The sequence below is a fragment of the Ptychodera flava genome, chromosome 14 (assembly GCF_041260155.1).
Source record: "Ptychodera flava strain L36383 chromosome 14, AS_Pfla_20210202, whole genome shotgun sequence".
Lineage (NCBI taxonomy): Eukaryota > Metazoa > Hemichordata > Enteropneusta > Ptychoderidae > Ptychodera > Ptychodera flava.
This window is the reverse complement of record NC_091941.1, coordinates 16846525-16971147: the sequence shown is the minus strand read 5'-3', so window position 1 is coordinate 16971147 and position 124623 is coordinate 16846525. Positions and strand designations below refer to the sequence as shown.

Sequence of the window (124623 nt, the reverse complement as noted above, 5' to 3'; positions counted from 1 at the left end):
AACCCTCAGATTACGATGGTGATACCGTTTTTTATGGCCACATTGAAAATAGGTAAAAAAAATACTCTAAAGAATCACATTGGTCAGCCAAAATCGTTATTGAGCGATTTAAATGTTCCAGTAACGCATGGGCGGTGTACGAATAAACACTTGAAGGCGCATTGGTAAAATACATGAAAGAATGATAGAACTCGGAGAAGAAAAAACCGAGAACTTTCTGGTCGAAATTTGCACCAAATTCTGATAACATAATGAACTCGTGAAGAGTGTCCCGGATTTCTTTTATCTGCCCTAGTTTTTTGGTCGTACACTAGTGTTAAAGGCTGTAGACTATGGATCAAATACCAGCCGGAATATATTATGTGCTGCGTCATACAAAGCGATCTAGAGCCTCTATCGCAGAAATTGTTTGCAAGATTGATACGCAAGTTTCCGCCAGAAACATTTGAGATTAGTACACTGGTGAGGGTAAAACCTTTTTTTTTGAAGGTCATTCCAATTTGCAGTCACGTGATCCTCATGCAAACAAAGATTGCACGATATAAATCACAGTAATAAAAAAGCTAGGATTTCAGAAAATATATACTTTACAAGCTGCTGTTTGCAGAGAATCCAGGTTACAAGCTCACTTGCTTACAGAGAACTCATTGTTTTGAAGGTATACTTGTCCTTGAACCCTAAGCTACATTTTAAATATACCAGTATTGAAAGCAAAAATTAACACAGGTCATTTTTTCGCAATTCTTACTAAACCACATGTAAACTTTAAAGCTTTCGATAAGAAGCCGTAGTCTACTGTCTATATACAGTCGGTTGCTGGCTAATTGCTACTAGTTTTCACAAAATGGTTCAGCAGAAAGTCCAGTTGCTCAACTTCGATTTCTGAGTGGCCCATCGGTGATATTCAAACGGATCGGCATTTTTGACAGCCGCAACACTCGGCGGCGGACCGAATGATCCAGGCTTTGATCCCCGTCACGATTCTCCAAAGCGCTGTAAGTGACAATTCTGACATGGAAGTTTAGAGTCAAATGTGGTTTTTGTAATCACGATGATGGTTGATACGTGCATGACACAAAGGGAATGGCGCTCTTGGTAGAGTGTACCATATGTGATATCGACTGAAACCTTCGCATGATATATTGCTTGACAGATTCATTGTTCGATTTTGCACGTTCTGTGTTCCTCGATATATACTGACTCATATATCAGAAATAACAGTATTATCAGTATGAAATATTGCATGTTCGTTCGATAAAATTGTATCACTGTTCAAAAACCATAGCCTGCTCAACATTTTAAGATCTGGGGCCGTTGGGGAGTCGTTAATCCGGGACCGATCTTGTCTGTCGCATGGACTGAGTCTAGGGAATAATTTTTGTAACCCATAGTCAGAGATTAACTAGTAAGTCATAGTGACCTACCAACGCTTTGGCAAGGGCTAGGGCAAGTCTTAGAGTAGAATTCAAAACCGTGGCACTACGCCTCAAAGAGACATACCGACTCATAGTCAGAAATAAATTTGAAGAAGCTTTTGAATGTTGTGTGGCTATTAAAAAAAACTCGCGGAGAAGGGTAGGCGTGAAGTCTCAAATGATACCGACATATGCGAACATAGCCTCTTTATCAACTTGAATTAGACCTCTTACTTCTGATATGATGTGAAGGGTCGGGACACGCACGTCATGAAAGGCATGGCAATGGGAAATGTATTATTTCAGTACCTGAAGCTCAAAGCCGTCATCAAACGCAGAGGGCCCCGGTTAAACCTCTTCTCAGTACACCAGAAAATTAAATGAGAAATCGAACGTTGTCAAATTAGGCCAAGAAGAAAAAATAAATTGTTCATCGGAATCGCCGCTTCTACTTTGGCATATTTGGAAATTTTTTTTTTTTTTGATCGCGGCAAATTCTTACTTCCGCATTACAAATATTTTTAGTACTGCCGCTGGTGGCGCCCTACACTTTGTCGGGTTTTAGCGGGCAGGGATTAATGAGACTGGGCACAAACTGCGCCCCACTTCTTGCAGACTTATTTTTATATTCGTATGAAGCAGAGTTCATGCAATCACTTCAGAAATCTGGGTGTAAAAGGATTGCCAAGCGATTTAACAACACCCACAGATATATTGATGATCTCATCAGTTTAAACAATCCTGGTATATCCAATTATCTACACCACATCTACCCAGATGATTTAGAAATAAAAGAAACAACTGAAAGTGTGGACTCGGCATCATACCTAGATGTATTGTTTGAAATTAGACATAATACTCTATATACTAAGCTGTATGACAAAAGAGACGATTTCAATTTTGAAATCATAAACTTTCCCTTTTTGTCGAGCAATATACTATCATCTCCAGCTTATGGTGTGTATATTTCACAACTCCTCAGTTACAGTAGAGCATGCCATTCATACTAGTATGAAGACTTTCGAGTTAGACACAGCCTATTAGCTCAAAAGTTAGTGAGGCAAGGATTCTCAGAAAGTAGATTAGTGAAATCATTTAAGAAGTTCTACGGTAGATACGGAGATGTTGTATCCAAATATGACCTGTCTGTTTCTCAAATGATGAGTGACAGCATACCAAATTTTGACTCACAAAAGTAATTTGGTGAATTCACCAAATAACAATGAATTTGTCGCTTTTGGTCAATCTTGACGGGTGCGGCTAGCTGGCAGGGTACGCTTACCCATTCCGGACACCTGGTACCACCACTATTTCGTGGTTCAAGATGGCCCCATTGCCTTTAAATTTGTCATCATCTATATGTTCCTTGGACCTGGTAAATTTCATAGTTTACCTTGAATGATAACGATTATTGGACCTGATTTGATGTCTATTCCTACGTGTTTGTACGGACTTAGTTGACCGCCAACACGCTGTTGTGACGTCTGAATTTGGCGAATCACGACGCAAAGTGGGTCGATTTGGTTAGGTTAGTACATGTCACATCATGAGTATTAATGTGATCGCCAACATTCGATGTGATGGCCAACAGTTAGTTCTAAAGACGCTATTCAGTGTTTGTCCTGATATTAGGTTCGGCGATTTGTTCAACAAGATTGTGACAGCAGATGGACGGTGCATCCGATTGAATGAAAATTGCATCGAAAGTATAAAAAATTACGGCAATGACAAAACACATGGTTGCGTCGATGTTAAAGTACGATCTGAATGATGACTATATAACTTCACTCCGATCACAGTACAGACTGTTGTTAGACCATTGTGTAAACTGTGTAGAGACAGTGCAGACAGTGGTAAAGAGGTCAAAACATGGGGCCAAAGTAAAATGAAAAAACTCAGATGCTAGGTCCCACCAGGACAATATTAAAAGACAATACTGAATTGTTGTATTTCAGTAATTTGCTGTACATTTCAGTTTTATTCTGAGAGAATGTTGAAATATTCAGAATATGTTGTGCAAACACTAACTGTGAATGTAATGGCCTATGTTATTGTTGGGAAATATAGTTAGTTACAGTATCAGTGTATCTTGTCTGAGATATTTCTGGTAAAAAGGGAAACAATTATCTTGCCTTTTCTGCATCTGTGCAAAAATGCCAGAGAACCGCGTTTACCTTCGGCCTAAAAAAAAATAAAAAAAAATTTCGCTCGCCGCTCCTGGACCTTGGTCCAAAAAATCCGATGAACAAGATTTTTTTTTCTCTGGCCTTACATTGAAATGTTTTATTAGGGATAATATTGATAAATAGAACTTTTTTTTTTATTCTCTTTGCTTTGTTGATTTTTTAAATATTTTATTTATATTTTTATTTTGTCTGCTATTTGACTTCATTGGTGTTTTTTAACACTTATTGGATTTTAATTCTGTGTTTAATTAGGACCCCATGGGAGATTACAGCCTTATTGAGTAATTTTGACTCGATTTGAGCATGTAAATGGGTAATCCTTTAAAGTGAAATAAATAAATAAATAAATAAATAAATAAATAATAAATAATGACCGCATATGAAAATGTCCAATGAAACTGACTTTCTGCATTGCAGCAACTATATCATTTGAAGCAAGCTGTTTCCTTTCTAGAGTGCAGGACAATCTCCTTGATGATAACCACACAAAAGTATACACAGATCACAGTGCAGTGTTCTCTGTGAAAAACTTGAATTTCAACAATGTGCCTTCTTATGTCAAAATGCACAGACGTTTACCTCACAAAGAAATGTAGAGAAATTGGCCAATCCCAGGAAACCTTGCGAGATTGTCGTTCGTCAATGAGATTGAGCTTTCGTCGCAAAAATCGAACATCACTAGTAGATAATCAACAGTTACTTGCCAAAACTAAGAAGGCGTTCATAATACATGTAATATAGAAAGACAGCACCAATCATCAGTGTCTTAGATAGAATTTTCACGGCAGGTCTACCTGATTACCAATTTTTCTTGACATCTTTCACTCTTTCACACAAGCAAGTCAGAAACATGAAAAAGATATTAAAATATTAAACACCAGTATTTGTACCAATAACAATAATCTAAACGAAAGTATTCTTTAATTAAGGTTAAATGCCGAAGTACATGCAATAACTATAAAACGATGTAAAAGCAATATTCTGCGAAAGACTAACAACACAGGAAAAAACCATCAGCCCTTAGCTTAGAGCATTTTCATTGTAACTCTAAGCGCCACTGAACATTGTTTCACTTTGGATATTTGGCGCTATTCAAATTTTCTAGATAGAAAGATAGAGGAAATTTGGAGCAAAAGTTTGTCTTTCAATTTTGAGGCGAATTCTACCTTAAAATGATTCTGACAGTTTAAAAATCGAGATTTGTCGTAGTGGGTATAGTATTGCGGTGATGTTGACAACGCTTTTCCTTCAACTTAGTTGAATTCTCACGTGTTTCTAAGTGAATGTAATTGACACTGACGAAAGGGCAACAATGATGACACGTACGACTATGACATAAACCTAGAAATGCATAGAATACTAAAAATTGTGCACTCGTCACTTTAACGCTCACTGAAGACAATATTCTGGCTCAGGGAAAGAAAAAGATTGCGATTCTGGAAGAGAAGATCCAAGACCCCTGAACATGAACATTCTAAGAGTAAGTGTCAGTGCGATTTATTACAGCGCATCACTCCACATTTGATTAATGCCAGCCGTTCTATCACGATTTATTGTGCAGTAACTCTTGTTTTGTTATGTAAAATCTTGACCCGCGCATTTTTATTGTGTTTTCTTGCATTCGTCCTTGGATATTTCAATCTCAAAATTACGCTCCGTGGTAAAAAAGCAGATTTATATAAAGCATTACCGCTAGATATACGATACGCTTCTGTGTCATCATCTTTTTATGACCAAAATATAAAAAACGGCTCCATTAATCTTGATTGTGATTTTGAACGTCATCATCATATTCAAAATGGTTCCATCCATTCTGTTTTATTGCGTGGACGATAAAATCTTTGACACTGGTCGAAAAACAAACGTCAAAACCTTCAATTTTCCTGATTTACCCAGTGGTTTTGACATGTTTGATGTCAGCGTACGTGAGAATAATCTGTAGTATTGCGTTGGTACGTGGTAGGGCAGTATTAGTTAAAAGTAAATAGTTGTCACGTTCTATAGAATGACGTTGTAATTTTTCAACGTTTTTTTCTAGTACTGATTGCGATCAGTCAGAGGTGAGTTATAAAGGTCGAATTTACTGTTCTTGTAAAGGCCAAACGGTATGCACGGGAAAGGTGGTGTGAAAACATTTATGAATGTATTTATATGGCCTTTATAGACGAGTCATTTGATCATGATTTGTGGGTTAGCTGCAAGCACTAAAGCCCGTTGTAGCATGCTACAAAGTCAAGCAATTTTATTTCATCCCGCTTGATTGAATATCGTCTCTTTCACCTCCGCTCACCATCACTCAAGTTGTCTCGTATATTAGTTGCCTGTCAAAAGATTGCTTTCAAATTTCAATTTCATGAACTAATACAAATCTGTGGTCGGCATTAGAAAAATACCATGGAGGACGAACATCTGTAAAGAATTACTGAAGCATGACCGTTTCCACGATATGGCCGGTCTTGCAAGCGTATTTCAATCAAAACAGGAAGAATTCAATATGTGAAAGTCATATTTGAATAACAATTATCTATAAATGATATGGCGAGTTTTGTCGGCGAAAATGTGGTAGTTCACTCCTAGACTACCATGAGAAGTGAATTCTATTTTGGGGTGAAATTCCAATGTCATATTTGTTGTTTACATCTGAACTTTGAAACACCCTATTCAGATGAAGCACATTTGTATCAAATGTCAAAGACTTATTAAAGCACAGATTTAGTTAGTTTAGTATTGTAAATTGTTTACAGTTTTCTCAAAGAGTGTCATGCATAGTGAATCAACTTTTTCGGTGAAATTCCGAAATCAAATTTATTCAATACATATGCACTTGTAACCACCCTATTCCAATAAGTACATTCATATCAATTGTCAAACGTCTATAAATGCACAGATATTGCTAGTTTTATGTTAAAAAATCATAGTTTTCTCACAGGCTGTACAATATATTGTGAAACAATATTTTTCGGTGAAACACCAAAATCAAATTCCACTATGCACTTATAACCACCCTATTCTAATAAAGTACATTTATGTCAATTACCCAACGTCTATAAATGAACAAATATTGACAGTTTTACTTCAGAGAACAAATTGTGAGTTTTCTCATAGTGAACTAACATTTTCGATGAAATCCAAAAAGCCAATTTATAGTATACACATGCACCTTTTACTTCCAACTTCAAGCAAAGTACATTGACATAAATTACATGTTATATAAAAGTGCATAATTTTATGTAGCTTGTTTGTAAACGAGAATTGTTGTGATAAACTCCACTGTATTATGATTTAATATTTTTGGACGAAGCACTGTCTTTGCCACATCTTGGCTTCTAATAGTTGCGCAAAAAATGATGCCCCTCCCCAAAGGCATGCGTGAAATTTATGACCTTCAAAAATGCTTGTGCGAAAAATTGTGACCCATCCTCCAAAAACACCGGGCTTTCCCTGTGTAATATCTGTCCAGTCCCTTAATTGAGAATGATCCTCATATACATCTTGAAGTCCCAATGAAAATGAAAATCAACCGTTTTCAAGCAGGACTACATCAACAATATCATTTTTGCAATATTAAGAGTTATCAGCAGGCGCAATCTTCAAACATGAAGGAAAATTAAAGCCCGGGGCTGGTTTTCATCAGATTGAGAAGAAAACAGGCTTTTACTTCGAATTCATCTGTGTGACAACGTCCGGCGACTTTTAAAGGGTTCTTAGCTACACTTTTGATGATTTTTAAAACTATTTTTGATTTTAACATCAAGCAACGCTACTTGTTAAACTCCGGGTCTTACGCATTTTGAAACAAAATAGTATTTATCCCCGATCTACACATTGTCTATACATGTAAAAATGCACTAACATTTGGAATCTAGTCCGGATCAGAATACACTGTCAACAACAACAATGCAAACTACATACTGTGTACTGTATCTAAATATGTTTCGGGGAGTAGAACAAGAAACTGTAGGTGCCATTAAAGACAAAATTGTGAAAAAAGTCATAAAATGTTACAGCAACTAGCCCTTTAAGCAAAACGTATCGCAGCAGCGTTTTCGAGTTGAATTGTGTGCGTGTACATAGCGCCAGCTCACACAGAGCGAAACAATGAATAAATGAAACTGGGATAAATCTATTAAACTTTTTCTGAGATTTGCAGGATATAACCATAAAGTTTTCCTCCCGACACGGCCTTAGCATGAAAAAACCTGGATAATACAGAGTAGATGTTTACACACTGCGAACATACGTCAGCAACGTATGGGAAGCCAAGTGACTGATTACATACAGCCCTGTGACGTGTCGTACAGCAGATGGTTGCTTAGCCACCGATACTGACACGACTGATATCAACATCTTGAAATTAATTCCTTGAAATTAATATAATTTATACTTCACAGGGAACACTCGACGGTTTGGCATGCAGAATATATCCTAATTGTTTTTCTTTCATCTCCCCCGCAGCGATGAAAATTGACGTGCTGCTGCCTTTTTTCAATCATTTCGATATTAAACTCTCAACATTTCTGTATTACCATTTTCAGATAGCCGGTATCTCCAATGTGAGCCAGTTTTCAAGAACACTAGGACAGTTAAGTTTCACTTTAATTTCTGTTTGGCGAGGAAAGTAGAAAGCTTTCAGTTTTCCCTAAAGATAAAGGTAGGTCCTCGATGTTTTATAAATGTCAACATTTATGCCGTATACAGCTGTGCTTGTTGGCAACAATAGGTCACATTTTCGAGATAAAAAAGATATTAGTCAAACCAACTTACGGTGAACGTATTTCATCACTTAGGTATATGTTTTAAACTGAAAAGGAAAAAAATATGATTACAAAAACAATTTATTAATATTTTTCGAATCAGTACTGAGAAAATTGCGAGTATTCCCCAACATACTCATACGTCATACACGCTGATCATTGAGGGCGCTGTCATCATTCAACCTTCAGGAAGAGTTTAAATATAGAGTTTGAGCATATATTTGTTAAGTTGAAGTCTTTGAATACTTGTATATGACGATGACAGGTATACTTGATAATTGACACCATACAGTCATACAAACTATAATTTGACCACAAAATCTTCTATCTTTATTCGAAAAATTCAAAAGCATTATATGTAAATTTGACGACAATATTATGGATAAAGAAGACGACTTTGTAATTTATTCCTGATCACATTTTTTTAAAAGTAAACATTCTGCTCCACCAAAGCAGTAATGGATTTGCAGTGCGTGCACCAATTTAGACAATTTTAAAGTCTTCACGCGAAAATGAGAATTACAAATATGAGATCTATCGATCTATCTATTGATAAGCCTTCCGCTGATAGAGTGTGAGCACAAAGGGGACCATCATCTACTGCTGATCATCTCATCAATATGTACCGTCACACTTTATTGCATCCTTTTTGTATTGTAGGCCTAATTCTCAAAGAATTGAAAGATTAAATTCCGTGGTAATAAAGCAACGAACGCGTTGATCTTCAATGTACTCGCCAGAAAGAATCACTCTGTGGGCCGGAAACTTTGGTTGTCATAGCTACGTGCCTGTGAAAAGAGAGGAATGCAACATGTCGAGTGAGATAAACTGTTCAAGGAATTAATGTTCTATACAAAGTGGACCAGGAAATTATTAAATGTTGCTGCAGCGCCCAGCACATACCTTAAGCAATAAATCGCCCATAGTGTTGGCATACCACGAGAGGTTTTGTCCTTGGACGATTCATTTTAAAAATGCGGAAAATTTTCCTTGGTGTCATGAAATGCCACAAAACAAACGAAGCTAAATTAAGTAAACTTACCTCGACTTTTTGTAGCTGAATATCTTCTCGGGTCGAACTGTCTTGTTTGCCATGGACGTCAATCCGACCTTGCCGCTTGTGTCTTCTCACGACCAGGTACAACACGATGAAGAACATGAACAGCGAGACTGTACTCATGGCGGCACCGAGTGACATCATAGCCACACGGTACAATCGGTTGTCATATTGTGCGCATGCTCCTTTGTTACCGCAATCTTCGCGCCACAGAACACAGGTGTAGTCTATGAGTGTCCCACTAAGGATGTTACCTGGAATTCGGACTTGAATATATTAAAAAAAATTAATACACGTCTGCCATCCAGAACATTAGGATTTTGCCTGCGCTAAAATCACTTTTGACTTTTTTCAGACCCCAAATGCACGACTCATGCCTGTTCATTCGAAATAATGTGACTTTAACTCGAATTGACAAGCTAATTATTTCAGTTTGAAAACGACTCTTCCCTATTTTGGATATCCATTTTAGGCGATATATCAAAAAAGGCATCACAAAGACAGATGAAGGTAACTGAACAGTGTCTACCAAGTAACAGAATAAACAGTGTCAGAGCGAAAAGAAGGTACGGCACTGTCTTATGTTTTCCTAATACATGTAGTTACATTTGTAATTTTGAGTCAGTCATATCCGCCTTAGGATTAGCTGCATGGTAGAAGCACGATCAGAAAAGCAGTTACATGATTTGACTAGTGAATGATCATCGATAATATTTCAAATAAAGAATCTGCAATTCCTTCGATAAATCAGACCAGCTATTTCGCCATTCGTATGTAAATGATGTAAGTATTTTTGCCTGAGCAGTTTTCAGCGCGAAATCTGTACAGCGGAAGTTTGGAATAATTCTATATTCTAAATATTATTTTCATTTCCTATAACGCTTGATCTCAATAAGACCCATAATAATCAATCACCGCAAACTTTGTATCCTCCACTTCTTCACAGAAAAAACCCAAATGACTCCATTAGTGAAGGTTCACTTCCTATCAATAATGACGACGGATCAGTGTTCGCACGATAATTTGCAGCTTCACCGACATTGGCTAAACTATGAAGATTACTAAAAAAAATACCGATCAGGGAGGGTGTGACTTACATAATGAGGCTATCACTTGTTTCACCGCCAAGGCAAACGACTTCTGCCCCTTCTCAACACATCTAGGGAAATTAAAGATTACCGATGCATGAACTATAATATCCACAGACTTTTTTTGTACTACATATTATTCAACAAGAGCATTAAAATTTGCCGATGTGCACTCTCGGTGATATTGAAGAGAGTACCTACCTGATTGTTACCATGGTAACAGGCAGGCTCATTCCACTGCTGGCGGCAGAAAAGACCAAGAGGATCACGAGAAAAGCGATGAAATACTTGCAAAGAAGAATGGGACACAATCCATCTTGTGCGAATGTATTGGTAGGGTCGTCTGGGTTAATGCATATGCAGTCAGTGAAATTCTACAGGCAATAGGAAGTCTATGTATTGTGGTTTAACACCATGAAACCGTACAAGGTAATATGATTAAGGTAGTATGCACCTAGAAATTGAAAGACTTATACCTTTGCTCAAACTTTTGTCAATGACACATTCAACCATTCTCTTTTACAATCAGACATAAAAATCGGGGCTCACTGTGAAAAGTTTTGTTCTATGGAAACAAATTACCTGCTACTTTTGAAATTCTGACTGGCCACCATTCCCATTTGTGCAAAAATAAGACTGTTGGCAAACACTTAATTCACTGCAAGAGCTTCAAATAAGTCCACACAAGCAGTAGATTAGAAAAGGGTCGTTAAAATATGAGAGGCCAAATATCTATCTCCAAGGCCAGTCTATCTTAAAGTTCCAGGGAGCTTTGCTTACGTATATTTCGGCGGTTACGGGAGCTAGTTTTTGTTTTCTTGAAAAGTGTATCCATGCACGGTCACGATGTACACTGATGTCTATGACACATATTAAACAGACAAAAATTGCAGAATTAAGATTTGCTGAAGATTAAATAACCATTGTTGACGTTCTGTTTCGGAAAGGTGACACATTTCCTTTGTCAAGGAAAGAGAATGTGCGTCGCCCCGCTGGAATTTAAATAGGTAAGAAGCAAAACCATTCAAAATTCGCGAACGTTTGTAATCATGGTCACCGTGGCACATAAGAGTACTGGGCCAGATATTAGTGCTTGTCTGAGAGTGCCTTCAATCTTGATGGTGAAAAAAATATTTTTCTAGACCATGCATGGACCCGCTATTCTTCATTTTTCTCTATTACTCAATTCGAAAGTGGCCGACAAGTAAAACGAATACGATGGTTTCAACCGGGCTAGAACCCACAATGCACGGCACCCAATCACCTGGCGCAGAGGCCAACAGTCGAAACCGCTCGGCTAAATCCCCACTCTCAAAAAGATTGCTTCAATAACCGAGCTAAGGATGTTGCAATTCTGACTGCGCCCTCTCCACTCGCCGTAGAGTTCGAGAAGCACTCACGATAGTAAACACGCTATGATACATCTCACACAAACTTTATCGAAGCGAAGCAATGAATACAATGCTTTAACTGGGCGGAAGATAGCCTCGGGGACAATTCAGTTCACCAGCAGAACTATCAACCCAGGATAGAGAATACGATGGTTTCAACCGGGCTCGAACCCACAACGCACGGCACCCAATCATCTAGCGCAGAGGCCAACAGTCGAAACCGCTCGGCTAAATCCCCACTCTCAAAAAGATTGCTTCAATAACCGCGCTAAGGATGTTGCAATTCTGACTGCGCCCTCTCCACTCGCCGTAGAGTTCGTGAAGCACTCACGCTAGTAAACACGCTATGATACATCTCACACAAACTTTATCGAAGCGAAGCAATGAATACAATGCTTTAACTGGGCGGAAGATAGCCTCGGGGACAATTCTGTCCACCAGCAGAACTATCAACCCAGGATAGAGAATACGATGGTTTCAACCGGGCTCGAACCCACAACGCACGGCACCAAATCACCTAAGTATAATGCATTATATTATTTGACAGTTTTAGAGGGTACTTGCACTTCAAAAAATTGTTACAGAGAAGCGAACTGGATTTGCAATTGAGTATTGTCAGTTTAAGTCAAGATTCTTCGATACCTTATCACTGATGGAAGATGAGCATCCTGCATAGCAAGGCGAGTAGTAATCCATACCGTCAGAGCCACACACAGATTGATAATGACCAAGATCGCAATCGCACCTAGAATTGCAGCCAACGACCATCTTCTCGCCTTCCCTGAAAATCATTAGGTATGCGCATTTGCCTTTATTGCACTGAGACTCACTTAACTAATGGACCTAATATCGGGAGTTAACCATCGTAACATTAGCGAAATTTCCGCGATGTATAGAAATGCCTTTATGGATTCTCAAAGTTTAATGGAAGTGTCAAATTTTACTGTGAGAAATTTGACCGAACTGTGGAAGATTAACATATAATGGTGTGTGTATGTGTTGACGAGAGTGAGTGAGCGGTGGTGCATTGGACCTTGTGGCTTTCAAAATTCAAATTTAAATATTGCACCCCTTCAGTGGAATCACTTACAGGAGAGTGGAGTGACGTTCGTTTTGCCTGTTCCCTTTTCGTTGGTTCAGCATTTGGCATATTTTTACAGAATGTATACAATAAAATCACCTTGTTCCATGTAGATAAGGGCCCTCACATGGGATGATGATGATCAGAATTTTGGTTATGAGAATGGTCAGAGTGAGACCTACAATCAACTTCGTCAATCCAACCAATCCTGCTTTGAACTTCTTTAATAAAAGACCCAAGATAATCGCAGTTGGGAAATTAGGGAATAGCCACATAATTCCTGGCAAAGACAAATAAACAAATAAATAAATAAATAAATAAATAAATAAATAAATAAATAAATAAATAAAAATGAATGAGTAATTACTTAGGTTTTCTGTCTTCATAACATTATCTTATTTACTGGTAGCCGTCGGCTGATCCTTCATCATGACTATAGACAACATAGTGAGAATTGGATTGATTTCTTCTTAGTTTAGTAATGTACGCCATGTTATTGATTTGTGTTAAAGAGTGATAATTTCAACCAAACGAGTTCTTATAAATATTAAGACGATTAAAATTTGAGACGTGAAGTTAGTTTCCACTTGCATCTTTGCAACATTTTCGCCTCCGTAGAAACAAGATGAAAATATATATTGAACTCCAGTAAAACCAACAGGGACCCAAGCCAGGTAAGCTTGGGCCCCTAATATATTCAGGCCATACGTAAGCGTTTCTTACTCACCAACAATCAAGTTAGACATCGATGTAGTGAAACCAAGGTCCTTTTGGAAGTACTTTGGCATGAATAGGGCAAAGGCAATTGAGTTGGTCAAAATAAAGGCGAAAGATAACAACATAAATACAGGATTCCGTATCAAAGCCAAGGTCATCAATAAAAAGTCTATTGGTAGAAGAACAAAAATGGATTAAAAATGGAGATATTCATATTAATGAGTACCGTAATGTAGAGCGCTCTGCCGGGAGAGCACAAGCAGTGGGCGCGATACGAATGAATCAACACAGTATAGTGATTGTGATGTATATAACATTTGGTTTCTGCTACAAGCAATTGCAAGAACATCATTGCACAGAAAACGCATGTAATTTTATCGCCTGTTATATACGTCAACTTCAAATGCCACCAAACGACGTTCAAAGTCACCAACTTTCCTAATGATGAATCGGGAGAGCGGCTAAACGACCACGAACAACTGAATAAACGTGTTAGCCATGTCTCATCGAAATACTAAACTCTCTGACCATTTATGAATCGCAATCAAAGTTCTTTCATTCCTATATGAATGTTCTGTAATTATATCGACTTAAAGACACACATTACAAGAACAGCTCCCTGAAAGGCGAAAGATAACAACATAAATACAGGATTCCGTATCAAAGCCAAGGTCATCAATAAAAAGTCTGTTGGTAGAAGAACAAAAATGGATTAAAAATGGAGATATTCATATTAATGAGTACCGTAATGTAGAGCGCTCTGCCGGGAGAGCACAAGCAGTGGGCGCGATACGAATGAATCAACACAGTATAGTGATTGTGATGTATATAACATTTGGTTTCTGCTACAAGCAATTGCAAGAACATCATTGCACAGAAAACGCATGTAATTTTATCGCCTGTTAATATACGTCAACTTCAAATGCCACCAAACGACGTTCAAAGTCACCAACTTTCCTAATGATGAATCGGGAGAGCGGCTAAACCGACCACGAACAACTGAATAAACGTGTTAGCCATGTCTCATCGAAATACTAAACTCTCTGACCATTTATGAATCGCAATCAAAGTTCTTTCATTCCTATATGAATGTTCTGTAATTATATCGACTTAAAGACACACATTACAAGAACAGCTCCCTGAAAGGCGAAAGATAACAACATAAATACAGGATTCCGTATCAAAGCCAAGGTCATCAATAAAAAGTCTGTTGGTAGAAGAACAAAAATGGATGAAAAATGGAGATATTCATATTGATGAGTACCGTAATGTAGAGCGCTCTGCCGGGAGAGCACAAGTAGTGGGCGCGATACGAATGAATCAACACAATATAGTGATTGTGGCACTAGGCATTTCTCGTTCTCGTTGATAGGCATTTTTGTCTCGTGCCGGGCAAACCTGACATATTGTGGTCTATGGCTGGTATTCAGAAATCTGTCCACCATTTCCTGAAGGGAAACTTTCCCAAGGTTCTTAGAAATCACCATAAGCAAATGTAATAAAATATACGACAAACCATTGCACTGCTATCTACATACATACATACATACATACATACATACATACATACATACATACATACATACATACATACATACATACATACATACATACATACATACATACATACATACATACATACATACATACATACATGCATGCATGCATGCATGCATGCATGCATGCATGCATGCATGCATACATACATAGATACATAGATAGATAGATAGATAGATAGATAGATAGATACATACTTACATACATACATACATACATACATACAGACATACAGACATACAGACATACATACATACATACCTTTTACGCTATGTAGAAGCGATGTTCCTTTCGAATTATTAGATTTCTCGGGTTGTTCACTCTCACTTTCCTCAGCTCCCTTTACTCTGTCGTTCTCGTCGATGGGCAGACGTTTTGGAAAGAAAAAAAGAGGCACGGATAACAGAATCATCAAGGGACCGCCCACTAGTCCAACAAGCCACCACGCCCCTACCCATCGTGGATCAGACTCATCGATGTCAATTTCGGCCATGTCGACACGGTTGAAGTCCACATACTGGGAGAGACACGCTAGACCGAGGACGCCAAAGCCAAGTGGCAACCCGAGGCCCCATGCTGCGTCAGCGAAACCTAGTCAGTGCAAAATGTTTTACAATGGCATGAATAGAAGGGGAAAGGACAACTGACAGGATTTTAGCAACACATCATCACTTATTTCATGTGCTATACAAGGGTAGCGTGACGCTGCGCATCTTAGCCAGAAAACATCAAAAATATAAATCACGAATTCTGTGGAGAAAATGACCAAAAGCAAAGCTTGGGATATTCTAAAGGTGCCCGAGAGCTTCATTTTCAGTTAGTTTTCCACCAAACACTATGGAAAGCCGTAGCTTTCTTAAGTGAAGTAAAATGATTATTTAATGTGCATTTGTTATATAGGGCTGCACATTCGTTAAATAGTGATGCCCATTTGTTATATAGAGATGCTCACTTGTTATATGGTGATACACATCTTTTATATGGTGATGCACATTCGTTATATGGTAATGACCATTCGTTATATAGTGGTGTGCTCTTGTTATATGGACATGCCCATTTGTTATATAGTGATGCTCACTTGTTATATGGTGATGCACATTCGTTATATGGTAATGAGCATTCGTTATATGGTGATGTGCACTTGTTATACAGTGATGTGCACTTGTTATACAGTGATGTGCATTTGTTATATGGTGATGTGCATTTGTTAAATGGTGATGGGCATTTGTAATATAGTGATGGGCATTTGTTATACAGTGACGGGCATTTGTTATACAGAAATGGGTATTTGTTGTATGCTGATGGGTATTTGTTATACAGTGATGGGCATTTGTTATATAGTGATGTGCATTTGTTATATGGTGATAGGCATTTGTTATACAGTGACGGGCATTTGTTATATGGTGATGGGCATTTGTTATACAGTGATGTGCATTTGTTATATAGGTGATGTGCATTTGTTATATAGTGATGTGCATTTGTTATATAGTGATGTGCATTTGTTATATGGTGATGGGCATTTGTTATATAGTGATGTGCATTTGTTATATGGTGATAGGCATTTTTTATACAGTGATGGGCATTTGTTGTACGGTGATAGGCATTTGTTATTGTGTGTCGGATTCCCGCCTGATCAGCGACAATTACCCAAGAATTTGAACGACTGCAACTGGGTAGACTTTGAACTGTGAACGACATTGATCGATTACTGTCGTATTAAGTGGACACCAGTTCAATGATAACCCCTTTTTACGTAATTAGTCACCTCCCCTCTCATACTATTTAAAACAAGTCATGCCATTCCAAGAACATGAACAAATTATAGAAAAGCTCCTAGCATGACTGAATGTCTTTGTCTCCCCTCTCAACCAGAGTCTAACAGATTACGCCCGCCCTGTTGCCATAGTGACTGTTGTCTTTCCATTCGGAAAATCCGTACAAGACAAACACTGACACTGCACAGTAATATTTATTTTTTATCTGCAGCATAGATCGGGACAAAACTCAATACCGTCAGCAATAAACCACAAAAGTACATGCTGCAGCATATCTGTCGATATTTAGGTCTTCGAAATTTTGCACAAGAACATTGACGAATTAGTGTGGAGTTCGTACACCAATGAGTCGCCTAAGCCTTTTGCCGCAAAAACTGCATGTGTCTTTTTCGGCCAAACCATTTTTGCCTAAATACACGGATGTCAAAAGGGCCGGTGAAAAATTAACGCTTAAACCGTTTAATCTACAACGAGCACGTCGGCCAATGAAGTGAAATAACCTGGCTGTTCAGTATACGTGTACATCACTATATAACAAGTGCACATCACCATATAACGAACGCTCATCACCATATAACGAATATGCATCACCATATAAAAAAGCATCATCATATAGCAAATGTGCATCACTATGTAACATAAGTGCATCACTCTACAACAAATGGGCATCACCATATAACAAATGCGCATCACCATATAACAAGTGCACATCACCATATAACGAATGCTCATCACCATACAACGAATGTGCATCACCATATAAAAGATGTGCATCACCATATAACAAGTGAGCATCACCATATAACAAATGTGCATCACTATATAACAAATGGGCATCACTATATGACAAATGCACATTAAATAATCACTTTCCTACACTTAAGACAGCTACGGCTTTCCATAAAACACACCAGACGTTCGTGACATGAATCATGTTTAGGATTGGAGAGGTGGATGAATGAATATTTGGTTCCGAAAAAATGCGAATGGACTATTTTGAAGTGGTATGGTTATGGCTTTGTTGATTCTATTCTCACCTAGTAAGAGCGCGGCTTTCCGACCAGCAAAATCGTCGATGTAGGACAAACTAAGTGAACCCAAGAATCCATACCCGATTCCGGACAACGCATTACCAACAACGAAGAAGGTGTACGCTTTCTGACTCTCCGCAGAGGTATCTTGCTTCGCCTCGTCACACCCGTCGTCTCCTCCTCCGGTCGTAGGACTGGTTCCACACAGACCGGAACCAGCGGTAGGTCCTCCTGAGGAATAGTTGCCTACCTTGTCATACTCATATGGGGGAAATACAAACTGCGGCAGAACGCTCACCAAGTAGGCGATGCCCAAGACGATTACTCCTACACCAAGCCAACGTGGACGATGGTCGGTTGGTTTACCGAAGAAGTGTGCGACGAAGGGCATGGTGCACATCAGTGTTATACTGTTCACACTTTGCAGGATACCCAATTGTTCGGCGGTAAGACTGAAAAAGGAACCCCATGGAATGAGGTTTATAGTCATAGTAAACAATATCGACATTACTATTAGCTGTTATTCCCAAATCATGGCATAGTTGTTTTCTAGAAAAAAACACCTTACATGTATTAAAAGTCTCTCGAACCTTCTTACTATTTGGCATTTGACGCAATCATATGTACTTGACCGTTACGACCAACGATCGGGTAAGATAACTGAAATCATGTATGTAGCTAACTCAGCAGCCCTAAAATAACCAATGGGTTCAAATGTGAGGCCAAAAATGATGTTGAGGCTTTTGGAGAGGTTAAGATTGCATCCGTCGCAAGAACGTAACGTAGAGTGGCTACGCGTTCCGTACGCGTAACGTTCTCCACAGATTCGACTTGACTGGCCCTATCACTTTGCTTTGTTTCTACAGCAGTAACTGGCTTGCCAAGAAAGGTTCACATATCCGTGTGCCATCGCGTTCACCTGACAATCTACGTTATTGCCCGCAACTAATGCGACAGTCTGCTGAAATTTATTCCTTGAATTTGCTCTGGTTTGATTTTTATATGCCAATAGACTTGAAGCAAGTTTAGCTTAGTCTGATCATCTGAAATATGGAGGTGTGAAATATGGACGTGTGAAAATCCAACTCTACTATTAAAATCTCCCATGATTAAAACATCACTCTTTGTAGAATATTTACATATCTCTCTTTCCAATACATCAAAATATTCTCCTTTTATGTGAACACTTGGATTCGCAGGGGGTATATGAACCCACAGATGTACAAATCATTCTATAAAGAGAAAAATTGCTTGTCGAACTTACACCACAGAGAAACTTGAATATCACCTTGTTTCAATAAAGACTAAAATAGGCTGTTTCCCCAGCCAAATTTCACCGAAAGGTCATCTATATGTATTTATTTAATTACCTTTGAAACGTTTTGAAAAGCAAAAACTGCAGAAAAAGCATTGTCATTAAGTACAAAACAAATATCATCAAACGAACCCAAACTTTTGGCAAGATCAAACGACTTCGGGGGTGACCCACCCCACTGAAATAGCGTAGTCACTTTTGACTGCATTTACACTGATTCACAAGCATTTCGCACGTCATGGCTAGCATACTAATTAGTATTGGAGTAGATTAAAATGGCTAGGGGTACTGACGACGAAACTGACGACAATTTGTAATTTTCATCTCACCGAATTTCCTTCGAGTGCAAAATAGGGGTGAGTGCCGGGGGACACGTACATCGGGTATTCAATCAGCACCGGCACCACACACGATCGTCCCGCGGGGACAGAAGATTCGGAATCATTATTACCTGAAAGATTTTTTCTCTCTCTTTTATTATAAAATCAACTAATCACAGAGTTACATTAATGAGTCAAAGAATTACAGCCAAAAGCCATACACATCATTTACAAAAGGTTGTAAATTCTGACAGAAAATGTTTTAAGCCTATTAAGATAAGCAAACGATGTTACTTCTTTGACTCTCAAGATAAAGCACATTAAAGTTCTGTCCAAGAAAATACCGTTTAGTTGGATAATTTGTCCCATCGATAGAATTTGGCTAGAGGTGCAGAAGATTAAAAGCGCTGCGTGAAATTGCGAGATCTCGCGGGAATACAGTAGAAATAGCATTTTTCGTGAAAAAGATGAATTTTTAGCATCAAATCTGTTCACCTCCGTGTTCTTGACCTTACATAGAACGCGGGGCCAAAAACCACATCCTTGTGCGCTTTGATATTTGAGAACGGAGAGCCGAAAAATCTGGGATGACAGTGTGCAACCCGCGAACTTTTTTTGTGGTAAATATCTCAAAATCAGACGGCGATCTATAAAACCAAGAGCAACAATACAAAACGAAACGAATGTCAGTTTTGAACATCAAGTCTATGGCGAAGCGAGCATGAAAATCGCTCTCGGAAAAAGGTGTACGTGAAAAGTGGCCGTTTCTCGTAGAAAACGACTGCCACACGACAAAAGAACGTGTGACATCATCAGTACGTTATAAGGGCGCACAGAAAGTAATGGCGTATCCATTCCCGTTCCGTTCCTGTATGAAATCTTAACTTCTCTATTATACGAGAACGAAACGTAAGGATCGTGAGTCCGTACGTTTTATGATGAAGAATGAGATCTACTCTGTGAATATCTCTTGTTAGTCATCAGGGCTATATCGGCCGCTACGCCATGACTGTCGCATTTTTATCAACTTGAAGCTATCTCTATTTTGACAAAGTTTTAACTCACCCATATCTTTTTTCAAGCGTGTAGAGAATTCCCGTCATGAAGGAAAGCACACTACCATACACCACAGTGATGATGAAGACCAACGCCGAGAAGACACGTATATCGTTAAACATCCAGAATTTGGCATGTCCATCACTTGCCACTTCGCTTTCCTTGTCAGTTACTGCAGTTGTTGTTTCTGCCTCCTTCTCCTCTGAAGAAATGTAATGTTATTATTTCTAAACGATAAAAGATATCAAATTATTGTAATGTTGCCGAACGCGAGTTCAACTATGCCATCGAGACGCCATTGAAACTATTTTGAGTGTGAATTAATGCTTTACCTGGGAGATTTTCTCCCTCATAAAACAATTGACCGGGACGGCTTCAGAGTAAAAGTGTTATATCTGAAATTTCAATATACATTCATGCAGAGAGTAATCCTAACATTTACGACTGTGTGCACTTTTGGTTATTCTGAGTTTGTATGTTCGATAGCCATCCGTAACACTCACAATGTGGCTGTTACTTTTCACAATAAAAGTTTTGGTATAACACAGTGCAAGTGTGCGGATGTTTAGTTCTCGCTGGCCATACGTTTTCAAACTTAGTTTGATCTGAAGTGACCTGGGGAGATTGCATGCGATTGCATATTATTCTTTGTCAGAACAAATTACATAATATCATATACCCGCATTCAGTGGGACTCAAGTTTGGTTCTCTGACTGAGGTCTACAGCACATGAGTAACGTTGATTGAGCAGTAGAGGCGAGAGCGAACATGACGCTTTTCCGAGTAGACTTTCATCTAATAGCAAGTGTACCATGATAATGAGTGAAGGCGTATCTACAGTTTGAAGACATTTTCAAGACGTTTTCAGTTGTAATCCTGTAAAATGAGTCCCTTTTGATGACTCACCATATGACAAAGTATCCAGGCACATCCGTGTATGAGTTTGCATGTGTTATTGAAATTGTGACCGTAGACCTAGTCCAATATTATAACAGATATTTTCAGTTTTTCGATAAGCAAGTGCAAAAAAGTTTAATGTGAAATTTTCATCAAAACATCAAATGAAAAGTGCTCTGAAGTGATCTTGGGAGAATGTATGTAATCGTCAATTTCTAAATTCCTACATTGGACACGATATTCCAGATCAAATTGCACGAGATCATATATTTCGACGCACTGCGGGTCCCCAGACAAAATACAGGGGAAGGGTCACGAATGGGTCGCACAGACAATGCGACCGAATTCCGCGAAATAAAAACTGTTTACTCTGTACTACAAGTATCTTGCGATACCCAGGCACCAGAAAATATATGAAGCATGTTACGACTAGCGTAGGTACTAATATTTTTGCAATGCAAGTTTTCCTTTACAATAATTGACAACTGCTTGCGACATATTTGATTGTGCATTATGTCATGTCATATCGATGACGTTGTCTCCATTTCGTTATTAACTACAAAACAAGGAAATTGATCAAATTACCCATGGTTTTGTGTGTCTAGAATCATGGAAGACAAAATATATAAATATTGCACGCACGTTTTCAAAGTTTATCAGGTCCTATTGGATAGACTCGACGCTGACCTTAAATAACCTTTGCAAAGTATTAAATGTTAGCTTGTGCCAAATATTGAAAGTATGAAAAATATTGAATAAATTTAACGTAGAAAACATGCAAGATGTCTGTGTGTTTGAGTCATCTAAAAAGCCATAATGATTTCATTTGCTAAAAGAGAGATTTTAAAAGGATTTTATGCACCGAGGAAATTAAACAGTTCATGTAGAACATAGTTGTCTTTCAAGCATTTATGACATCACCGATTTGATGTACGCTCCGATGTACCCTTCCCGTACAAATCGATGTTAACATTCAACTGTAGACTTTCCCAATAATGCTGCTAGTCCTCTGCGCAAAGTAAGAATCTTATTAATAATTGCACGTCGGACAAACACTACTGAAATTTCGTCAAGAATTGTTGTTATTTTTGAATAACTTAGGTAATCTTTTCCTCTTTTTTATATAAATTATGATTGCTAGAAAAGACCAAGAGTATCACTAGCTAAATAAGGTATTATCGACAATTTTAATTAGAAATTAGCTCGCAAATGTTATTTTCTGCAGGATTATGTTCTCACTCTCGCAAGCAATATTTTTATTGTGATATTTGCACTGGTTTAGACTACCAGAAGGCGGAGTCTTTGCTTTCTCAAAATTATGTCTCAGGAATGTTAAAGACACCTGTATTTTTGCAGTATCATATAATTAGGAGGTCACAGATATGCTTGATGGCGAGCCGGCGGGAAACCTTCTAAAATAAGCACACGAACGTACTCCTACCTTCAGGTTTCTCATTATTCGCACCGTCCGCAACAACCATCGCAGTGTCAAACCAGAACGGAATAGAAATGATGGGTGCCCGGCCTTGATTGAATGCGGTTCATTCAGTTGTAGAGCACCGAAATGCAGTCTTGCCCTGAGATGGACTTTAGGTAAGAAATGAGTATAGCTGTCGAAAAAAGTAGTTGTAAGGTGGGGCACCGTTGCCAGAAAGATCAAAAGTTATCTCCTTGTCCTCAGCCAGCCAGAGACTTTGAGTAAACAGTGGCGCTATGAAAACATTAAATAACAACACTGTCCGATGAAATTATATCAAATTTCAATGAATGACTTATAATGTTTGCTTACTAGGCCAAAAGGCTCGTGTATCGTGCAGGGGTTAAGTACAGCCGGGGTCATTCGTTTGTTTGGCGTTCGTTGTAAAGTGTACAATATGTCATGTATGTGATTTCAACACTGCTTTAAAGATTCATTGTTCCACTTAGCTTGTTCTTTGTCCGACATGTTGACTTCTGTGAATAGTAGCATTTACCACCATATATATTGCGCTTTTGTTAAAAACGTTGTATTGCGATCAAAACCATAAACAAGAAAGCCATACAAAGTTTCACGAATTTTGGCTATTGGTAAGTGTATAAGCCTAAACGAATCTCTAACTTTGTCCGTTACATTAACCCAGGAGGCAGGGTATATTTTTAACCTTTGATCTCAAATGATGTGAGCCTCAACACTGTTTCTGTATCCCGACGTCCGCTCGCTAGCTATCAACCAAGGGCAGACGGTGAGGAGGAGTACATGGTAGAGAATACGGGCATGACTAACAGCGTAATACAGAAACAGTGAAGAGACTCAAAGTTTCCCAAGTTAAAATCGTTTTATTTCTTGTGCAAAGATGTTTCACCCTGCCGGGTGTTGTCCCATGTACAATCTATGCAGTGGCTTTTACATACAGTTGAAGTGCAAACTCATCATAAGTGTCTTCCCCATAATAATGACATATTCAGGGCTAAGGTAACTTTAATTTCAATGGCCATGGCCAAAACACCAGAACAATTATGTTCCTGTTAGATTTCTCACATAACATACCGCCATCGTACATAATTAACAATTCTGAACCTAATGTTGACCTTATGCATACTTAACGTCAAAGTGAATGAATCCTGGAACAAGATATAGCTTCAAAATTCATGTCTACGTTGCAGTTTTTTTCAACTTGTCAATGCAAATCTATGTGTGCAATACCTTCTGTTACTGTTGAGAACTGTATTTACTCCAGGACAAGATCGTATTTGTCAAATCAGACGGTACAGTGTGTTGACTTGGCGTTATGACTAATTATTTCAATAAAGAGTATGTCAAGAAGAAGCAAAAGAGAATGAATTTTTTTCTTCTAAATAAATAGCAAAATTTTGTTACCCATTTTAATGATTTGGATTATTTGCTTTGGCAATGAAAAGTTAAAGAAGAAACTCAATCGTTAGCTTTTTGTTTATTCATGAATTTGATTGGAGCGTAGCAGTTGTGGCGGACCCGCGGTAATTAATTGATGAGTCCCTTCTCTGGTATGATTTTACCACCCAGTATTGTAGTGCAACGTCATTCTCAAAACATAATGTAGGTTCAACTTGTGTGAGAGCACGTCGATCTCTGAAGGAGGTCGAGATCTGGTCAGATGGTCTTTAAAAACCGGATTTCTTCGATGGTCTGGTAATAAAAATATATGCAAATTTCAAACCTGTTGCGGCGCTTTAACTAGGTGTACACAACACGTAAATTTTTTAGAGACGTATGAATGGTAGTGTACATCCGGGACAATAATTACTTTGGGTGTTATGGTACAATACACCTTACAGCTTATTGGAATTGAAAAATATGCAGATTTTAACACAGCAAAATTTTGGAATTGCAAAATATTAGCTAGAGTAAAATTCATGAAGTTATACTGATCCATTGAAAGAATAGTAAAGTAGGGAAACTTATGTCAGCAGTTCCTTGTCATCTAAATCAGACTTAAAATAAGTAGCCTAGGAGGTCAGAACCTCTTTAGAAAAAATGGTCTCTCAAAATACCATTTTTTCATAATATTTTGTGATTTACAGGAAAACGAGTGTGGGGACCCCCATTTTTATCAATGCAAGTGAAAGAACGTCCTATTTTGTAACTAATCACAAGTTTTTATAATGATTTGGATATTAAATGTCATATTTGAACTGCAATAACCATCTGTTTTGAATTGATTATGGTGATAAAAGGTTGATTTTAGACAAATTTTCAGTGTATGCATGGCGTTACCCATACAAGTTTTCTGTGAACATATGTGACCTAGTTATCATGGTATTGTTATAAGATTGTTTCTTCATCAGCTGTTCAATGAAATTTTAAAAATTTGTGTGATTCTGAAAAAAATGTCAATTTTCATGAATTTTTGGTGATTTTAGCACCGTTTCTCGAAAATGTTTGCATTGGGACCCTACATTTTTTCGTGTTTTTTTCAAAGAGGGTACCTAGACAAAATAAAAACCCTTTTATGAATATCCGAAAATTATTTGAATGGTAGCAACCTCCTTAAGGCCAGACGAAAGTTACTAAATTGTTCCTCGGAGTGGCGGTTACTAATAACGATGCTTTGAAATCGCGTCGAATATAGCTTAAATTATATCAGAGAAATTTTATCCACGAATGTTCTTGTACAACAAAGTGTGACTTTCAAGAGATTCCCATAGAGATGGCGAAGTAAACTGCAACAGCTGTATCTTTGGAGGAATAGTGCTAGACCGTCTCCTTGATTATTACAATACAAAATCTCTAAAATTAAAATACAGAGTTGTCAGAGAGATATGTTAAAGGCGTTTGGACACAGGTAAACAGGCCAAAACATGGACTCAAACTAAAATAAACAAGTTCACACAGTACACGTCACCTCCAGAGAGTTTACGGGACAACGTACAGCCGCAGAACGGGTACGTTTGTTTTAACATATGGTTTGTATGTTTTCTTGTACTCTGAATTAAAAGGTTAATAATTTCGCTCGCCTTTTCTGTTACGGCGCCATGATGCAGATGACTCCCCTAACATGTAATGAAAACAATTTCATGAATTTCCCTGAGCATGTAGTAATTTTGCCCTTGTTCAAGCACTGTCAAGATTATTAGAATCAGTCATCCACAAGATGTACCAAGGGTTGGTGTTGATTGATTCTGATCCCTTTGATGACCATGATTGTCATCTGTCTTGCTGTTCGGCCTTGTACACGCAGTTGCACACGTATGCGTTCAGATCCCCCGGTTAATGATGGTGTTTTCTCAATACCCATGATTAGTTTGGTTTTATTTACACCCCTCTGTTGGGACGCGCCCTTCAAGAGACCCTGTCAGTAATGCAACTTTGCGCATGCCGACCGTTATGCTTAACAGTATTTTTTTCAGAGACGCCCAGTTGAGTCAATACTACGAAGACTGTGAGTTGGTTAACCTGAGCCAATACACTCTGGTAATGTACATATTTACCCTACACACTAAGAAAAGTCAACTTTAAAAATGATCAAAAAACTTACAAGTTATGCAAAAATTGCTAAAGTGCGAGCAAACGGATAAAAATACGAGACATTGGTTAATAAAACACTTCTGCCTTGAAGTGTTTGTATTCACAGCTGGATAGGATTTTGAAAATATGTCAATAGTTGTCTTTCATACTTTGTCACGTGTCACCGCTGCTTTGCAGGACGTAAAACTACAGGCTGACCTTTCACACTATGAACTTCTTTTTGTGTGTGTTATTGCACTGTTTATATAGTTGATCAAGTACTACTCAAAATAACAATGTCAGTTTCATTTAGTGACCTTATGAACCAGTGGAACGCCCCTTAATATAAAGTTCAACAGTTTTTTTACAAGAAAACATAGGTATGCTATATTTGTGGCAGAGTGCAAAGAATGAAATGGTTCGTCGGTAATGTCAATTTCGATGAGAAAGTTGTCCCTATTCCAAAATATTTTTCAATATGAAGGCATGCAACTCAGATTGTCAGGGACCATTCCTAGGCAATATTTGCTTTTTTCCTGAACTTTGAAGTCTCTATCTTCAACAATTACAGCAGTAACAGTCACATGCATAGCATCTGCACGTGAACTAAAAATTTCTAGATTACGCAGTTCTCGTCTTCGGCACGATACGTGTACTCTAGCCCGAAGCCGTGATTGGACAGTGTTTTGACCTACTTGCACTGTAACCCCGTTCGTTGATTTTGGAACGACCTTTCAACACCAGGAGCCTTAAATCACGTAGATAAGATGGTAAAGATAATCGTATCAGATTGTGTCCGATTGTGTCCGATAACAATAATGTACCAAAAAATTGCCACTTGCTTTTGAATGTAAAGGAGTAATCTTTCAAACCTAGTTATTTTAATAAGCGAGTTCACCTTAAGCTTGTAGTAAAGATTTTATCTTACTTTGTTCGAATTTTCAAAAGCCATTGAGTTTACCATTCGACAATGTCTTTTCAGTACGATCTTAGTGGCGATAATTTTGGCACTTGCATACAATGTACCACCAGACTTCCAGGCTTGCTCCTGGTCACAGGCTGTCGGAGTGCCGCACTCGGATGATAGGGATTGGCCGAGAACCACTCTTTTGGCATAAGAATTGGTTCGCTGTCAGACAGAACATGTGCAGTTTTTGTCGCGTTGAGCTACTACAACAGAATTGACCAAGGCAAAATGGGCTACACTTATTTTCTGAAAGTGCATGGTGTTTCTCTACTAATGACCAGTTTGCTTTTATAATCAAACAGTCCTTGCCACAGATGTATTTGCGATTGCACGAATTCGCGAACGTCCAAACGACGGATTGCCGAGTGACGGTCGACAATCCGTCGAACTGTTTTGAGAGCGGTTGAAAGCTTTGTATATTTGTACAATGACCAAGATGATATCTTCAGGAAATGAAGGGAAAAAATTGGAGAAGAAAGCAGTCTTCAATCTTTCGCAAATTTCACATGGAGAAAACGCATAGACTGAAAAATCTTCAGCTTGCACATCATCATGGGTACTCCGTTCGGATTAGGGTCGGGGAGAGAAGAGCGCCCACACACGACAAAATCTTTCAGTCTGGTGAACGCAGAGAGTGAGACGTTTCCAGAAAATGTTGAACTTTGTTGAATTATCACCCAGGACATGTTTAAATAACAAGCTTGACAGGGCAAAAGGCAGCAACAAATTTCACACTACTGACTCAAGCCAAAATTGCTCGGGGAGTAGAACAAGAAACTGTGGGTGACATTAAAAACAAAATGGTGAAAAAAAATCATAAAAACAGACAATGAGTCACAACTATATTTATGGAGCCACGACCTTTTGTAAGCAAAACGTACCGTAGCAGTGTTTTCGAGTTGAATTGTATGCATGTACGTAGCGCCAGCTGACACAGAGCATAGCAATAAATAAATGAAACTGGGATACATCTATTGAACTTTCTCTGACATTTTCAGGATATAACCATAAAATTTTCCTCCCCGACACGGCCTTAGCATCTTAGCATGAAGAAAACCTGGATAATACAGAGTAGATGTTTACACACTGCGAACATACGTCAGCAACGTATGGAAAGCCAAGTGACTGATTACATACAGCCCTGTGACGTGTCGTACAGCAGATGGTTGCTTAGCCACCGATACTGACACGACTGATATTGACATCTTGAAAAGAATTCCTTGAAATTAATTTAATTTATACTTCACAGGGAACACTCTACGGTTTAGCATGCTGAATATATTCTAATTGTTTTTCTTTCATCTCCTCCGCAGCAATGAAAATTGATGTGCTGCTGCCTTTCTTCATTCATTTCGATGTTAGACTCTCAACATTTCCGTATTACCATTTTCAGAAAGGCGGTAACTCCAATGTTAGCCAGTTTTCGAGAACACTAAGACACTTAAGTGACACTTTAATTTCTGTTTGGCGAGGAAAGTAGAAAGCTTTCAGTTTTCGCTAAAGATAAAAGCTAGGCTCGATGTCACGTTTCATAAATGTCAACATTTATGCCGTATACAGCTGTGATTTGTTGACAACAATATTAGTCAAGCCAACTACGGTGAAATTATTTTATCACTTAGTTATATGTTTCAAATTTAAAAGGAAAAATATGATTACAATACCAATTTATAATTTTTTTTTTCAGATCAGCACTCGAAATTGCGAGTATTCCTTACGTTGTTCGAGTTCCCCAACTCGTCATACTCGCTGATCATTGAGGGCGCTGTCATCATTCAGCCTTAGGATGTGTTTAAATATAGATTTTGAGCATATGCTTGTTAAGTTGAAGTATTCGAATACTTGTATATGATGATGACGACAGGCATACTTGATTATTGATCCCATACAGGCATACAAACTATAAAATGATCGCAAAATCTTCTATCTTTATTCGAAAAATTCGAAAGCGTTATACGTAAATTTGACGACAATATTCTGGAACAAGAAGACGGCTTTGTAATTTATTCCTGATCACATTTTTGTAAAAGTAAACATATCTGTTCACCAAAGCGGTAATGGATTTGCAGTGCGTAAACCAATTTAGACAATTTTACAGCCTTGACGCGAAAATGAATTTCAAATATGAGATCAATCGATCTATCTATTGATAAGCCTTCCGCTGATAGAGTGTGTGCTCAATCGTATCAAAGGGAACCATCATCTACTGCTGATCATCTCATCAATATGTACCGTCACACTGTATTGCATCATTTTTGTATAATCTAAGTCAAGTGTTGTAGGCCTATTTACAAAGAATTGAAAGATTAAATTCCGTGGGGAAAAAAAGCAACGAACGCGTTGATCTTTAATGTACTCGCCAGAAAGGATCACTCTGCTGGCCGGAAACTTTGGTTGTCATAGCTACGTGCCTGTGAAAAGAGAAGAATGTGACATGTCGATCGAGTGAGAAAAATGTTCAATGAGTGAATGTTCTATACAACGTGGACCAGAAAATTATTGGACGTTGCTGCAGCACCTAGCACATACGTTAAGCAATAAATCTGGCGGGCATATTACGAGAGGTTTTGTCTTTGGAAGATTCATGTTAAAATGCAGAAGTTCAAAATTTTCCGGGGTCATGAAATGCCACAAAACAAACGAAGCTTAATTAAGTGCACTGACCACGACTTTTTGTAGCTGAATATCTTCTCGGGTCGACTCGTCTTGTTTGCTATGGACGTCAACCTGACCTTGCTGCCGGTGTCTTCTAACGACCAGGTACAACACAATGAAGAACATGAACAGCGAGACTGTACTCATGGCGGCGCTGAGTGACATCATAGCCACACGGTACAATCGGTTGTCATATTGTGCGCATGCTCCTTTGTCACCGCAATCTTCGCGCCACAGAACACAGGTGTAGTCTATGAGTGTCCCACTAAGGATGTTACCTGGAATTCGGACTGGAATATATTTGAAAAAATGAATACACATCTGCCATCCAAAACATTAAGATTTTGCCTGCTCTAAAATAATCTTTGACCAGGCTCCAAAGGCACCACTCACACCTGTTCATTCGAAACAACGTGTCTTTAACTCGAATTGATAAGCTAATTATTTCAGTTTAAAAACGACTCTTCTCTATTTTGGATACACATTTTAGGCGACATATCAGAAAGGAAACACACAAACAGATGAAGGTAACTGAACAGTGTCTACCAAGTAACAGAATAAACATTGTCAGAGCGAAAAGAAGGCACTGTTTTATGTTTTCCTAATACTTTTAGTTGCATTTGTAATTTTGAGTCAGTCATATCCGCCTTGGCATTGGCTGCATGGTAGAAGCATGATCAGAAAAGCAGTTACATGATTGTACTTGTGAACGATCATCGATAATAAAAAGTCGAATTTGTGCCAATGTTTCAGATCTTGTCACATGACTCAATGCTTATCCGGGTCATTTTATGCCAAATGTGAATATGTTATCTAAAAAAGAAGCTACATTGTTCATAAAATAGCCAAAATACTGATTAAAAAAAATATTTTGGATCGTAGAAACAACATATCGTACTTGTACCTCCAATCAGCAACATTAAATTGACAATTATATATATTTCAAATGAAGAATCTGCAATTCCTTCGATAAATCACACCAGCTATTTCGCCATTCGTATTTAAATGATGTTAGTATTTTTGCCACAGCAGTTTTCAGCGCGAAATCTGTACAGCGGAAGTTTGGAATCATTCAATATTCTAAATATTATTTTCATCGACGTTGGCTAAACTATGAAGATTATTAAAAAAAATACTGATCAGCGAGGGTGTGACTTACATAATGAGGCTATCACTTGTTTCACCGCCAATGCAAACGACTTCTGCCCCTTCTCAACACACCTAGGGAAATTAAAGATTACCGATGCATGATCTATAATATCAACAGACTATATTTGCACTACATATTATTCAACAAGAGCATTAAAATTTGCCGATGTGCACTCTCGGTGTTGTTGAAGAGAGCACCTACCTGATTGTTACCATGGTAACAGGCAGGGTCAATCCATTGTTGGCGGCAGAGAAGACCAAGAGGATCACGAGAAAAGCGATGAAATACTTGCAAAGAGGAATGGGACACAGTCCATCTTGTGCGAATGTATTGGTAGGGTCGTCTGGGTTAATGCATATGCAGTCAGTGAAATTCTACAGGCAATAGGAAGCCTATGGTTAAAATTGTGGTTTAACACCATGAAACAAGGTAATAAGATTAAGGTAGCCTGCACCTGGAAATTGAAAGACTTATACAAAAGGACACATTCAACCATTCTCTTTTAAAATCAAGCATAAAAATCGGGGATCACCGTGAAAAGTTTTTTCTATGGAAACAAATTACCTACTACTTTTGAAATTCTGACTGGCCACCATTCCTATTACATATATGTGGAAATTTGTGCAAAAATCAGATTGTTGGTAAACATTTCATTCACTCCATGAGCTTCAAATGAGCCCACACAAGCAGTATATTAGAAAAAGGTCGTTAAAATATGAGAGGCAAAATATCTATCTCCAAGGCCAGTCTACCTTAAAGTTCCATGGAACTTTGCTTACGTGTATTGCGGCGGTTAGGGGAGCTAGTTTATGTTTTCTTGACAAGTGTATCCATGCACGGTCACAATGTACACCGATGTCTATGACACATATTAAACACAAAAATTGCAGAATTAAGACTTGCTAAAGATTAAATAACCATTTTTATCATTCTGTTTCAGAAAGTTGAAACATTTCCTTTGTAAGGTATCACATGTGTGATTTCACTCATTTTTTTATTTAATAGAGAAAGAGTAACTTTCATATGTTGTCAGACGGCTTCTACACGTATGATTGAGTGAATGTGTCTTGTGCACTCAGTACACTTACACAATAATAAAATGATTATTCGGAAGATACGCGATGTTATATTGCTGGAGATATAGACTCTATAGATCTTCATATGTTTGGATGGAGATGGTGAATTCAAGAACTGTTTGCTGGTCTTGTGCAATAGCCAGCGAGCGGAACACTAGCCTCAAAAGTTTGAGCGGCTAAGCGCCAATGATTGGCGGGCTATGATGTATATGTCACATGTCTGGTGACGTAAAAAGAAGCTGGAAGACGGCATGGGGCCGCATGGCAGCACGCAGCTTGAGTGCAGTCGATTTTCAAACTTTCCATTCAGACGTTGTGAACGTCTGAACCGACTCAATATCAAACCTTTTAGTGTGGGTGAGTATGGGGTGAGAACACCGCCAAAATTATCTTGAAATCTTTATTTAAACTTATCTATTCATTATTATTCCATGTTTTTTGGTGATTCGGTGATAATTATGTCAGTATTTGGCCATTATTTGATCATTATTTGGATATTATTTTGACATGATTATGAACTTATTTGGTAAAGAACTTATTTCATCATTATTATGGCATTATTTGGTGATTTGGTCATTTTTATGTCATTATTTGGTCTTTATTATGCGATTATTTGGTCATGATTACGACATTATCTTGATATTATTATGAAATTATTTTGTTTATTCGGTTGTTTTGCTATTATTTAGTATTCATGTCTTGATTTGAAACTTATCTCATCATTATTATGCCATTATTTGGTGATTTGGTCATTTTTCTGTCATTATTTGGTCTTTATTGTACGATTATTTGGTCATGATTACGACATTATCTTGATATTATTATGAAATTATTTTGTTATTCGGTTGTTTTGCTATTATTTAGTTTTTATGTCTTGATTTGAAACTTATCTCATCATTATTATTCCATTATTTGGTGATTTGGTCATTATTCTGTCATTATTTGGTCTTTATTGTGCGATTATTTGGTCATGATTACGACATTATCTTGATATTATTATGAAATTATTTTGTTTATTCGGTTGTTTTGCTATTATTTAGTTTTCATGTCTTGATTTGAAACTTATCTCATCATTATTATTCCATTATTTGGTGATTTGGTCATTATTCTGTCATTATTTGGTCTTTATTGTGCGATTATTTGGTCATGATTACGACATTATCTTGATATTATTATGAAATTATTTTGTTTATTCGGTTGTTTTGCTATTATTTAGTTTTCATGTCTTGATTTGAAACTTATCTCATCATTATTATTCCATTATTTGGTGATTTGGTCATTTTTCTGTCATTATTTGGTCTTTATTGTGCGATTATTTGGTCATGATTACGACATTATCTTGATATTATTATGAAATTATTTTGTTTATTCGGTTGTTTTGCTATTATTTAGTTTTCATGTCTTGATTTGAAACTTATCTCATCATTATTATTCCATTATTTGGTGATTTGGTCATTTTTCTGTCATTATTTGGTCTTTATTGTGCGATTATTTGGTCATGATTACGACATTATCTTGATATTATTATGAAATTATTTTGTTTATTTGGTTGTTTTGCTATTATTTAGTTTTCATGTCTTGATTTGAAACTTATCTCATCATTATTATTCCTTTATTTGGTGATTTGGTCATTTTTATGTCATTATTTGGTCTTTATTATGCGATTATTTGGTCATGATTACGACATTATCTTGATATTATTATGAAATTATTTTGTTTATTCGGTTGTTTTGCTATTATTTAGTATTCATGTCTTGATTTGAAACTTATCTCATCATTATTATTCCATTATTTGGTGATTTGGTGATTTTTATTTCACTATTCGGCCATTATTATGTGATTATTTGATCATGATTGTCACATGATTACGACATTGTGTTGACATTATTATAAACTTATTTGATTAATTCAGTTGTTTTTCCATTATTCAGCATTGATTTCTTGATTCATAACTTATCTCATCATTATTATGCCATTATTTGGTGATTCAGTCAATATTTTGTCATTATTTGGCCTTTAGTATGTTATTATTTGGTCGTGATTACAACATGATTACGATATTGTCTTGACATTATTATGAACTTATTTGCTTAATTCGGTTGTTTTACCATTATTCAGCATTGATGTCCGGATTTTGGACTTATTTTAGCATAATTATGCCATTATTTGGTGATTTGGTCATTTTTTGTCATTATTTGGCCAATCTTATTCGATTATTTGGTCATGATTACGACATTATCTTGATATCATTTGATCTACTCTGTTTATTTTCTGAACTCATTATTTGACCTGCTTCATGATTTGAACCCTACCCAGAAATCATTGCACACCAAGCTTCACAATGGCGGCGAGTGCGGTCGGTGCGGTCCCCTCGCATTGAGAGAGAAAAGCGGGGTCTGCGTAATTTTAAAAGCGCGGCTTAGCACATCGCGTATCAAGACAAGTTGGCAGTGCTAAAATAATTGCGGTTTTGGATTAAAAATAGGTTGTTTTCGACGGAGAAAGTGTGCGCTCCCAATCTGACGGAGATCGCGCGACCCACAGGCGCACTGTGGATGTGGGCTGACATTAGACTTCGGTCGGAGTTCATGCTACGTTCCGAACGTTCTTAGTTACTGACTGACTGCTAGGACTCAATCCGTAAAGCAGTGATCGTCTCCCACGCTTTTGTTTCTTACTGTTGTTTTCGCTTTAGATTGCGCTGTTATTTTAGCAGAGCGCGGTATTAATGGCGAAAACTATTGTTTTTTATTATTAAAATCTACACGCCCGAAAATGCATTCGCTGTTTCTTCAAGTTGCAAGTTTGACATATTTTTGCTATGTTAGGCACGCAAATGAAAACATTTTGTACACTAGATGTTCTGTTTGAAGCATTGCCATACACACAGTTGTACGAGTTTTGTTGTGCCGTATCTTGTACAGTAATAGATTGGGCAATTATTAAAACAAATAGGCTAAACATTTAATGGAAGGACTATTTCTGAAAGTAAAATGTCGGTAGTATGCGAGGACTTGAAATACGCTCAATCTTTTCACCATGGGCACATAGGAAGAAATTCAATATCACCTGTAAGCTTAACCGTTACTTGAAAGATGCATCTGTCATGAAAAATTCTTGGAAATGTACGAATATTTCACATGCATTTGGGAAGTTTTATATTGAAATATTATGCCCTTTAACGGGAATTTAAATTTCCTCCCTGCTCATTGTTGACATTTGTGCAAATTAAACCCCGATTCTGTCCTTATACATAGTTTGTCAAATATTGTATGGTTCCTATTTGTTAAATTTGTTTAATTTTATATATAATAAGCTTATCGTCAAGACACTGAATTTCAAATATCGCAATATTATTTCGGCTATCCACATACACTAGTGTAATCATATAAAAAATGAAAGATAACCAGCCCAACTCAAATCACATCGAAAAACCGCAATAATTCCTACATTTGGAGAAACCAGTCATGTGAAACAGATTTCTTTCAAAACGTTCAGAAGTATATCAAAAATTAAAAGTAAGTTCTGATAATCGGGTAAAGAGGAAATCGGAAATAAGTTTCGCCCTGTTTACATCTTTCACAGTTGATTTCTGTGATCAAGCGATATCACCAATAAATAGGCCTAATTACGGTAATGCCATTATATTCAGCATGATATTTTCCACACGGATAGGCCTAAATCATAGTTTATATTTCAATTAGGTGTTTCGACGTTTTCTTCAGAAAAGATTTAGTTCCAAATCACACTAAAGTTTTCTAACCGCTATGCTTTTGGCACATTTTAAGAGGACGGCTCCATGTGTCGGAACATAGGAGTGTCGGAACAAAGGGATGTCGGAATATACAGGATTTCGGAAAATAGGGCTGTAGCCTGTAGGAACATTGGGTGGAACCGTGTGTGTTACCCCCTCCGTGTGTGTTACCCCCTCCGTGTGTGTTACCCCCTCCGGCTATAGGCCACAGCCACAGGCGTTCTGTTGAGTGGTTAGTTTGTAAAGTGTAGTTTCTGCTACGTGCCGACGTTCTCTTCCGTAGCCTTTAATCTACGGAAGAGAACGTCGGGACGTAGCAGAAACTACACTTTTACAAACTAGCCACTCAACAGAACGCCTGTGGCCACGGCCTCCGGCCGGCCACACTGCATACACAAGGCTGGCCTACGATTGGGGCGCGCAGTTTCTCCGCCGTAAACAACAGAAATTTAATCCAAAATCGTGACTTATGTCTGTTTTCGAGCACGCATAACTTGTCTTGATACTTGATGGGCTAAGCCGCGCATTAAAACTGACACAAAACCAGCTTTTCTCTCTCTTTGCGAGGGGACCAACTGTGTGCCTATTCCGCCATTGTGACCCTCCATGTGCAATGATTTCTGGGTAGGGTTCATGAAACAGGTAAAACAATGAGTTCAGATAATAAAGTAGGTCAAATAAAGTCAAGATCATATCGTGATCATGACCAAATAATCGCATAAGAATGGCCAAATAATGACACAAAAATGACCGAATTACCAAGCAATGACATAATAATAGTGAGATAAGTTCCAAATCAAGACATCGATGCTGAATAAGGACACAACAAACGAATTAACAAAATAATCATGATTATGACATTATCTTGACATTATTTGACCCACTTTATTATTTCAACTCGTTTTCTGACCCTGCTCCATGATTGAACCCTATAACCCAGAAATCATTGCACAACATGGCGAATGCACAAACGATTGCAGGGCACTTGTATGATATTGCTTCCGCACTTGATTCAGTTACTGTACCAAGTGATTTGGAAGTTGTGTTCGACGATTTAGTTTTCCAAGAGGAAGAACTTGTTCAGTTAAGTATTCATAACGATGTGCCAGACTTCGTGTTTTCACAGCTCGGCATTGCTATAACAACTTTGATAGACTTTCTTGACAACCAGCCTCAAGCTACGCATACGACTGCTATTCAGAGTATTTCGTGGCCGTATCGTTCATACAAATTACGTTCCAGAGAGCCAGGTAGACCATTCTTCGATATTCCCAAGGAGCAGCTGCAGTTCTTTGTAGCAGAAAGATTTAGTGTGCCAACAATAGCAAAAATGCTTGGCGTTTCAGTACGAACAATACAAAGACGTATGTCTGAGTATGGCATTTCAATTGCGGAATCATACGCCAAGTTGACTGATCAAGAACTTGATGAGTTGGTGACTGACACAATCGCTCGTTTACCACACACGGGAATGAAAAGACTACACGGACTGTTACTTGCTGAAGGTAAACGTGTGCCAATTTTTCGAGTGAGGGAAAGCCTTCGGCGTGTAGATCATGATGGAGTTGTCAGTAGACGAAGAACTGCAATACGTAGAAGGCAGTACAACGTTCCATGCCCCAACGCATTGTGGCACATAGATGGAAATCATAAACTCATAAGGTAAGCGCATTGTAACCCAAGCGAAGTCTGTATATTACGCACTAGAGGTAAATGTCACACATTTCTACATGCCTGTTGAAATTCAAGACAACTGACTGAGCAATTTAAGTTTGCACAAAAATTGAACGTATTATATAATTTTTTATTTATTTTTTAACACGAGTGTAAATACTTTTGGGATAATTGGATTTAAGCTCATCTGCTTTTATTTTGTAGTTATACACTTGTTTTATCGTGTAATGTGTAATATTGTAACATTCAGCTGTAGGCACTTCCCACTTTTGAAAAATTTGAACAATATGAAGATCCAATTCTCCAAAATTAGTTCCAATCAGTAAAAACAGAGTGCATGTGGGTCCATTGCTTTGTATGAAATTTAGAGTTTATTGTTGGACCTGTATCAGTGTTTCTTGACATGTCATTTCTTTCAATTTTACATAGATGGAAGATGGTAGTACATGGTGGAATAGATGGTTTTTCAAGAATGGTGGTCTATTTGGTGTGCAGTGACAACAATCGATCTGACACAGTCCTTGAAAGTTTTGAAGATGCCACTCGAAGGTTTGGAGTTCCATCTCGAGTAAGGGCTGACAAGGGTGGTGAAAATGTAGATGTTTCACTATTCATGCTCAATCATCCAGCTAGAGGACCAGGAAGGGGTAGTTTCATCGCCGGAAAGAGTGTGCACAACCAAAGGATAGAGCGTTTGTGGCGTGATGTATTTTGTGGTATTTTATGGAAATACTATGACCTGTTTAACTTTCTTGAAGAGAAATTGCTACTTGATATAGACAATGACATTGATATATTTTGTCTGCACTTTACATACTTACCAAGAATAAATCAAGACCTACGTCACTGGCAAGAAGGTTGGAATCATCACAAACTTAGCACTGCAAATAGCAGTTCGCCAAGACAGCTATGGATTCAAGGCTCTATGGAAATGGCACACTCAAGTTACAGAGCAATGAGGGAACTGTTTGAACCAAGAACTGAGGTTGTATTTGTTCAGAGTTTCTTGCTCAATCTGTATATTTCTCACAACTTTTGCATGAAAATATCTCCCAAGGGACATTTGGAAATATGGCACATTTGAAGGTAAAAATGATGGAAAAAATTGCAATTGATTATACGTCAGACTATGCCATATGACTTTTTTGAAATTTAGTTTTGCTGTTTAAATGGTAACATTTATATATACAACACTGGGAGTCCCAGTACTATGAACTATGTTTTAACCCTTTGAGCGCCAAAGTCAATTTTTGTCACCTTTACAAAATATACCCCAGTCAATTTTTTTCCGATTTTTGCCAAAATTTTGATAAAAAAACTTTAGGCAATGAAATGTGATGTCCACTTTGTTCAAAATATACGAAAATTACAGAAAATTCATAAATAATGGTAAAATGTTGCATTAAAATTTTGGTGGCAAACATTACGCCACTCAAAGGTTTAATGTGCAAATCACAGTAGACCTTAAATTAACCTAATTATCACACTGAATCTGTATCTGCCTGATGCTTCTATCAACAACCAGATATAAACTGAATATTCACCTGTGTCTTGAAATAAAAAGTTTATGTGAGCAAATAATAAATTAGTAGACGTGAGAGTGTACATTAATTATTAGTGAAATTACATATTTGTTGTCCTAGTATTTGTACCAACTTGTTTAAATATTCAGTCATGTATGTATCAACTAGCTATAAGGATCTACCAAATGTCTCAGGTTTTACGCTACTTTTACTGCTACATGTGCTTTCGCTCTTAAATCCTGTGTTGTCATTCCGTACACATAACAGTAAAATTGCAAACTTTCATTAAATATGCACAATAGATATTAACGCACAAGACACTGCTCGATCACAGTAGCAAAATGTTACATTTGTCAGATAATTTTCTTCTGCAAGTCTCATACCTTCCATAAAGTAAATCTGCAAACATAATCCTAATCAATTTGAGTTCATTAAATATGCAAAGTAGTAGTATGGAACGGAGACATTGTAAAATGACTTTCTGTAAAACCTCACACTAGTTAGGCTCTTATCTTCTGCAAACATCAAATTCTATTCTGCAATTCTTCAGATTAACCCTAATTACTGAAGTTGTAAATTTAATTAATTATGCAAATTAGCTATTAATGTGCAAGTCACTGCAAAATAAAGTTTAGTATGAATGTATTCTTGCCTGAATACCAATATGATCATCTTAAAGCATCAAATTTCATGCAGATGATCTTGCCCATAGTCCTTTGTGTAACATTAAATATACAAATTTGTATTGATAACATTCCTCACACTGAGCAAAAAAAAATTATTAGCCTTGACCACTTCAAGACTAAATCTGTCAAATTTGAACATAATCAAGTCAGACATTCTTGAGATACCAGATAGACAGTTACGCCTGCTACATTATTGCCTGTGATTTGTACAGGGGAGATAATAAAATGCACCTCACCAAATTAAACCATACGTGAACTGTATGAGAACATTGTATTTCTAAACATTTATGGAATACTCTTTATTCTATACAAAGGACGAGATTCTTCACTTTGGTGTTGACTGGGATGGACCTCTTCCTGAGGATACAACAGAGGACACAGTTGAGGTTCCCCAAGTTCGTTGCCCTTTAGAAGATGACGAATTTGAAGATCTGATCAGTGCCATTGACCCATTACAGGAGGATGACATCTATGGTATTTCAGTGTACCAAGATGTTATAGACTTTGTCAATACAGTGTTTGAAAACAGACAGTGAAAAACAAAACAGACAGTGAAAAAAAAATCACTTGTCTGGGTTTTTAATGAGAATGTCAAACCACTATGGTTGTATCAGTATGGAATTGGTTAATGCTCTTGTATATCTCAGGAAGTTGTAAACCAGCACTGCATCAATCTCACATATTTTGATGTGTTTTGGTAAATTGCGCACACACTTAAAAAAATGTAGCATGTAAAAGGTTCATTGACTTGCCCTTGTTATTGGTTGAGACAGTTGCACTGTCCAATGTATGTCATACACTTTCAGGGTATATATAGAGACGTAAGTTTTGAATTGGAATTTTTTGACAAACTGGCAGCTATGTATGTTAACAGATTACAGCTGACACCATATACTCTTGTGGCTCAAAATGCTATTTTATTTATGTAAATAACACCAACAGCAACAAAATCGAACAATATAAATGTGAGAGAAGTTCGATGAAGTAAAACATTCAATTAACAATAACCTGTATTTTCTTCAACAAAGTCAGTTCCAGACTGACTAAACGTTTAAGTTTAAGAAAGTAATAAACTAAAGTATATGAAGTTCAACACTCAATGTACAATAACCTGTCATTTCTTGAAAATCAGTTGCAGACTATAAACTTTCAGTAAAAGTATGAAACCTAGGAAATAAGTAAGAAAGATTCCAGTTTGGACATCTGCAAGTAATGGCTCTGAATTTAGACTGAAAGATTCGTCACTTAAGGGGGTTGCTGCGGGAGTGGAGCAGGGTGCAGTGCCCCCATAAGTGATAGATCTTTCAGTCTAGCTCTTGACATGATATAGTGCAAACAAACTGACCACCAGTAAACCTTTTTGGGTGGGATTGCAAAATAATGCACATGTGTTTTGAGTAACACATTATACACTGTCCATATTTTAAATTTGAAAAAATTATCAATGGTAGATGACTGATTAGAACCAAACCATCAGTAACCGTACTGGACGATGTCTATTGGGGGTCATACAAGAGAAAATTACAAAGCAGACAGAATAGAAAACACATTTGGTGGAATATAAAAGAGAAATTTTGTACCATTTTGTACAATTCGTCTATATCAATTCAACACTTTACATGATCAGAGAATCCCATTTTGAAATTCAGAGTATAAAATAGTTGTATACAGCAAAACACTCAACATATTTTTTGTCCACATCAGTTACAATGTAACTACAGTGCAAATACTACACCGTCAACCAACACAGAGAATATACGGAGGTTGAGTTTCATGAAAACAACTTATTACTTTGGTAGTGAAAACTGGTACTCATCCATGACAGTAGATGATAGGTGATGAACCCCTTTGGTCAATTGTGTTATAACACAAATGGGCATAGCCACCCCTTCCCCCAGGAGATTATTATCTCACTCATCACACAGTCTGGCCCCTTCCACCAATCGGAGACCAGTATGGCAGTAGTATACAAGTCATAACCAACTCTCCTCTTGAAGAGCGGGTAATATATTGCTTGAAGTGCACAGCAATACTGGTCCCTGGTTGATGGATGGGCCTGATGTGTGACAAGATTTCATATATCGTACCTAAATGTTACTACACTGTTTCCTAAATCTTTCTGTCCTTCATGTTTAACCGGTACACTGTTTTAACTAGACATTACCAAAATCACGACTATTTGCTAGAGCGAATGTCATTCTGTCAGTGAATTCTTCTGCACAATCGAAATGTCTTGGCAATCGCAGAGTATTGGCACAGGTATTGGAATTCGGAACAGTAGAGCGTGCAGTAAATTCTATGGATGGCCTTTCTTTAAAACCTAGTGGGGGGACAGTATGTGTGCCAGTGAAGAATGACAGAATGTCACCCAGTGTGATGACCACTTCAATGGTTTCATTACTCCTATTATTCAGTTTTGCTTTCTGGTTCCCTGCAAGACATAAATAAGCACAAATTTCAGAGTCAACATAAATTACAATTGGTATATGATACGGCTAGTTTTCAATCTGGTTTGAACCCACAACATACGGCATCAGACTTGCAAGACCCTTTTCTGCAGTTAATGAAATACACAATTTTGCTAAGTTTTCGTCATATCATGAAATTAATATGCAGATCTTAAACTAATCATGACAAATTACTCATCCCAATCTGTCCACCAAACTAAATGCCAATTCATCACTTTCATGCTATTGCATGACCTTGCGTCCTTGTATTTTTCTCATGTGTTTAACAAAGCGCAGTAGGCCAGTTGAACAGCATGACAGACTTGCTGTATTTTGTCAAACTGGCATACTCAAAACAACAAAAATACCAGGTCAAGTAGGGGTCATTAAGATGGCATACAGAGATTGGTTCTCAAGGTATTGGTGGAACAAGATAAGACACATTCATGCTCAAAGCAAAAAATCACACAAATACCCATACAAAAATTACATGTACTGATCAACTGACTGCCACAGAGAGAGACAGATATCATTATAACATTTGTGTCGTTCAGATTGACCACTTTGTGTCGGTGTGACACCAGTGGTAGGCCGTAAAATAACCAATGTGGACACGCTGCATCAGCCTAGAGCCGACGTAATTTGGTCCAGGCAAGAAGTTGGGTTCAGGACTAATACAAATATTCACGTGTGTGGACACGTTGCGTTGGCCCTGGTCCCAGTTGACCTGGCCTCCACCATGGATTGAAGTTGAACTAGTCACACTATTCACACAAAACAAACAGCGTCTGAAACTAAAGTTTACACTTATTGAAATCTTAAATCCAGTCTTTATCATCCCTATACTCAGAGCTATTATCTTCCCGCCAACTTTTGCTCTGCAAGCGAGACCACGTCATGTGATTCACTGTGCAAGTAAGAGAAGCAATGCTGTGCACTGGTTATTTCTTCACCACTGTCGTACATATACCCTACGCTCATCAAATAAATAGTGAAGATCTCTCTGATGATCAAAAGGGCAAGTGGTGGTCATATTTACCCTACTTGTGCGTAAAACACACAGGAAAAATCATGAACAGTAGAAACAGCCCGCCATTATTCATATGTGCCATTTTGAACTTTGACGGGTCAGAGGTCACAAAGGACAGTAAATTTACGTATTCTGGTACCGGTAAGTGTGGATAAGTGCAAACGCGGCCCAAATCTATTCCCAAAAGGACAATTATTTTGGGTTGCCCCGAATTTCAGTTGGATTGTAAATGTGAACGAATTTATTATCTCCTTTTTGTACCTCTAATGCTAGAATAAACAAAACGACCTTACGGCTGATACACCTCTGCTGTGTTATGTACAGAAATACTATTTGTGACATGTGTTGATGAAGAAAGTGATACCTTATTTCAGTGGCCTGGTAGTTTTTAACAAAGAAACAAATTTTTTGACCGAAAATTGCAAAGAATACCGTAATTATATGGTGTTGCTCAAATTGGATAAGAATTGGTACATACCAGTATGGGTACCAAAGATCAACAATAAATGTTGTTTCTATCTGTTCAGTGCAGGAAAATTCTACGTTGATGTTATGACAATGATTTCTGCACAGTACAACCAGAAAAACAACAAGAAATATTTAAACCAGAAAAATAAGAATGACAAAAGTACGGTAAATAAGGTCTGAAACTTTAGGTACTGGAGGTCAACTTTAGCAACATGCATAGCAGAAACAGCTAGGCCCTCTTAGTTCTTGCATATACAGTCTTCCCCCCTACTGTCTATGGTTTGAGCAGGTCTGTTAATATGTAGCTGTTCATAAACAAGGACAGGAAATGACTCAAGGTCAGTGAAGTGCCTGTTTCAGTCACTACTCCTGCACATTTACAGGATTTCCCATTTTCTTACCTCATTTGCATATTTTTGACACTGACGTGTTCATTTGAACAACGTCACATCTCAACCCCTGCATCTACCTGTACACCAAATACTGAGATGGTAGCTTTGGCGGTATGGAAGCCTTTGTGTGTGAAGGACATACATCTGCACATACATACCCACATACATACATACAGACAGATACACATACAGATGCCACCGACTCATCATATAAGCTCTTTTTTGTATTTATATAAATACCAAATATGAGCTAAAAATTGCCTAAAAATTGTAGAATTCAGCATAATTTGGTTAACACTATGAACATGTATACCAAATTTCAAAGCAGTCAGACAGGTGATTTTGAAAAAGAAAAGGTTGGTACAAAAATGACAAAATGGCCTTAAAATAAAAATTTCCATAGTTCAGCAAAATGTGAATAAATACGAAATGGGTCATCCCTTGGCACATATTTCCCAAATGTAAAAGCTATCTAACCTGCAGTGTTGATTATTTTTAAAGATTTTTTGACCAAAAATTACAAAGATTGCCTTAAAATACAAATACCCTCATTTCTCCACAATTTGAAGAAACCTAACTGAGGTCACCCCAAGTGAACTGCATATGAACTTCCAAGCAATCAGAGGTGCAGTTTGAGAAGGCAATTGTTGACGGATGACGGACTGACAGACACCACCAGATGCTGCTGGAAAATTAGCCTATTTGATAAGCTTCATTTTGCTGACAGCGGAGCTGAAAATTGATTCAATATCTTATGACAATGACAGCAGAACAGAGTTTAATTGTAGTAGTATAAACGACTGCCAAACATCACATGACATACGTAAAGTACCACATTTTCTGGTTTAAACTTTTCTTTTACTGACCTTTAGCACATTCATCAATGAATTCGAACCAGTAGTAGATTGTGTTTTCTTCTTCCAATCTGTTATTTGACCCACTTGGACTATATTCCACAGACATAGATTTGAAGTAATCAGCTGATGGATATAACTTCTTACTGAAACACATAAAGTGTTCCATGGATCCTAAAACAAGGAAAATACCAACAAAGTACTGAATTCTTGCCATAAAAAAAACTACTAGTTGGTCATTTTTGGATTTTTAATAAATACAAAGCTATTTTGTATGACGAGCTATTTAGGACAACGGTTCATTATTTCACATGTACATATCAAGTTTCATTCCAATCAAGATACCGGTAGTCTATGGTATAAGAAGATTTTAAAACCTTATGATTTTATTAATTGCACCAAAAAGCTACCTTCACCTTCCACACAGTGGTCACTTGACACATGGCAGTAGTTCTTTCAAACACATTTTGTCCTAGACTGGAAGAGCTGTCACTCAAGAGTACTCTCTACGCTCCCCAGGAGTGTAGGGAGTGTCCTCTAGCGACTGATCTTTCAGTCTAGTTTTGTCCCTGTTCAAAAAATTGTTTGCAAAATTAGCAGTGACTATATACATACCAGGCTCTCTCCTCACCAAATCCTTTACATTCAAGACATTCAACCCATCTAAGAATTGGTTTATCCCAGATATTGCTTTATATACGCAGTGATGTGTGGTTAGATTTTGGATAATTGCATCCTTCACATCTAATGTGATCGTATTGATGGGGTCGGTACAACCTGTGATATTGGCAACACTTTCTGCTCCAATACGTGATACAGCAGTTCTGAGTTCCTCATCAGTATTACTGGACTGAATCTGTATTGAAAGGATATTGCATTATACATATTTTATATAGTAAAGGTAATCCAAAGTTTTAGACATAGGGCCAATCCTCACTGAAGTTACTATAGACATGGACAGTTTAGAGGCTGTACATAGCATATCTAGATGTATAATAAGTGCAGAGGTCCTTTGGCAATACAGTGCATTATTGTAGCAGAAGAATTTTTTCAGAATGACTCATACTTACAGACCCATATGTACATAGACATTCTTCAATAGAAGGCATTGAAAACTGCCATCTATGCCTAAGGTGTCTTTGCCATCTGTCTCTGACACTAGGTGGACACTTGCACAAGCGGTTTGACAACAAATGTTATCAGATGAGTAACTTTTAAGAAACAATATTTTTGACCAAAAATGACAATAATTGCCTTAAAAATACAAATTTGCATATTTTATAACAATTTGAACAAATAAGTTCGGACCTTTCTGGGGACCTGTATAACAAATATCAAAGCTGTCTGACCAGTGGTTATGAGAAGATTTTTTATCAAAAACAGCTTAATTGAGCTAATTTGCATATTATCAACAATATCAGAAAATGAAAACCAAATAGGTTGTAGTTTGCATCTACACAACAAATATCAAGTCTGTAAGTACTGTCGTTCTAAAAATACTTGAGTCTACCTACCTACCTACCTACCTACCTACCTACCTACCTACCTACCTACCTACCTACATACCTACATACATACATACCTACATACCTACATACATACCTACATACATACATACATACTGATGCCGGATGGATACCCTTCCCAAGAACATCTATTGACTATTGTCTATGGTAGCTGAAAACAGTATGCTCCCTAACAGGCCAGTACAAAGGACTATATTTACCAGTATTATAGAGAGAGCGCTGAGCAAAGGGAGGTCAAAGGTCACCCTACAATTAACATTTTGTCCACCAACTTGTGTGTATGAACAAATCAACATCTTAAATCTCAATTAAGGTCTGTTATTCTTCAGCTATGCCCTTATAGATTGAAGTAAATTAGATATAACTAAATGCCTGAATTTATTTTCAATGCCAATGAGCAGTAAATTGTATTTTCTAATAACAATGCCGTGCGTCAAATTCTATGATGCTTGGACAAACAAATTTTAATTATCAGTGGAACAGAATGGGCCATGGACACCAAACAAACAGACAGATGGGCAAACAACTAACAGCAACAAATAAATACAAAGGCAATTTGATCATTATTTGCATGAATTTTGAAGTAGACTGATCATTTTGAAACAAAAGCCTATCTTCAACCTCTGATACATCTACACACCAAACACTGGGATGATCAGCGCAGCATTTCTCAAGTTTGGCATCAGCAGAATGGGCAATAGATATTTATTGTAACCACATAAACACATGGCAGATTAAAGTTAAAAATTTCACCTGTTTGGCTAGAAGCTGTATGTCATAGTCAGGAATTTCATCAATGTCTATCTTGTCTACCACACAGCTTCTTGCCATATACTGGAAGGTTGCTTGGCTCAAGCATTGTAGGCCTGGACCACCATGGCAAATAGATATAGCAGCCATCTTGCCTGCGATGAAATACCTTCTCTCAGCCAGGAAGTGCAGATCATGAGAAAAGCTGAGATTGTTCTCCTTTCCTTCAAGAATACCACATGTTTTTACAGCATTCATTAATAGACTGCAAAATTCTCTTCTGGGTCCCCCATCATCAACTGCACTTTCACCAATAAATGTCACTTTCATAAGTTTGTTTGGATGGAAATCAGACCGATTTATGGCCCTCACAGCTGTTTGCCAAAAATTTGACCTTAAAATGTTCAGGTGTTGATAGCTGCCATCATCATCGTCGTCAACACTTCTTGCGATGTACTCCAAATGCATTTGTTCCACATGGTAATTTAGTACTTGGACAGCATATTCCAGACTACATCTACATAAATACATAAATAATAATGCATAACAGTATGATGTCAATGTGATAATTTATAGTGGTCTATTTTTCTTCTGTTTTTAAATGTACAGAGCAGTAAGCTGTACTTTTCACCATTTGTTTTCTAAATTACTGATATGAGAGCTAAGTTCCTTCACTTTGATATTCAGTTGAGCAAAATATGAATAATATGATATGCTTTAAGAATTCTAAATGCTATCATTGAGATGACTTAATGAACAACACACTGACAGGCCTTGGTTGGCTTTTCACTGACAGCGAATAATTGCATATATATGACATTGGACGTAATGGTTCTTAAAGGGGAAGTTCACCAAAGATGATTTTTACATATGTGCTAGCTTTGTGGTCATTTACCCCGGAAAAGCTATTTTCGCCATTTATAACTCACATGATATTTTACAAAAGCTGATAAAAATAGTACAGGAAGTTGCCATGTTATTTGAATCATGGGAAAAAAGCAACAGCCTTGGTACTTGCATCATGTGATGTGGAAGGTACCATCTTCTGATGGTCATGACATTGTTAACTCACCCATGCTTAAACCAGGCTGTGTGTAGTTACATAACTATTGTTTATACTCAGTATCCTTGCATAAACAATGAATCACTTATAATAAACTGTCCACAGTTAGATTTTATGTTGCTGTTTACTACTAACCACCGAATCTACCACAAGCTTTCTCAGCTGTGTAACAATGAAGTGGACTGATAGTTCTGACTATATTCCTATAACCATGTATTCTTGAAGCTTGTGGTGGATACGGTAGATTAGTAGTAAACAGCAACACAAAATCTGACAGTGAACAGTTTATCCTACAAGTGATTCATTATTTATGCAAGGATACTCAGTATAAACAAAAGTTATGTAAATATGCACAGCCTGGTTTGAGCATGGGTGAGTTGATGCCATACTCATAGGAACATGGTCCCTTCCACATCACATGATGCAAGCGCCAAGCCCGGCGCTTTTTCCCCATGATTCAAATTACATGGCAACTTCCTGTAGTATTTTTATGGGTTTTGTAAAAAATCGCGTGAGTTATATATGGCAAAAATAGCTTTTCCGGGGTAAGTGACCCCAAAGCCAGCAAACATGTAAAAATCATCCTTGGTGAACTTCTCCTTTAGGGTACATGTATGTATGAGTGCAAAAAAAATCTGTCGACCAACAGGCAGACCAAGGGACACACACACATACACATACATAGATTAGGGTGACATAGGATAACTTTGGCTCTTTGCGCCATGGTGTCCAAAAATGAGCAACAAAAACACAACACAGAGAGAAGTATGCAGCATGAGTGCAACTATAATACCTTGGGTAGAGTGGACCATTGTCAGTCAATGTGGTTTCTTCTTCATTTTCTTCTTGAGTATCAACACTACCAGGACTATCCAACAGCTTTGGGTAACTCCTATCATATTGAAAGTACATCAAAGTCACATCATAGAGTGGAGTACAATGGCATATGATTAATGTATTTGCTACATTAATAGTCAATGCACATACATAATGACAGGTGTGGGTCTATAAACATGTCGTGTAAAGAATCTATTCAATGATTGAAGGTACCAAAAAATCTTAATGTTGATTTATGAGTACTTCTGGACAGTTGCACTATCAAATACATTGCTATCATATGTAATAAGTGTGGAAATGCCATATTCTACACCATTCACACACACACACACACACACACACACACACACACACACACACACACACATATATATATATATATATATATATATATATATATATATATATATATATATATATATATATATATATATATATATATATATATATATATATATATATATATATGAGAATGGTTGCGACAACCAAACCCATCAAAGGAAGACATACTCCTGACACATTTGTAGAGGGAATGTATTAAACTGCCCCCCCAAAAAACTATTGAAGTTGTCATTACAAAAATAAATGCAACACACTTTGGCTGTACCATTTTAAACAGTAACAATGGACAAACAGTGATATGATAGCTGTACTAAGAAGTTGTCCTAGAGATAAAGAGACAATTCAAACATGTAACAGTAGATGAAACAGCCCCTCTTGTCACTGGCTTGTTTGATTAGGTATGTATAACCTATGGTCATTGCTGGTGCTTGCCAGAATTGTACAGACACCATCTTGCAATGGTCTGGTTGCATAGAGTTTATTATGCAACTTTGTCGAGGGGGTTAAACAGGTGAAATGATAAAGTTGACTTTGATTTATATAACATATATCAGTGATACAAAAAATACTGACCTGTCAAGAGCCATTGACAGTGTATTAGTACTTCTATTGTCAGAGTTGCAATTTCTTGCAGAAATCAAGTCTTGGCTTTGATCAGATTGATTTCTGGAATTGTAAAAAAAGCATGAAAATGAAGAGTTTAATTATTATAGATACATATCTTCCTATGAAGGATTATTAAAGGCACGTGAGCTGCAACTTTCAACATTATTTTTCATAATTTTTTATTTAGATTAAAAGTAGTTCATGGAAATGTTCTTACCCAGCCATGTTTACTCAAGTATAATTATCCACTGAGTGGGACTGCATGGGGAGGTTTCAGTGAGAAAAATAATAAATGGGTGCTGCACCCAAATATAGTTGCCTCCATACAACTACATGATAAACAGCATAAATGGTGCATGTACACATTTGAATGCAAATACAACATGGTGCAACCCACTGAAAGACAGGAAAGGGATTCATTCCACTTTGGCAAAAACTTTTGTTTTTCACATAACAAGGCAAACTTTTGAAAACAACATGAAATTTAAAATAATCAAAAATCTGTTTTTGTTTTGCCTATCCTGCCACAGGCAAACGTTGAGGCGTAGTTAATGACTATATCGTTCAATTTGCAGATTGCAATGAATATCTGAGGAAATTGGAGGTACCTTGAGTTTGGACAAATTTTGCAGAGTTGCAGCTCATGGGTCTTTAACCCATTTCCTGCCAAGTCTATATTTCATCATCACAGGTCAGGATGGTTAAAATTAATGAAACACAACATATTCCATATGGTGTATTTTAAGATAATATTGAACATTTGAAAGCTGTTGAAAGCATAAATACTGTAAAATTGATTTTTATGTACTACAAATGCTATAACAGACCAAGCCAAGTGGGTGAAAATCCATCATGTTTTGGTTCAATATCGCTTTTTACTTGACTTGGCTGATGGGGAAGTGATACTGTCTGGCAGGAAAAGGGTTAATTGAAAGGGTTATTACTATTTATGTACACCTTTTGTTTTATTTTCCCTCAGGGCAAAGAAGATCAGATTTATAGTTTTGCACTGTAAAAACCAATTTTGTCATTTTGGATAAGACAGGGTAATATGCTTTAAGGTGATCTGAATACTTTTACCATACTTAAAGATAATATCTTAGATTACACGATGTTGGGGAAAAGGTGAGTATAAAAGAATTTCCACTGTCTGCATTTCATGATTAGAGACAGTGACACCATCTCAAACTCATATGTCCATTTTTGACTATCAGCTTTTCTAATAATTTCTGATGATTATCAATTATACAAGTATGTGCCAAAAAGGAGATTTACTCCTCATTCTAAGTGAGAGACTGGAGGAGAGTCATGTGCACATGTTTAAGATATACTGTAAGCCACAGTACTTCAATAAGCCATGATATTTCTTAAGTTGTGATTCATGTAACAGGACTTCTTGACATTGTGACTTCCTGCACATTGAGAATGTAAGCTACAATGTACGAGACAACACAATGCTTTGTTAAGTCCATGGATAACAAAAGTTACTTCAATATAAGAAATAATACACATGTAAACATGAAAACTGAAGTATTTGCAAAATGCAAGAAGTGCTGTAAGCAACTGTGACAAGAATTTACTTCTTTTTCTTATTTCAAGCAAATAGTTTTTCTCCAAAAGCAAAGTAATAAACTAAGACTGCCAGAAGTGTAGATAGTTTTAAGCACAATTTGAAAACCCATCTTTTTACTCAGTTTTACGTGTAATTTTCTGTCTTAATTTTCTTGTGTGGTTGTATTTTTAAATTATTTTATCGAGCTATGTACAATGCACTGAGACGTACGTGTAGTGCATTTTAAACAATTTTTTTATAATAATAATAATAATAATAATAATAATAATAAACTAACCCTCTCTCTACACTTGATGTCTGCATTGTTCTGGCCGTACTTCTTTCAGGACTACTTATCTGAACTGGAATTGTGTTTCTGAAATGTCAATGGTTGTAATTCATCACACTGTTAATGTAAAACTTACATCGGTTGTGGCTGTTGAGCCATACTTATGATAGATTGGGCCTAAGTTTAAATTATATCTGACATTGAACATCAAACAGGTGTAGATAGCTACCATGGGTGAGTGTTTTACCGACTGAATGGATAAAGACAAACATTTGGACAGGCAATTCCCCCACCCCCTAAACACCTCCAAGAGGCTATATATATAGTGCTTCACAAATACAAAGTCATGTGATTGTTGAAGGCCTATTCAAAACAAATGATTTTATATAAGTCATAATAGAAAGTCTAAAGTCATGAGAGATGCATCAGATTTGTATTGACACTTGAAGATGTAAACCTTCGTTTCTATCTTGAAATGTCAAAATAAAAATGCCCACCTGTCAGTGTCCTCATCATCGTCTTCAATATCTTCGATCTCAAGTCCTGTACATGTTTCAATATGATTCCTTAGCAATGAAAATGGAATCTCAACCTTACACTTCCCACAAACTTCCTTAGGAGCATTATTTATAGCCTATAAAATATAAGTCATTACATATCAGTTAAGTATACACCGATAACAATGTTTAAATATATATGATACCCAAAATAAAACTTTCAAGTGGTATCTGCAATACTAGGACAGCTTGTTCAATAACTTACCAGCAAACTTTCACATGAAGCAGTAAAAATTACAGCAAAAAAGTCCATTATAACATGTCAAAGATTTGTAGTAAACATACATGTAGCATATTAGCAAAGCTATGGTTAACCATATTACACAGAATCATGTTTTAAAATGTTCAAATGAATCCTGCTTTCAGGACAATCCCTTTCAAACACTTTGAAACCTATGTATAATTGTTATCTATTGGCAGTAGGCTAAGTCTCTATTGACAGATTCAATCATTATGCAAATATAAACAAAATCTCCTGACAGACATTTCTTACAACATGCACAGACACTTCAATGCAATTCAATATGCAAAATAGTTTATTTCATTAAAATTGTCAAAAACTTTAACGAACAAATAATATTGATCTGTTTCAAAAATATAATGTTGAAGCAAAGATGAGAAAACTTGCCCTAACTAGTCTATAATATTTATATTTTCATCACAGTTTAACAGGTCATAATGGTCAAGTTGAGAATACTAGGGAGACCCTGAAAACAGTGTCAATGAAGTTGGATAATTCATTTCTGAGAATAAAACTGGTTTGCCAAATATGTTAAAAATTACTTCCTATATTCGATACTGATATTTTCACCAATATTTTTATACATGAAATTCATAGTAAAAAAACGGCAGAAGCATGCAGACTGAATTTTCAGGACTTTTCTTTTGGTTTAGAATAAATGTTTTTGACAAAACTGACAAAATTGTATTGCCACAAATATACATATTTTCAAAAAAGACTGTCACTCCATGGCGAAAGCAAAGTGAACAAAAAGTGTTTAACTGACAATGTAGCTAATTTCTGCAGTTTGGCTTCATTATTCAATGAGTGAGAATGACAAATTACATGAAATAAAGGCACATATTTTAGCAATAATTAAAAACATGAAGCAGTCTAGAATTTGGTTTTCAAGAAGAGGTATTCAGTTCTGAAATGTAAGTGTTCAGCATCAGTTACAAAAATATGGCAATAGCAGTTATGGTGGTACATGTACTTACTTCTCAGTAACAAGGAGTTGTGAAGCAGAAGGAAATTATCAACGCCAACAATGTGACATTGTTATGGTTATTCACAATGTGGTGAAATTAAAGTTTGCAAACAGTAGTGCCACTCAACCAGGGTTTTCTCTCAACTGCACAATTACGCAAATTGCGCATTCCAGCCACTCTCTGCCCTGAAAAAGTTACTGACTGCACGGAAATTGCGCACATCAAGCAAAGATGTCCACATATACTGATATATGAGGGTGACCCAAGCGCATAGTGTAGATAACTGTGAATTTGCTGTTGTTTCTAGTCATAATACTCCCTCGGAAAAGACAAGATATCGCCTGTCATTCAGCTTTGGTGACGTTCATCACGTGGTGTACCCTTCCAAAAGAACAGCAAACGACATACATGTAGTTGCAGTTCAGTCTCCATGGGTACAAGTGGAATTTTTATGTTGATGTTTTGATAGCGGTAAAGTTTGAAAGCGGAACTTGAAACACTGCACTGGTATCACTGATGGAATTTGGGAAATCCCAGCTTTAATTGTGTAGGCACGTGTACTCTGCAGCACAGGTGCCTGGACTGAGTTGCCAGTGTAGTATACCTTCTCTCTATGTATACTACACTGGCAACTCCAGGCACCAGTGCTCTGCAGTGACGATCGATCTCGGATCGCAATCAACACAACCATTAGATCGGCGCTCAGGGAAAGGCGTATATTTTCATGGGTTTAAACCCCCTAATTCAGACCAAATCGTGTCTAAGGGAACAAATACGTCAAATTCTGAGTCAGGGAACTTTGTGGGTGACAAAATCGATAGAAGATGGAGAGCAGCCGAGCACATCACAAGCTTTGAGGTGCTCGGCTCAGATGTCGATGTTAGTACGGGTCTAAATATGGCATAGACGACACTGAACTGGCATTGGGTGACAATCGTAATGATATCGGGAAGCGCTTCCTAGGATGGCAAAATCAACATCAAAAGTGGCTACCCCCTAAAATGTCAAGACTGCTCCCTAATTTTGATAACTGGGGCACAAAGTGCTCCTTTCAATGAACATGCAGAGAAAACACTGTTCAACAAACGACCATGGTGGTATGTTTCTTGGGTACTGAATGAATACCACCTAGCTCATCACCTAGCTACACTAATGCTCAAGGTTTTGCCCGAGTATGTGGGTCGGACGGCTCTGGTTTTGCATTTCAACCCCGTACCCAGGCAAAACCCCGACCTGCAGCACTGCAGCTTGTAACCACACATGGAGATAACACAGTGTGGGCATCTTGGTCGGCATCTGCATTAGACAATTTCAAGGTCGATACACAAAATACTCACCGTGATTGTGCCAGCCATATCTGAGGGGGCTGTAACTGTTACATCTGGTGTACGTTCCAGGTTATTTTGTAATGGCCTGATATACAGCTTAGCCTGTCCAGCCTCAATGCTTAAATATCTCTGAGAATATCCCTCGTTTGGGCAGCTAATTGCATGCAAACGCCTGCTTCCAGGGTATGCGCGGCATATTTCATACCCACCTCCCTCGCTGAGTTTTGGATATTCGTCTAACAGCTGCTCATGAACCTCGCTAGCTGTACTTCCTACTGGAACTTTAACTCTTCTCTCACCGAGACCAAGTTTGGCCAGGTCTGCGCGTTGCGTCGGGCTGGGACACCACTCAAAGTCTACGCTGTCGAGGCAGACAAATGCACGTGTCCAAGTTGGTGTCATCGCTGTGCTTCGACCAGTAACATTGTCTGCCCGCTGCTCTCGGGACCTCGCCCATCTCGCGCGCTGGCTTCGACGACGACCAGTGCAAGTGGTAGCACCCCTAGCAAAGTTGTCCCTAAATTCACGGACTATGTCTGTACTACTTGACATTCTGCCGTGTCCCGGCCCCCTTGATTGTGAGGGTCGATCAGCGGCGTGCACATTCTGGAGAAGCGACGCAGCATTGTTAATAGCATCTCTGCATGCTCGCACTGCTTCTGTGAGTCTATCAGTATCACTGTCTTCAACAGAAGCTGCACGATTGCCAGACATGATTTACCGCCTCGCTCTTTGCTCTTTCGCATGCAGTCGCCATATTGTGCAATGATTTATGGGTACGGTTCAAATCATGAAGCAGGGTAAAAAACTGAGTTCATAGAATATAGTCAAATAATGTCGAGGAAATGTAGTAATCATGACTGTGACATAAACAAGACCAAATCACATAATAATGGCTTAATAATGATGAGATTAGTTTCGTATCAAGACATCAATGCTGAATTATGGCAAAACAATAGAATTAACCAAATAATTTCATAATAATGTAATAATGTCGTAATCATGACCAGATAATCGGATAATAAAAACCAAATAATGACAAAAAATGACCAAATCACCAAATAATGGCATAATAATGATGAGATAAGTTCCAAATCAAGAAATCAATGCTGAATAATGGAAAAACAACTGAATTAATCAAATAAGTTTATAATAATGTCAACACAATGTCGTAATCATGTGACAATCATGATCAAATAATCACATAATAATGGCCGAATAGTGAAATAAAAATCACCAAATCACCAAATAATGGAATAATAATGATGAGATAAGTTTCAAATCAAGACATGAATACTAAATAATAGCAAAACAACCGAATAAACAAAATAATTTCATAATAATATCAAGATAATGTCGTAATCATGACCAAATAATCGCATAATAAAGACCAAATAATGACATAAAAATGACCAAATGACCAAATAAATGCATAATAATGATGAAATAAGTTCCAAATCAAGACATCAATGCCAAATAATGGCACAAGAACCGAATTCACATAATAAATTCATAATAATGTCAAGATAATATCAAGATAATGTCGTAATCATGACCAAATAATCGCATGATAAAGACCAGATAATGACATAAAAATGACCAAATGACCAAATAAATGCATAATAATGATTAAATAAGTTTCAAATCAAGACATGAATACTAAATAATAGCAAAACAACCGAATAAACAAAATAATTTCATAATAATATCAAGATAATGTCGTAATCATGACCAAATAATCGCATAATAAAGACCAAATAATGACATAAAAATGACCAAATGACCAAATAAATGCATAATAATGATGAAATAAGTTCCAAATCAAGACATCAATGCCAAATAATGGCACAAGAACCGAATTCACATAATAAATTCATAATAATGTCAAGATAATATCAAGATAATGTCGTAATCATGACCAAATAATCGCATAATAAAGACCAAATAATGACATAAAAATGACCAAATGACCAAATTAATGCATAATAATGATTAAATAAGTTCCAAATCAAGACATGAATACTAAATAATAGCAAAACAACCGAATAAACAAAATAATTTCATAATAATGTCAAGGTAATGTCGTAATCATGACCAAATAATCGCATAATAAAGACCAAATAATGACATAAAAATGACCAAATGACCAAATAAATGCATAATAATGATGAAATAAGTTCCAAATCAAGACATCAATGCCAAATAATGGCACAAGAACCGAATTCACATAATAAATTCATAATAATGTCAAGATAATATCAAGATAATGTCGTAATCATGACCAAATAATCGCATGATAAAGACCAGATAATGACATAAAAATGACCAAATGACCAAATAAATGCATAATAATGATGAAATAAGTTCCAAATCAAGACATCAATGCCAAATAAAGGCACAAGAACCGAATAAACATAATAAGTTCATAATCATGTCAAAATAATATCGAAATAATGATCGAATAATGGCAAAATACTGACATAATTATCACCGAATCACCAAAAACATGGAATAATAATGAATAGATAAGTTTAAATAAATAATTCAAGATAATTTAGCGGTGTTCTCACCCCATAGGTGAGACTCAAGAACATTTAGTGAGCATTCACAATTGGTAAGAGAGACATTTTCTGACAGAACGATCCATCGAGCCCCAACCACGTGTGGGCGAGTGACGTAGCTACGAGTGAAAGGACAGGCCGGAAGCTTGGGCGCGAATGGGAACTCACCAGCCTATGGAACTTCTGTGCACCTTCGGCGCTACTGGACCGGACGTCAGGAACAGTAACTCTCAGGTTTAGTAGATAGACACCCTTGTAGGATAACAGGGATCTTGTCCTCGTCCTTCGAACCGCGTAAACTTTACTTACGAATCCCAACTTTCGGCAGAATCGAAATTGTGCTTTAATAATCTCACACACACGAGTGTAAGTCGATTTCGCATGAGTGATTCCTCGCCGCTTGGTGGGATGTTTATAGTTTGGATCGTGGGTGAAATTAGTTCGAAAAGTGGGCGATTGTTATTTCCCTACAAGAAGGCTTAGAATAGCATGAGTGTTTGTATAGGTTGTCTGACACTACGTATTGATTGACGTTTAGTGTCTACTGAATTTCACCCAACTGTTGCAAGTTGTATTGTTCAGATATCAGTTTTGAGCCAAGCCTCGCTTTCACAGGCTACTGTTATTTTCTGTACACTTGTAAATTTACTACAGTGTTTTCCTACTTTGAGGTAGCGACCTTTTTTGTCATAGTGACCAAGAATAGAGTTGTCACTATTAGACTGCTGAGTTTGTTTTGAGTGCACACCATATGAACAGAGAACTGGTGTATTTCTATGTGTTTTGAGTAAAGCCAGTTTAAAGACATACTACTAGCACATAGCTGCCATATTTTCAGTGTTACTTCAACAAGTTGTGACATCACGGAAACAGTTTCTTTGGTGTGTTACTGTCAGTCTTTGCTATAGTTGTTAGCGAGTTGTCAATCATTGTACCATACAGGGGTATCTGCGAATACTCGCTGTTGTTGTTGATTTATTCTTTAGTAATAAATATTGTTGTTGGCGGAACTGTTATGCAAACTGATGTAATTGTGAGATAGCTTTCTATTGTACATTTAGAAGTAAATACCACCTACCTGAGCGAACTATCGCGACCGGGTTAAGAGATCTCAGTTGAACAAAAGTGAGGAACATTTTAATTGTTAAATTAGGCACAGACTTTCATGCCGTTTGACAATATATTTTCTTATAGTCACGCCTGGCACAACTTAAACAAATTTCTGTCAACTCTCAGGTGTGACATAAGCAAAGAGAATGTGCGACGCCCTGCTGGAATTTTTAATAGATAAGAAGCAAAACCATTCAAAATTCGCGAACGTTTGTAATTATGGTCACCTCGGCACATAGGAGCACTGGACCAGATATTAGTGTTGTCTGAGGGTGCCTTCAATCATGATGGTGAATAAATATATTTTTCTACACAAGGTATGGACCCTCTGTTCTTTATTCTTCTCAATTACTCATTTCGAAAGTGGCAGAAAAGTAAAACGAAGTATAATACATTATGTTATTTGACGGTTTTAGAGTTACTGTGTGTTTATGGAGAACGTTGTTATGGCACCAAAAAAAAGGTAATTGCAAGATCTTGAAACTATCTTCGAAATATTGTTAAAGAGAAGCGATCTGGTTTTCCTGTTGAGTTATTATCAGTATAAGTAAAGGTTCGCAGATACCTTATCACTGATGGAAGATGAGCATCCTGCATAGCATGGCGAGTAGTAGTCCATACCGTCAGAGCCACACACAGGTTGATAATGACCAAGATCGCAATCGCATCCAGAATTGCAGCCAATGACCACCTTCTCGCCTTCCCTGAAAATCATTAGATGTGGGCATTTGCCTTTATTGCACTGAGACTCACATAACTAATGGAGCGAATATCGGGAGTTAACCATTGCTAGATATCTATTAGCGAAATTTCCGCGATATATATAGAAATGCCTGTATGGATTCTCAAAGTTTAACGGAAGTGTCAAATTTTACTTTGAGAAATTTGACCGAACTGCGGAAGATTCTCGTGTAATGGTGTGTGTATGTGTGTTTGTGTGGAGGGGGTGAGTGGGCAATAGTGAATTGGACCTTGTGGCTTTCAAAAGTCAAATTTAAATACTGCACCTCCTTTAGTGGAATCGTAGGTTCAGCGTTTGACATTTGTTTTTAAAAGAATGTAGACAATAAAATCACCTTGTTCCACGTAGATAAGGGCCCTCACATGGGATGATGATGATCAGAATTGTGGTTATGAGAATGGCCAGAGTGAGACCTACAATCAACTTCGTCAATCCAACCAATCCTGCTTTGAACTTCTTTAATAACAGACCCAAGATAATCGCAGTTGGGAAATTAGGGAATAGCCACATGATTCCTGGCAAAGACAAATAAATAAATAAGTAAAAAATAAATAAATAAATAAATAATTAAATAAATAAATAAATAAATAAATAAATAAATGATTAATCACTTTTCAGTCTTCACAATATTATCTTATTTACTGGTAGCCGTCGGCTGATCCATCATAACGACACAAAATACTGAGGAGAGAATTGATTTCTATCTAGTTTAGTAATGTACGCCATGTTATTGATTTGTGTTAAAGAGTGATCATTTCAAGCAAATGAGTTCTTATCAACATTCAGACGATAAAAAATTGAGACTTGAAGTTAGTTTTCACCTGCATGTTTGTAACAATGTCGCCTCAGTAAAAACAAGATGAAAATATATATTGAACTCCAGTAAAACCAACAGGGGCCGAAGCCCGGTAGACTTGGGCCCTTAATATATTTAGGCCTTACGCAAGCATTTTTTACTCACCAACAATCAAGTTAGACATCGATGTAGTGAAACCAAGGTCCTTTTGGAAGTATTTTGGCATGAATAGGGAAAAGGCAATTGGGCTGGTCAAAATAAAGGCGAAAGATAACAACACAAATACAGGATTCCGTATCAAAGCCAAGGTCATCAAAAAAAAGTCTGTTGGAAGAAGAACAAAAATGGATTAAAAATGGAGAGATTCATATAAATGAGTACCGTCAGTTTTGAATGTAGAGCGCTCCGCCGGGAGAGCACAAGTAGAGGGCGCGATACGAATGAATCAACACAATATAGTGATTGTGATGTATATAACATTTGGATTTTGCTACAAGCAATTGCAAGAACATCATTGCACAGAAAACGCATGCAATTTTATAGTCTGTTTATACACGTCAACTTCAAATGCCACCAAACGACACATTCAACGTCAACAACTTTCCTAATGATGAATCGGGAGAGCCGGTAAACCGACCACGAACAACTAAATAAACCTGTTAGCCATGTCTCATCGACATAATAAACTCTCTGATCATTTATGAATTCCAATCAAAGTACTTTCATTCCTATATGAATGTTCTCTAAATATATCAATGTAAAGACAAACACTTTACAAGAACAGCTACCTGAAACTTTCAATAGACATTTTTGTCTCGTGCCGGGCAAACCTGACATATACTGATATGTGGCTGGTATTAAGAAATCTGTCCACCATTTCCTGAAGAGAAACTTTCCCAAGGTTTCTAGAAACCATCATGAGCGAATGTAATAAACATATACGACAAACAGTTGCACTACTATCATAATACATAGATACATAGATACATAGATAGATAGATAGATACATATATACATAGATACATAGATACATACATACGTACATACGTACGTACGTACATACATACATACATACATACATACATACATACATACATACATACATACATACATACATACATACATACATACATACATACAGTGGAATTTGACTGAGTGTCCGGTTTGCCTTGCAGAGCTCGACAAGTCTATACGTTGCTTATCATTAGAAAAGTAAATATTTGCAACAAATTGAGTCTGTGGTGTCAGATTACAACCTGCGGCGAATGTTTCCCACACACTGTCTAGTCTACATTCTCAGCAAGCTTACTTTTTCACTACTTGTACATGTACACACATCAAAGTGTTCTTTTGGATATTTATTTTGATTTTGGAACTTTCAGAAGAAACAAGTACATTCTTTTCAAAAATAAACTTTTCTTCTCGCGATTTCAGCAATCACGACAACAGTCCTTTCATCATACTGCCTGTAGCGATCGCATGTCCAGAGCAATCTACACTACTGTATCAACAAGTTTGCACACAACAAACCTTTTCTCTCAAGTTGATCGGAACGTTATGAATATTATCAACCAGCAAATTATTGACACTCCTACATGAAATGTTTTTGCTGCCTTCTCTCCTGTCTCAGATAAATGAAACTTCCTTGGCACTTTTCTCAAATACATGACAGCTACAAAATAGACTAGAACAACAGTGTTGATTTTACACACAGTGCTCAACACTGTGACAGTGCATTTTGTGCCATTAAATAACACACCAAGTGTTTCTGAAAAAATTCACTGTATTTTGGCACGTAATTTCCCGGACGGCATCATACACGGCAACGGGTAAGTTAGCATGGAGGAGACGGTGATATCTCTCTGCCTTCAAAATTTTCTTCACCTTGCTGAAGCATTGTTCAACTGGGTTCAAATCGGGGGAATACGTTGGTGTAAAACTGTACTCAATTCCAAGGGTGTCAAGCCAGTCGGATAGAATCAGTTCACCTTCGTTGCGATGAATCGGTGCATTGTCAGAGATTAAAATGTCACCCTGTTGCAAAGCACGCTGTCCATCCTCGCCGAACGATTGCACAGCTTCGTGGATAAAATGGACATATTCGTTGGTGTCAGAGCCGCCTTCAATTACACGATAATGTTTCACGCCGTCATATCCAACCAGCAACTGCAATGTGTACATCGGTGACTTCATGTATCGGCAAACTTCTACGCACGGTGTTCCAATCAATGAATGTCCATACAGAGGTTGACCTGTTGTCACTTTAATGCCAGCTTCATCCATAAATTTTAGCGTGAATCGGTTACGTTGACTGACAAAATCAATGAACACTTGAGTGTACTGCATATTTCGCAAAGTAAAACGACCTGGCAATGGCGTTGTCATCTTTTTGAATGTCCATCTACCACCACTCAATTTATTTCTCACTGTTTTTCCTATCGTAGAAATTGAGACGTCTGTAAGAGAAGAATGCTGTAAAAGTTCGTCGCGAATTTCCTTGTATTGTATAGATGGTCGAGAACGTTTTAAAGTCTCTATGAATTCAATGTCTTCTCTTCCTAACCTTTTTGTTTTCCCGCCGCCGTGTGGCTTTGATTCCACAGAATCAAAGTCGCAATATCGTTTCCACATCCTTTGCACCCCCCTTTCATCCAACTTGAAAGTCTGCTTACAGCTGTTAAAACACCTCTGGGGATTTGACCTGTCCCTTTGTCAGCTCCACAGTCTTCGAGTTCTATAACAACAAGTTTTCGCAGATCTGTACTCAACGGACGTCCACGCTCGTAGTATCTTCCTTTGACTGAGGTCGACGCATTCAACATTTCTGTGTACGTGTGTATGCCAAACGTCCAGGCAAAATCAATTGTTTATAACAGTGGGCTATACATTGTATACGAACAAAGCGCATCGTGTCTCGATTCAGTGGAAGAAAGCAATCGAAGAGAGGGGTGTTGCAGGAGTTCAATGTTTTATTTTTTTGTTCAAATTTATGTATTCTTTTTCTTCTTCTCTTGAATTCGGGGAAAGAATTTATGCGATTAGTACTTTCATTAATAAATTATTAAGGAAATATAGCATATATGTAACAGCTGGGGAGAAAAAGTACATAATTTACGACATTCCCTAAATAAAAATAGTTGAAGCTTTCCCAGGAAGGAAAGTTGATGGTATGCAAATTTTGCCGGGCTCATAACATCAAGTACCTGTCGCCGTGACTTCGTTGGCACTAGAGCTGAAAGTTTCGAGACAAAATGAATACGCCTAGAGTCAGTCCGGTTGATGTTGAACACTTTCTTCGAGATATAGATCCTACACTCGAAAAATATGCCAGTGAGTTTCGTCGTTTGGACTTTGTTAATACAAATCACATGAAATTTTTAAAGCGAGGGGACTTGGAGAAGTTCACGTGCAAAGTAAGTGATGTACATCGAAGAATGCTGCTAAATGCTGTAGCCAAACTACAAACCCCTTGTTCAAAACTAGGTTTGAGGGATGAGGAAAGTCCAAAGAGTGTCGAAGGACTCCAAACTGACAACTTGTTCAAACCCAGAAAGCTAAGCTATAAACAAACCAGAGAAGTCGGTGAAAACTCAGAATCTCGATCACCTTCCTCGAGCTCGGCGTGTGGTTCAGTACGGATGGAAAATATGGCGCCAACAAATTTCCTAGACACCTATAAATACAAGTCGCCCATTTACCGATACATCGAACAACGGCAAGAGGAGGTCAGATTGCTGGAAAGAGAGCTGAATTTGCTGGAAGAGCGTCATTTGGTCATTTCGAAAAAGTACTGCCACCCAAGTTCAAGGTTACCAGGAGAAAAACAGTGCGGAAAATGTCATTTGTATGGGTCACACAGGCGAGACAAGTGTCCGAATGGACCGTGTAGTGTAAAACTGCCGAGCAGTGCGGGGATGTCAACGCAAAGGGCCATGAAGTCGAAAAAGCAGAGCTGAATGATATTGTGTCCAAAATACAGAAAACTAAAAGTAATGTCAAGAGCAAACAGCAGACCATCGACATAAAACGTCAGGCACAGAACAGCATAAAGAACTCCTTCTCAGAGCGTGTTCATGATCACCTAATACGGAGCAATCAAGAGAAATACCTCTTTTTGACCAGCGCTGGTGAAGTAGTTGTGCGTACCCAAGAACTAGCAACGGACAAGGCTATACTCCAGAAGTTTTATAAAGGAAAAATACCCGAGAATATAGAAGTTGCAAGTGGTACATTTCGAGCGATTATTGAAGAGTTCAACAACACTCATCGACAAGACGGCGTATTTGCCAAACCTTGCACTAGTCAAATCAAAGAAAAATTGGAGTCGAACCCAGTATTTCCAGTGAAGTTCCCCACAAGTCGTGCAACTTGTGATAGTTCAGAAGATAAGTCATCTGATGATGTTGAAGATAGTCAAATCCACCCTGTTGAACAGCAGCAACTCGACCAGGCCATACAGAATGGTTTGCATTCAAGTCGCAGTCAGGATAGACACGCTGATCCTTCAAGTTCAGCAGTTAGGATTCCGCGTCCTGTATCACATGTCGATACTAGTAGTCAGCTGTCTCAAGCTTTACCTCAACGACAACCACCGCATAAATATTTCTACTATGATCCGTACGTACATATGAACCAATATTACCCCCGTTACGTATATTATAACCCAATGTACGGGAGTCCTTTCTATTCATCGACGGTTCAGCCTCCTATTATGCCGACGTGTCTAGCCGAGTCTCAAGAAGAAAGTGAGCACAGAGCAGGGAATACTGACGGTGACAAGTCTTTTGAAATGCAGGAATAGATTTGTGGAAATAAGCAAACATGAAGCAAAAAACAAAATAATCACGTCGAGAGTCTCTCGTGTTTTGTAGTAGTTATTTTTAGTACATTTCCTCTGAACACTCGCCGATCTCCTTTGGACTAATTTACCTATGTCGTTACTAGAGACATGCCAAAATACAGTTCATGCATTTTAGCAGAAAATCTGGCTGTGTGAAATAACATTTAGCCTAGTGGTATTTCTTGTGTTCATGTGAAATGTTCATCAAATGTCCGTTGAGTAAAGTTTTTAATCGTGTCATGTAATTGAGGCAAGAAAAAGAGGAGTGTAAAGGTGCATCTTGAGTAGGATTTATTTGTTTACAACTTCTTAAAGTTCCCAAATCAAAATAAATACCTGAAAGAAAACTTGGATGATGTGTGTACTTGTAGTGCAGTGTGCTTGCGAGTGGCATGCTGAAACGACTGTCGTGATTGTAGACTAGACAGTGTGTGGGAAACGTTCGCTGGAGGTGTAATCTGACACCAAAGACTCAATTTGTTGCAAATGTTAACTTTTTTAATGATAAGCAACGTATAGACTTGTCGAGCTCTGCAAGGCAAACCGGACTCTCAGTCAAATTCCACTGTACATACATACATACATACATACATACATACATACATACATACATACATACATACATACATACATACATACCTTTCACGCTATGTACAAGCGATGTTACTTTCGAATTATTAGATTTCTCGCGTTGTTCACTCTCACTTTCCTCATCTCCCTTTACTCTGTCGTCCTCGTCGATGGGCAGACGTTTTGGAAAGAAAAAAAGAGGCACGGATAACAGAATAATCAAGGGACCGCCCACCAGTCCAACAAGCCACCACGCACCTACCCATCGTGGATCAGACTCATCGATGTCAATTTCGGCCATGTCGACACGGTTGAAGTCCACATACTGGGAGAGACACGCTAGACCAAGGACGCCAAAGCCAAGTGGCAACCCGAGGCCCCATGCTGCGTCAGCGAAACCTAGGCAGTGCAAAATGTTTTACAGCGGCATGAATAGAATGGGAAACTGACAACTGACAGGAGTTTTAGCAACACATCATCACTTATTTCATGTGCTATACAAGGGTAGCGTGACGCTGCGCATCTTAGCCAGAAAACATTAAAATATAAATCACAAATTATGTGGAGAAAATGACCAAAAGCAAAGCTTCGGATACTCTAAAGATGCTCAAGAGCTTCATTTCCAGTTAGTTTTCTACCAACCACACCAGACGTTCGTGACATGAATCATGTTTAGGAGCGGAGAGGTGGATGAATGAATATTTGGTTCCGAAAAAATGCGAATGGACTATTTTGAGGTGGTATGGTTATGGCTTCGTTGATTCTATTCTCACCTAGTAAGAGCGCGGCTTTCCGACCAGCAAAATCGTCGATGTAGGACAAACTAAGTGAACCCAAGAATCCATACCCGATTCCGGACAACGCATTACCGACAACGAAGAAGCTGTATGCTTTCTGACTCCCCGCAGAGGCATCTTGCTTCGCCTCGTCACACCTGTCGTATCCTCCTCCGGTCGTAGGGCTGGTTCCACACAGACCGGAACCAGCGGCACGTCCTCCTGAGGAATAGTTGCCTACCTGGTCGTACTCATATGGGGGAAATACAAACTGCGGCAGAACGTTCACCAAGTAGGCGATGCCCAAGACGATTACTCCTACACCAAGCCAACGTGGACGGTGGTCGGTCGGTTTACCGAAGAAGTGTGCGACGAAGGGCATGGTGCACATCACTGTGATACTGTTCACACTTTGCAGGATACCCAATTGTTCGGCGGTAAGACTGAAAAAGGAACCCCATGGAATGAGGTTTATAGTCATAGTAAACAATATAGGCATTACTATTAGCTGTTATTCCCAAATCATGGCATAGTTGTTTTCTAGAAAAAAACACCTTGCATGTATTAAAAGTCTCTCGAACCTTCTTACTATTTTGCATTTGACGCAATCAGATGTACTGGACCGTTACGACCAACGATCGGGTAAGATAACTGAAATCACTTATGTATGTAGGAGACTCAGAAGCCCTAAAATAACCCATTGGTTCAAATGTGAGGCAAAAAAATGATGTAGACGCTATTGGAGAGGTTAAGATTGCATCCGTCGCGAGAACTTAACTTAGAGTGGCTACGCGTTCCGTTCGCGTAACGTTCTCCACAGACTCGACTTGACTGGCCCCGTCGCTTGGCTTTCCTCGGCAGCAGTAACACTATCAAATGCCTTTCTGAAGTCAATAAAAGCTGCATAAAATAAGAAATTTCCAGATTGTTACCTCATACTTGCATACACAGTTTTGATAACAACTGTTTTTAGTAGAAACATACAATCTGAAGTTCTCCTGGTCTTTCTAAAACCAAACTGACATTGTGAGATGAGCTTGTTAATTTCAAGATAAATGCTCGTTTATTCAGTATTGAGGTAAATAATTTTGGCAGACAACTTGATATTGCAATAGCTCTGTAATTGCTAGGATTTCTCTTGTCACCAGACTTATGGATAGGAACTAACATTGTTGACTTCCAGCATTGAGGTTCCCCCCCCCTTTTCAAAATGTGATTAAACAATTTAAGGATGCATTTATTAGAGAAAATACTATCAATTTTGAGCATCTCATTCAATACACAGTCTCCAGTCTTCCCCATATGTCTGTTTTGCTTTAACGTTTTTGATTCCTTCCTTTAATTCTTTAAAGTTAAAAGTGTTATTCAGCTCAGGTGAGTATTAAGTCTTGGAATGTTCTCTAATGATTCTAATTCCTCTGCCATAGCATGATCTTGTACTGCTGTGTTGCTATTGTACAAATGTTTGAAATAGTGTATCCACAATCCGTTGCACATTTCGGCCAACCAATAAACCAATTTGCACCTTCAAAAAAAGTCGAAATGGAGCTGATTTTCATTTTTCAAATCGTTCTATCATCTTGATTATCAACTTTTAGGCCTATTTTAAATTTAAAATCTTTGGTCTGAGATTGAAATATAGGAAATAGGTATATACTGCTGCAAGGATGGCACTTTGCGGCCATTTACATTTCCCTCTGACAGACGTCATTTCCCACAATGCATATTTCCGTTTCCCTATTCCAATTTTAAATTTACCAAAGATCTCATTTCCCTATTTTATTTTGGGTGTGGCAGCTGATAGTATCTATATCTGGCCTAGGAATGCATCAAATTGTGACAATTATTTACGAGGGTAACTTGCTTAATGAACCGAGGAACGAACATACAAAAAACAATTGTGTTTGCCGCCGGAACGGAAAGTCCGATATAATCAGTTTGACCTGACCTGCTAAAGTTTTGCGAGCTTCCCGTCAATGTCGCAAACTTGTACGTTGTAAAAAATTTATGACAGCCATCAGCCCAATCAAAGAGCGGTCTCCACATTTAATTTTATCTGATTAATTTATTCAGCAGTCAATCTTTGTACGCAATGATGTTCTCCGCATAATGATCCCCGTCATAGTTTTTAAACCGTATGCTGGCCCACTTTATGAATTGCATACGTTACACCCCGATGCAAATCTTGACCTTGAGGCCGTTTGATAATAATAATAATAATAATTATTATTTATTTTTTCAAAAGCGATTTCCATCAATAAAATATCAAACCGCTTTACAATAAAATACAAGATGAAAATACAATAATAATAAAAGTACCATAAAATGCTCTGGTTAAAATACAAAAAGTACATTAATATACTCCGTTAAAAATACAAACTCTACAATGCAACATGATACGAACATAAAAACTATGACTTAATCATAATACTTTCTGAAGAGATATGTTTTCAGAGATGTTTTGAAAGAGGCTACAGATGGTGACAATCTAGTTTCTTTTGGTAAGGCATTCCATAAAGTGGGAGCAAAAGAACGATAATCAAAATGTTTCTGTTCCCACCGGCTCCAAAATTGGTGTGAACGCTGAGCGTGTAACCGTTTAGGAATGTGAACTGTGATAAGATCAGAAAGATAAGCAGGTGCTTGATCGTGCAAAATTTTATACACAAAAAAGGAGAATTTTTAAATTAATTCTAGCATGGATAGGCAACCAGTGAAGATCACGCCTCACTGGTGTGATGTGTTCATGCATTTTTGTTCGTGTAACTAGACGAGCAGCAGAATTTTGAAGTAACTGAAGTTCTCACGTATGTTAATATTAACGAAAGTTCTCACGTATGTATGTTAATAAATCAGTTTGAACATACTTTTTGATCAGACCTGGTTAGAAAATTGTGAAAATTGCCAAAAGTATGTTTCACATTTGATTAAGCTGAAATTTATCATAATAAATTACCTAAGTCAGGTCACGTGACCAAAATCTGTTATTTTCCCGCCAAAATTGTATATTGCAAATAACTGAACATTCCAACCGCTAAACATCAAAATATTTAAAATACCATTACCAATTAATATAAAATGGGATAGAAACTTGAGTTAAAACTAAAATTATTGAATTTCGAATAACATTTCTTCACAAAAAGCAACAATTACAATATTTTTGACGTTTTACATGAATGTTTTGAATGTCAGAAAGAAGTTTAGATAGAGTTTCATGAGTGCCATGTCTCTTTGAAAGAATATGATATATGTTGTTGCAAAAAATGCAGAGAAAATCAAGAAAATTTAACGAGTTACGGTTGGAATATTAAAATTAATAAAGACGTAAATTTTGGCGGGAAAATATCAGATAGGGTCACGTGACACAACTCGTCAAGATTTAGGCAGGCATTTTTTTAAAGAATTTAATAATTTCAATAATTAGGCCAAATATCAATCAAATCTGGTGGTTTTTAAAGATAATTGATCATTTTCTTACTTTTTGGCTTGATGGGTACAAACACCCATGCATTAAATTACTTGAGTTTACAGAGGTATTTGTCTTCGATACCGAGCATTAACAGCAAGCTGTTGCAGTAATCGAGACGTGATGTTACAAAAGCGTGCACAAGTCTTTCAGTGATTGTACGATCTAAAACATTTCTAATACGACCAATTCTATGTAGAGCGAACGATACACACTGACATAATTTCAAAATTTGAGTACTCATATCTGCACAGCAATTTAAATAAACACCAAGATCACGGACAGATTTAGACGTAGTAACATCAGTGGTCCCTACTCGAAGAAATTACAGATCAACTGATTTCTTAAACTTTGTTCAAAAGTGGATCACTTCTGTCTTAGCATCATTCAAAACCAAACGATTTTCAATCATCCATTGACGAATATCATCAATACAATGTTCAACTATGTATGATGAGTCGACAGCACGCTCACATGTAAGATACAACTGAGTATCATCTGCAAATAACATCAAATATAGTGCATGTTTGATAATTATGTCTTCTAATGGTGCCGCGTACAGCGTGAAAAGTATTGGGTCCAGCCCACTTCCCTGAGGGACACCACAATCAAAATCACTTGGTGTTGACAGTATACCATCAATACACACAGTATGAGTTCTATCACATAGGTAGGACTGAAACCAAGCAAGCGCCTTGCCCTTAATGCCAAACCTGTGCTCCAAGCGATACAACAATACCTTGTGATTGATAGTGTCGAATGCAGCGGTCAAATCCAGTAGTGAAAGAATAACTTCTTTATGACTGTCAAGTGCACGTACAATGTCATTTTGAACTCTCAGTAAGGCACTTTCTGTGCTATGATTATGTCTGTAGGCCGACTGGTATTTAGAATACAAAGAAAACTGATAAAATACACATCAAGTTGGATTAAAACGACTCTCTCCAGAAATGTATGCTCAAATAATAGATTAGAAACAGGCCTATAATTAGATAAAACATTTGAGTCAAGACTAGGCTTTTTCAATAAAGGACGAACTAGAGCTTGCTTGTACATTTTAGGAACTGTACTCGAATGAAATGAGGCATTCACTATTTTGACTAAATCATGTATTACATTAGGAAGACACAGTTTCAATATTTTAGTGGGAAAAGGGTCTAGTGCACATGATTTGAATTCATGGCATCAATAATTTTAATAAGACTGGCTTTAGTAACAGGAGTGAACTCGTTAAAAGAATACAGAATAGTGACTCATTAACCTTTGCTGAGGCCAAGGACTTTGGAAATTGGTCCCTAAGCTTATAAATTTTGTTTCAAAAGAAGTCTGAAAAAGACTGAGCCAATTGAGTTTTATCATCATGAATTGGTAAAACTGAAGCAGAGGATTTCTTTTCACCTATTAAATCGTCAACGATGCTAAATAGTTAAGTCTGATCAGCTGTTTCAATACGAGTCCTGTGATATGACGCGACATGTTTGAGAGTGTATCGTCTTATACTTCGTTCAGAGATACAACTTGTACTGGGCAAAACATTTTGGAGATGAACACTCATTTCGCGGTAACTTCTTCTTTTATCAACCAATTATTGAATTTCTTGCGGCTGAACGCACCGACTTTAATTCATTGCCATTGTACTCTACCAACCAAAGAAGTAATTGTTTCTCTTCCAGTATGGCGGTCGTAAGACGATGTTATTCTCGCTAATTTTTAAAATTATCTTGTGCAATTATCGTTACCGAGCCCCCCCCCCAGTACATTTGTTAACCTTAATTTCAATTCGATAAATTTGTTTCTGCCATAGTATCCAAAGATTCCAAAGATAATGCACCTTGCCCCAAATGAAATGGAAAACTTTTTTTTTTTCACAATTTTTTGCACCCTTTTTTTCAAACAAACAATTTGCACCTGTAATAAAAATTTCTTGAAGATTTTAATACGTTACTGTACTTGCATCTAATTTTTCTTTATCATAGTCAAGAAACTTGTCAAATTTGTTGATGACATGAGTGCCATGTATAGTCTGAGTGAAATCTTCTTTGCTACTCTCTTTCCAAATGTACTTCACTGGAGGTGGGTTTACGAGTACATCAACTTCATCACCTTCTAAATCAAATTTGCAACCTATAGAAAAACTTCTTGGACAATGATCTGACATATAACAGATATCATGTACCTTAAAGTACTGTATATTTTGATAACTCGTTTTAGATGAGATACAATAGTCTACTCTACTTGAACCTAGAGGTCTGAGGATGGTGATATGTCAATTTACTAGACAAGTCACCAACCGTTCTCCCGTTAGCAATGATTAAATTGTTACTCAGACGTAAATCTATTATTTTTTTCAAAAACAATTCCCACTGAACAATTTGTCCTGGAACTGTCTCCTTTTTAAGTTATCCATTACGTTGAAATCTGGAACTAGAGTATGTTTAGTCTGATCATCTGAACGCGTGTGAACATCCAACTTACTATTAAAATCTCCCATGAGTAAAACATTACTCTGCATAGAATATTTACATATTTCTCTTTCCAATACATCAAAATATTCTCCTTTTATGTGAACACTTGAATTCGCAGGGGGTATATGAACCCAGAGATGTAGAAATCATTCTCTAAAGAGAAAAATTGCTTGTCTAACTTACACCACAGAGAAACTTGAATATCAGACTCTAATTTATTAATACCTTGTTTCAATAAAGACTTAAATAGGCTGTTCCCCCAGCAACTCTGCCATGTTTTTTAATAATGTTTAATAATTTTCGCCAATTTTTCACCGAAAGGTCGTCTATATTTATTTATTAATTTAATTACCTTTGAAACGGTTTAAAAAGCAAAAACTGCAGGAAAAGCATTGTTATTATGTGCAAAACAAATATCATCGAACGAACCCAAACTTTTGGCAAGATCAAACGACTTCGGGGGTGACCCACCCCACCGAAATAGCGTAGTCACTGTTGACTGCATTTACACTGATTAAAATGGCTAGGTGCACTGACGACGAAACTGATGACAATTTGTAATTTTCATCTCACCGAATTTCCTTCGAGTGCAAAATACGGGTGAGTGCCAGGGGACACGTACATCGGGTATTCAATCAGCACCGGCACCACACACGATCGTCCAAAAACCACACCCTTGTGCGATCTGGTATTCGAGAACGGAGAGCCGAAAAATCTGGGATGACAGTGTACAACCCGCGAACTTTTAATAGTGGTAAATATCTCAAAATCAGACGGCGATCTATAAAACCAAGAGCAACAATACAAAACTAAAGGAATGTCAGTTTTGAACATCAAGTCTATGGCGGAGCGAGCGTGAAAATCGCTCTCGGAGAAAGGTGTACGTGAAAAGTGGCCGTTTCACGTAGAAAACGACTGCCACACGACAAAAGAACGTGTGACATCATCAAAACGTTATAAGGACGCACAGAAAGTAATGGCGTATCCATTCTCGTTCCGTTCCTGTATGAAATCTTAACTTCTCTATTATACGAGAACGAAACGTAAGGATCGTGAGTCAGTAAGTTTTATGATGAAGAATGAAATCTACTCTGTGAATATCTCTTGTTAGTCATTAGGGCCAATTCGGCCGCTGCGCCATGACCGTCGCATTTTTTGTCAACTTGAAGCTATCTCTATTTTGACAAAGTTTTAACTCACCCATATCTTTTTTCAAGCGTGTAGAGAATTCCTGTAGTGAAGGAAAGTACACTACCATACACCACAGTGATGATGAAGACCAACTCCGAGAAGACACGTATATCGTTAAACATCCAGAATTTGGCATGTCCATCACTTGCCACTTCGCTTTCCTCGCCAATTACTGCAGTTGTTGTTTCTGCCTCCCTATCCTCTGAAGAAATGTAATATTATTATTATTTCTAAACGATAAAAGATTAAGTTCTTGTCATGTTGCCGAACACAAGTTCGACTATGCCACCGAGACGCCAATGAAACTATTTTGAGTATGAATTAATGCTTTACCTGAAAGATTTTCTTCCTCATAAAACAATTGACCGGGACGGATTCAGAGTAAAAGTGTAATATCTGAAATTTCAATGTACGTTGGTGCAGACAGTAATCCTAACATTTACGACTGTGTGCCATTTTGGTTATTCTGCGTTTGTATGCTCGATAGCCATCCATAACACTCACACTGTTACTTTTCACTATAAAAGTTTAGGTATAACACAGTGCAAGTGTGCGGACGTTTAGTTCTCGCTGGCCATGCGTTTTCAAACTTAGTTTGATCTGAAGTGACCTGGGGAGATTGCATGCGGTTGCATATAATTCTTTGTCAGAACAAATTACATAATATCATATACCCACATTTAGTGGGACTCGAGTTTGGTTCTCCGACTGAGATATTATCGACAATTTTAATGAGAAATTAGCTCGCAAATGTTATTTTCCGCACGATTATGTTCTCACTCTGGCAAGCAATGCTTTTATCGTGATATTTGCACTGGTTTAGACTACCAGAAGGCGCAGTCATTGCTTTCTCAAAGTTATGTATCAGGAATGTTTAAGACACCTGTATTTTTGCAGTATCATATAATTAGCATGTCACAGATATGCTTGATGGCGAGCCGGCGAGAAACCTTCTAAAATAAGCACACAAACGTAATCCTACCTTCAGGTTCCTCATGATTCGCACCGTTCGCAACAACCATCGCAGGGTTCAAACTAGAACGGAATAGAAATGATGGGTGCCCGGCCTTGATTGAATGCGGTTCGTTCAGTTGTACAGCACCGAATTGCAGTCTTGCCCTGTGGTGTACTTCTGGTAAGAAATGCGTATAGCTTTTGAAAAAGTAGTTGTAAGGTGGGTCACCTTTACCATAAAGATCAAAAGTTATCTTTTTGTCCTCAGCCAGCCAGAGACTTTGAGTAAACAGTGGCGCTATGAAAACATTAAATAACAACACTGTCCGATGAAATTATATCAAATTTCAATGAATGACTTATAATGTTTGCTTACTAGGCCAAAAGGCTCGTGTATCGTGCAGGGGTTAAGTACAGCCGGGGTCATTCGTTTGTTTGGCGTTCGTTGTAAAGTGTACAATATGTCATGTATGTGATTTCAAATGCAACCTAATTATGATGCATTGCTTTAAAGATTCATTATTCCACTTAGCTTGTTCTTTGTCCCACATGTTGACTTCTGTGAATAGTAGCATTTACCACCATAAATATTGCGCTTTTGTTAAAAACGTTGTATTGCGATCAAAACCATAAACAAGAAAGCCATACAAAGTTTCACGAATTTTGGCTATTGGTAAGTGTATAAGCCTAAACGAATCTCTAACTTTGTCCGTTACATTAACCCAGGAGGCAGGGTATATTTTTAACCTTTGATCTCAAATGATGTGAACCTCAACACCGTTTCTGTATCCCGACGTCGTCTCGTTAGCTATCACCCAAAAACAGACGGTGAGGAGGAGTAAATGGTTGAGAATCCGAGCATGCCTAACAGCGTAATACAGAAACAGTGAAGAGACTCAAAGTTTTCAAAGTTAAAATCGTTTTTTTCCTGTACAAAGATGTTTCACCCTGCCGGGTGTTGTCCTTTCTGTTGAATGCTTGTGTTCGTAAACACACCTACTATATACAATATATGCTGTGGCTTATACAGTAAAAGTGCAAACTCATAAGTGTCTTCCCCTTATAATGACATAGTTAGGGCTAAGGTACCTATCAATGGCCATGGCCAAACATCTGTTTTGAATTGATTATGGTGATAAAAGACTGTTTTTAGACCAATTTTCAGTGTATGGAGTTATCCATACATGTTTTCTGTGAACAAATGTGACCTAGTTATCATGGTATTGTTATAAGATTGTTTCTACATCAGCTTTGCGATGAAATTTGCAAAATTAGTGTGATTCTCCAAAAATGTCAATTTTCATGAATTTTTAGTGATTTTAAGCACCGTTTTGTGAAAATGTTTGGATGGGGGGTCCTATATTTTTTGTGTTTTTTCAAAGAGGGTACCAAGACAAAACAAATAAAAACCCTTTTATGAATATCCGAAAATTATTTTGAATGGTAGCGTACCTCCTTAAGGCCAGATGAAAGTAATTGAATTGTTCCTCGGAGTCGCGGTTACTTATAACGATGTTTTGAAATCGCGTAGAATATTGCCAAAAATATTTCAGAGAAATTTATCCCTGGCTCTTTCCCCATCAACAATGAATTCCAGAATGTTCTTGTACAACAAACTGTGACTTTCAAGAGATTCCCGTAGAGATGGCGAAGTAAAGTGCAATGGCTGTATCTTTGGAGGAATAGTGCTAGACCGTTTCCTTTATCATAACAATACAAAATCTCTAAAATTACAATACAGAGTTGTCAGACAGATATGTTAAAGGCGTTTGGACATAGGTAAACATTCCAAAGCATGGACTCAAACTAAAATAAACAAGTTCACACAGTACACGTCACCTCCAGAGAGTTTACGGGATAACGTTCAGCCGCAGAACGGGTACGTTTGTTTTAACATATATGGTTTGTATGTTTCTAACACCTTTCTTGTACTCTGAAAAAGGTTAATAATTTCGCTCGCCCTTTCTGTTACGGCGCCATAATGCAGATGACTCCTCTAACATGTAATGAAAGTAAGTTCATGAATTTCCCTGAGCATGTAGTAATTTTGCCCTTGTTCAAACCTGTCAAGATTATTAGAATCAGTCATCCACAAGATGTACCAAGGGTTGGTGTTGATTGATTCTGCTCCCTTTGGTGACAATGATTGTCATCTGTCTTGCTGTTCGGCCGTGTACACGCAGTTGCATACGTATGCGTTCAGATCCTCCGGTTAATGATGGTGTTCTCTCAATACCCATAATTAGTTTGGTTTTATTTACATCCCTCTGTTGGGACGCGTCCTTCAAGTCAGTAATGCAGCTTTGCGCATGCCAACCGTTATGCTTATTAGTAATTTTTTTCATAGACGCCCAGCTGAGTCAATACTCCGAAGAATGGGAGTTGGTTAACCTGAGCCAATACACACTTTAATGTACATATTTACCCAGACTAAGAAATGTCAACTTTAAAAATGATAAATATCTCACAAGTTATGCAAAAACTGCTAAAGTGCGAGCAAACGGATAAAATACGAGACATTGGTTAATAAAACACTTCTGCCTTGAAGTGTTTGTATTCACAGCTCGATGGGATTTTGAAAATATGTCAACCGTTGTCTTTCATGCTTTGTGACGTCGTGTCACTGCTGCTTTGCAGGTCGTAGAACCACAGGCTGACCTCTCACACTATGCACTTCTTTTTTGTATGTATCTTTTTTGCACTGGTTATATAGTTGACCAAGTACTACTCAAAATAACAATGTCACTCTCATTAAGTGACCTTATGAACCAGTAGAACGCCCCTTAAGTATAAAGTTGAGCATTTTTTTACAAGAAAACATAGGTATGCTATATTTGTGGCTATACATAGGACAGCGACAAAGGCGCGGTGTCACACGTATTTACATCTTGGTCTCACAAATCGGGACATCTCTACGTTGGCTGGAAACCCTGGTTGTCGTGCTGAATATTGTGTGAGTGAAAGAAAAAAGATCATTGGGCAAACGCATTGATTTTGACCCCGATTTCCCTCCCCTCGATGGACCGAATTTTTTGATATCATTCTTCGTTTCTTTTAATTTATGTAAGTCCGCGTCATTTGCTTTATGGAAAATTGGAAAACTCTGTAGTCTTTTTGATACAAGTTCTATAGAAAAATTAGTTCATGCGTTTATTACACCAAGACTTTATTACTGTAACAGTTTACTTTTTGGCCTTCCAAATGATCAAATCAGGAAGTTACAACTCATTCAAAATTCAGCTGCGTGTCTCATGTCAAATGAAGAAAGCAGTTTCCATTTAACCAGTACTACAAAGCTTTTACTGGCTACCTATATATAAGCGAACAGAGTTTCTAATTTTGTACTTAAGGGAGTATGCACCTCGAAAGTGAAAGATTTAAACTTTTGCTCTAACTTTCCTCAAGGAATCTTTCAATCATTCTCTTTCAAAATCAAAATGGAATAGCCAGTATTATTGTAAAAGGCGATAGTCATATCAAACTATTGACGTGCGACAAAAATAATTAATCTTTCCACCTTTTAGCTTCTTGGTGAAAGACACATTTATTGATTCGCCAAAGGCCTGTGGATTCGCTTATTTTTGCACAAGTGCTATTTATTGAAGCTGTGTGGGAATTCTGAAAAAGAGGTGTTGTATATTTAATTTTTTCAATAGGGGTGACTTCCAATTGTTGTACGTGCAGCGCAGAATTATGCATCATACCGTACGGAGAGGGGGATATCATTAAGCCAAGGGGTAATTAAATGCTTGTCGGCAAAGTGACATTAAGCAGTTTAAGCGATACCAGCAGGCCTAGACTTTTAACTTTTGTGTGAACTTTATAAATACAATCGGTTCAATTTAATTTTGTTTTTAGTTTTCTTCCATCAAAAGTCACGACTATGAAAAATATTTCCAATATAAATTAACTCTCTCTCTCTCTCTCTCTCTCTCTCTCTCTCTCTCTCTCTCTCTCTCTCTCTTGCTATTGCTATGCTGCGACCACCGAACGAATATTTTCCATACACTAGTGGTAACATCAAAAGTTCATTATATAAATCTAACTTAATAGACCCCCCACCCCCACTCTAACTTAATTGACCTAAAATTGAAAAACATTTCGGACACGTGTCCTGTACTAATTCTTTCATAAACGTACCAATGTACCAATGTACAATGGATTCATTCTGATGTATAATGTAAAACATATTCAGACTTACCTCGTAAGCATCATATTGGCATTGCAGAATAAACATTTTTCTGCATTTCGCATGTTTCGCCCTGCCAGTGTAGTCTGACAGAGACCCTGCAATTCGCGTTCTTCCCTGTTGGAACACGCGTGCGCCCTTCAGAGACGCGACGCGAATCCCAGAGCATGCGCAATTGAGAGTATGTGCGCGTGACAGTAGAACGTCTCCGATCTCGTGCTATCGTGTCGTTGAGCTTTAAAAATGATGGAATGTTGACAGAAACTGGAATTACTGCAGAGAATACTTTTCAGGATATCACTTGTGAGTGTCTAGGGTACCAAGTGGGACGTTTAGGAAATCCTTTCAGAAAGTTCACGCCGCCTGTGGCCATTTTGTGGAGTATAAGCTTATACGTACCTGCAGCGTAAACAGTATTTCTACTGTACATATTGCGGGATAATATGTGATGGAATTTTGCATTTCACGTTGTTCAATCATTCAGATGGAAATGCCTGCCTTCTCCAAACTTTGAAAAAGAAGGATTACTGACTTTAGAATGCTAACTCTTGTATAACAATGACGTTATTTAATGAGAAGACATTTGTATTCGAGCACGGCTACAGTGTTTGATTCGAGAACTCTCATCATGGCGGATTCACTGAAACAGTCAGTTGTATTCTCAACAATCCAGAGGGTGAGTCGAACTTTTTCCTAGACGTCCATGTAGCACTTATGAAGAAATAAGCGAATTCACAGGCCCTTTGGCGAATCAATAAATGCGTTTTTCACCAGGCGGAAAGGTGGAAAGATTAATTATTTTTGTTGCATTTCTATAGTTTGATATGACTATCGCCTTTTACAATAATACTGGCTATTCCATTGAACATTGTGCTACAGGTCAAAATCTTATTCCGCAGGTTAATGAACATGTGTAGAGATTTTTACAGAAACTTTTCCATAGCTATTTACATTTCTTTATCCCTTTTTGCGGTTTTGCGGTTTCCTGTTTTTTGTTAGACGATTAGCCGGCACACGCCAAAACGACTAGTCTTTGCGGTTTTGTATATTGTGAGTTGGTACACGCCAAAATGATAAGTCTTTGCGCTCGTATTTCTGGGTACGTTTAGTCTCACTATTTACCTCCAGTTAGATAGCAACCGCACTTTAATTGACAGCTTATTCTTTATATTTAGGGTAAATTGTTACAATAAATGTTTCCTACGACGTTCGAACAAGTAAGAAATAGGGCAAAATTCATTGAGAGTTCGAGTTGTTGGGTAATTTAATTCTATTTAGAGCCCTATGATCTTTCAAGTAGGGCAGTATTAAATGTGAAACATTTATCTTGTAATATTTCCCCCGTGTCTTGGGCTGCTGGGTTTGAAAAAGTGTTTAAAGGTATACAGGCACCGTGTTCAAATTTAGCCGTTGCTACCATGGAAAGAGATCTAGCTAATCATAGAGTTTATGGGGTCACGCCAGGTCACACAAAAAATAATGCACCACTACATGGTCATAATTTTACTATAGTTAAACAATCAGAAATAATTTGTCTTCATTATTCTTCCTGGAATGAGGCAAAGAAATCAAAATAAATTATTATAAAATGAACATTAATACGTCGTTAATTATAAATCCATAAAATAAATAAGTACCAGTGACTTATGTTCTAAATAAAAAAAACTGTGCGCTACTGTTACTGCTTGTGATAAATAATGGTACATTGGGTGCTAAGGGGAAATTGGCTCACAAAATTAATTTGAGATACTAGTAGAATTAATTTTAGCTCATAGAATTAATTTGAAGGCATAAACTTAATTCGATGAACGCATCATAAGTTAGTAATATACTATATAACACTTATTTGGGCTGACTGCATCAAACAAAATTAAAAATGTTTGGAAAATTATTTCTGGTCTATATAAAATTAATTCTAACTAAACTTAACGGAAAACATAATTTTGACCAGAATGGCCCCAATATACATTATCTTTATTATTATACACCTGCGTCTCCAATCTACGGAGTTTCTTCGTACAGTAAATTTCGGCATCAAAGGACGCAGAGTCCAATAACTTTGACGCGGAGTACAATAACTTTTGGTGTTATTGCACGCTATTTGACCTTTTACCTCAAGACACCATTACGTCAATGCGGGGAAAAGGGAGAGATGATTTAAAGTTTTTAAAAAAACATACTTCTAAACATTCTGTACTTCACAACGTTAGTAGTGGTGAATCAACAGCCTGTGAATTCGGGTGATATTATGCTGCCAACCTACAATTTTTAACACGTGCACTGCGCTGTGCTGGTTTGAAATTTCTTTCTGTGTGCTTAGCGGACGCGCTGAACGCGTCCCCAGTTTGCTCGCGATCGCTCAGTGCAGTGCGGGACGGGCATCCCCCAAAAGCTTTAATTTTGACTTTTTCGAGGTAAAATTGGACTAAAAAGGTGTATAATAATGAGGTAATTCCCCAAATACCGGGATTTATGTCCTCGTACATCGTACGCTTCAGTATTGTCCTCGACGCTATGCGTCTTGGGAAAAACCTCCGCTGCACGATGTACTCGTACATCGTACGTTCAGTATTGTCCTCGACGCTACGCATCTTTGACAACAGTAAATACCCCCGCTGCACAATGTACTCGGACATAAATCCTGGTATTTTGGGAATAACCTTATATTATTCTTCCTAGAATGAAGGCAAAGAAATTAAATTATTATTATTGAACACATGTTAAGAGTTGTTACTTAGAAATCAATAAAATAAATAGAAAACAGTGAATTATTTTTTAAATTTAAAAAACTGTGGTTACTAAAATGGTTTCCATGGAAACAGAAAACAAAAATGAACATGGATTTCATGCTGTGATAAATACACTTAGGAGAGCATTTGCATAGTAACTGGGATTACTTTTAATGGAATTTGGAAAAAAATTGAAATGTTAAAACACAAAGAGGTTACTATGGAAACACAGGGCAGTAAAAATGGATATCATATTTTGTCTTTCTAATATCCCAAAATAACCTTTGGTGTAATATTTCTCTTGATTACTGTTTTTTTTCCACTGGATATTTGGTCTTTCTAACCCAAAATATCACTTTGCTATAACACATTCTGTTGATTACTGGATTTTAGGTGGAATCTTTGAAAAAAACTGGTAATTTTTACTCCTGAATGGTTGCCATGGAAACATCTCGCAAAAAATGCGTCTGATTTTTTGTGTGTGCTAACCAGAAAAACCCTTATGATCAATTTTTTACATCAATCAATAGTTCTTTAATAGGAATTAGTGAAAAGTAACATTTTCAATCCCAAAATAGTTACCATGGCAACTTAAAACATTAAATTAAGTCTGTTTTTTATGTTCTCTGACCTGAACTTCTCCACTAGATAATTTTCATATCAAGCAAAGTAGCTTTTCATGGAACTGAAATTTTCAACCCCTAAAACGGTTACCATGGAAACATGGGGTAGTGAAATCGATATCATATTTGATCTTTTTGACCCAAATACCCTTATGGTGAAATTGTCACGAAAGTTTGACATATTATTATTCACGCTATTATTTCTATATAAGTATTTCTATATAATACTTATATTAATTATATTTATTATTATTGTACTTGGGCCTCAGCCCAAGTACATTTGTTTTCATTCCGTGGGAAAAAACTCTGTAAGGTATAACCATTTCTTGCTGAGACCAGGGAGGGCAAAATGTCTTGGCTTCATCTTTCTTGGCATAATAAATGGCGTAATGATGCTAACTGAATGGAAGTGCTGCTCTCAGCCAGTCATGAATAAGTGAGATGTGAATATTAATGCTCCTTTATCTGAGTTTTTGCCACAAAATCTTCTGAATATAATCAAAATGTGCATCGAAATGCAACAATTAATGCACCCTCCGTTTCCTAGGCGATGGCACGACCCTTGCTACACCCACTGGACGAGCCAAAGTGGGAGGGGTAATTTCAGTTTGGTCGAACAAGAGGGCTCGAGACCAGAATTTAACATTGAAACTTGAAACATGTTTAATCGCTGACAAGATGTGGACTAGTGTTAATCAAAGTAAAAGTGTGAAAAGGAAAGGTTTTATATCCCGGACACAATGAAAAACATTACGACTGGAAACTGTACCCCCAGTTGAGAATAGTAATGCCCACAGCGTGGAGAACACTTATCCTTGAGCTGAGAAAACCAGACCATCATTTCGAAATAGAGCTGCAGATTCGAGAAGCTCGTTCAAAATAGCTAGGTACACCCCATAAAGGGGTGGTTTCGAGTTTTGAGGGCAAATTTCGCCTCCTTCATATAGAAATCGTACGTTTGTTTTTTCCAGGAGAACACACCTTTGACACAAAATTTGCATGTAAAGGGGTCGCCAGTAAGCACGTGGTCAAATCTGGCATAAGAAACAATATGAAATGTTGGGTAAAGCCAGTCCAAAATAAACTGATTTGAACTTTTGTGTTTTGTAATTTATACCACTGCAGTAACATTACCTTTTTTTGACAACATCACACAATGTAATACGTTTTGAAACTAAATACTCCGACGTATTCTGTGTCTCCTTTGCTAAAAATACGGTATGCCGATTACCATGTAAGGAGATGATGACGTCAAGACAGATTTGTAGTGTGTTTGGTCCTGGATGGTGCACGAAGTTTTGTAAAGGTAGCTTGTGTATTTATTTCCTAAATGGGAGAGATTACGGTCGATCTAAACAAAGGCCGAATAATGTTATGATCCTCTAAGCGAGCTGAACTCTAACGCGAATGGTTGGATAATTTCGAGGATGTCTAGAATGATTAGTCTCATTAAGATTATTTGGCGGTCAGTATTGAATTTCAACTGCGTCACAAGTTTGCGAAATGAGTATTCCGTCGAACGGTCAACGAACGATATTTTAGAAATCTGGAGACATGGCACATCGCATTTTTATATTAATATTTTATATTTTACAAAAGATGTAAGAAGCAATGATTTTGTCGAAAATTCTGAAAAAAATATAGGAAGATTTGATCGCGAACACATTTTCACTTGGGGTCAACTAGCTCTGCGTACGATGCTGTGTGTTCCGCTACAGCTAATCGCCCCGCTCACCACAGCCCTGCAAAGACCCGTACGCGTACGTAGGGTCGGTGACTTCAAATCTATTTTGGGACTTGACGTAAAAAGCCAAATTACTGCCGAAATTCAGCGTTCTTGGGCCCAAGTCGTATCCCAGCCTACCTCAGCTACTCGATCGCTTCCAAAAATGACAGTCTTTTATTCACTTCTCGTAAATAACCGTCGATGTCGGCAACTCTCTCGCTAGCCCTGCGTACGATGCTGTGTGTTAGCTGTAGCACATAGCATCGTACGCAGGGCTAGGGGTCAACATGGGGTCGCAGCCATGTTGCCTCAAAACTTATTTCTGTCTGCACTCAAAACTCAAAAGTGTCGGATATGAACCTGAAAAATCGATGCAATTTTGTCAAACTTCGGCGAAATTTCAGCATATAGACAAATTTCATCTAGGTAAGGTAAATTTACTGAAATTTGATCGACAAATAATCCTGAGCTTGAACGTGACAGCTCGCCTTCTCCGGGAAGTCAAGCATCCAGCTGCTCACACACAGTTGCCCATATGGCCAGGTTTATGAGATTGTTTTCAAGCGACGGCGGCAGACCGTACGGGGCTCTGGATATGAACCTACCGCCGGTGTAGCTGTAATAACTGTTGCGTTGTTTTTAGTGCCCACGGACGAAGTCCTGGGGGAGTTATAGGTTTGGTCATGTCAGTCCGTCCGTCCGTCCGTTCACGCAGATATCTCAGACATGCCCTGGTCAATTTCTTTCAAACTTTGCACAAGAATAGTACCCAACCCCATACAGATGCACGTCGATTTGTTTCACAATGCGATCGAATTTGGCCGTGTTAGAGGACTTTTTAGTTTACACCTCCATAGACTCCCATGTATAAGGCAGTTCTCCATAGACTTTCATTTATAAGGCCAAGAAAAATAAAAATTTAGTTTCTCATCGTATTCATATTGCCTAAAGGATGCAGTGACACAGTTTTTTGTCCCCACGGATAAAGTCCAGGGGGCTTATAGATTGGGTCATATCCGTTCGTGAGTCCATCAGTGAGTCCATCGGTTCACGCAGATATCTCAGACATTTTGACAAAATATCATGTGACCTTGGTGACCTTTGACCTCAAATATACATTATTGTCCATAACTCAGTAACCACAAGTGCCAAACCTTTCATATTTGGTATGATGGGACACCTTATGACGCCACATATTGTACCTCATTAATTATGCGCATATCTAATTTTGAGCGAGGCAATAGAGCTAGAGGTCTGATTTTTGGTAATAGGGATAAGTTACAATATAATTTGTTTGACAAAACGTCACGTGACCTCAATGACCTTTGACATCAAATATACATATTTGTCCACAACTCAGTAACCACAAGTGCTACACCCTTCATATTTGGTATGATAGGACACCTTATGACACCATATATTGTACCTCATTAATTATGCGCATATCTTATTTTGAGCGAGCCAATAGAGCTAGAGGTCTGATTTTTGGTATATAGGAATAACTTAGCAATACAATTATTATGACAAAATGTGACGTGACCTCAATGACCTTTGACCTCAAATATATATATTTGTCCACAACTCAGTAACCACAAGTGCTACATCCTTCATATTTGGTATGATAAGACACCTAACGACACCACATATTGTACCTTATTAATTATGCGCATATCTAATTCTGAGCAAGCAATAGAGCTGGATGTCCGATTTTGGTATATAGGGATAACTATAGGGTAGAAATCTAAATATGCCCATCTAAATATTAGACATCTACCATCGAGAACAAAAGAAATTTGCTGTAATTTGAATATTTAAGGAGTTAAGCAATTTCACTATAAATAAAGAACCCCTGCCTCAAACTCCACAAAAGTTGCTAGACATATTTTGCCGTTGTCATGCCATTGCTTCGTTTAATAACCAGTTAATCAAATGCCTAATTGACAGGAGGAAATTCAAGACCATATTTGAATAGTAGTATATATTGTCCTCAAAATTACTCTATCTCGGCCCAAGTACTCATTGCCTTCAGCAATACTGCCTTGTTATTATTATTGTACTTGGGCCTCAGCCCAAGTACATTTGTTTTCATTCCGTTGGAAAAAACTGTAAGGTATAACCATTTCTGGCTGAGACCAGGGAGGGCAAAATGTATTGGCTTCATCTTTCTTGGCATAATAAATGGCGTTATGATGTTAACTGAATGGAAGTGCTGCTCTCAGCCAGTCTTGAATAAGTGAGATGTGAATATAAATGCTTCTCTATCTGAGTTTTTGCCACAAAATCTTCTGAATATAATCAAAATGTGCATCGAAATGCAACAATTAATGCACCCTCCGTTTCCTAGGCGATGGCACGACCCTTGCTACACCCACTGGACGAGTCAAAGTGGGAGGGGTAATTTCGGTTTGGTCGAACAGGAGGGCTCGAGGCCAGAATTTAACATTTAAACTTGAAACATGTTTAATCACTGACAAGATGTGGATTAGTGTTAATCAAAGAGAAAGTTTGAAAAGGAAAGGTTTTATATCCCGGACACAATGAAAAACATTACGACTGGAAACTGTACCCCCAGTTGAGAATAGTAATGCCCACAGCGATGGAGAACACTTATCCTTGAGCTGAGAAAACCAGACCATCATTTCGAAATAGAGCTGCAGATTCGAGAAGCTCGTTCAAAATAGCTAGGTACACCCCATAAAGGGGTGGTTTCGAGTCTTGAGGGCAAATTTCGCCTCCTTCATTTAGAAATCGTACGTTTGTTTTTCCAGGGGAACACATCATTTGACACAAAATTTGCATGAAAAGGGGTCGCCAGTAAGCACGTGGTCAAATCTGGCATAAGAAACAATATGAAATGTTGGGTAAAGCCAGTCCAAAATAAACTGATTTGAACTTTGTGTTTTGTAATTTATACCACTGCAGTAACATGACTTTTTTTTGACAACATCACACAATGTAATACGTTTTGAAACTAAATACTCCGACGTATTCTGTGTCCCCTTTGCTAAAAAATATGGTATGCCGATTACCATGTAAGGAGATGATGACGTCAAGACAGATTTGTAGTGCGTTTGGTCTTGGATGGTGCACGAAGTTTTGTCGAGGTAGCTTGTGTATTTATTTCCTAAATGGGAGATATTAGGGTCGATCTAAAAGAAGGCCGAAAAATGTTATGATACTCTAAGCGAGCTGAACTCCAATGCGAATGGTTGGATAATTTGGAGGATGTCTATAGACTGATCTCGTCTCATTAAGATTATTTGGCGGTCAGTATTGAATTTCAACTGCGTCACAAGTTTGCGTCGAACGGTCAACGAACGATATTTTAGAAATCTGGAGACATGGCACATCGCAGTTTTATTTTAGAATTTTGTATTTTACAAAAGATGTAAGAAGCAATGATTTTTGTTGAAAATTCTGAAAAAAATATAGGAAGATTTGATCGCGAACACATTTTCACTGGGGGTCAACTAGCCCTGCGAACGATGCTGTGTGTTCCGCTACAGCTAACCGCCCCGCTCACCACAGCCCTGCAAAGACCCGTACGTTGGGTCGGTGACTTCAAATCCATTTTGGGACTTGACGTAAAAGCCAAATTACTGCCGAAATTCAGCGTTCTTGGACCCAAGTCGTATCCCAGCCTACCTCAGCTACTCGATCGCTTCCAAAAATGACAGTCTTTTATTCACTTCTCGTAAATAACCGTCGATGTCGGCAACTCTCTCGCTGGCCCTGCATACGATGCTGTGTGTTAGCTGTAGCACATAGCATCGTACGCAGGGCTAGGGGTCAACATGGGGTCGCAGCCATGTTGCCTCAAAACTTATTTCTGTCTGCACTCAAAACTCAAAAATGTCGCATATGAACCTGAAAAATCGATGTAATTTTGTCAAACTTCGGCGAAATTTCAGCCTATAGACAAAATTTCATCTAGGTAAGGTAAATTTACTGAAATTTGATCGACAAATAATCCTGAGCTTGAACGTGACAGCTCGCCTTCTCCGGGAAGTCATGCATCCGGCCAGCTGCCCATATGGCCGGGTGCATGAGATTGTTTTCAAGCGACGGCGGCAGACCGAACGGGGCTCTGGATATGAACCTACCGCCGGTGTAGCTGTAATAACTGTTGCGTTGTTTTTAATCACCATGGATGAAGTCCGAGGGGACTTATAGGTTTGGTCATGTCCCTGCGTCCGTTCACGCCTAGTACCCAACCCCATACAGATGCACGTCGATTTGTTTCACAATGCTTTCAAATTTGGCCGTGTTAGAGGACTTTTTAGTTTACACCTCCATAGACTCCCATGTATAAGGCAGTTCTCCATAGACTGCATGTATGATGCCAAGAAAAATAAAAATTTAGTTTCTCATCGTATTCATATTGCCTAAAGGATGCAGTGACACAGTTTTTTTGTCCCCACGGATAAAGTCCAGGGGGCTTATAGATTGGCTCATATCTGTCTGTGAGTCCATCAGTGAGTCCATCGGTTTACGCAGATATCTCAGACATTTTGTCAAAGTATCATGTGACCTTGGTGACCTTTGACCTCAAATATACATTATTGTCCATAACTCAGTAACCACAAGTGCTAAACCTTTCATATTTGGTATGATGGGACACCTTATGACGCCACATATTGTACCTCATTAATTATGTGCATATCTAATTGTGAGCGAGCCAATAGAGCAAGAGGTCTGATTTCTGGTATATAGGGATAAGTTAACGATATAATTTGTTTGACAAAACTTCACGTGACCTCAATGACCTTCGACCTCAAATATACATATTTGTCCACAACTCAGTAACCACAATTGCTGCAGTACAGTAGCTCGAGGTTTTGCCTGGGTATTTGGGTCGGATGGCAAAACCAGCGCTACAGATCAACCATCCAGAGAGAGTGCAGGTGCCGAACGTCTGGACGTTCGGCGCGCCTTGCAAAGTTATTCGGCGAATCCGGCGTTCTTCTCCTTACCGGTTTACCTTCTAATACTATTTTGCACCTACCCGCTCAAGGATGTCTCGCTATTTATCCAAAGTACTGCCGTTCGGCAGGATTTTGTGTGCCGATCGCGGGTTACTCACTGAATGGGACGCCATGTTTGAAAGGGATGACGTCACAGTCTCGCACATCCACGTTCCTATCCTATTAGCATAACAATGCACACATTTACGTTGTACGTGTACGCTGCAGCGCTGCGCTGGTTCTTTCAGTTTTCATAACTACTGACCGGCTGAACTCCGAAATGAGATCCACGTTCCTATCCTATTAGCATTATTGTAGCGATATCAACAAAACGCCATCGGATATTTGCTGCGCTATGTAAAAAGTTACGCCAGATTGACTTCATGTTCGGGAATTAAAAATCTTTGTACGTGTATAATTAAACGAAGCTAAACAAATAAAAATTAAACAAAACTCAAGTAAAAATTAAACGAAATAAATACCGGACGGCTCGGTAGTGCATCTCTTTAATACATAGTTGCTTTTATGTACACAATAGAAAGGAAATAAATGTAACTTCATTGTTACTAAATATAGCTGCACACGCGATATCGCACACTGCTGCCTGAAATTATAACAATTTTTATTGATGCATGCTCGCCTGGTCGCTGTTGCAGTTTTTGCGGAAAATGCGGACAAGCATTTAATTTTGTGCAATGGAAAGTTACGCGAGGACTTAATTTTCGGGAAATAAAACTCCGCGTATAAATAAAACGAAGTTAAACAAATGAAATACACTGAAGCAAAATTCATTAAAAAATACACCGAAAATTAATGTCGGGCCTTCTTTCTCGGTCATATGTCCGACCACTGAGTCAAGGTACGAGATTTTGTCGATAGAATGTTCAAATGTGAATTTGAAGTAAGGTACATGGCCCTTTCCAGCGTAAACCATGGAAATGTCGTGTCTGAAACGTTTCCATCGGAATATTTGACCGGAGTGGAGATTTAACATAATTTTCTCCGTTTCACGGAATCATATGCCAGCTATTTCTGTTGAGGCTGCTGGTGAGCCCACGTTCCATTCACAGATTTGTTTATACTGTATTGTCCGTTGAATTAAAAAAAAATATAGAAAAAATACCAGGATTTGATATGCTTGACTGGAACAACAAGTAACTTGGGAACGTTTTGATAATAGAGTGTCCGATCATTCCGTTATTTGTATACAAGAGTATGAACGTATTATTTTCGTTACGGGGTCGGGGAAACTGTAAGTTACCTCCTCATAATTTTGTCCCCATATCCATCGTGTACTTAAGTCGCGCTGCGTTGGTTTACACACCGTCCCTCAATGGAGGGACGGTGGTTTACATTAATACATGTGTAGTTTGAATTTTCAGCGGTCTATTATTTTCTTAGAATGTAATCTTTCGTATTCATAATTGCTATGCCTCTTCCTATATTGAAGGTTTTTTTGTTTTTCTTGTTTGTGTTTAATCTTCCATTAGCTTTTACGTGTTCCGTGTCGTTTAATACGTTGTTTAGGTTTTCTTTCATTCTTCGTTTGAGAAACTTCAGTTTTTTCCTCTGTTGAAATTTTCTGTTTGTGTTGGTCTTTACGTCGTCTTGTGTGCGGTGATGGACAATGGGTTTATTCAACGGTAGTTCGCTTTTAATATGACGTGGTGGCCTTGGAAAAAGGCCGTCGGGTTTTGGTTTTATTCAGTTCAACTCAGTACAGCTTTATTCATCCTAAACATGGGCAATAAAAAAGTGCGAATAAAACACAATACATCAAAATATTAAATATACAAAAAGTACATAGATACAGAGCGGTGACCAAAAACATACACATGAAACAGTTTACAAATCATTTAAAAGCCGTAAAGTAATGGAGGAAATGAATAAAAACTTGCGCCGGTTTAACCTGCAAGCAGGTTCCCGAGTGTAAAACGCCGACCGGAGGGTCGCTCCGAACAGAATATGATGAATATGACAGAATATTATTACTACAGTTAACAATTGCTCGGGCTTTTCCTAAGTACTAGCTGATCATAAAGTGACAGACTTCTCTTGATATTCTAATTTTAAGGTAAGTGATAAAATTCTGTAAAGTTAATATGTCTTTGATTGTCAGATGAAGCCACCAGATGAGCGAGAATGAAACAACGCTTTCACTGTAATGGATAAGATTTATCTATCAAACATGAAGGAAAGCAGTTTCCTTAAAAATAAATCGCTGTCGCCCTTCCTTCAGGATAGCATCAGTGTTTAAATCCCATTTAATTTTTTTAGAAAGTATTCAACCAAAGGTGGGTACACTTAGAGACAATTTCGATTTCTTTATCGCACACAAAGGTTGTCGGAGGGTTTCGTTCTTGCCTCCTCGGACATCGATAAGAAATATCACACACAACACCACTTAGGAAACAACAGATGACTTTATTTTTTTGCCTTTGAAAAGTTGCTTACCTTGTTCTTGGCAGCTTCCCTCACTTTTATGAAAACCTTGTTTGCTTTTCGTTTTCCGTCTGCTTTTGCTGTTTCGTCGATGCTGTCGTTTGTATTGTGGCTTTAATAGCGTGATCAAATAATCATTTACAATCACTTTCATGAATAACATGCACGTACGTATTTGCACATTATAACATTTCTCTGTATTTTGTTCATAAAAAATTATCATATAATATCAATCGTCTTCATTTCGGAGTTCGGCCGGTCAGTAGTTATGAAAACTGAAAGAGCCAGCGCAGCGCTGCAGCGTACACGTACAACGTAAATGTGTGCATTGTTATGCTAATAGGATAGGAACGTGGATGTGCGAGACTGTGACGTCATCCCTTTCAAACATGGCGTCCCATTCAGTGAGTAACCCGCGATCGGCACACAAAATCCTGCCGAACGGCAGTACTTTGGTAAAATAGCGAGACATCCTTGAGCGGGTAGGTGCAAAATAGTATTAGAAGGTAAACCGGTAAGGAGAAGAACGCCGGATTCGCCGAATAACTTTGCAAGGCGCGCCGAACGTCCAGACGTTCGGCACCTGCACTCTCTCTGGATGGTTGGATCTGTAGCTCTGGTTTTGCCGTCCGACCCAAATACCCAGGCAAAACCTCGAGCTACTGTACTGCAGCAATAACCACAAGTGCTACACCCTTCATATTTGGTATGAAAGGACACCTTATGACACCATATATTGTACCTCATTAATTATGCGCATATCTTATTTTGAGCGAGCCAATAGAGCTAGAGGTCTGATTTTTGGTATATAGGAATAACTTAGCAATACAATTATTATGACAAAATGTGACGTGACCTCAATGACCTTTGACCTCAAATATATATATTTGTCCACAACTCAGTAACCACAAGTGCTACACCCTTCATATTTGGTATGAAAGGACACCTTATGACACCATATATTGTACCTCATTAATTATGTGCATATCTTATTTTGAGCGAGCCAATAGAGCTAGAGGTCTAATTTTTGGTATATAGGAATAACTTAGCAATACAATTATTATGACAAAATGTGACGTGACCTCAATGACCTTTGACCTCAAATATATATATTTGTCCACAACTCAGTAACCACAAGTGCTACATCCTTCATATTTGGTATGATAAGACACCTTATGACACCACATATTGTACCTCATTAATTATGCGCATATCTAATTCTGAGCAAGCCAATAGAGCTGGATGTCCGATTTTTGGTATATAGGGATAACTATAGGGTAGAAATCTAAATATGCCCATCTAAATATTAGACATCTACCATCGAGAACAAAAGAAATTTGCTGTAATTTGAATATTTAAGGAGTTTAAGCAATTCCCGCTATAAATAAGGAACCCCTGCCTCAAACTCCACAAAGTTGCTAGACATATTTTGCCGTTGTCATGCCATTGCTTCGTTTAATAACCAGTTAATCAAATGCCTCATTGACAGGAGGAAATTCAAGACCATATTTGAATAGTAGTATATATTGTCCTCAAAATTATTTTATCACGGCCCAAGTACTCATTGCCTTCAGCAATACTGCCTTGTTATTATTAATTATTGTTATTATTATTATTCAAGGTTACTTATTTTGTCGTATCTTCTCGTTCCTGTATTTGACAAGAGGCTTCATGCATTTCGTCCTCTAACGGTAGTGTGTACTGTACCCTTTCTTTGGCGCACTTCAGCTGCAGTTTTGCTGCTCGCAAATTCTCTGATATTAGAGAGGTTTGGCTACACGTTTTATGTGAACCTGTACGCGTACACGTTCACGTTCAAAAATCTGTTTAGCTACGCGTTACGTCAGCCGTCCGTGTGGAACGCGTAAGAAGTAATTTGGCCCGGCTTGGGTCCGCGTAGTTTCTGCATCACAGGGGTACCTCAATTGTTATTCGGTATGCCGCGAATCGACGAAGAAATTTCACATAAAAATAACGAAAACGTATAAATATCCTTAAAGCCATCACTATCATATATCCAACTAACAACGTGCATGAATGATTCACAGTTTATATCATGTTTTGATACCTAAAGATGAGCAGCTGTCTCCACGTAAATACGCGACGCCGGCTCCATCTACGTCAAGAACGTACGCACAAGTCGATGACATCATCGCAGAAAATCGTGACGTTACGCGTTCACGTTCACGTAAAACGTGTAGCCCAACCCGTCTATTTCCTCCGTGGCCGCACGTAAGTAACTTATTGCATATTTCCCTTCGCCTTTCGCGCTTTTTTTCTTGAGGGACGACCGTATTTGTTCGCCTGTCAGTTTGCTTCTTTCTTACTTTAAGGTGATCAAGGTGGTGTTCAGACGATCTTTTTCGTCATCCAATTTCTGGTCTGCTTTGTTCCTTTCATGAACCATTTATCGAACTTAAGGACAGTTTACAGAATGTCGTTCTGATATGGTCGAAGTTGTCTGCACTCTCTCGACTGTGGGTCGAGGTCGCTCGTTTCTTTAGTCTATGGTTTTTCAACCAAATATCTTCAAATAAGATGACGGCTTCCGAGTATGCTATGTTGAACATGTACATGTATATATCAAAGTCACTGCCAAATAAAAAGCAAAACCTCAAAATAAGTTTTAAGAAAATGTAAAATCATGATGTTCTTTTGGTGAATTCTTGAGATATGTTAAGACAAGCGAAAACACGAGAAGACGATAAAAGTAAATATTCGTAAAATCCCCTTTTCCATAAATATGGGAAAAGTGTTCTCATCTCTGACGACTGAAGTAAAATGCTGACTAACTACTGAATGTTTTAATCATGCAACTCTTCATCTCATGGAAACAGCTTCTGTATCTAGTTTTATTGTTTCCAAATGTCGTCATAGTAACAACAGAACTGGCTCCTTTTCTTACGGGGGGAGGGGGAACAGACGGCATACATGTGCAGTCTTGCTTTGAGATACGTCTTGGGCAAAAGATGATCAGACTGAGGGGATTACCTCTTGCCCTGTAATACAGGTGGAACCGTATGAACTTTTGCCGTCAGATAAAATTACATATTTTGTATTTCCTTATTTTGCTCTGTAAAGCAAATGTAATCATCAAGCAATCACTTTTCACAACACATGAATCTATTAAAACGATATTTATTGTTTATTTATTGTTTTGCTTTAGTGACATATATGTACTAAGGTAATTAATTGTCATCGTATTATTAGACATGATTTGTAAAACAATCGCTCACTTTTTAATTCCTTTTTTTTAAGTTTGCTTTGCATAAAACTCAGAGGCACAATTGCAGTGTTCATATGTCTGGCCGTATATCTTTATAATTCTAAATCTTGAAACTTTTTCACCCTCAATCAGATTTCCTACGTATTATAATCTCACTAGAAGAAAAGTAAATTTAACTTGTAGTAATTTATTCTGATTTAGCCCCGACAAGATCTCAGGATTCGTATTTAATTCAGTTTTCCACAAGGTACAATTTCTTGGTTTTGCTCGGTTCGAACCCCTTTCTATGATGTCGTCACGGTCTATTCCATTATCCATGGTCGTCATCTATCTTTCTTTCCGACCGGGTACAAATGCGTATTGCGTATTTGCATGCCCGGGTCCGTAAGAAATAAACGAGAGATATTTTTCTCCTCATACTCATTGTGTGCTTGAATTATATTTACATCTACAGAGACATGTGCTGCGCCACCCTGTCCATTATAGTAGTTTCGCTTAACAGTAAATTTGTTAACATACACTGACTGGGTCAATACAACGAAGAATGGGTTTTATAGGTCCAATCAGATTAACATGAGGCGGTACACTTTGCCCTAGGCCCTACTAAAGATAACAATGCTACCTTTGTTTTAGTGTGCGAATGAAGGCTATGTAGGACACTCTTTCAAATAAGTATCCAACCACTGAGTAATAAAAAGCATGTGTATATTCGCCAAAATGAAAACAAAATATCGGCGAAAACACGATGACTGTTATTGTTCTTTCCCCAACGGGATTAGGGTATGTCTCATATTTACAAAGTCTGGAAAAATCGTTCGAGCAATAAAAAATCATTTCTTTGGATTTTTCTCTCTGTTCAAACTTTAAATTTTCTATCTGTAGACGTGCAACCTTGTCTCTGTTTATCGAGAGAGCTCTACCGTTAAACTCATACAATGTCACGTTGAACTGTACCCATCAAACAGCAGTGCTCACGTAAATTATGCTTGTTATCAGTTTTCAGGTGCGGGGTTCTACGTATTCAGGTGTCAATGCCATTTACAACACTATTAACGCAGTATATAATGTGACCGGACACTGTGATCTAATTACTCTTGTTATCAGTTTACAGCTCTAATAGGTACTGGGGTCTTCGTATTCAGGTGTCGGAGCCATTTACAACACTATAAATGTAGGATATAATGTGACCGGACTCAATGATCTGACCTACATCTCGCCATTGACCGTTATGCTTGTTGACACTCGGCATAACCTTCTACACCACGAATCTTAAATCAAGTAATCAAAACAATAAAGATAAGAGCGTCAGATGTTGTGCCGCAACATGCCGGTAGAATTGAAATTGGCCGCATTATTTATACAACGAATTGCCGACTCTTCATGATTTGTTGATTCTGTAAACTTATCACTATCGTACTTTTATTGCCACCTGGGCACATTTTAACGTTAAAACACCACGCGGCATCACCTGAGAAATAACGTGTCGTACTAAGCCGGGTCGTACTAGGATGTGACGGTTGCTCCAAACCTTAAATCAAGTAATCAAGACAATAAAGGTAAGAGCATCAGATGTTGATCCACAACACGAACCTTAAATCAAGTAATCAAGACAGCAAAGATAAGAGGCCCGGTGTTGTTCCGATAACATTTTGATAATGTAGCACAAAGTGCGTCAATTGTTTTGCTAAAAGGTTGTTAACTTGTTGAAGAGATTCCATTCTATGGTTCATTTCTTTGAACTTTCACAAGTCTTTATGCCTTTTACCTACGAATGAGTGACTATAACGTTACGCTTGTTTTCTACGCAAATTTCAAAGCACTTGCCCACAAGCTGTACCTCCTTAGCACGGCAGGCTGATTTTGGTTTTGTGCATGAAGGTTGGCTCCGCCTTGCTTTAGCGTAAAGCTGCTTTATCGAGTGCGGCCCTTGCCGATTTGATACTCGAGAGAACTCTTCTACTATATTATTTTGTGATTTTGGTCGTTCTATTGTAATGACTCAAATCCATATTTTCTGCTTCTACAAGTAATCCCAGAATGACCCTTATCATGATTTAGTTCATCGAAGAGACACTTAAAAAGTGTAGTTAAAAATCGAGAGGACTCAATATGTAGACAATGGTGGATAAGTGAAACACGAGGACTATCACTCATTGTGTAATGAAGCGTTTCTATCGGAATTCAAACGAAACTTTCACATGGTACATTATTTGAAAAATTCTTTTGACCGGTGTATGTCCTTCGATTGATATTTTGCCGACCAATGCTTAAAGACGGTAACAGTTTTACCATTCATAAAAGAAACTTTGCCACGACGACTGACGGTTTCGTACTTCTCGCTGAGTAGGAAAGTCAGCCAATCTCTGTCTTCCGTTTAATTTTGGCAAGGTCAGTTTATTGAGCGTTAACAAACTGTCGAAATTTGAAGTTATACTGAAATGGACAATGATCAGGGGAACCATGAGTAACCAGGCGTCCGATGCAGGGCGGGCTACATGTTATTGGTCGACTGCACAAAATTCGCACTTGGTCGGAGAGACAGAACTGAACTCACTGTAAAAACTGAGGACTCTAGATGCATCTTTATGCGTTCAAAATGTAGATGTCGGTGTTCAAATTTGAACGACTAGTGTACACTAGTGTATTATCCTTTGAAATTAATTGTATTCTTCGGAATAGCTAAAATATGTGAAGAAACCTTTCCTCTTTCAGTGCCTGGTATACCAAACCCTAGCTGTGAATACGCAGCGGTAATTAGGGCCATGGCGTATCGATCGCACTGGGGTCAAGAGTCATCGCCACAGAACAAGGGCCTTGACCAGAGCGCGATCGATACACCATGCACAGTACCGCTGCGTAATCACAGCTAACGCATGTCTTTTAGTAGGCACAATCGCATGTAAAACATCAGTTAAACATCGCAGAGTATTGTTTCAGGATATGTGAGTTGGCGTTTTTACTTCTCATCAATTGATGACAAGAAGACGCCAATATTTTGTAAAAGTACTGAAAAGAGGCACTGTATATGAAAGTTTCCCCTTTTCCTTAACCTAATCAGTCCCATATCTTTTATTTAAAGTCTCACCTCGCCATATTACCTATTGTTGCACTATTTTCAGGATGTGAAAAGTTGGATTTAACTGAAACTCGAAGAGTTGTTACAGAAGATGGTGGAAGATAATGGAAGTGGAACAGAAGTTCTAGACACTGATAATTATATAATAAGGAAGCGTCAAAATAATTCGTCAACCAGTGTTACCACACAAAGTTTATGGCAGATGGCTCAGAACAAATAACAGAGAAATATACAAACTTATAAGAGAAACTTACGACACAAAACATGTTGACAAGAACATATATCTTTGTTTCAATCTAGTGAAAACAATACGAACACTACCTTGAACACAGTAGAACATAATTACACATCGTAACGTCCCTATTGAAGGAACAAACTTCAAGTGGGACAACATAAGTAAGCAGCCAATCTATCGATTATTCTGCACAATTTATCAACTGAAGATGAATTTGACGCTACTGATTAAGAAAGTACGGCAATTTTCGAAACAAACGGCGTTAAAGGATCGTTGTGTTATACAGTCTCCTCCACTCTGGAGTAGAGACGGCACTGACATTCAGATTGCAGCTGTGTCTCGCCATGGCCAATCAGTTCTATACACAAAATAGGGAAACGTAAAATACATTTTCAAATATACAAAACACACTAAACGCAAACAATTAAGATATGAATAATTTGTGGAGTTGCTAGTCTTATTACATAGATAAATATTTAAGGCTAATTCCTCAATTGCAACTACAAAATAGATTTATTACATTTATGGCTGACAAGTATTACAATTATGGGTGATTTTTTTATTACATTTATGGTTACAATTTATTACAATTGTGGTTGGTGTTTTTATTACATTTGTGGTTGATTTTGTTACCTGTATGGGTGATATTACATTCATGGGTGCATTTTATTACATTTATGGTTGATGTTACATTTATGGAGATTATTACATTTATGAAAGTTACAACATGCAATCATTCCGTAACGAGAAATATAAGAACAATACTGAGTTTTCATAGTATGTACGGAAAATTAAAAAGTAAGGACGAAGTTTTGACATTACGTGTTCAATTATCGACAAAGGATTGAGCTACGCTAACAGAAGCAAGCGATGTAATCTTTGTATCAGAAAAGCTGTACATTATCAATGCTGACAAATCTACGCTGTTAAACAAACGCTCTGAGTTGGTTTCAAATGTCTCCACCAAAAACAAATATTATTTATCAAATTTTAACACTACCTACAAATAGAATTGTATATATATATATATATATATATATATATATATATATATATATATATATATATATATATATATATATATATATATATATATATTCTTTATATGGTACTAAGTTAATATAAAAATACTATAGTGATTTCATTACTAGAAAGACTAAAAACGTACATTCACTTTTTTGGCCAGAAAGATTAAAAGTGCATCTACTCTACTCCTTAACCCTCTTGCTGGAACTGGTATCTTAAATGCACTCTCTTAAAAATCACTCAGTGGGCTGAAACGTTTGGTTGTCATGAGTATAGGCCTGTTGAAAGGGAGAAGGAAGAGTGTACAGTCAAGAGAAATGCATGATTCTATAAGATGTTCTTTCAGTATGAAATAATTAAGTAAACCGCCGCCGAGGATGGGTATACGTATACAGCAAGATTTTGAACGGCTGGCTTCATACGATATAGCAAGTATGAGTGGTGAAAATGAAATCGGAAAAATTGCTTGTTTATGGTTAATAATAGCGTGACCGACTGATACTCGCTGATGTCTCTATAATTGTTTTCTGTATTTGTATTAATTCGCATCTAAATTTCAGTAAATTTTTTCTGATTCTAACTCACGACATAAGGTACCAAGCCCTCGAGCGAAAACGACAAAGTAAAATCTTCCGGCTAAATTCTTACCCTTTCAATGGCCGAGCTAAGTTGTTAAAATTTTTCTGACTGCTACCTTTCCACGCACTTTCGAATACATGTACCTGTGCGGTATATACTGATTTAAGATGTCATTTTCTATGTTACATGTATCATGCGCTTCAAATAAACGTCGAAGTGTAATATTATTATGGTCCACTGTCACTCTAGAAAGACTATTTATTTGTTACCCTCTTTAGGGTCACAATGGAATCTGTAATGTGTAACATACATGTATGTATAAAATCACTGACATATTTGAAAGATTGAATCTACGGAAGCTCAAAAATTTTAAGTACCACGGAACAAATCTAGTCAATTGGCAAAAAGGACACTGACCTCCACTTTTTGTAGTTGCATATTATCTTTGGTGGCATTGCCTTGTCTATGGTGAATATCAGCTTGACCTTGATGCTTTTGCTTTCTGATGAGCAGGTATAACACGATGAAGAACATGAACATCGAAGCTGCACTCAAGGCGGCACTGAGTGACATCACAGCCACACGGTACAATCGATTGTCATATTGAGCACAAGCTCCTTTGTTACCGCAATCTTCGCGCCACAGAACACAGGTGAAGTCTATGAGCGTTCCACTGAGAATGTTACCTGGAATTCGGACTTGAATATGAAAAGTTCATTACACATCTGTCGTCGAGAATAATGGAATATCGAGTGCGCAATAAACAAAAAACCACCCGAAACTCAAACAAACAAAAGGCAATACGGCAACGGAACGCCTGTTCCATAACTTCTGTTTTCAAGTTGCACATGAAAAACGCATATCCTATTATCTGAAATATCCGCCTAAATATCCACTTTATAGCAATCATTTCAATTTTAGGCGACTCTTCCCTGTCTCGAATATATTTTGTAGACGATATATGAGAATAGATGGCAAGTAGACGCTGTCTGAAAATTCAAAAAAGTACGAAACATAATTCAAAAGAAAAGAATGTATGTTTTTATTTTTCAATTTGTATCAGTCACATCTGCTTGAGAATGGAGCATGCCAAATGAGAATGTAGATCAAAGCGCAGGAGTTATACAGCACTTTATTATTCTCGTTTACGATAGTAGTTAATATCTATGAGGTCAATGATAACCAGGATCGTGCACGATATTAGGCTCACTTTTTCTTTTGAGACATGTTTCACGGCCAGAATCAATATCTACACACATTATGTCATCATGTGCTTAGAAATACATGTAAATTTACTTCGCAAGTGAATGCTCACTCAGCAGTAACGAAAAACCAGATTGAAATCGCTTGACAATTTGCGTTTTCAACAATGTTCGGTTAGCAATACACCTTTTCCTGGTTATCCCAGAAGGCATCGCTGTGGCTGTATCAAACATCGTGTACACACTCAAAACATAAAAGCATACTGATTTTGTGTTTTACAACGGTTTAGAATTACACAAATTTTTACTGCCAAAAATGTCTCGTGCAGTTTTCATCCATCTCCGACGATAATGACGGTCAGTGTGTAACCTGCCGTAGCGTTCTATGAGTAACATACCCTGCGTTTACCCTAAGGCTAAAAAGTTCTATAAGTAACGTACGCTTTGTACACCCTAGCGCGCAGTGCGTCATGGCATGGAAGCGGTAAAAGAACCATAAAGATGAAGACTATTTCACAACTCTGATCTGGGTTGGTCACTTACATATTGATTCCAAAACATGTTTCACCGCCAACGAAAACGACTTCTGTCTCTTCTCAACACACCTGAAAATGAAAGGTCATCCATGCAGGAAATTATAAGATATCAAGTGAACATATATCAAGTGAACAGACTATGTTGAATTTGAAGATAATGTACATTGAAAATATTCGAAAAATGACGGTGTACTTGCTCGGCTGTATTAGAGACACTACCAACCTGATTGTTATCATGGTAACTGGCAGGCTTAATCCACTGTTGGCGACAGAGAACACGGTGAGGATGGCCAGAAATGCCACGAAGTATTGGCAGAGGGGAACGGGACATAGTCCATTTTGAGCGAATGTATTGGCAGGTTCATCTGGGTTTATGCATTGGCAGTCAGTGAAATTCTGAATAAATATCCAAAACATACAGTTAACGTTATTATTAACATTATGAAACAAGGTTCTGTGATGTAACTGTCATGTGGCTTTGCTCATTTATAGCGACGGTAACGGGGCAAAATTTGGTTTTATTGATAAGTATATATAGCTAATATATGGTCGTTGATGTAATTACATGTAATATACATTTATACATACTACATTAAAGTAAAATGTACATCATATTGACAAAAACTATAGTTTACCATTCAGTGAAATTATTATTTAATTTTCTTACTACTTTATTTTCATGGAAAATTGAAACGTTTTTATAAGCCAGGAGAATGTATGGCGCTTTGATCTAATTTTAACAAGACAAGAAGCAAACAACTACAATGCACGAACGCTTGTAATAAAAAACTCGCCCATATCCTGGGCAGTAATCATTATTGGTTGTTTTACGGTGCCTTGAATAGCGACTAAACATACCCCATGTAATGTTAAGTTATACAACACATTTGCGATAACTTTTTATTGTTCAGTAATGCTGTACCTCGATTTGGAAAGTACGAGATGATTAAACCGCAGTGAAACACACCATGTCATTTTGAATTCATTGAGAATGTTTGTATTATGGCAAAAAGCTAATGATACGATTTTCGATCTTTCTTCGGATACTGTGTCACTGAGAAGCAATCTACCTGTTGAGTATCGTCGGTATGAATGAGAATTCTTTGATACCTTATCACTGATGGAAGATGAGCATCCTGCATAGCAAGGCGAGTAGTAATCCACGCCGTCAGAACCACACACAGGCTGATAATGCCCAAGATTGCAATCGCATCCAGCATTGCAGCCAAAGACCATGTCCTCGCCTTCCCTGAAAATCAATCGGTGAAGACATTTGCTTTAATTGTTGCAGGCTTTATGGACCAAGAGCAAACTATTGTGATATATAAATGAAATTTCTATTGTGCAGAGGTATCGCTAGAACGTGGTGATCTTAACAAACGTGCCCTCAAAATCTACTTGTGTAAGTATCTTCTTAAGATTACTTTCAGAAGTTTGATGCAGCTGTGAAAGACTTTGCAAAAGTGAACTGTAGTTTGTTCGACCTCATGGCATTCACATTTACATCTTGTTTCAAAAAACTCTTCCGCAGAATAAGTTTAAAGTAGAGCATTGTGTTGTTTGTTTCTTTTTTACTAATTTGTTTCACATAATGTATAGATTCAAGAGGTCACCTTGTTCCGCGGAGGTATGGACCCTCGCATGGTATGAAAATTACCAGAACGTTTACAAGAAGAATGGCTACGGTGAGACCTATAATCAGCTTCGTCAATCCAACTGGCCCAGCTTTGAACTTTCTTATCAATAGACCAAAGAAGATCGCCGATGGGAAGTGAGGAAATAACCACAAAATCCCTAGTACAGACAAACAAGTAAGTAAGTAAGAAATTAAGTAAGTAAGTAGTAAGTATGTAAGTATGTATGTTAGTATGTAACTAGGTAGGTAGATAAGTTAGTAAATAAGCAGTAAAACACACCAAGTAAATAAGTAAGCAACTAAGTACCAACTAACTATCTAAGAAACTTAGTGATTAAGTAAGTAACTAGAAATCATTTTTCTTTGAATTAATTTAAGGCGTTGTTCCCAAATTGAGAATATTAAAAGTTTAGGCCTTCACCAGGCTTCATCCTTGAATTTTGCACACATTTTCACTGTCGCCTATTTACAGTGGAGACATATAGAAACTTATTGAACTGATGAAAAGCCGATTGTACTCACCCACAATCAAGTTTGACATGGATGTAGTGAAACCAAGGTCCTTTTGAAAATATTTTGGCATGAACAGATAGAAGGCGAGTGGAAGGGACAAGACGTAGCCGAAAGACAACAGCATATACACGGGGTTTCTCATTAAAGCCAGGGTCACCAGTAAAAAATCTAATTATATGCATGGAAATATATATAAAAATTAATTAATTCATCTTGTTTACTGTCGACATGTATATGGGTACGAGTTACAGAGAGTTTTCAGGTATATCATTTAAACTTGTACCTCTCATCTCTTTGTCATAATTTTTTAATGAATCCAAGTGACGCGTTCTCTTCGAAACTGGGTAGCAGGATAATAACAATAGTGAATTGACGAAGCACAATCGTCAACCTCTGGCAAGGGCCAATGATGGCGACTTTCTGCAAGGTATAAGTTATATTTCATCAGCGGGGAACTAAATTTGCGGATCCACACCTAACAAGTAAATGCATATTCAAGCATAAAAGGGTCAGGCGTGAAATATTCAGTACAGATTGTGATCGATCTAGAGCGAGAGAGGTGGCAGCCAGTAAATATATATATATATATATATATATATATATATATATATATATATATATATATATATATATATATATATATATATATTCAGTACATATTCAGATTGTGATCGATCTAGAGCGAGAGAGGTGGCAGCCATTAAATATATATATATATATATATATATATATATATATATATATATGTATTTATATGTATATATAATTACATATAATCTCCCAGTATTTCGAACGAGTGTAACGTCATAGAAGACGAGGGTTTCCCCCAACATAGCGGCAGTATCCCTCCGAGTCGGTAGACGAGGAGGGATACAGCTATGTTGGGGAAACACGAGTCTTCGATGACGTCACACGGTTGAGGAATACTGGGAGATTATATCTTTATCACATACATAGACCAACTCATTTTTGATACCTGATGAAAATTACTTTTCCTTGCGATGTAATTAGGACTTTATTGTGTCAGCGTGGCGGAGTAAGTCGTTCGGTTCGAGCTTATTCGGGTCACAGACGCGCGCTCTCAGTCAGAGTGCGGAAGTGGTAATTCTGAACGGTCTTTCTCCATTGGATATTCTCGCAAAATTTGAATTTTGAACCTTGAATCTGAATTTGAACTTTGCCGTCACGACCGAGGATAGGTGAAAGGGAGATGAATAGTATCGTCAGGTGCGGCATTTGTGTGAAGGTAAGTGATACTGTCAAAAAATGCTTCGATATTTATAGTGGCCGTGCCATACCTAGCGGCGATTTGCTTTCCCCGGTTATACTGTACAGTACTGCACGATTGAATCCACGGATCGAATACTCTCTAATGAAGTCGTCGGCTTGTCAACGCCGTTTCAAAATTATGTCAAATTTTGACTTTTGGTACAACATGTGAATAAAACTGCAATTAAACTGTACATCACGTTGTTGTTGTCGATTATTTATGCAAAGTTAGTGCATCTGTGAAAATGAATAAATGTCGTGGAGTGTGATGCAGTACGCGATACGAAGATCGCTGGATCGATCGCGTTCTCAGCTCGAGCTCATACTGTTTGAAACTTTGGGATTAGCCTCATGCTGTGAACTTTGCCGTTATTATGAAAGGAACCAAACAATAAACCTAACATTAAACAAAAGAGAACAGGAAAACATTTGATATATTCCATTTCATGTTCATTCGAGCCAACTAGTTATTGTTTGTGTCATATCTATCTGTGTCACTGCACTTCGTCTCGTACCGCGGCTAGGATCGAGGAGTGCACGACCAGACTAGCAGAAGTGTACGGCAGCGCCATTAAACTCCCCTTTTATACCTCCTTGATAAACCCCCTACTGAAATTCAACGTCAATAAAATCCTTAGCCGACGCTAAAAGTTTCATCAGTTGCTTGACAGCATTACTTGTGGATTTTTGCATATTGATCCTTCCCGTTCGGTGATAAATACGTCAATATCGGACGTGATCCAGCAATTTACATGTAGGCTACTTCAAGAAGCTGAGGAGTTTTAATTATACGGGATTGAGAAACAGAGAAACTGTTACCATCACCGTAATCAATATGTGCAGTTTTTTGACACATGTTTATGAATACCTAATTCCGCCAAAATTCTTCAGAACCTAAGTTTACTGTACTTTCATCTAGGAGCTAGGCAATAATACTGCCGACAAAAAGTCGTTAACCTACCAGTACCACGGTAGTAAAAAAAGTTCCGACCGTATTACCATACTTCTGACGTCAGAAGTAGGAAAATACGGAAATCCTGTCAACCGTATTACCATTGTGTTATGTCACACTGGGGGAATAACAGGGTCTATGTATGTAGTATGTATATATATATATATATATATATATATATATATATATATATATATATATATATATATATATAAACACATACATACATACATACTACAAGTACATACTACAAGTACATACATCTTCGATTTACGTTTCGCGATTTTACAGAATAGCTTACCTTTTACACCATGCCGAAACGAATTCGAATTTTGCTGTTCCTCCTCATTTTCCTCATCTGCCTTTACTCCGTCGTCCTCGTCCATGGGTAGAAGTTTTGGAAAGAAAAAAAGAGGCACGGATAACAGAATTATCAAGGGGCCGCCCACTAGTCCAACAAGCCACCACGCCCCTACCCACCGTGGATCAGATTCATCGATGTCGATTTCGGCCATGTCGACACGGTTGAAGTCCACATACTGGGAGAGGCAGGCAACACCTAAAACGCCAAAACCAAGTGGCAATCCAATGCCCCACGCTCCGTCTGCGAAACCTGGTCGTATCAAAGTTTCCAATTATACAAGTAGAAAGTTAAAAAGATAAATTTATCTTTAAAACGCATCCATCATCGCTTTATTCTCAGTACTCGTTAAATTAGCTCAGCCTGAGGGTAGAGTGTCTTTCTGTATTGAACTAGATAAAGGTAAAAATGTAAGTTAATCGTACACCGTCAAGGAACGGCTCAAAAACAAAGTTGTAGAAATTATAAACGTCTTTAAGAATGTAATTCCTAATATTTTTCCGGAAGATTTATAATAAGAAGAGGATGACAGAGAAATGACTGGATAGATGGATGGATGAAAAGAAGAATTTACGGGGTATTGACAATTCGTTGTTGTTTGTAAATGTAAGCAATGAATTCTATTCTCACCTAGCAAGAGCGGGGCTTTCCGACCAGCAAAATCATCGATATAGGACAAACTAAGTGAACGCAAGAATCCGGAGCCGAATCCAGACAGCGCGTTACCGACAACAAATATGGCGTATGTTCTTTGACTCTCCGCAGAGGCATATTGCTTTTCCTCGTTACACCCGTCGTCTCCTCCTCCGGTCGTAGGGCTGGTTCCACACAGACCGGAACCAGCGGCAGGTTCTCCCGAGGAATAGTTGCCGACCTTGTCGTACTCGTATGGAGGAAATACGAAATGCGGCAGAACGTTCACCAAGTACGCGATACCCAAGACAATGACTCCAAATCCAAGCCAACGGGGACGGTGGTCGGTCGGTTTACCGAAGATGTGTGCAGTGAAGGGCATAGTACACACCACTGACATGCTGTTCACAGTTTGGAGAATTGCCAACTGTTCAGAACTGAGACTGAGAAAATGAAACCAGATTTTGTAACATTAAAAAACATTCAGTACAAAGAAACAATGTTGCTATTTACAGTTTTTGTAACACCTATTTAACACCCCTAGCCCCTTCACGAACGGGGCACTGTTCTGTTTCTGTCGAGAACTATTTACATCAAACAAGAGTCTAAAGAGCCATCTTGCTACTTTTTTGTAACGTTTTAAGGGAGGTGGTGGTCCGAACTGCGTACGTTCACAAACAATATATTTCATGCACTAAATATAGATGCATCGTGTCTATATACCTGCAACATTCAAATTTTACAATGTACATTATTACAGACATGATTTTACTTTCATCAATCGTCAACGTACCTTGGATACAATATATACATCGGTTATAGCAGTTCCTAGCTGCCTTTGAGCGAAGTTCCGACGACCCCCCTCCCTTTAACTAGGCTATGTAAGCACATGTACTCGATGGTGACTAAACCTGAGCAAAAATTGCTTAAATCGTTCAATCCATGTCAGAGCAATGGCAAATAATAGGCTGAAATATGGATGCACACGCTACACAAGAACGTAAGGGACTGGTCAGTTTCTTCGGCCTTTGGGGGGGGGGGCGGTGGATTATTTTTTGCCGACGTCAAAGAGTGGCAGACCCCCTATTCCAAATTTTGACAACAGGGTGACCCCTATTCCAAATTTCTAAAACAGGGTGAACCCCCCCCCCCGCACGCGACAACTGTAAAAAAAAGGTGGACATATATATATATATATATATATATATATATATATATATATATATATATATAACCATTTTCAGTATTAGATAGCGAAGCTGCCGCAGTGAACCATAGGGGGCTCGAATGTTTATTTGTGTCTGTGTTTGTTTGTGTGTATGTGTTTGTTTATTTGTTATTTTAAATAAAATAACAGCGAAAAGCTATTTTGTTAATATTTGTCAATAAAGAGCAGTTTATTTATTTGTTTGTTTGTTGTTGATATGTATTTCCGATGGTTAGGGTTAGGGTTTGGCTTAAGTTAGGGTTAGGGTTAGGGTAAGGCCTAAGTTAGGGTTAGGCTTAGGCTTAGGCTTAAGTTAGGATTAGGCTTAGGGTTAGGGTCAGGGTTAGACTTATTCATTTCCTTTATATATTGAGACAGGGGGAGCAAGTTGGATTCCAACATCTGTATTTTCAAGTCAAGAAAAACACACCAAATAAATGCCAGACAATTGAAATATTGGGTTTGAGGCAGCATCATGTACTGTACTTACAACACCTATCCTTTAATTCGATGAAAAGGGCAAAAATCGGCGATATTTAGCATCTTTCTCCTTTGATTCGTACAGTTTGTACGGCAAAACGTAAGTGTCACACTTTGGCGGGTTAGTACGTCAGTGAAATTCATATTGGACCAATCAGGTAGCTTGTTAGCCCTGCCTTGGCCCGAACTGGGGGCGTAACTGTTGTGGGGCTCGAACCACGATGATTTTATTCTGACGCATTTTGCCATGTTCATTTTCCCTTTACGAATCGGTTCACGACAACTTTGTATGCTGCAACATTCACTTTTGTCTTATGAGAAGAAGGTTCCACTAGAGTACTTCAACTACACACATGTGCGGAACGCACTCATTTCCAATCAGTTCGTGAGATGTACGAGCCTATGGTGGTAAATGCAAAAACATGAGCGTAAACCAAGAAGTAAACAAATACAGAGAGACTGTCGCCACGGTTGAATTTCCGCGGCTGGAAAAGTTGTTCTTGGTATTGGTTCAATTCTGATAGTTTTCTAGCTATCCAAAGTAAACTACGGGCAGTTACCTTCCAACTACGAACATTACCGTACTCGTCCGAGTATACTATAAGGCCCTGGTTCGGCAATACTGAACGGTGGTAAAAATTATGGAGGGGATCGAGCAACCCATTTTTTTCTGCCACGGACGCTTAATTTATGCTAATTTTATGCACAATTTTTTCAACTCTTCTGGATGTTTCTATCGCTTTCCAAATCAACTTTATCCAAAGAAATTGATTCCACAATCTCTGAATACAGAAGTGACATTTTGGTAAAATTTCAGCATCTAAAAAAAAAAACAAACTTGAAACAAAGACGTCATGTACATGTATGCTGCTGATCTGAGCATAGGGTATAGGGGACAGTCCCCTGGGGTGGGGAGGAAGGTGTTTTTGTGCAACGGTTTACCTTATTTGATTTTATTAATTTTGACTGTGATATTTCCAATAAAAAGTTCAACTCACACCGTCTGACTGCTTTATTATTACCGACAAGTCCTCATCTCCTCTCCAACTTGTGTATACACCACTGTAATTGCTCCAAAAACATTGCCAACTTGCTTTCGACTCCAAACTGTCTGACTGTGTTTCCAATACCTCCAATTCCTTATCTCCTCGTCAACCAGTGCACATACCACTCTAATTGCTGCGCAAACATTGCCAACTTGTTAATGACTGAGCGTATCAGCGGATTAGCTTATTAAGTCAACATCACAGCCGTCCCACACGTAGTGAAATAAGGAAAGGGTTGAAAATCTCAGACACAGTGTCACAAAAAAACGCAAATCTAAGCGTCCACTAGTTTTACGGACGACATCGTGACACTGTGTCTGTGATCTTCAACCCTTTCCTTATTTTAATGCGTGTGAGACGGCTGTGGTGTTGACTCAATCACTTAATCCGCTGATACCGACAGTGGATTAGCAAGTTGGCAATGTTTTCGGAGCAACAAGTTGGAGAGGAGATAAGGACTTGTCGGTAATAATAAAGCAGTCAGACGGTGTAGAGTTGAACTCTTTATTTGAAATATCATAGTCAAAATTAATAAAATCAAATAAGGTAAACCGTTGCACAAAAAACACCTTCCTCCCCAACCCAGGGGACTGTCCCCTGTACCCTGTGATCTGAGTAAATGTGAAGTGGTATGGCATGCATATTGCCTACATGGAAAGGCAACTCAATATTCCAGTATCAAACCGTATACATCTTGTGAAAACAAAAACATAGCAGTGATTGTAATAGTCACCAGGAAAAAGGCTTCACAAATGAAAGGATAATTGCTTCAAACAAAAGCAACTGCATGTTCAGAAGATGAAAACAGAGATCATGGCCGTCAATGAAAATAAACCATGGCGGACGTGTGCGAGACTATTCTATTTAGACGACGGAGGTGAGCAGGGTCAAAAAAATCGAGAAAAGTACTGGAAAAACGTGTCATTTTCCTTACGTTGCTGTCAGGGGAACTCGAGTTTCCCATTGTTTTAACATCTTTTAATGGTTTCTTTATTATTTTAAAGTATGATCCGTTGTCATGAACAGTGACTCAACGACTCTTTTGGTTGCATTCTCGATATCTGCAAACACGTATTAGTCACCGGCACGACTGCATCTTGCTGTGGTATAGTCGCTTCAGAACTGGCGTAGTGTTGTGAGTCTAACAAGCTATCTCATTGGTCCAATTTGAATTTCACTGACGTACTAACCCGTCGGAGTGTGACACTTACGTTTTGCCGTACAAACTGTAAGAATCAAAGGAGAAAGATACTAAATATCGCCTATTTCTCCCTTTTTTCGCTGTTGTTAGTCCTTTGGGCCAAAGGCCCAAAGTACTAATGTGATGACGCGGCCTCTGTTGTTGCATACAGTGGGCCGTATGCTGTGGACGCAGGTATCTCAGAAACGCTTCAGTAACTTTTTCTGAAATTTGGTCTGGTGGTCACTTGGGCATGTATCTCAAACGGTCTTTTTTCTTTTTTTGATTGAATCATTTTAAAGTCACTTTTTTAGCTTTTTTCTGATAACCACTATTTTCACTTTTCCTCAAAACCACTGATTTGATATTGTGATGTTTGGCATGGGTGTTCGTATAGTTGAAATACCGTCAGAAATGTTCAAGATTTGGTGATACATGCCTCACATTATTTTTAAACAATATTTTTATCCATTTTTATTTTATATTTACTTGATTTTGCCTCACTTTCGCTAAAGCTACCGTCTGCGCATGCGCACAACTGTAGGACAAAATCTGAGTTGAAGAATCGAAACGGACGCCATCTTGTTTCTCGGTATGGGCACATTTTTGGTAAAGTTGACAGTGATGCACTTTTGCAGCTGTCGTGTATTTTTGGTACGAAAGGCGCCTTTGATCGACTGAAGAATGATGGCCTCCGTAGGCGATAAACACGGTACTGGCAGGCATATCAGTTCTACTGAGGAAGTAATCCACTGGCCCGTATAGGTCAGGGGCTCACTTAGGGGAGAACCACTTGATTTCTGGGGGGGTATAGAGGATTTCGAGGAAAAAAAATTGTCACCAGGTGAAATAAAAGAAAAAAATTAAGCCTGTAATGGCTTGAGAAAAAAATATTCTCATAACAGACAGAAATAAAAAAGGAATTGTCACAATGCTGTTGAAATGAGCAAAATTTTGGAAACTTCATTCTCATGTATTCTTTGCTGGCATGCTGCCAAAGGCACGCAAATGTTTTTACCACAAGTAATTCTTTTGTGTTTTCTTCCAGCACTTATGATATAAGCATTCACTACTTTACACCTCGGTGCACTCGATGTTTTTCTTCCCTTTTCTGACCCAAGAAATCATGTTTCAGGATTTCTGTTGCAATATCTCAATGGTATAGGCAATATCTAGATGGGACTATTTGACTTCTGTAAATCGTGAAAATTTAAAACACAAGATAGGAGTCAATAAACTAGTGTTAAAACAATACATTATTCTCTCAATATAAATATGTTTATGTTAGAAAGATTACAAGTTGACAATGAAAATTGAGGAACAACAAATATAATGAAATACAATGTGTGAGCCTTGTTTCTCTGACCACAAAAGATAACATCTCCCCTGAGAACATAAAAGGATTGACTGTTTTAAAGAAAAGCAGGTATAGTACTGATCACAGTTGATTTGCTAAAAAAGTGTTCTATAATTTAAAGTTGTATATATAATAGACTTTCCATTTTGTTTGTCATTTGTTGGAATGTAAAATGAATAAATAAAAACATCCTGTGATATGTGAAACACTGGCTTAAATTTGAAAATTGCACTGCTACTCCATTTGAAAAAAAAAATTGATGCAGGTCTGACTGTAGAAATCAAAAAATGCTGTCTCTCTAACAAAAAAAAGTTCCCATACCCACTTCCTGCATACCCCCCCCCGAAATCAAATGGGTCTCCCCTTAATATGCGCATGCGCACATAACAAGTTAGCGTTGTTTTTCGAGGACTTTGAAAAAAAACCCCGAGGCCTTCATGTTTCTCGGTCAGTTGCGAATTTTGACGTTTTAAAGGTTTTAGCGTATATTTGATTGCTGTCATGTATTTTTTGGCACGAAACGCTCCTTCGATAGACTGAAGAATGATGGCCTCCGAGGCTCCGTACTCGGTACTCCCCAGTACCGGCGAATCCATTGCTTTTAATAGCGAGGCAACCCGACCGGCGGCCCGTACTAATAGCTGGGTGAGAGCGAGGGAATGCTCTGTCCTTCTACCTCCGGCCTCCATGTCATAACAAACTGGCGTCTTTTTATGTTAACGTACTGTCCTTTCGACACAGCGATTCCTTTTAGTTTTCTGTTGCTTATTTGGGTAATTTCGACAGTTGTGCATTGATTTTGACATCATTTTTGACTTCGATCGCTAAAGTGTGTGCTTTTAAAGTTTTATGTTGACCGATTTACTAAGGAAGTACGCGCACTTCAGAATCACGGCATAATCCGACATGGTAATTTGGCATGATCATCAGATCATACATAATAATCTTTATTACCCTTAATCATAATAATATTACAATTCAATGATGAATGTACATCTGAGTTGTGCTGTGATAAAGGGTAAATGGAAACGGAAAATAGCAAATGCTAGTCTAGTCCATTCCCAAAGCCATTTGATGTTAAAGCAAGGAAACGAAGAAGAAAAAAGAAAACTGAAGTATATCGAGGGTAGTGTACATGAAAGTAGTGTGATTGCAAAGTAACCTAATTGTAACAAAGTAACTAAGTGAATAAAAGAACAACTACATAAATAAATATATAACTAAATAGATACATTACGAGTAAGTAGAAATGCGTAAAAAAGAAAACGATAAGAGAGAAAAAAAAAAACGTATATAAAATATATATATATTTAAATATGATATACATATATGTAAAGTTGAATATAACTCTTCATCACTTAAAAAAAACCCAAAAAACAATCGTGTAAAAGTAGACTTGAAAGTGCTAAGTAACTAACTAAGTAAATAAGAACAACTACAAAAAATACATTACGAATAAGTAGAAAATATGTAAAATAAAAAAAAAAACAAAACAAAAACAAACAAAAACAAAAAAACCAAAAAACAAAATGTATAGTGAAATATATATATTTATATATCTATGATATACATATTTGTAAAGTTGAATATAACTCTTCGTCATGTAAAACACTAACCGTGTATGAGGAGACTTGAAAGGGAGTGTCTGAACGAACTTCTAGTGGTTTTTGTTTTAATTTGTTTAGGTAATGTATTCCAATAGATGCAGCCTGTATATGATACCGAGAATTTACCCAAGGAAGTGTTGACACTTGGGACATAAAGGTTACCATTAATTTTATGACGAGTACTGTAGCAATGAGAAGGCACTGACAGTATGTTGTAAGACTGTGTGGCAAGTTATTATTTATAAGATCATACATGAATGTACTGATATGTAATTTATGTAATTTGTATATATCGAGAATATTAAGTTGTTTGAAAAGAGTAGCTGAGTTTGCTGTGAAGTCACTGAAAGTTATAGCTCTGACTGCCATTTTTTTGCGAAAGAAAGATACTATTGAGATGTGTTTTGGGTTCAGTGAGGTAACTATTAAAGTTTTTATGAGGAGAATCGATGTTGTTGGCAAGGTCAGGTCCAATGTTGACGAAATAATTATTGAATGCATTTACTATGTCAGGTTTTGCGATTCATGATTCTCGCGATCTCCATGAACTGGCCTTCCGATCACGCTGATACTGAGATCATGGAGGTAGTGCTGAGCTTTATTGACACAATATTTCATATCGCAGTATCAAATCAAACTGATTACAAAATCCCTGGATCAGCGATATTTTAGTGAAATTTCCACATTAATCATAACTTGTGAAAAGTAAACGTGAAACATGATCCGAGATTGCACTTTAGCAAGGTCACGATAACTAATGTTGTTTGTTTCACTGTCGTTTAATACCTATATTCCACTAAAAGACCATTAGAATTTCCTCCTGGCTACTTTGAAATCGTGCACTGGCATGCATGTAGTTGTCAACATCACTATGCTTGTTTGTGGCGAACAAAAACCCATCGGCAATCGCCACGATCTCAAAAGCGTGGCGACAGCTGATTTCGTCGAAATTGATAAAACTAAGCAGTCCAAATATATGCTAACGACAAAATAAAAAACTCTTTATTTAAAGCGCTTACTTGAAATTGTAAAGGAAGACAAAATATTACAATTACATTCTCGCGATCTCCATGAACTGGCCTTCCGATCACGCTGATACTGAGATCATGGAGGTAGTGCTGAGCTTTATTGACACAATATTTCATATCGCAGTATCAAATCAAACTGATTACAAAATCCCTGGATCAGCGATATTTTAGTGAAATTTCACATTAATCATAACTTGTGAAAAGTAAACGTGAAACAAAGACGTCGTGTATGCTGTCGATCGACAGCATTGTGTTAACCATAAAACCAGCTGGCATGGCATGTGCATTGACTGCACATGATAAAAGCAAGTCGACATTGCAATATCAAACGGTCTACATCTTGTGAAAACAACGACGTAGCAGTGAAAGTTGTCATAGTAATCGGTAAAAACTCTTCACTGATGAACTGATAATATAGCGTCAAACAAATGAAATTGCATATTTAGAGAAGGAAAACCAACGTCTCATCGTGGCCTTGAGTGAGAATAAACAATGGCGGATGTGCGGAGTGGGACTATTCTATTTAGGTAACGGGGGTACGGAGGGACACAGATTCATGAAGGTAAAACGTGGCATTTTCCTAGCGATGCTGTCGCGGGAACTTCAATGTCCCATTGTTGTAACACCTTTTCAATAGTTTTTCTGATCGGAAAAGTAATTTTATTAACTGTAATGATCTATTATACGCTCATCACCTTTCTGTATCGGGGTTTAACCAGGGTAAGAGCACATAAAGTAAAGTGAAGTAAGCCTTTATTGAAATCCTATCCCCATTGGGGATCTTGATCATAAAGTGCAATACAGGTTTTGCAAAATCAACAACAAAAGAGTATATATAGATGAGGATGTAACATGTTCATCAATATTTTACTCTTTTTCATTTTTATTTTGGTCTGAGTTCAAACAATTTTCCCAAATCACATAATGATGATTTGTCTGTTCTTGAAAAATGTTTATAAGGTCTTGTGTGTCTCTGAATGTGTTTTTACAAATGTTTTAATTAGTTTACTTAAACATCATGTCTACTGTGTGGCTAATGAAAGTTGCGTGTGGCTAATAAAATTAGGACCAAATTAGCCACACTGAGTAAGTGTGGCTACTAACTTGAAAATCCTCACCGCTAACCCTGATTGTATGTCCTTTCCTGCACTACATAATTCAAATTAAATATTGTTTTTGGCCTATACATACTTGAGGGTAAGCTTATTTAGTCTCATACATTAAAGATGCACTGTTGACCTACAGAGTCCAAACTTTTTTATCATTGTATTGTAGATAGGTATACACTCCAAATACTAAGTACAAGTGTGGTGAGTGTAACAAGCAAATGTTTTTTAGTCAATGGTTCATATCAAGGTTGTTGATACTTACAATCCACACTTGAACTTATGCTGGAGCGGTAACCAACCAGTTCAAATAACTTTCATTTATGTCAAAACAATTTGACATTTTGCCAAATTTCACATTTATGGCAATTAATAAACAGTAAGGAGGTACAAAGGACGTCGGTGCCCCCGGGCCCCAATGTTTTATTTAAAGTAACAAATAAACAAACACAAACACATACACACAAACAAACAAACACAGACACAAATAAAAATTCGAGCCCCCTGTGAGTGAACTGCTATAGAACTGCTTACACTAATTAGTTTCAGCTGTAGCCGTGGCCACTTTGATGTTGAACAAGGCTACTTGATACCGACAAAAAATCTGCTTGGACAAAGGGAAAACTAGCTCTGTCTGAGGCTCGGGTTGTAAATGAGAGTTTACGATTGGCACCGTGTGTTCAAGATTAAGATACAATGTAACATTACCATGCACTGGTCCATGTACAAATCTTTTTTATTTCAACTTCCCCCGACAAACTGTCTGCATGGGACATACAATGTTGTCGACTTTGCCAACTGGCTACAGCTGAAACTAATTAGTGTGAGCAGTTTTATTGCACTTCGCTATCTATTACTGAATATGGCTGTATATATATATATATATATATATATATATATATATATATATATATATATATATATATATATATTATATATATATATATAATATAAATATGTATATATATTTGTTTATATACATTTATATCTGAACAGTCATTGTGTGTTTTAATGAAATTGTTGACATGTCAGTTGTAAGATAGTAATTTTAAAGTGTCAATCTTAAAGTTTGAATACAGTACATTTTGAATGAGTTGTGAATGTATTTCACACTTCCTATGCTTAACAAGATGTCCTGAACTGTTGTTTATAAATGGATGTCAATCATTAATATCAAAGAGGAAAAAGCAGTAAATCAAAAATTTTGATGGGTGTTAAGACTTGCCTGTCATCCAATTAAATCTCCTGAGGAGCCACAGCGAGGCATTTTTAGCCAAATCTGATATGTGCAGTGTCTGAGATGACCTTTTCTTGTAACATTGAAACCATAAAAGCACAGCTAAAAATGACAAAAACTGTCTTTTTAACTGTTATTTTGGTCATAAAAAGCATCATTCTACAGAAAACCTGAGACACAAAGGAAAACAGTTGCATGTATAAGAACGAAAGATATCTTGTCATTTTTCTATTTCTAAAATAAGTCACTGTATCAAATATATATTGTGAAAAATTTGTGCATGTTGCTTTCTCATACTGATTTCTCATAGAGAGAACAGAAAAGTATCAGGAATTTGTCATGCTTTTCATATGAAATGCAGATTTCATAACGATACACTTTCACTTAGCAAACATCAAGATATCTCTGGCATATATATCTGATTTATTAAAGTATGGCGCCCAAAGGGCGCGGAGAAAAATATGAAACATCCTGATATCTCTGATATATATTTCTTGTATATAAAAGTCATGCTCAGGAAGGGTGTGCTGAAAAATGTCTGATATATTAAACTAATGCGCTTGAAGAGCACACTGAAAAATATTGAACATACAGATATTTCTGATATATGTATGCCTGATATGTTAAAGTTGGACGTGTTGAGAAAATATGGCTGATTATTAAAGTTAAGCGCCCGAAGGCGCGCCAAAAAATGCAACTGAATGATGAAATTTATGGCTGACACAACGCATTTTAGGCAATGATGAGCCTGTGTCGAAATTCAAAAACACACTGACCCCCTCCCCCTATCGGGCATTTCAAAAACATGCTGACCCCCTATCACCAAAGTCAATAACAGGGTGACCCCCCCCCCCCATGAATCCTCCGCCCCCCAGGCCGAAGAAACTCACCAGTCCCTAACGCTGATAACGTATGGACCATGAGTTTGTAATGAATAATGAGACATACATGTACTCAGTGGATGTCACTTGTTACCCATCAGGTATTTATTGGCCGCTACGCAATGACAGTATTATTTTTATCAAGTGGCGCATAATACTTTACAAGCTCACCCGTATCGTTTCTCAAGCGTATGGAGAATCCCAAAAGAGAAGGAAAATACACTAGCATGTACCACAGTGATGATGAAGACCAACGCCGAGAAGACACGTATATCGTTAAAAATCCAAAATCTAGCATGTCCATCACTTGCCACTTCGTCTTCCTTGTCAGTTACTGCAGTTGTTGTTTCTTCTTCCCTTCCTTCGTAATGAAAGAATATGATGATAACGATGATGATGATGGTTTTAGTCGTTGACGTCGTTGTCATTGTTGTTGTTTTGTTGTCGTTTTGGTCTTCGTCGTTGTTGCTCGTATTTTTGTCGTCTTCGTCGCTATTGCGAAATTCCCACTGTGAAATTAAATTTTGGTCAGTCAGTGGGACTCGGGTTCGGTTCTCCGACTGAGGTCTACGAGTACACGAGTAACGTTACGTTGACTGTGCAGCAGAGGCGACATTAAAATAATTTCGATGACACTTTTCCGAGTAGACTATCATCTTATTGCAAGTTTGCCATAAAAATGAATTTTTTGAGTGAAGGCGTATCTAAACTTTAAAGACATTTTCATAGCAGTTTCAGGTGTCGGAGAGTAATCTTGTAAAATGAGTCACTTTTGTTGACTCTCTATATGACCAGGTATCCCGGCGCATCCGTGTGAGTTTGCATGTATTGCTTAAATTGTTACCGTAGGCCATAGACCAATATTATGCCAGATGTTTTTAATTTTCCGCTAAGCAAGTGCAAAGACTTTTACTCTTAACCTGTCATCAAAACATCAAATGAAAAGTGCTGTGAAGTGATCTTGGAAGGATGTATGCAATTGTAAATTTCTAGAATCCTACGTTGGACACGATACTTTCAGATCAAACTGCACGAGATCATATATTCCGACGTACTGCGGGTCCTCTAATAAAATACAGAGGAAGGTCACGTCACAAAACGGTCACACAGGTACTGCGACCGAAATCTGCGTAATACAAAATTTACTATGTGTATCTTGCGATACCCGGGCACCAGAAAATATGTGAGGCATGTTACGACTAGCGTTCATACTAATGGTATTTGCGCAATGCATTAATTGACTATGGCTTGTGACATATTCGATTTTGCATCACGCCCTGTCGTATAGATGACGTTGTCTCTATTTCGTTATTAACTAAAAAGAAGAGAAATACTAAATTACATACGGTTTTGTGTCTCTAGAATCTTCGAGGACAAAATATCTAAAAAATTCATACACGTTTTTAAAGTTTTTCAGGTCCTATTAGATGGACCCAAAGCTTACCTTAAGCAAAGTGATCAATTTTAGCTTATGCAAAGTTTTGAAAGCATGAAAAATATTGAATAACGTTAATGCGAAAGACATGCCAGATGTCTGTTGTGCTTGTGTCATCTAAAAAATCATTTTATCAGCGAGGAAACAAAACGATTTTAAAATGTACACCGAGGGAATTAAACAGTTTAAGGATGCAGAACAAAGCTTTCTTCCAAGCATTCGTGACATTACCGACTCGGTGTACGCTGTGATATGCCCTTCCCGTACAAATCGTTGTTAACAATCAACTGTGACCTTTATTTCCAATGATGTTAATCTGCGCAAAGTCAGGAATTTGTAAGTAATGGTACGTCGGACAAACATTATGGACATTTCGTCATGGATTATTGTTATATCACCTGATAAAGTATCAGCGAGCGACAATTTTAATAAGAAATGAGCTGGCAAATATTATTTTTTCATTCTGACAAACAATACTTTGATATTTTAGATAACGAGAATGCAGAGTCTCCGTTTTCTCAAAATTACGACTCATGAATGTTCTAGACACTTATATTGTTGCAATCACAAGTATCGCATATTTAGCAGGTCACATATATGCTGGATGGCGAGCTGGTGGGAAACCCTCCAAACTACGCGCACGAACGTAATCCTACCTTCAGGCTTCTCATGATTCGCACCGTTCGCAACAGACATGACAGAGTTTAAATCACAACGGGACAGAAATTACGTGTGCCCAGCCTTGATTGAATGCGATTCGTTCAGTTGTACAGCATCGAATTGCAGTCTTGCTCCAAGGTGGACTTAGGTAAGAAATGTGTACAGCTGTTGAACAAGTTGTAAAGTGGGACACTCTTGCCAAAGAGATCATAAATTATCTTCTTTTCCTCAGCAAGTCTGCGACTTTGAGTAAACAGTGGCGCTATGAAAACATTGTAAATAACAATACTGTCCAGTGACATTATATTACACTTCAATGAAGGACTTATAACGTTTGTTTTTAAGGCCAAAAGGTACATGTATCGTGCAGGGGTAAAGTACACAATTATTGCAGCTTCGGGGCACGATTCATCTATGCAAATTAGATTTTAGGTAGCGAAGGGTAGCCGAGGTGGCAGGCCATTGTAGTTTGTATGTTTTAACATCTTTCTTCTACCTTCTCTGTTGCGGCACCAGAATGCATATAACTCCTCCAACATGATATTTTAAATTTTAAGTAATTTCATGAATTTCCTGAGCATGTATTAATTTCGCCTTTGTTCAAACCCAATGAAGATTATTATGATCAGTCATCCACAGGATGTACGAATGGTTGGCGTTAATTGATTCTGATCCCTTTGGTGACCATGATTGTCATCTGTCTTGCTGTTGGGCCGTGTACACGCCGTTACATAGGCAGCTGTCCAGATCCCCGGGTTAGGGATGGCGTTCTTACAATACCTATGATTCGTTGAGTTTTACTCACAAAAACCTGACGTCACTTCTTGGTCTTTTGGCCAGAGATCCATATATCTTTAATTCATGAATATGACTTTGTTGTGTGTACCGGTGATTTACTGTCTGTTCTGTGATATATTGTGTCTATGTTTACAACTATTGTATTACGAATTTTGACCTAGTGTTATCTGATTATTGATGGATATGATTGCGACGACGTGTCCTTCAAATGACCCTCTCAGTATCGCTACTTTGCGCCGCAGACAGCGGTGAATAAAACACTTCTGCCATGAAGTGTTTGTATTCACCGCTGAATAGAATTTTGAGAATATGCCGACCTTTGTCTTTCATACTTTGTCACGTCGTGTCACTGCCGATTTGCAGGTCGTAGAACCACAGGCTGACCTCTCACACTATGCACTTCTTTTTTGTATGTGATTGCACTGTTTATACAGTTGACCAAGTACTACTCAAAATAACAATGTCACTCTCATTTAGTGACCTTGTGAACCAGTGGAACGCCCCTTAATATAAAGTTCAACATATTTTTTTTCAAGAAAACATAGGTATGCCATATTTGTGGCAGAGTGCAGAGAATGAAACTGTTTGTTGGTAATGTCGATTTCGATAATAAATTTGTCCCTATTCCCAATTATTTTTCCATATGAAGGCATGCAACTCTGACTGTCAGGGACCATTCCTATGCAATGTTTGCTTTTTGATGAACTTTGAAGTCTGCATCTTCTACAATTGCAGCAGTAATGTTCACATGCATAGCATCTGCAAGTGCATGAACAATGGCTAGATTACGCGAGTTCTCGTCTTCGGCACGATATGTCTACTCTACTCCGAAGTCGTGATTGGACAGTGTTCCGACTTGCTTTCACTATAACCCGTTCGTTGATCTTAGGACGAACTTTCCACACCACGAGCCTTAAATCATGTGCATAAGATGCTAAAAATAAACGTGTCAGATTGTGCCGATTGTGTCCAAAAACAATAATGTACCAAAACATTGCCACCTGCTTTTGAATGTCAAGGAGCAATCTTTCACCTTAGGCTTGCAGTAGAGATTTTATCTTCCTTTGTTCGAGTTTTCACAAGCCATTGAGTTTACCATTCGACAATGTCCATTCAGTACGATGTAAGTGGCAATAATTGTGGCACTTGAATACAATGCACCACCAGACTTCCAAGCTTGCTCATGGTCACAGGCTGTCGGAGCGCCGCACTTAAGGATTGGCCGGGAACCACTCTATTGGCATAAGAAGTGTACGCTGTCAGGCAGAACATGTGCAGTTTTTGTCGCATTGAGCTACTAAAATGGAATATAGCAAGGAAAAATTGGCTACATTTATTTTCTTAAAGTGCATGGTGTTTCTCTACTAACGACCAATTTGCTTTAATAATCGATCGGCCCTGGCCTCTGATTTATGTGCGATTGTGCAAAGTCGCGAACGTCCAAACGACGGATTGTCGAGTGAACAATCCGTTGAACTGTTTTGAGAACGGTTGAAAGCATTCTATATTTATACGATGGACAAGCTGATATCTTCAGGAAATGAAGGGACACTTGTAGAAGAAAGCAGTCTTTAATCCTCCGCAATAAAAGTAAATCTAACATAGAGATTTCGTACGTTGAAAAACGTCGAGGGATCTCATATGCATGCCAGCGGCTGCGGTATTAATAATTAATAATGTATTTCCCGCTAGTCGGCCAATTTTTTCACCATATTACACGAAAGTTCACCGTTTTCTACGATTTTCCTCAACCCTGTGTAAACTCCAATTAGAAAAATTAAATTACTGATTTTCATAAAAATACGATGGTAACAACTTGATTTAGTCAACAAGCTTCAAATTGAAGTGGATAAAATTTGGATTAATTCTTGAAGAAAGTCTATACAAAGGACAGCGACAAAGGCGCGGTGTCACGCGTATTTACATCTTGACCTCACAAATCGGGACACCTCTACGTTGGCGGGAAACCCTGGTTGTCGTGCTAAATATTCTGTGAGTGGAAGAAAGAAGATTATTAGGTAAACTCATTGCTTTTGACCCAAATTTCCCTCCCCTCGATGAAAAGAACATTTTGATACCATTCCTCGTTTCTTTTAATTTATGTAAGTTTGCGTCATTTGATTTATGGAAAATTAGAAAACTCCCTAATCTTATTGGTACAAGTTCCATAGAAAAAATAGTTCGTACGTTTATTACACGAAAACTTGATTACTGTAACAGTTAACTTTTTGCCTTCCAAATGATCAAATCAGGAAGTAACAACTTATTCAAATTTCAGCTGCGTGTCTCATGTCAAAAATGAAGAAAGCAGTTTCCATTTAACCAGTACTACAAAGTTTTTACTGGCTACCTATATATAAGCGAACAGAGTTTCTTATTTTGTACTTAACATACAAGGGTTCAAACGACATGGCGCAGAGATACATAAAGGAACTCATATTCGTTCGTGATCAATGGCGCACTCTTCGGTCGACTGCTGAGGGTAAAGCGATCAGTTTACACTAGCCGATAGCTAACACTGTGTTTTACAGAGAAAGGGCCATTTTCTGCATGTGCTCTGCTGCTGTGAAACATACTGCCACCAAAACTCCGATATGTTGATAATTTCAATGTTTTTCAGTCTCATTGAAAAACTAACCTTTTAAAGAGAGTAACTTGTGTTTTTTCACCATTTTCCATTTCTCCATTTTTATAACAGGAATGCAATGCGCTTTGAGACGTCTTTTACATGGAAGGCGTTTTAAAAGAAATAATAATAATAATAATAATAATAATAATAATAATAATAATAATAATAATAATAACAAATATGTATAAGTATTATATAGAAATGATAACACGAATATCAATATGTTAAATTTCCATGAAAATTTTACCATAAGTGTACTTTCGGTCGAAAAGACCACATACGATATCGATTTCACTGCCCCATGTTTCCATGGTAGCCATTTTAAGGGTTGAACATTTCAGTTTTTCTAATATCCCATGAAAAGTTACTTTGATTGATATGAAAATTATCTAGTGGGGAGGTCCCGTAAGAGAACACAAAAACCAGACTTATTTTAATGTTTCAAGTTGCCATGTTAACTATTTTGGGATTGAAAATATTACTTTTCCCTAATTCCTATTAAAGAACTATTGATTGATGTAAAAAATTGATCATAAGGGATTTTTCTGGTCAGCACACCAAGAAAAAACACATTTTAATGTGATATGTTTCCATGGCAACCATTCAGGAGTAAATATTACCATTTTTCTAAATATTCCACCTAAAATCCAGTAATCAACAGAATGTGTTATATCAAAGGGATATTTTGGGTTAGAAAGACAAAATATCCAGTGTAAAAATCCATTAATTTACAGAAATATTATACTAAATAAAGGGTTATTTTGAGTTAGAAAGACAAAATATGATATCCATTTTTACTGCCCTGTGTTTCGATAGTAACCTATTTGCGTTTTAAAATTTCATTTTTTCCCTAATTCTATTAAAAGTAATCCAGTTACTATGCAAATGCTCTCCTAAGTGTATTAATCACAGCATGAACTCCATGTCAATTTTTGTTTTGATTTTGCCATGGTTACCATTTTGGTAAGCACAGTTTTTTATTTAAAACATAATTCACTGTTTTTTATTTATTTTATTTATTTCTAAGTAACAACTTTTAACATTTGTTCTATAATAATAATAATAATTGTTACTTCTTTGCCTTCATTCTCGGAAGAATAACAAAGATAATGTACATTGGGGCCATTGTGGTCAAAATTATGTTTCCGTTAATTTTAGTGTGTAAGAATTAATTTTATATAGACCAGAAATACTTTTTCAAGCATTTTTTTTTAATTTTATTTTTATGCAGTCATGACTCATTCCA

General features: G+C 37.7%; 5 protein-coding genes and 1 long non-coding RNA gene across 6 annotated transcripts; 1 reads left to right on the top strand and 5 right to left on the bottom strand.

The window, feature by feature from the left end:
* Positions 1 to 8662: 8662 nt before the first annotated feature.
* LOC139150667 (solute carrier organic anion transporter family member 3A1-like) lies at positions 8663 to 14049 on the bottom strand. The gene is made up of 7 exons (XM_070723096.1): positions 13700 to 14049; positions 13072 to 13252; positions 12534 to 12672; positions 10702 to 10874; positions 10510 to 10571; positions 9398 to 9678; positions 8663 to 9143 (listed from the first exon to the last, which is right to left on the bottom strand). Exons 1-7 carry the CDS (start codon positions 13845 to 13847, stop codon positions 9102 to 9104), a joined length of 1026 nt encoding a protein of 341 aa, XP_070579197.1. The 5' UTR covers positions 13848 to 14049; the 3' UTR covers positions 8663 to 9101.
* A 426-nt stretch (positions 14050 to 14475) lies between these two features.
* Positions 14476 to 23121, bottom strand: LOC139150608 (solute carrier organic anion transporter family member 2A1-like). Its single transcript, XM_070723043.1, has 5 exons — positions 23082 to 23121; positions 20753 to 20945; positions 18059 to 18504; positions 15508 to 15837; positions 14476 to 14896 (listed from the first exon to the last, which is right to left on the bottom strand). The coding sequence occupies exons 1-5, from the start codon at positions 23119 to 23121 to the stop codon at positions 14790 to 14792; spliced, it is 1116 nt and encodes a 371-aa protein (XP_070579144.1). The 3' UTR covers positions 14476 to 14789.
* Positions 23122 to 29478: 6357 nt separating this feature from the next.
* Positions 29479 to 74973, bottom strand: LOC139150666 (solute carrier organic anion transporter family member 3A1-like). Its single transcript, XM_070723095.1, has 11 exons — positions 74838 to 74973; positions 73865 to 74057; positions 66731 to 67176; positions 66027 to 66356; positions 60713 to 60871; positions 60086 to 60266; positions 59575 to 59713; positions 31577 to 31749; positions 31385 to 31446; positions 30235 to 30515; positions 29479 to 29981 (listed from the first exon to the last, which is right to left on the bottom strand). The coding sequence occupies exons 1-11, from the start codon at positions 74875 to 74877 to the stop codon at positions 29940 to 29942; spliced, it is 2046 nt and encodes a 681-aa protein (XP_070579196.1). The 5' UTR covers positions 74878 to 74973; the 3' UTR covers positions 29479 to 29939.
* On the top strand, positions 37099 to 41188 carry LOC139149559 (uncharacterized). Its single transcript, XM_070721380.1, has 3 exons — positions 37099 to 37867; positions 38309 to 38864; positions 40403 to 41188. The coding sequence occupies exons 1-3, from the start codon at positions 37161 to 37163 to the stop codon at positions 40622 to 40624; spliced, it is 1485 nt and encodes a 494-aa protein (XP_070577481.1). The 5' UTR covers positions 37099 to 37160; the 3' UTR covers positions 40625 to 41188.
* LOC139149558 (uncharacterized) lies at positions 40984 to 56109 on the bottom strand. Its single transcript, XM_070721379.1, has 9 exons — positions 55348 to 56109; positions 52742 to 52878; positions 52254 to 52331; positions 50371 to 50463; positions 49412 to 49510; positions 47559 to 48072; positions 45895 to 46135; positions 45292 to 45453; positions 40984 to 42519 (listed from the first exon to the last, which is right to left on the bottom strand). The coding sequence occupies exons 1-9, from the start codon at positions 56050 to 56052 to the stop codon at positions 42242 to 42244; spliced, it is 2307 nt and encodes a 768-aa protein (XP_070577480.1). The 5' UTR covers positions 56053 to 56109; the 3' UTR covers positions 40984 to 42241.
* A 24231-nt stretch (positions 74974 to 99204) lies between the features above and the next one.
* On the bottom strand, positions 99205 to 101434 carry LOC139150665 (uncharacterized). Its single transcript, XR_011556254.1, has 3 exons — positions 101370 to 101434; positions 100042 to 100322; positions 99205 to 99323 (listed from the first exon to the last, which is right to left on the bottom strand). It is a non-coding gene; the product is annotated as an uncharacterized lncRNA (long non-coding RNA).
* Positions 101435 to 124623: the final 23189 nt, after the last annotated feature.

What these genes read in the sequence shown, in the direction of transcription:
- LOC139150667 (XM_070723096.1), bottom strand. Translation starts at nt 13,847, where the DNA reads ATGACCTTGGCTTTGATACGGAATCCTGTATTTATGTTGTTATCTTTC. An exon ending in CCTTATCTACATGGAACAAG is followed by an intron (nt 12,673 to 13,071) that starts GTGATTTTATTG and finishes AATGATTTTCAG; the next exon opens with GGAAGGCGAGAAGATGGTCG. An exon ending in GTTACCATGGTAACAATCAG is followed by an intron (nt 10,572 to 10,701) that starts GTAGGTACTCTC and finishes TAATTTCCCTAG; the next exon opens with ATGTGTTGAGAAGGGGCAGA.
- LOC139150608 (XM_070723043.1), bottom strand. Translation starts at nt 23,121, where the DNA reads ATGGTTGTTGCGGACGGTGCGAATAATGAGAAACCTGAAG. An exon ending in ACGCTTGAAAAAAGATATGG is followed by an intron (nt 18,505 to 20,752) that starts GTGAGTTAAAAC and finishes TTCCTTTTTCAG; the next exon opens with TCTTACCGCCGAACAATTGG. An exon ending in GAAAGCCGCGCTCTTACTAG is followed by an intron (nt 15,838 to 18,058) that starts GTGAGAATAGAA and finishes TGCACTGACTAG; the next exon opens with GTTTCGCTGACGCAGCATGG.
- LOC139150666 (XM_070723095.1), bottom strand. Translation starts at nt 74,877, where the DNA reads ATGGTTGTTGCGAACGGTGCGAATCATGAGGAACCTGAAG. An exon ending in GAATCATGAGGAACCTGAAG is followed by an intron (nt 74,058 to 74,837) that starts GTAGGATTACGT and finishes ACATTTCTTCAG; the next exon opens with AGGATAGGGAGGCAGAAACA. An exon ending in ACAAGTGATAGCCTCATTAT is followed by an intron (nt 30,516 to 31,384) that starts GTAAGTCACACC and finishes AATATATTCCAG; the next exon opens with TCCGAATTCCAGGTAACATC.
- LOC139149559 (XM_070721380.1), top strand. Translation starts at nt 37,161, where the DNA reads ATGGCGAATGCACAAACGATTGCAGGGCACTTGTATGATATTGCTTCC. An exon ending in GGAAATCATAAACTCATAAG is followed by an intron (nt 37,868 to 38,308) that starts GTAAGCGCATTG and finishes AATTTTACATAG; the next exon opens with ATGGAAGATGGTAGTACATG. An exon ending in TGTTTGAACCAAGAACTGAG is followed by an intron (nt 38,865 to 40,402) that starts GTTGTATTTGTT and finishes TTCTATACAAAG; the next exon opens with GACGAGATTCTTCACTTTGG.
- LOC139149558 (XM_070721379.1), bottom strand. Translation starts at nt 56,052, where the DNA reads ATGTCTGGCAATCGTGCAGCTTCTGTTGAAGACAGTGATACTGATAGA. An exon ending in GATGATGAGGACACTGACAG is followed by an intron (nt 52,332 to 52,741) that starts GTGGGCATTTTT and finishes TTGACATTTCAG; the next exon opens with AAACACAATTCCAGTTCAGA. An exon ending in CTGTCAATGGCTCTTGACAG is followed by an intron (nt 49,511 to 50,370) that starts GTCAGTATTTTT and finishes TCAATATGATAG; the next exon opens with GAGTTACCCAAAGCTGTTGG.